This window comes from Protopterus annectens, chromosome 10.part0 (genome assembly GCF_019279795.1).
Source record: "Protopterus annectens isolate FY-2018-M chromosome 10.part0, PAN1.0, whole genome shotgun sequence".
In the NCBI taxonomy this organism is placed as follows: Eukaryota; Metazoa; Chordata; order Ceratodontiformes; family Protopteridae; genus Protopterus; species Protopterus annectens.
Window position 1 is genome coordinate 1755482180 of NC_056744.1, and position 144179 is coordinate 1755626358.

The window sequence follows — 144179 nt, forward strand, 5'->3', positions numbered from 1 at the left end:
CTACCCCTTTGGTGTATTGGTGGATGGATGGTTAAAAAATATGATACACAACCATGAACATATACTAAAAGATTCATGGGACTTCTTAGGCCGTATGGATGATAATGTTTGTACTAAAGATATTATTTTTCTTTCAATTGATGTTATTAACCTATATACATGTATACCTAAGAATGAAGGTTTACAATTTTTTGAAGAAGCCATGATTAAGAATGTTAAAATACCCCAAGCCAAAAAAGACTTAATATTAGACTTTATGGAAATAGTGTTGGATAATAACTTTATACTATTTGAAGGAGAATATTATAGACAACATAAGGGGGTAGCGATGGGAGCATCCTGTGCTCCCATTTTTGCCAACATGGTTCTTCTTCATTGGGAGCAAGAATATATTTTCAAGAGTATTTACAAAAAATATATTAAAAAATATATGAGATTTTTGGACGATATACTTATAGTATGGGAAGGTTCTGAAAAAGAGATTAAAAAGTTTGTGGACTATATAAATGATACAACAACCTTTCTTAGATTCACATATAATTATGATAAAACAAAAGTGAATTTCCTAGATACTAGTATAGAAATAAATAATTTGAGGTTCATATCTAAAATATATCGAAAGCCTACCTTCAGCAATTCATATTTAGAGTACTCTAGTAATCACCCGGTGGCACAGAAAAATAGCATAGTGAAAGGACAATTTATTAGAGTAGCGAGAATGACATCTAGATATGAAGATTTGGATTATGAGTTAAAAGTAGTAGCTAAAATGTTTTTGGATAGAGGTTATCCTGAAAAAACAGTATATGATACACTTGAATATGTAAAAAGTGAGTGGGGGAAGAAATATAAACCCCTTTTGGGTAACAACATAGCTACACATGACCTTCAAACTAAAGAAGTTAATAGTAATAATAGCAAGAAGTTTGAAAGAGCAATGATCATACCTTATGGACAAAAAGCTAATGAGGTTCGGAAAATTATTCTAAAGAATTGGGTTATACTTAAAATAACCCTAAGTTATGGGATATAGGGGGAGAAAACCCCAATTTTGTATATAAGGTAGGATGGAATTTAAAAAGGAATTTCGAAAGTGAAAATACTAAAAGTCAAAACAGAACTGGGACAAATAAATGTGGGACATGTTCCCAATGTATTTATGTTTGCCAAGAAAAGTGTATTACATTAGGGAATGATTTAAGGACAATTATTAGACCAGTAAAGGGAATTGTCAAACAAGGGGAATTATATATTTAGCCATATGTACGTCCTGTCCAGGGTTTTATGTAGGGAAAACGGAAAGGAGACTCAGGGACAGGATGTACGAACATGGTTATCAAATTCAGACACAGAATATTAATAATGCCCTTTTTAGGCATATTCAAGAGTCTGAAAATTGTAATGAATTCAAGTTCTGCATCCTGGAAAAAGTCCTAAGAAACCCAAGGGGAGGTAACTATAAAAATTATATTGAAGAAAGGGAGACTAAATGGCAAATTAAGTTGCAAGCCAGTATGCCCCCAGGTTTAAATGAAATTATATCTATTAAGCCTGTATTGAATAAAAAGGCAGAACAATACAATTAAAGCCTGTAAAAATGCACTTTATGTTGTTTTAAATATTTTAGGGATTTAATAATATTTTATTGGACTATAACAGTTCATTTTATAATACATAACAGTTCTATGAATGATTTAAATACATTTTAGAAATATACTAGTATGTAATTGTTTTGGTTGGTATGACAAGACAGCCAAATGAGAGCTATTTTTTTAAAAAAATGTTAATTGTTTTATTAATTAAAGAATGACATCAGTAATTGATAGGGTATATAAAGGGGATAATAATATAATATGGCAGATTCTGATGAAATCCCCAGGAGGGGATGAAAGCGCTCAATCTATAAATTGTTTGTGGAATAAAAGTTTTTACGAAGCAGTTCCTGGCATTGACAGTGCTTTTTGTTAGTTTTATTTGTGGATTTTGCACTGTTGGGTTCTTGAACTTCTGTGCTATTTGTTGACAATTGAACCCATTTGCTATGGATTCGCTAGACGAACTTGCGCCGAATTTTTCCCCTGTTCGGCGTTCCGAATTGAATAAAGTCCAAATGGAGTTAACAACAGTAAAAGGTGAGCTAACTAGACTGGTGGAATTGCTCACACAATCTGGCAATATCACTTTAACAACTAAAAGCAAAAGCGTCACTCGTCCCTTCTTAGTGACGTCGATATCGCAGAGACAACAATTTGGAGGAGCAGAGACGAGGAAGTGAGAGGCGAGGTGAATACCGGCTCCAACAACCGAGCAAAATCGTTCGAAAACACCGTGGAAGGACAGCGACCAACCGAACAAGGTATTCAAGCAAGTAAAAATGCTTTGAATGGGGCTCGTCCTAAAGAGAAGGCGATACAAGGGGATTTAATGGCGCGAAAGAAGTGCACAGTGACGCTAGAGTTTATGGACATGGAAACACAGCCACGAGGTATAGTAACAGTGGTACAATGCAAAGCGATGCTTGTAGACAGTCTAAAAACTTTGAATATCTTTTGGCCAAACAGTATACTTTTTCTGGCGCCGACAAAGACTGTATCAATGATAAAGAGACTGTTAAATGTGATGAAATATTTGGTGGTTCGTTAAAAGAATGTTTGCAATGCTTTGAAACCAAAATGCTTTTAGTTAAGAAGATACAAATAGAGAATGGATATTTAGCTGAATGTATTGTTAAAAAAATAGTCCCAAAGGGACTTAGACTGTTTAAATTTCCATTTGGACTGGATTATGACGACATGTTATTAAAAGAATTTAGGGAAATGTTTGATAGATTTGGGTTTGAAATGATGCAGAAGATTATTAAATGCAATGATGGTAAATTGAGTATGTTAATTAAACAAATGGAAGAATTAGATAAAAAAATTAGGACAGATTTATTATTTTCTGAATATAAGGCTGTTTATTACAAAAAAATTGACAATGTAGATTTTAAGTGTAACAGGCTTTTTGAAACCAAGTGTAAAAAAATGAAGAGGGACTTGGCAGACTATAAAAACAATAGGGTGTATATTTATAAAACTGACACCTTTTCACACAATACTAAAAACCTTTACAATCCGAAAAAATTAGAACAAAAGAATAGGGAATACAGTGAGATGGACAGAACTCCTTTTTTATATCAGCAGGAATGGGATATGAGAATGACCGAAGAGAGGGGTCCGAATTCATATGTATGGAGGAAGGGGGGCAAACAGAACAGATAGAACAGGTAGAAGTGATTGAGAGAACATTAATACAAGGTGTAGTACATACATACAAAGGGTACCATATATATAACTTCATGAGGATTAATATAGAGAAAGAACATTTCCAATTATGTATGAAGGGCTTGAAGTTTGTTCCAACAAAAGTATGGATTACTTAGAAACTATCATAGAATTAAAATTATTTCTAAGGAAAATTAATCTAGGATACATATGTGAAGATTTATTAATAGAAAGGGAAAATAATAAGAAAGAAAGTACTAAAATATTAAAAAGAAAAGTACATATAATCCACCTTTAGATCCCACTTTAAGTTGTCTGGAAAAAGCAATTACTAGTGAAATATATGAACTTAAAAGGAAAGAAGGGAAATTACATTATAGCAATTTAACATTTAAAGAAATGCAATTGTTAAAGAGCTTGAAAGAAGATCTGAGCATAAGAATAATGAAGCCAGACAAAGGGGTGGGATGGTATTTTTGATACCTTAGAATACTGCAGAGAATGCTAGACATGCTTTCAGATATACATACATATTATAGATCTTCCCTTAATGAGTTAAATATTAGTTATAAGAAAATTGATTATTACTTGGAAGAATATTTGATTGATGAAAGAATATCAATGGAGATATACAACTATTTGAAAGTATGTAATCCCAGGGTGGCTGGGATTTTGGCATACCAAAATTCATAAAGGTCTGGAGAAATTATCTTTTAGACCGATAGTAGATGGGAGAGGTTCTAAGACCTACCCCTTTGGTGTATTGGTGGATGGATGGTTAAAAAATATGATACACAACCATGAACATATACTAAAAGATTCATGGGACTTCTTAGGCCGTATGGATGATAATGTTTGTACTAAAGATATTATTTTTCTTTCAATTGATGTTATTAACCTATATACATGTATACCTAAGAATGAAGGTTTACAATTTTTTGAAGAAGCCATGATTAAGAATGTTAAAATACCCCAAGCCAAAAAAGACTTAATATTAGACTTTATGGAAATAGTGTTGGATAATAACTTTATACTATTTGAAGGAGAATATTATAGACAACATAAGGGGTAGCGATGGAGCATCCTGTGCTCCCATTTTTGCCAACATGGTTCTTCTTCATTGGGAGCAAGAATATATTTTCAAGAGTATTTACAAAAAATATATTAAAAAATATATGAGATTTTTGGACGATATACTTATAGTATGGGAAGGTTCTGAAAAAGAGATTAAAAAGTTTGTGGACTATATAAATGATACAACAACCTTTCTTAGATTCACATATAATTATGATAAAACAAAAGTGAATTTCCTAGATACTAGTATAGAAATAAATAATTTGAGGTTCATATCTAAAATATATCGAAAGCCTACCTTCAGCAATTCATATTTAGAGTACTCTAGTAATCACCCGGTGGCACAGAAAAATAGCATAGTGAAAGGACAATTTATTAGAGTAGCGAGAATGACATCTAGATATGAAGATTTGGATTATGAGTTAAAAGTAGTAGCTAAAATGTTTTTGGATAGAGGTTATCCTGAAAAAACAGTATATGATACACTTGAATATGTAAAAAGTGAGTGGGGGAAGAAATATAAACCCCTTTTGGGTAACAACATAGCTACACATGACCTTCAAACTAAAGAAGTTAATAGTAATAATAGCAAGAAGTTTGAAAGAGCAATGATCATACCTTATGGACAAAAAGCTAATGAGGTTCGGAAAATTATTCTAAAGAATTGGGTTATACTTAAAATAACCCTAAGTTATGGGATATAGGGGGAGAAAACCCCAATTTTGTATATAAGGTAGGATGGAATTTAAAAAGGAATTTCGAAAGTGAAAATACTAAAAGTCAAAACAGAACTGGGACAAATAAATGTGGGACATGTTCCCAATGTATTTATGTTTGCCAAGAAAAGTGTATTACATTAGGGAATGATTTAAGGACAATTATTAGACCAGTAAAAGGGAATTGTCAAACAAGGGGAATTATATATTTAGCCATATGTACGTCCTGTCCAGGGTTTTATGTAGGGAAAACGGAAAGGAGACTCAGGGACAGGATGTACGAACATGGTTATCAAATTCAGACACAGAATATTAATAATGCCCTTTTTAGGCATATTCAAGAGTCTGAAAATTGTAATGAATTCAAGTTCTGCATCCTGGAAAAAGTCCTAAGAAACCCAAGGGGAGGTAACTATAAAAATTATATTGAAGAAAGGGAGACTAAATGGCAAATTAAGTTGCAAGCCAGTATGCCCCCAGGTTTAAATGAAATTATATCTATTAAGCCTGTATTGAATAAAAGGCAGAACAATACAATTAAAGCCTGTAAAATGCACTTTATGTTGTTTTAAATATTTTAGGGATTTAATAATATTTTATTGGACTATAACAGTTCATTTTATAATACATAACAGTTCTATGAATGATTTAAATACATTTTAGAAATATACTAGTATGTAATTGTTTTGGTTGGTATGACAAGACAGCCAAATGAGAGCTATTTTTTTAAAAAAATGTTAATTGTTTTATTAATTAAAGAATGACATCAGTAATTGATAGGGTATATAAAGGGGATAATAATCTAATATGGCAGATTCTGATGAAATCCCCAGGAGGGGATGAAAGCGCTCAATCTATAAATTGTTTGTGGAATAAAAGTTTTTACGAAGCAGTTCCTGGCATTGACAGTGCTTTTTGTTAGTTTTATTTGTGGATTTTGCACTGTTGGGTTCTTGAACTTCTGTGCTATTTGTTGACAATTGAACCCATTTGCTATGGATTCGCTAGACGAACTTGCGCCGAATTTTTCCCCTGTTCGGCGTTCCGAATTGAATAAAGTCCAAATGGAGTTAACAACAGTAAAAGGTGAGCTAACTAGACTGGTGGAATTGCTCACACAATCTGGCAATATCACTTTAACAACTAAAAGCAAAAGAAAGCGTCACTCGTCCCTTCTTAGTGACGTCGATATCGCAGAGACAACAATTTGGAGGAGCAGAGACGAGGAAGTGAGAGGCGAGGTGAATACCGGCTCCAACAACCGAGCAAAATCGTTCGAAAACACCGTGGAAGGACAGCGACCAACCGAACAAGGTATTCAAGCAAGTAAAAATGCTTTGAATGGGGCTCGTCCTAAAGAGAAGGCGTATACAAGGGGATTTAATGGCGCGAAAGAAGTGCACAGTGACGCTAGAGTTTATGGACATGGAAACACAGCCACGAGGTATAGTAACAGTGGTACAATGCAAAGCGATGCTTGTAGACAGTCTAAAAACTTTGAATATCTTTTGGCCAAACAGTATACTTTTTCTGGCGCCGACAAAGACTGTATCAATGATAAAGAGACTGTTAAATGTGATGAAATATTTGGTGGTTCGTTAAAAGAATGTTTGCAATGCTTTGAAACCAAAATGCTTTTAGTTAAGAAGATACAAATAGAGAATGGATATTTAGCTGAATGTATTGTTAAAAAAATAGTCCCAAAGGGACTTAGACTGTTTAAATTTCCATTTGGACTGGATTATGACGACATGTTATTAAAAGAATTTAGGGAAATGTTTGATAGATTTGGGTTTGAAATGATGCAGAAGATTATTAAATGCAATGATGGTAAATTGAGTATGTTAATTAAACAAATGGAAGAATTAGATAAAAAATTAGGACAGATTTATTATTTTCTGAATATAAGGCTGTTTATTACAAAAAAATTGACAATGTAGATTTTAAGTGTAACAGGCTTTTTGAAACCAAGTGTAAAAAAATGAAGAGGGACTTGGCAGACTATAAAAACAATAGGGTGTATATTTATAAAACTGACACCTTTTCACACAATACTAAAAACCTTTACAATCCGAAAAAATTAGAACAAAAGAATAGGGAATACAGTGAGATGGACAGAACTCCTTTTTTATATCAGCAGGAATGGGATATGAGAATGACCGAAGAGAGGGGTCCGAATTCATATGTATGGAGGAAGGGGGGCAAACAGAACAGATAGAACAGGTAGAAGTGATTGAGAGAACATTAATACAAGGTGTAGTACATACATACAAAGGGTACCATATATATAACTTCGCAGGGATTAATATAGAGAAAGAACATTTCCAATTATGTATGAAGGGCTTGAAGTTTGTTCCAACAAAAAGTATGGATTACTTAGAAACTATCATAGAATTAAAATTATTTCTAAGGAAAATTAATCTAGGATACATATGTGAAGATTTATTAATAGAAAGGGAAAATAATAAGAAAGAAAGTACTAAAATATTTAAAAAGAAAAGTACATATAATCCACCTTTAGATCCCACTTTAAGTTGTCTGGAAAAAGCAATTACTAGTGAAATATATGAACTTAAAAGGAAAGAAGGGAAATTACATTATAGCAATTTAACATTTAAAGAAATGCAATTGTTAAAGAGCTTGAAAGAAGATACGAGCATAAGAATAATGAAGCCAGACAAAGGGGGTGGGATGGTATTTTTTGATACCTTAGAATACTCGCAGAGAATGCTAGACATGCTTTCAGATATACATACATATTATAGATCTTCCCTTAATGAGTTAAATATTAGTTATAAGAAAATTGATTATTACTTGGAAGAATATTTGATTGATGAAACAATATCAATGGAGATATACAACTATTTGAAAGTATGTAATCCCAGGGTGGCTGGGATTTTTGGCATACCAAAAATTCATAAAGGTCTGGAGAAATTATCTTTTAGACCGATAGTAGATGGGAGAGGTTCTAAGACCTACCCCTTTGGTGTATTGGTGGATGGATGGTTAAAAAATATGATACACAACCATGAACATATACTAAAAGATTCATGGGACTTCTTAGGCCGTATGGATGATAATGTTTGTACTAAAGATATTATTTTTCTTTCAATTGATGTTATTAACTTATATACATGTATACCTAAGAATGAAGGTTTACAATTTTTTGAAGAAGCCATGATTAAGAATGTTAAAATACCCCAAGACAAAAAAGACTTGATATTAGACTTTATGGAAATAGTGTTGGATAATAACTTTATACTATTTGAAGGAGAATATTATAGACAACATAAGGGGGTAGCGATGGGAGCATCCTGTGCTCCCATTTTTGCCAACATGGTTCTTCTTCATTGGGAGCAAGAATATATTTTCAAGAGTATTTACAAAAAATATATTAAAAAATATATGAGATTTTTGGACGATATACTTATAGTATGGGAAGGTTCTGAAAAAGAGATTAAAAAGTTTGTGGACTATATAAATGATACAACAACCTTTCTTAGATTCACATATAATTATGATAAAACAAAAGTGAATTTCCTAGATACTAGTATAGAAATAAATAATTTGAGGTTCATATCTAAAATATATCGAAAGCCTACCTTCAGCAATTCATATTTAGAGTACTCTAGTAATCACCCGGTGGCACAGAAAAATAGCATAGTGAAAGGACAATTTATTAGAGTAGCGAGAATGACATCTAGATATGAAGATTTGGATTATGAGTTAAAAGTAGTAGCTAAAATGTTTTTGGATAGAGGTTATCCTGAAAAAACAGTATATGATACACTTGAATATGTAAAAAGTGAGTGGGGGAAGAAATATAAACCCCTTTTGGGTAACAACATAGCTACACATGACCTTCAAACTAAAGAAGTTAATAGTAATAATAGCAAGAAGTTTGAAAGAGCAATGATCATACCTTATGGACAAAAAGCTAATGAGGTTCGGAAAATTATTCTAAAGAATTGGGTTATACTTAAAATAACCCTAAGTTATGGGATATAGGGGGAGAAAACCCCAATTTTGTATATAAGGTAGGATGGAATTTAAAAAGGAATTTCGAAAGTGAAAATACTAAAAGTCAAAACAGAACTGGGACAAATAAATGTGGGACATGTTCCCAATGTATTTATGTTTGCCAAGAAAAGTGTATTACATTAGGGAATGATTTAAGGACAATTATTAGACCAGTAAAAGGGAATTGTCAAACAAGGGGAATTATATATTTAGCCATATGTACGTCCTGTCCAGGGTTTTATGTAGGGAAAATGGAAAGGAGACTCAGGGACAGGATGTACGAACATGGTTATCAAATTCAGACACAGAATATTAATAATGCCCTTTTTAGGCATATTCAAGAGTCTGAAAATTGTAATGAATTCAAGTTCTGCATCTTGGAAAAAGTCCTAAGAAACCCAAGGGGAGGTAACTATAAAAATTATATTGAAGAAAGGGAGACTAAATGGCAAATTAAGTTACAAGCCAGTATGCCCCCAGGTTTAAATGAAATTATATCTATTAAGCCTGTATTGAATAGAAAGGCAGAACAATACAATTAAAGCCTGTAAAAATGCACTTTATGTTGTTTTAAATATTTTAGGGATTTAATAATATTTTATTGGACTATAACAGTTCATTTTATAATACATAACAGTTCTATGAATGATTTAAATACATTTTAGAAATATACTAGTATGTAATTGTTTTGGTTGGTATGACAAGACAGCCAAATGAGAGCTATTTTTTTTAAAAAATGTTAATTGTTTTATTAATTAAAGAATGACATCAGTAATTGATAGGGTATATAAAGGGGATAATAATCTAATATGGCAGATTCTGATGAAATCCCCAGGAGGGGATGAAAGCGCTCAATCTATAAATTGTTTGTGGAATAAAAGTTTTTATGAAGCAGTTCCTGGCATTGACAGTGCTTTTTGTTAGTTTTATTTGTGGATTTTGCACTGTTGGGTTCTTGAACTTCTGTGTAATTTACTCATCCTATCATACTTTCAGATCCCAAACTGTGGGCAGCAAAGCAAAAAGAGGTGGAGTTGCAATATATATATAAAATACCTATACACATCCAGGCTGGTCAAACAGTATGACACACAGGAGACACTCCAGGAGCAGTTAACCATTGACAAGACCCTTATTCAAATCTTAGCTAGCTACAGGCCCCCAACTTTGACTCTGGATGCCCATTCCACCTATCTGGATCTTTTTGACTCTATCAAGATTCAACCCTTTACCCTGATCCTGGGTGACTTTAACTATCCAGCCATAGATTGGAAGAACTACTCATGCCAAAACACAAATGCCAAGAGATTCCTTGATTTTGTCAATGCAAATGCCTTGTACCAGCTGGTTGAAACCCCCACAAAATGTGAAAATATCTTGGACATGGTATTAACCAACATGAGTAACATCTGCAGCATCCCTACAGTGTCATTCTCCCTGGTAAGATCTGATCACAAAGTGGTCACTTTCAAAGTCACCATCTCCCCTGACCCCTCCCCCCAGCTAGGATCAGACAAAACTTCTCCAAAGCTGATCACAACCTCATGAGAGAAGGTATGAACAGCTTCACAGCTCCCACCCCTTCCATAGGAACTGGCACATATGTCCAAACCTACACTACAGTACTATACAAGCATTTATATAGCAGTATGGAATTAGGAATACCTGACAGGACAAAATCATCCTCTTCAGGGAAGAGTAAACCTGCATGGTGGACATCTGCAATAAATAAACTCTATAATAAAAGGAAAAAAAAACATTTATCCAGGGCCAAGAAGGAACAGGTTCCTAACTGGAAGCAATCTCTCCTTAGTCTGAACAAGCAAATAAGAGCACTAGTGAAATCCTCCAAAGCACACTTCGAGTCCAAACTGGCCACATCTACTAAAGACAATCATAAGGCCTTCTTCACATATGTCGGCAGTCTCAAAGGAAGCACTCAGATCTGCTCAGAACTGGTGGTCAAGGACAACAAATACACAAACACTGTAGATGTAGCCAACCTGCTGGCAGACATGTTCAGTGAAAACTTCACCCCTCTGTCCCCCCCATCAATAAATCAGGACATCCCCAGCACCTGACCCCCCACCCCTTATCTCTAAGGAGCAAGTCATCACTGCTCTCTGAAAGGCAAAAAATACAACCTCTGTGGGACCCGATAACATCCCAGGCTACATCTTACATGAACTCAGGCAGAGACTTGCAGCACCAATAGTCACCCTATTCAACCAAAGCCTGAGCACCGGCTTCATAGCAGCTGAGTGGAGGACAGCCACTGTCATCCCTTTGTACAACGGTGGAGTGTCCATCGATCCAGGAAATTATAGTCCCATCAGCTTAACTAGCCTGATCTGCAAGGCCACAGAGGGAATTATCATGGACCTCATTAACAAGGACATTGGCAACCTTCAAACACTCAATCCCACAGAGTTTGTTTTTGTCAAGGTGAAGTCATGCCTGTTAAATTTGGTCAAATTCTTTGAGACAGTCACCAAAGCCATGGATGAGAGGAAGACAGTGCACACCACCTACCTTGACCTGGCCAAAGCCTTCAATACCATTCCCCACTCGGATATAATAAATATACGGATTGATGCTTAGTTGAGTGAGTTTGTTACCAAATGGGTAGCAAACTGGCTGACTGATAGGACCCACCTAGTCAAAATAGGAGAAGGCACCTCAAGCAGTAGACCTGTAGTGAGCGATGTACCCCAGGGATTGGTCTTGGGGCCTCTGTTGTTTGGGATATACTTTTCTGAGGTGCAGTCCAAAACCTGTGGGCTATGGCTGACCAGGTTTGCAGATGACTGTTAGCTGGGTGCTGTCATCAATTCCACTAGTGATTTGGGCATCCTCCAAGAGGGTCTTGCCCAAACAAATGACTGGTGCCAGAAACATGGCCTCAAACTGAATGCAAAAAAATGCATCATCTTTCCCTTTGGGGAGAGTGATTCCCACAAATTATCAGATTAATAACAAGGTCCTAAGCAGGTAATTGGTTGTGAGGGACTTGGGCACCCAGGTTGATAGCAAACTGACTTTTGACCACCATATTGCCTCCATTGTACAGAAAGCATTCTACATGGCCCACCTCATTAGTAAGGGTATCTCATTCAGGGATAAAGAGGTCATAACATCCCTGTATTCTTCCCTTATAAGATCCATTACTGAGTACAATGTACCTTAAAAAGCACATGCAGCAGCTGGAGAGAGCACATGAGGTTCCTCACCAAGAGATTCCAGGGTCTCAAACATCTACCCTACACATATAGGCTAAAGGCCATGTCCCTCTACTCAGTCTCATACAGACTCCTCAGAGGTTACTTCTGTCTGGCATACAAAGCAATCTCAGAACCCACCTTGATGGGAATGCTGCATTTCCGCAAGTCAGGCTGCACTCAAGTAACTCACACGCACAACCTCAACTTGGTCTGTGACATCAATAGGACTTGTTGGCAAGACTCCCCCTTCTGTGGAATAGATTCACTGTCCATGTCAAGCAGAGTACCTCATTAGCCCTTTTTAAGTGCAACCTGGATAACTGGATGGAGAACAGAAAATACACTCCTGGGATTTCACCTGTGTCCCTGCTGGACAGACTCCTGACTTATCAGAACATGGGCTAAATTCTTGGCTAGGCTTGTAAGAGCCTCAGGTCCAATAGCCTAATAACTTTCTATAATCCTATGACAAGCTGTCCAAATTTACTTGTAATATAACCAGATTTAACACCAGCACAGTTGCTGTTTACATAGAGGAGTTCTCTTCCCACATATACAAGTTCCTAGACGTGGCTGTCCTTATTATAAGGGATGTTTACGAGCAAACCACAGTGGTGGTCCACAAGCGTAACTATCCTTAACTAACTTAAACTATTACACATCTAGACTTCCTAATGTTAAAGACTGCATTCAGAATGTCTGTAAGGAACTAAAAGCAACTGTTAGGGCTAGTAGGGCAAATCATGAACTTGGTTTCTGAAGCCAAGGCTAACTTATTAAGTGTAAAATTTCATTAGGAAACCAAGTAAAAACACCTAGCAGTGTACTGCATGTATCCAGAATGGAACCACCCACTCAGACCTAGTGAACACAGCAAATATACTGGGAGAGAGATTTAGTGCAAACTTTACCCCTGAAACAAGTGTTGTAATTCCACAAATTCCCAAACCCCTTATACCTCCTAATATCATAAAGAACATGTGTTGAAGGTCTCTACAGCCAAAGTACTACTCCTGTGAGGCTTAGTAACTTGTCTGGGTGCCTAATAGTGCTAAGCATGCTATTGTGGAACTCCTTTTTAAATTGTAAAAACAAAAATTAAAATTTTAAATTTAATTTAAAATTTAAGTTGCACTTTTTAAAATGTGCAGTTTACATGATTAAATTCCAGGCTTACATCATGGCTGAAAAGCTGTGGGGTAATGGAGAGTCATGGCATGAGAGCATGGGGTAGGTGAAGTTTAGAGGTGTTAGTCTTTAAGGGGGGGGTTAAGGCTTGAGGTTAAGATGCTATTTATTCAGAGTATCTTGGAACATGAGTTAATATTTCCGTCTCCTTTGACCATTATCTTTCTGTTTAGGACAACTGCTATCTAAAGGTGCAGCCAGGTTACAAGAAGTTATAATCCCTGAGTCTGCAGTCCTAATTAGACCAATTAGTGAGTACAGCACCCCCTTCAGGATATATCTCTTTAGACATATTAAGCAACTGGAAGAGACACACAAGTTCTAAGGTATTTGTTGGTCTGAAGTCCTTGAGCTACCAGGAAAGCCTTTAAGTGCTATCCCTTTACTCAACATCTTATAGGCTGTTGAGGGGGTGATCTCTGCTTTGCTCTCCATGCCATTAGGGACCCCATTCTCCTTGCTGTCTGTGTCTTCACAAATGAGTTACACTAATGCCAGAATTAGAGAGACAAATACCTACCTGCACATAAAATGCTGGAGAACTCATTGTATATCTCTCTCTCTCTAACAGACCTCTCCTGCAAGTTAAAGTGACACCCTAGCATCCTTGAAATTAAACTTGGATGATTGGATGGGTACATCTGGGTCCTTACAGTCTCAAAGTCCTTCTCCTAATAATTATTTCCATAGATGGAGTCCCACTCATTAGTGCCTTCTCCAGGGTAAGTTGGAGTTTGTTCCAAGGCTGAATTTGGGAGCTGTCAGCATTAAGTGACCATGTGATGACAATTTTAGGTCCATTTTTGCCACATAGAAAACCTCTCCCAGCATACATCCCATCGGTTGCCCTTTCTATAGTGATGTCTGCTTTTGTCTCTGCCCATCCTTACTTACTGCAGTGATCTATACTTGGAGCTTTCAGATGGTGACTTTGCCCAGCAAGTGCCACCTGTTGGTCCAGTCATACTACACTATATTGAATTATTGTATGGTCAGATTGCTTTTTAAGACAGAAGGAAATCAGTGCTATCAGAGCATTCCAACTACATTCTTGAACCTCAGAATCATCATCAGCCCCCCTATTCCCCCGCCCCATTTTCTACATGAGGTGAGGGTATCGTGTTAAGTGTTGTCATCTCTCTCGATTCAATGCCACACTCCTGCCTTCTTCGACACTCATGCCTGACTGTCGCAGATCTTCTTTCACACAATCCAACCACCTCTTTACTGGACATCCTCATTTCTGATTACCTTCTTTCTGTCAGTTCCAAATCTTCAACAGATTTTCTTCTGCTTTTCTGCACACGTCCAAACCACAGTAACCTGTTCTCTTTGATCTTTTCTGAATTTGGAGCTACTTCAGCTTTTGTTCTTAGGCCTCATTTCTTTGTCTGTCCCACAGTGTGAATCCTGCCACCCTTCTCTGGCACTTCATTTCCATCACCTCTAGCTTCTTCATCTGCTCTGCCTTTACTACCCAGGTTTCTGTAACATACAGTAGTACTGGTTGCACCACTGTCTTGTACACCTTACTTTTCAGCTTATTTGGCATTTTTTCTGTCATAGACTACACTGAAGACTCTATGCCAGGTGGCTGCATCCCCTCTGATTTTGGCTTTGACCTGTTCATTCAGACTTCACGTCTCCTCAACCACCCCACCCAGATACTTGTAGTTATTTACCTGTTTCACTATTTTCCCTTCTATTTCAATTCTCAGCTTCTTCTGATTTCCACAGGTTGCTGCCATTACCACTGTCTTATCTGTGCTTAGTTTCATCCCATGTGCCTTTAGTTTTGCATTCCATCCCCCTGCCCTTTGCTGAAGTTCTTGCTCAGGGTCTGCTTGTGAAGCCACATCATCTGCATACAGCAACTTTGTTGATCTGTCCCCTCTAACCTGTTTGCTAATGTAATCCATCACCAGTATGAATGAACAGCAGTGGGCTCAGAGCTGAACCATGGTATACACGCACTCCCACTGGGAATGCCTCTGTGAGGTCAAGCACTGTTTGTACTTGAGTCAATGGGTCCTTGAATATAGCCTGCATTAATTCTACCATTGTTATGGGACTTCGAACCACTGCAGTACTGCCCAAAGTACCTTTTTTGAGACCTTGTCATATGCTTTCTCCAAGTCTAGGAATGCTCTGTTGGACTCTTTCCTCATCTGTAGCTTCTTCTCAACTATCTGTCTCACTGCAAACATTGGGCCAGTTGGGCTGCATCCTGATCTGAATGCAAATTGCTCATTTCCCATTATACTTTCTACTACTCGGTGTATCCGTTTATCAGTCACCCTCTCCAGAACTTTCATGCAATGTTATACGAGTTTGATGCCTCTGTACTGTCTACAGCTGTATAAGTCCCCTTTCTTCTTGTACACTGGCATGGGTATGCTTATTCTCCAGTCATCTGGGATACGCCTTACTCTCCACACTGCTATGAGTACTGTCAGGAACCATTTCTCCACTGTCTCACTCAGCATCTTAATCATATCTGCTGTGATCTCATCTGAGTCTGCTGCTTTTCCTGACTTCATTTTTCTTAATGCTATCTGTGACATCGCCCCTCGAAGTCAGTAATCAAGGAGCCTGAATCATCACCACTGACACTGATGAGGAACATTCACTTGGAACAAAGATAGAAATATGTAGTAGTATGCACCTCTCTGCACCTCTCTGCACCAAGCACAATTTCCCCTAAGAGCACACAGGGAATGCACTTGGTCAAGGGTCTGGGATTTCCTCTCTTTCTCTCCAGGCCCCCAATAAGACTCCCTACTGGCACATCTATAGAGTTGAGTCCTCAGCTGAGTGTACTTGGCCAAGTCCTCCACCACTGTCTCTGTAAAGCCAATGCTCTGCGTCCCTGCTCCAAGTAGCTGACACGCACAATGTTTGAGGTTTGATTTCCATGCATGCAAACACAAACCTGGAAAGGCTGGCACAGATTTAATAGCTATGCACCTCTGCCCATACTATAAAGTAGATACAGCCACCATGACACTCCAAAGCCAACTACTGTAAGGTTCTTACAAGGGTACCAAATTATACTGAGTGAAATTAATACTAATACAAATGGTAGTGTTTGACCAATACAGTAAGGCTTCCAGGAGCGGTCACAGTGTTACCAAATAGATACAAGGACTCTCAAAGGTTAAAACATTCTCTAAAAGACCAGCCACAATGAAAGGTTTAATTATATTTAATAATAAAATAATAACATGAAAATACTAAATATTTATTTACAGTAAACACCAGAGTTTCAATCAGAGGAAATATTAAAAGAACACAGATGAATAGATTCATACAGATACAGAAAAACATTTCTTAACTAATCTCACTATATTTTCCTGAATGCCAGGTTTCAAAAATAAACTGCTCTGGGACTTCTGTTTCATCTAGTATTAAAACATTTCAGTGCTGGATTACAGAATAACATCACATACATTTTGTCATCTGACTTCTGGTTCCCATACTAGCCCCCTTTACTAGAAACTGAACTAGAATCTCACACATATGTGTTACCATACACACAGATAGAACTTTGCTAAGATGTGCTATAGCATCTGGTATACATAAAACCATTTCAACACTTCCATCCTTCCAGGGTAGCAATTAATTCATTGTTAAGGACAATATATCAGTATTCCTAGTCCTTGTCTTCACAGACATCTTGTATCTGGCAGCAGTCAGAATGGTAAGATACAATCTTTATGGCCTAAATTAAATAATTTAATTTCAGGATATCTTTCTAAAAGTTAGCTGGGGCTGAGCTTAACGTCTTCTCTTCCAATATTTTCTGTTATGATATATATGTGTGTGTATGTGTGTGTGTGTGTGTGTGTAAAATCAGTTCCAATAGTGCAGTCTGACATACATGTATATTTCTTTTCTGTCCAGCAAGACACACTGTTGGTACATTTTTAACACAAGCAGCTTTACAGATACATTTTCAACACAAGCACATGTGCAAATTAGTTTGATATATGAATGACATATAATTCTTTACAAAACTCCAGCTGGCTATGCTGGCATATGTTACACATCCACTGCCCTACTCCTAGCATAACTGGCAGTACCTCACATCATCACACTATCCTTGCTTCTAGCTCCTCTTTTTCTATCATCATAGGCTGTTTTTGGGGCAGTGCAGCTTCTGTAGGGGTTTCTTCTTTCAGAATCTGCTGGAAATACTCCCATCTGCCTTTGATGCCCTGTGGATTGGTCAGCAAGTTGTTGCTGGCATCCCTTATGAAGGTTGTCTGGCTATCTTCTTTATCTTTCTGTCTTTGCCTTGCTGAGTGCAGTGAGATCATATTCTGATTTCAGGCACTCCTACTGTGTACAAAAAGAGCATCTGAGAAACAGAAAAAAAATTAAGCTTGTTTCCTGCCTTTCCTGTTAAGTGGTATAGACTATTTGTATGCTTCTGAGCCCCCAAGCCCTTCTGTGTTGGAGGTGAGCCTTCTAGCTTAGTTTTTTTTTCTTATAACTAGCCAGTTTTCTAGTTTCAACACTCAAATCTGTTTCTTTGATCTCAGCACTTGTTCAGAAAAAAAAAAATTCATCTGCTTTTACTGTACTTGTGTTTCTACCTACTTTTTTTTTACTTTTGCATCATCTTAAAAGTACTCAATTGTATTTATTACTGCTTGGTGTAACTCATTCTAAGCCTTTTGGTTTAAACACTTGGGCTTTGGACCAGTTGTTTTGCACTGAGAGGGTTTGTGGTCTGCACTGTAGTGGCAGAACAGGTAGCTTACATCCTTCTAGGTTGGGAACTGCTGATTGAGGGCTCAGTGTCTGTTATTCTAAAAGTGTATTAATTCTGGTTTAAGCACTTGGGCTTTCAGGCCAGTTATTTTACATTAAGAGGGTTCGTGGTCTGCACTCTTGTGGGAGGAGAGGCTGGACTCTGCCCTTCTGTGCTGGGAATTTCTGGTTGAAGGCTTATAGTGCATGCATATCTGAACTGCTTCTTACTGAAGTTGGTGCGCCTTGTTTGCTGTGGCATAGACTGGATTCGGACCTGCTGGATCTAGCTTTGTTTGTGTAACTTGAGCACTAATCCAGGCATTCTCTAAAGTATTCAATTGTATTTATTACGGCTTGGTAGTAACTTGATTAAAGTGTAGCTATCATTCTAAGTCTTTTGGATTAAGCACTTGGGCTTCAGACCAGTTGTTTTACATTAGGAAGGTTTGTGGCATGCACTGTGGTGGCAGGACAGGTAGCTTTCATCCTTCTAAGTTGGGAACTGCTGATTGAGAGCCCAGTGTCTGTTATTCTTAAAGTGTATTAGTTCTGGTTTAAGCACTTGGGCTTCAGGCCAGTTATTTTACATTAAGAAGGTTTGTGGTCTGCACTCTTGTGGGAGAAGAGGCTGGATTCTGCCCTTCTGAGCTGGGAATTTCTGGTTAAAGGTTTATAGTGCCTGAATATTTGAACTGTATCTTACTGAAATTGGTACACCTTGTTTGCTGTAGCATAGACTAGATCCAGGCCTGCTGAATCTAGCGTTGTTTATATGCTTGTTGTTTGTTTGCTTGTTATTTCCCTGGAATGCTAATTCCACCTAATACACGGCTTCTCAGCACTTCTGTGGATCACTAGTGATATCTGCATTGCTTACTGTATACTCTTGTATACCTTTGCAGATAGCTTTGGACTGGGTGGCCTTCTTCCTTAAGAGTAAGGGTGCCCCGCCCCATGAAATATCCCTTGTGATTGAACTGTTGGACTTGATCCTTTATAACAACTATTTTTTATTAGGAGAGAATTTCTATCTACAAAAAACTGGGGTGGCTTTGGGGTCCCCTTGCGGAGCCAGCTTGGCCAACATAGTGATGTCATACTGGGAAAGGGAGAACATATTAAACAATGAGTCGGTAGTAGTGTCTAAGATCAAGTACTACACCCGTTACCTGGATGACATCTTTATTTTATTAGAGGGTGAAGAAGCTGATAGCCTGTTATTATTAATTTTACTTAATAACTCCACTGACTTTTTAGTTTTTACCTCTTCCTTCAACACTGAGGCAATAGCCTATTTAGACGTATGGTTGGCGAAAAATGACATCTTGAATAAATATGTGGCCAGCATATATAGAAAGCCTACCTACTCTAATTCTTTTCTTCATTTTAGTAGCTGCCATCCTAGCTACCAAAAAAGGTCTGTGGCTAAGGGTCAGCTCGTACGAGCAGCCCGGATGGTGAGCCTGGACGATGACTTTCTTAGGGAATGTGACTTACTTAAGAATATGTTCCTTCATAGAGGCTATCCGCTTAACTTATTAGACAACTTAGTCAATGAGGTGATTAACAAAAGATCCAGTGGGTTTTACAAACCTATACTGAACATCAGTTCTTCCGGGTTGGCCGAGTCTAGGTTAGAATGTATAGGTGGAACTACTCCTATACATAATAATAACACTAGATTAATTCTTACATATTGTCCAAGTAGTAGGTCTATTATGGACATCATTACTAAGAACTGGAACTTGTTCCGTTCCAACCTTGCAATTTTGAACAAACTGGGAGTTAAACCTGAGGTTACATATAGAAGGGGTAAAATATGAAAATGTTGTTGGAACAACCTGAGCGGCAGAGTACCCGTACTCCTGGGATGTTCAAATGTCAAAACTGCAATCAATGTCGTCACATTCTTGAATCAAACCGATTTGACATTGATAATATTAGATACGACATTAGATGCAGATGCACTTGTAACTCTAAAATGGTGGTCTATGTGGCATTATGCCAAAATGCACAGGTTTTTATGTAGGTAAAACCGAGCGTAGATTTAAAGATCGGATCTACGAACATCAATATGCAATTAACAAAGCGAAAGATGAAAATGCTCTTGCTAAACATATCATCCAGCATAAAGACCACCATTTTAAGTTTATGGTTATAGAACAAATGCATGACACTATTAGAGGAGCCCATGGACACCTATTATTAGAGGCGTCTGAATTGCGATGGCAAATTAGATTAAATGCCTATGCTCTACCAGGTCTCAATGAAGGCTGCTCTATTAGCAGCCTTCTTAAACTTAAGAACCTGGTTAGATAGTCTTTTTGCCTTTATGAGTTTGTAACACACTCTAACTGTTTTGTGTTTTGTACTTGTTTACATCAGGTAGTGGCTAGTGTCTATTTAGATGATAGGCTAACAACTGGCTGATTTTATGATTGTCTAGTTTAATTTTAATTTTAATATAATGTGAGTGATTGAACTCAAGTCCTGTGAGCTTGCGTTTTAACTTTAAATTTTTATTCATGGTTCAAGGTGTGCCTGATTGGTTAATTGAACCTTTGACTTAATACTGCTGGATATTTAAGCTGCTGTTCAGTTAAATGTAGTTTGTAATACTTTTTGTCTGAGGAAGTCTGTGTACACCACAGACGAAAAGCGCTTCATTAAATTCAACTTAAATTCAACTTTATTTTCCTGTGACTTCTGTGGTACTTCTGTGTGTTGCCCTATTGCTGTGAATCCTGATATTATTGCATTGCTTACTGTACTTATTTCCTTGTTTCACTTGAAAGAAAGTTACTGTTTGTCGTTTTTGCATTTAAGTTACCTGTAAGACATTGCACTTAAGTTACCTGGCACTTGCTCACTAAAGCAATTATATAAGTCAGCACTAAAAATTAAAAGCACTACACCCTCACTCCCCACTGGCCCTGGTTTTCAATTATTAAGGAATTCCCAATATTATTCTAGCATGTCCACAGGTCAGTTGTCAATCTCCTCTCCGGTCCAGCTGGTGAATCTGGGAATCTTGAGGCAATGTTACAACTGCCTCATGTACACAGACAACCCTCTCCTCCTCCCAACAAATTCCAACACATGTGAGAGATGCAACCATATAGCCAAACTGGAGACTAAGCTCTCTCAACTCAGTACTGGCATAACCAGTCAGGAGGAGAAGGGAACCACACACACACTACAATTCCAGTCTCACATAGACCTACCATGACAGCAAACCAAACACATAATTACACAAACATACTCGGAGGCTCTAAATAAAGATCTGCCGAAGCAGCAGAGACCTCCAAAGCAGACACCCAAACAGCCGCTACCCCAAAACAAAACACGTGCAACACATATCTCACAAAGCCAGTGTGCCAAACAGTCACAGCCCTTAAGACTAAACAACACACCTGATACACTTGTAATAGGTGACTCTATCGTCAGGCACACTGACGTCCCGCTCACCAGGCTGAACAAGGAGAGGGTCACTGTGAGCAGCCTGTCAGGCGCTAGGATCCGCCACATAACACAAGCAGTCAGGTCACTCCAAGGCAAGTACAAATATGACTCAGTCATTGTCCATGCTGGTGTGAATGACCTGAGACGTACCTCCCTGGACTACATGAAAAGAGACATAAAGGAGCTCTCTGAGCATGTAGCCCAGGCTGGTATGACCCTGACCTTGAGTAGAATCTTACCCTCACCAAGAATGATGCCACAATATGAAGACAAGATGATCAATTTCAACAATTGGCTTAAGTACTGGTGTCATTCAAAGGGGATCCAATGCCTGTCAGCTTGAGATGATATGCTCGACAAGCCACGATGCTTTGCTAGGGACGGCTTGCACCTGTCACCCCTGGGCTTTCGGATATTGGCAAAGGCTCTTGCTACCCCCATAGTGCCTTTTTTAGGCAAGGCTCAAAAGACAAACCCACCTCCATAGGTATCACAAGGGATAAGAACCTAAGAGTAATGCTACTCAACACCAGAAGTCTAAACCTCAAGATGCACGCACTCGAAACTCTCCTTAGCATGGAGAACATCGATATCTGTGCAGTAACAGAAACCTGGTTCAGGGCTCCCGAGAGCACCCCAGCACTACCAGGTTATACCTCATACCATGCTTTTCGGCCCCAAAACTTGGACCGAACCACAAAAGGAGGGGAGTATCGATATTCATCAAAGATACCCACACCTCCAGGTTGGTGGCAAAGCACGAAGCATCAGAGACTATCCATGTGCAACTAACAGTGGGTAAAACTGCCTTCCAGTTTATAGCCTGCTACAGACCACCCTCCCAAACCCAGGAACCCCACTCGGCCTTCCTGAGAACACTGGAAAATATGAAGGTCTCTCCAAACACCATTATATTGGGCGACTTCAACTACCCAAACATAGACTGGGAGCATTACTCTAGCTCCAACACCCTAGCCCAAAGGTTCCTAGAATTTATAAACTCAAATGCTATGGAACAACTTGTTACCACTCCTACAAGAGGGGAAAACATACTGGACCTGATCATCACCAACATAGGGACTCTATGCTCCAGACCAGAAGTGTATCCCTCACTGGTAAGATCAGACCATAAACTAATCTCACTGGATATTCACATCCCGACCCCACCCCCTGCCCAGAAAACCACAGTGAAAAACTTCTCTAAAGCAAATTTCACACTCCTCAAAACTGAGGTGGAATCCTTCAAAGCCCTCGGGCCTGTGGAAAATATGGCCCAGACCACAGAATCCTTTATAAACGCATTCTATGAACACCTTCAGGAATGCATGGATCATGCGATCCCAAATAAAACCAAGACCCAATCCTCCAAAGGCAGACGTCCTGTCTGGTGGACCCCAGCCATAAACAAACTATACAATAGAAGGAGGAAGCTACTAAATGATAGAGCAAAATCCCAAAAAGGGAAGGCATCACTGATCAGTATTAGCAAAAAACTACGGGCACACATAAAATTGTCTAAGGCCAGCTTCGAGAGAAAAATTGCACAGGACACTAAGGATAATAACAAGGCTTTCTTTAGTTATGTTAGGAACCTGGGTGGTAATTCCCAGATATGCTCAGAATTAGTCCAAAATGACAAAAAATACACCGAACCCACAGACATTGCCAACATCCTAGCTGACAGGTTCAGTGCAAACTTCTCCCCCACTCCCCACCAAAAGGGCAAATATCTATCCCAGCAGAGTGCTGCCCCCCTGACATCTCAGATGCTCAGGTAAGAGCCGCCCTTTCCAAAGCAAAAAACACAGCATCAATGGGACGAGATGGTGTCCCGGGCTGCGTCCTACATGAACTCCAAGAAGAGCTAAACCCAAACATAAAACTACTGTTCAATCTCAGCCTTACTACAGGATATGTGCCCAAAGAGTGGCGTACAGCAACAGTGGTCCCTCTCCATAAAGGTGGTGCCTCAACGGATCCTGGAAACTATCGCCCCATAAGTCTGACTAGCTTGGTCTGCAAAGCTATGGAAAGGATCATCATGGACCTCATAAATAAAGATATTGGGGACCTACAAACACTGGATCCTACCCAGTTCGGCTTTGTTAAGGGCAGATCCTGCCTCTTAAACCTGGTTGATTTCTTTGAAACAGTCACCAAGGCCATTGACGAGGGGAAGGTGGTCCACACAGCCTACCTGGACCTCGCAAAAGCCTTCGATACAATACCCCACTCGGGTATTATAGATAAGCTCACCAGCTTAAATATAAACCCCTATGTCATTAGATGGATTGCAAACTGGCTCAAGGACAAAACCCACATGGTTAGAATTGCTGGAGCCATGTCAGACTCCAAACCAGTTACAAGTGGTGTCCCACAAGGCTCAGTCCTGGGACCTCTCTTGTTCGGTATATATTTCTCGGAGGTACAGGCCAACACGGAAGGACTGTGGCTGACCAAGTTCGCAGATGACTGCAAACTGGGCGCCATAATCGACTCTCCAGCCGACACAAGCATCCTCCAAAAGGGCCTCATAAAAACAGACAACTGGTGCCAGAGCCATGGCCTCAAGCTAAATGCCAAAAAGTGTATAGTCATCCCCTTTGGCAAAAACAAAGTGCCACAAATTACCACATAGGTGGTAATCCATTAAGTACAGAAGAAGTAATTAAGGACCTGGGGACCCAAGTTGATAGCAATCTCTCATTTGACAACCACGTGGCCAAAGTGGTTAGAAAAACATTTTATATAGCCCACCTAATCATGAAGGGATTCACATCTATATCAGGGAGGTCATCGTGCCTCTTTACTCATCCCTCATCAGGCCCATAATTGAGTACAATGCCCCTTTGGGATGTACCTTACCAGACACCTGCAGCAACTGGAAAGACCCCAAAAGTACCTCACCAAGAGGATCAAAGGGCTCAAACAGATGCCATATGCTGCCCGGTTAAAGAAACTCCAGCTCTACTCAGTGGCATACCGCCTGTTCAGAGGCGATCTGTGCCTGATGTATAAAGCCATGTCCAACCTGGAATTAATGGACATGCTGCACCTCAGAAAATCCAAATCCCATCGAGCCACGCTCGAGAGACTTGAACCTCAGCACTGAAATAAATAGGACATGCTGGAGGGACAGATTCATAACCCAGAGGCTCCCTTCACTCTGGAATAAAATCCCAGTCCAGTTTAGGCAGAGTCCCTCATTGACTCTCTTCAAGAGGAATCTTGATGAGTGGATGGGAGATTGTAGGTTTACCCCGGGTATCACTTCTGTGTCACTGTTAGACAGAGGCACAGTATACTAACCTCGAAAAAGGGCATAGCAAAATAAATTTAAAATGGGTGGCGAAAGCCAAACACATTCTGGCTAGGCTTATATATGCCCTAGGGCAGATAGTCTAGTATGAACCTATGAACCTATGAACCTGATGTAGTTACTTTGTGCCACCTACTGAATGACTTTCCAGAAGTTGGTAGAGTGCCTCTGATGCCCTATTCTTTGCTATCACAACTTCTTTCAGAGTTGAATTTTGGCCACTGTTGTATGCCATCTTGTGACTGTCTTTCTGAACCACATGTTGGCTACAATCAAACCATTTGCTAGACAGAAGTCTAGAATGGTGGCTCCTCCTTTATTCCTGTGGACCCTCCCATTTGGGCCCAGGCAGTCCTCATAGCATCTTCTAGTTGTCCTGATATATGCATTCAAGTTACCCATTATCAGCACCAATTCATATTGTCCTGTTTTATCTAGTAGGTCCTGCAACTGCTATCTGAATGCATTCTTTTCCTCAGTATAACAGCCCTGCTGTGGGGCGTAGGCTGAGATTATGAATACTGCATGAGACTGCCATGAGTCTGTCACTGATTCTGATGACATCCACTGCCTTCTGAAGCCTCTCACCACACCCCCCACAGCATTTCTAGCCTTTCCCCCTCCTGAGTAGCAGACTCTGGATCCCAAGCCAAGTGGCTTCACTACACTGCCTTTCCATCTTGTCTCTTGGATACATAGGATGTCCAGCCACCTCTGTGTCATCATATCATCCACTTTCAAGCTGCATCCTGTCAGTGAACCTACATCAAGTGTAGCAATTCTCAGTTCATGTTTGGCAGGTTGATTGGTTTACGTCCCACTTTTGCTCAACAGAGTTATCACAGGTAACCCAGGCTGGGCCACTAGACACCAGATGGCCAGTAGCTTAGTGACCCAGGGCTGTTGGGCTTTATTGTTGGGCTCTGACTTCTCTACCACTAAATCTCCTGTTCCAATGTACTCTCAGAGGTAAAGTAGGGTGGGAAGACAAATGGATGAAGGAGTTTCGTACAAGTCCTTAAATGCAGCAACTGGTTGCAATAAAAGAATTAATTAAAAAACACTTTTAAACCTGGAGTTGATCTTTCGATGCAAACAGGAGGATGCAAGTTCGTACACAGGAAGATGTTCACTATTTGTTTTTTGGCTCAAGTAATCTCATTGTATTTTTCTCTCACTTCTGGTGAGGTCACCTCAGGGAGTATCAGGAATGTGGGATTATGTATCATAATAATTTTTATATTTAAAATAAACACCTATAGAAGTAACTATAGTTACAATAACATTGCTGTCAAAATAACCTAAAAAACATATGCTTTACATAAACATTGCATGATGTATTCATGTAGGTGCATGTTGTCTCCTGTTGATTTAATTTTGGGAAATATTATGGAGATTCTGAGGATTTCATTTTTTCCATAAAGGGTCTCTTGGGCAAGTAAGATGAGATAACACTAGCATAACCCATTATGGTTAGAACATCAAAGTGCATATTTTGCAACTTGACTTATGTGGATGATTTTGCTGGCAAAGGTTTTTTACTGACCTTTTGAAAAGGGGGACAGCCCTCTTGTTTTTCTCCCCAAGTGTAATTAGATCAGTTTTAAATTGATTTATTGTGAAATATAAATCTGGCATCTTGAATGAGGGTGGACCAGTGTGGTAGGCAACCTTTCTAATTCTCATTGTTTTCTTTTCACTATTCACTCACTCACTCACTCACTCACTCACTCACTCACTCACTCACTCACTCACTCACTCACTCACTCACTCACTCACTCACTCACTCACTCACTCACTTTCATATAGTGTCCTGGAGCGCAAGGGGTGAATCAGGGCACATTACAGGCATGATCTACTTCACAGTGAGATGCTTGGTTGGGGGCCAGAATAAAATAGTCTGGCTTAACTTTGCGAGATGGGTAGTGAAAAAGGCCTATCTTTGACAAGATATTAAGGGGGAGATGAAGATCGGGCATCTGCTTCTTCCCTGCAGAAAGATTGGAAAGGAAGGGGTATTGAGGGCTATTTGGGTGGAATCAGAGAACAGTTTAGTCCTTTTCCTACAACAAGGCTTGCATCAAAAGGAAATGTAGGAAAATAGTGGAGCTTGTGACATTCCAGGAGGATATACAGCTACGTATGGGAGATTAAAATGTAGTAAGAGTATAGAAAGGTGTCTCCAGTGCATTGTGTGACTCTAGTGAAGAGAAATAGAGAACTTGGATGGTGACAAAAGAGGATTGGAATTGGCAGACATTTCTTGCTTATTTAGCCAGTCAGTGTACTCTATTAATCTATAAACTATTAAAGTTCGAGAATAGAATGTGCTTATGTAACACTTGAATGCATACGTACATGGTGTCTTTGTACTGCATTCATTTGTTTGTACTATGTGTCCATCCGTCAATAGAATTAAAGCAAAGTAAGTGAGGGGTAGGCACTATTAGAGAGAGATGGGGAATTTCCAGTATATTTCGTGAGGAGAGCATATAGAAATGAGATGAAGGGGGTATGCATTTGCAGGATCCCCCGAGGAAAGATTCTGATGTAGTTAATCTGGAGAAGCAAAAATTGGAAGTGAACAGAATGGTAGATAAGCTAATTTCAAAAGGAGTCCGTTAAAGACCTCTTCTCTTAAAGCTCCTGGGTATCGGAGCTCTTGTAGAGAAACTGTGTCAGCAGTGTGTGGAGCACAGAATTGTGGATGTGAGGCCGATGGAAGATAAGGCAGTGGTTACAAATCCAGGAAGGATTTGGAAAATATTTAAATTATTATGACACGAGACAACAAGAGTGAAGAGGAGGTTCACAGATCTGTTGAAAGATCTAATTAAACCTATGCAATGGTCCGATGTTACTGATGCTGTTAAGATACAGGCTGAAGATAAGATGCCAAGTAATGATGACCTGCCAGTAGATTTCTAGAGGCTGGACTTCAGGGTATGTTCCACCAGCATTTGAACTATTTAACAAAGTGGTCTTGAGGCAGAGTTCAGGAATCCTGGAAAGAGGGTATTTTGGTTTGTTACAGTGAAGGGAGGAAGCCCTCTGTCTGCCACCTTTTAGACCCCTATATGTGCTAAACCATGGCTTTTGGATATTTATGTCCATTCCAGCTGCAGAAATGATTGACTGCTAAAACTGATGGAGTCTGAATGGGTTTGCTGTGGGATTGCAGATGTTTGATAATGTACTAAAACTGAAATTAAGGAGACTTGCAACAGTATAGCCTTGGCAGGCTTACTCTTGCCAGCCTTCATGGTAAAAACATACACAGTCCAGTCAGTTGCTGTTTGTGTGCACTCCCAAGAGTAGGGTTCTTTGAAGAATTTGTAAGCTTCTGTTTGCCATCTGCAAAGGGTCGAATGCTTTTACTCTACATCTAGAACCGTTAGTAGCCCTTACATGTTACACGATTAGAGGATATATTATAGGACCTAAAGAAATAACATTGTCAGTATATATGGATCATGAATTGATTCTACTTCTAAAGATCCTGAGAAAGATTTGCAAATTTGATTTGAGACTCTGGAGGTTTGGATATTTCATAAGATGTAAGTAAACCAGAATAAAACAAGGGCCCTAGTGTTAACCCACTGACCAAACAAGAGGAAAATATTTGTGGGAGGTGGCTTACCTAAAGTACTTGGGGGTGTGGCCAGGCAATTCGGTAAAAGTGTGTCACTAGTTGTATGTGAACTCACAAAAAGTTTTAAGAAGGATTTCAGAAACTCAAAAACATTGCTGCTAGATGTGGACGCAGCAGTTCCAGTATTTTATTGTTTTTTTTATTTCACTGATTATTATCCATAATTTCAGTTGTTTTGTGATTTTTATTGATATGTCTTCCAAGCTTTCCCTGCCAAGCTTCTCTAAAAATTTGAAGGTAGATTTTATATGTGATGAGGGGGAACCTAGGGTAACATAGTCAAAAATTTACTTTACCAAAACCACAAGGAGGATCAGAAATAATAGATCCCTAGGTCGGCTTTAAAAGTTTAGCAGCATGGGTTAAAAAGGAAGAGCTTACTTCATGCATAGGAAGCAAAGCAGGCTAGTTCTTCCACTGATATTTTGAGTGGTCTGCACTGTAAATTGTCTAATCATTTTCAGCCCACTGAAAGATTAGGAGTTCAGGAAAACAACGGAGAGCAGTGCAGGGTGAGGTATGAACTAGTTTAGTCTACAGGGAGCAACTGATGGGCAAAATATCTTTTAACCTGGGTCCAAACGAGAGTGAAGTTTAGCCTTCATAGGGTCTGGGGCATTTGAATAGTTTGGGTTCTTATTAAAGATGAAGGTAACTAGAATAGCTGCAAGAACATTAGAAGACACCCCACAGCTAGTGTCACTGTGTAGGATTCAAATTGGGGACATTTCTCCTCAAATAATAAGAAGATCTAGTTTGAAGGAAGCTATGCACAACTTAAAGCTTGACAAAAGGTGTTACAAATGTTGACAGGGACATGTGGGTGCACATAGGCTCCCCAGATCTGCAGCCTGGTCTAGGAAATGTAATACGTTTTCTAGAAAAGTCTTCATAAGTTTTTCTGTACCTCATCCAGTCTTAAGTTTCTGCAAGAAGATTGTTTATGTTGGATGTGTGAAAGTAGAGGAGAGATGAAGTAATTTCTTCTGATCTTCTGAAGGGCTGAGATCTTTTCTAGCCAAGAGTAATATGCAGGAGATGTTCAAAAAGATGTATGATAATAAACTGTGACATAAACAAGACCATTTTTAAAACCTTGATAGCTAGAGCTGAAGTTCTGCTCTACTTTAGATAAATATTTACTTATTCTCCTACTGTTGGAAGTGATAGCCAAAAAGATCATGACCAGGAACTGGGGGGGGGGGTCATTCACAATTTGTGAGTTAATGGAAATAAAGGAAGATTTAGACCGGAAAGAAAAGGTCATGGGAACTGCACCCCCCCCCCCCCAGGTCTACAGGCTTCTGTAAAAAAAAAATAAAATGAGGATGATTTTGATACTACCAGAAAAGGCTGAACGTTTTGTTTTTTTCCTTAAGTAGATTTACCCAGTACAAGATAGTATAAATAGTGACAGTAATAAGAAGTTGTAGGTTGGGACAGCAGTAAAATAAGCGAGGATGCTTGAACTTTAACTTGTCTTACTTCGACTGTTTAACATTTATTGGCGTTGAGCTGTTTTGTTACCAACAGTTTTAATAGACCTGTTTCTTGAAGTGGAGAAAAGACACTTCAGAGTGAAATGCTTTGTTATATTGAACACAACTGTGGACCATCTTTCTTTTCTACACTCCTTCCATGACTGCATAAAAATATCCACCAGTTAGCTAAAGACTGTCAACACAACTTGGCCTTTAGCCATCTTTGATAAAAACAGCATTTTAGCCCAGATCTTTGTTATGTTTATGTGCACATTTCTTAATGACACAAGAGTAACATTTCTTTCTGTAAGACCCCCCCCCCCTTCCCTTTTGTAAAGCATTGTTCTACCTACCATCAGTCATGGAGTCTGGCAGCTGTTTTACCAGTCCCATGCAGCTCATGTTTCCTTTCTGTCTCTTTTTGTTACTCTCTTGAAAACTTGGACGTTGATCCATTGCAGCTGCTCTTCTGTGCTTTAATCATGCTGGATAATTCACCAGACTCTCAACATGTCCACTTCGTTCTCCTTCATGTCCAGAGCAGTCCAGACTATACTGGCTCCTCTTTCTTCCTGTTTGACTGTATTTAATTAGATCCTTATAAATCACCTGCCCTTGTAGTTTCTCCTCCTGTACATGTCCTGCCCCTCCATATCTAAAATGTAATTCTCCAGTTTTCTGGTCTTTTTGTAGTCTTCAAGCCAGTTGCTTATCTGTCATAACTGCTTGCACCTACAAGAAATCCTGTCTCCCTGTTACATATTTCTCAACTTGCTTAAAAACACTACTCTTGATTTGACATGTGGCCTTAACTTATACTTTTTGCTCACTTTCCTTTTTTTCCTTTGTTCCATTCCTGATAATGGATTCTCTAGTGTCTCCATCTTGTTCTTTGCTGTTATCTCTCTTCTGGCTTCTGCCTTTAACCTGCCCTACACTGTAGCCTTTATCTCATGCCATTTCCTCAGTCTTATCTTGGCCCTCTTTCATTTTTCCTAACAGATGCTCAGCAATCTGCTTTAAATGCTAGTTCTTTGCCTACTTTTTCAGTAATATTCACACCATGTCTGCCCTCTCCCTTTTCCAGTCTTTCTTTGATGTAAATGCAGTAGATGAATGGTCTGAAATTACTCTCCAGTATTTCCACATCTTTTACCCATCTCAAGTAAATGCCTCTCTCTTTCTCTGTTCATGTGTCCCTTCACCCATATTCCTTTAGTCTGAGTGCCATCACTTTATTCTGCCCTTCAAACATCTCATGGTTTGCATCTCAAATTTATCCTGTCAAATTCTTCCCTAGTCCTTTTCCTCTAGACATTTTGTCTATCCTCTTTATTGTTCACTACAATAACAACTGCCATTACACCATAAAATCGTCACACCTTTCTTTTTCCTCTCTTTGTAATCTACAGACTGTTTCCTTTCTATAACTCAATACACAGGTGGTCAATTCCGCAGCCTGAATTTCAGCGTGTCGAAAATCAACATTACCGACTGTCCAAACTTTCCCCTCTGCTGATCCCATGGTAACGCTTGTTCTGGATCCAGAGTGTTAGTGGGTTTCGGGTTTTGGTATTTGTTTCAGGCATGCCAGTATTTAGTATTCAATATTCTAACTTTCATAGAACAGTTTCCGGCATTGGTAGACTTGATCATATGTGTGGCGGGTTATTGAAAGGAAGCCTCTACAGACAAGTTTGGGTCTGTTATCTTAACATCACAGAAGAGCAACAAAATCCCCTCTTGTGTTTTGCTGGGTCTGGTTTACAGCCTTACTGCTTTTATGATTCTATTTGGCTTTTTGCCTTTGCCAGCATGCACATTGTCTTTCATGGCTACTTATTTTTTTAAACACCTTTATAAAATTCTTATATTGCAGTCGGTGGCATAGGTATACATAACAATATTAGAAAACTGCTCATAGCAAACACTTTTCATTTGTATGCATTATACATACATTTTCTTTTTAACAATTATCTTTCACTCCAACATTACATAAATTGCTGAATTCCTGCCTTCCCTTAATCTCACTCCTTCTCCTGAACATTATTCTGCACGTACTGTTCCCACAGTTTGTTTATTTCTATGTAATTTTCCCTTCCTTTTTCTGAAGATCCCATCTGTAGCTTTTCTGTCTCCATTACAATATTCAGTACTTCAGGTTACGGTTTATTTACATTGGCTTCCTTACTTTTGCTTCCTGAATCGTTGATCTGCACAACTTCGACTGGAGCAATTGAAGCAGTCTTAAAGACCTTTACCAGTTTTAAGACCAGGGATTTAGTGTCCATTGTTTGTTTTTGGCCAGTCCCCTGCTTTGACTGCGCCACTCCATTGAACTCTTCCCAGCCTTTTCCCTTAGACTGCAGGTTTGCTGCCTGCTGGGTCTTATGATTTCCCTCATGAATGTTATAATTATTTCTGGGAGATGCATACTGTAACTCTGCTCCATGTTAAAGTCACTGCATCGTATGCCTTTAGCTTGTCCGTGTCATTGAAGATTAATGAGCCATACAGAAAACATTTAAAGTAATATTTGGGTGTATGTATTCTCCACAGTGGTTTCCTTTCTTTTTAATAACCACTGCTTTACTTTCAAATGAAAGAAAGCAGCACAACACGTCTTGCCCTTCCTTCTTCCATCTGGTGTATCCAGTAATTTAAGTTGCCACATGAAATTTACATTCCAGGTTCCATTCTGGAAGGCCTACATTTCTAAGGTTTAGGTGCAGACATGTTTTCCAGGAATGTAGCCTTCCTGTAGGCCTGTTCCAGTTCTTGCCTTAGGTCTTTAATTTTTGCACACAGCCTCCTGTAGCTATCTTTGTCTGCAGCATTCTGCCACCCATCTTTCCCACTGAGTTCTTCATCTCCAGCAGTTCTTGGTGTGCTGTGTTTCCACCATATTTGTCCACTGAAGCTGTCACCACTTTACTCAACCTTATGAATCAATCTATTTTAACAAAAAAGCTAACTATTGACCTCATTTTACCCCATGTTTTAAATCAGTCATTTTGCACCTTTTATGGGTGCCACTGCACTACTAATTTTCTCATTTTGACGGGGAACATTGTGAATAAGCCGCTTTCTTAATTTTCCTTGACCTCTACCTCACCTCCTGTTTGTGATATCTTTCAGCACAATCACTAGATGCAGTTAAGGTTTGAAGTATGTCCAGTTTGGGGACCCATAGGTGGAGCATCTTATTTACAGATGATAGTAATTTTCGCTGACATTTGCCTTTTATTGATTCACCGCATTGTGCATAGCAGTGTGGGTGCATTAGTAATGCCACTAAATCTGAGCCATGGTTCTTTTCCAGTTTGGTAGAAGGTAGAAATCTGCCTCTGTGGAGGAGTTTAGAGGTCCTGCATATATGATCCTATTCATTCAGTCCATCCGACATGAAAAATGGGTCTTCGAATTGCTTATCTGATTCAATCCAGCTGCATTAATGCTCCAGCCTCTAGCCCATTAAAAGTATTTCCTCCCATAATGCCTCTGTCTTTCTAGTTACTTCAGATCTAATTTGCTACTTTTGTGAACAGATCTGTTCTTTCATTCAACTACGTGCTCCATCTCATTCTAAAGTTTATTAGAGACTCGTGGATTTTTGGCCTTATTTTTTGAATTACTACCTTCACTCCTATTGTCCTTGCACCTCTGGCTAAAGTTTTTAAAAAATTTACTGTGTTTGTAGCCCCCTTTCATTATGGTGTTTTCTTATCTACTGTTTAGCATTAGACAATTAGATTAATAGTAATTTTGTCTCCAAGAGAGACTAAAAGTAGGGTTATTGGACAGTGTTTTTAACTCCCTACCTAGAGAGATGTTCTTCATCAGCATACTCTTAGTTGTTGTTCAGTTATAGTGTTGAACGTGCCATTTTTACTTTAATTATAGAAAATGTTGTAGAGGTGTGTTTGAACTCTCTGAGCATTATAGTGTTTGTTCTGCTTTTCATAGGTGTGACAGTGCCGTCATAGATAGGTTCATACATTTATACTAGGCTAACAACCACCAGAGTCTTTATAAGCCTAGCCATGCAACCCAACCCATTTTGTCCCAGAGTACCTTGGTCACCTGTGTGATGGGGTATGATAGTGAGAAGGTAGCTAAGGTTTATGTGTGTGGGGGATATGCTATTGTGGGAGTAGCATACTTACTCTTGACCTCTATCAAAGACATGGAGGGCCAGACCGAGGGTGACTTTACGATTTCCCATCCAGGACAAGGGATGAGCTCTGCTTCAAGTGGCTAGGGAGCCTGTTTCATAGTACAAGGATCCTTTGAGACACACATCAGTCTCTCTGGCATGTTCCATTTACATCACAGGTAAAGTTCAGGCCCTTGGATCTAGTTTTCCTGGTGCAGTTTGTTGTGGATGTGGAAGAGATCCATCAGAGCCGGATCTGAGGATGACTTACATGCCAGGCATAGGTCACTTTTCCATAACCTGTAGAAGAATGAGTAGAGAGATGGGGCTTAAGGTGATCTGTGTATGATGGGGCATTCATACCTTGGATTCTCCTGGTGAGGAACCTTTGAGGATGTTCTAACTGTTGGTTGCGGTTAGTTGATGGTCCATCCTTCTAAAGAGGGATGACCGTTCCACCCCCCCCCCATTCACCTGTATGTAAGCACTTTTGAGACTGCAGTTGAAGACTGCCTGCAGTGGCCCTGCTAGATCATGTTTTAGGCTAATTAGGAGGTAATTAGGGATATAGTTAGGACCCATTAAACAGTCTTTATGGCCTTGTGAGCATATGTAGCATCTGGACCCTGTTGATATTTGGGGATATGCTAGAGGGGGTAGTGGGAGAAGAGGAGAGGGAGGAGGAAATTAGAGCTAAATTTCTGACTGCAGATTCTCTGCACCCTGGTAAGTGAAGTTTTTGCTATTTACTTGGGGTTGGGAGGGTGGCCTAATGGTTCAGGTGTTTGCCTTACAAACACAAGGTGCAGGGTTTGAGTCTCACAAGGGATAATTGGCTAGGCTTAAAATGGCTCGCGAGGGCAGTTAGCTTAGTGCTAACCTATGAACCTATACCACCAGCTCTGCACACTGCTGAGTGCTACCTTCAAGGTTGTTAACATAGTTAAAGAAGGCTTGAAACAAAAAAGTTTAAGAAATGTTCTTTGTGTTGGCACTACATCCCACCACAGGACCTTCACAACCTGTGTGGTCTGTTTAGAAGTCCCCCATCTTTAGACTGAATGGAAGATATGGAGGGGGTTCAGCCAATGAGCTTTGTCAGGTTGAAGGAATAAATTTAATTGTCAAGGGTTTACTCCCCACAGATCCAGAGGTTATAAATTATCTAAAATCCTTAGAAAAGCATTTTAAACTGAATGAATCTAGTTCAAAGTAGAGACATGGATTCAGACTCCTTATTCTCTGCTCCAAAAGAACCAAGGAACAAGGCCTCAATGGCCCGCATGCAGACTTACATCCCTTTTCCAGATCTAGTTCCATTGGAACCACTCATACTACACGACTCCCCCAGAAGGGAAACTTCTACGGGTAGGTCCAACCATCGCTCTTTGTTGAGTCCCTCTTTAGATGTTTCAAACAGGTCCTAAATGAGTGCTGCTGACTTGGACCACCTGATGCAGAAGTTTTAAAGACTCAGATAGAAATGGGAATCATTCTGTCGCCTTCGGCTCTGAAAGTGGCAGGATCCACTGTCTTTAGACCAATCGTAGTTTCGTCACCAGTCTGTATTTTTCTCTGCCATTCTCAGATTCATCATTACTCCCTGGCCTGTTGCCAGTACAGACTTATCTAAATTCTGTTCTGAGGTATTTGGATCAGACTATTTTGGATGTAGCCTTGTCAGAGCTAAGACCATCTCAGGACTGAAGGGCCGAGCTGGTAGCCTCAACACTGGCATCTGATCCATTAGTTTTAAGATTCAAAGATTCAAGATTCAAAGAAACTTTATTGTCATTTAGGAAACACAAGTGCTACCTAAACAAAATTTTGAGTGCCAGCTCTTTTACAGGAGAAAACAAACACAAAAAGACAGACATGATAGGTATTAAAGTATAAACAATAACTATAGTACAAAACTAAATATCTAAGTAGCTGTTTCACATACTTGCACACTATTTATTATATTGAACAACACTGACTACTAGATAATTAACACAGGAAAAGAAAAGTACACTATACACAGAGGTGAGATTGGGTGATATTGCACATAAGGAAGTGACTGGAATTGCACTTAAATGACAATATATTAATTTTAGTATGCAATAAATAAATAGAGTTACTGTATGGAAAAAACAGAAAAAGAATGAGCGCATAACAATCTATTATAGTTTTGATACATCCAGGTTTACGTCTGTATCAATGAGTCTTGTTGCAGTTGGATAACAACTGTTCATGAATCTGAAGGTCCTGCAGCGAATACTCCAGAACCTTCTACCAGAAGCAAGTTTAGTGAACCAACCATACGCTGGATGAGAAGTGTCACTCAGTATTTTGTGGGACCTCTTTTTCCATCTCAGTTCAAAGAGCTCCTGTAAGGTAGGAAGACTAGTGCCCATGATCTTAGAGCTCCTGTAAGGAGGGAAGACTAGTGCCCATGATCTTAGAGCTCCTGTAAGGTAGGAAGACTAGTGCCCATGATCTTAGAGCTCCTGTAAGGTAGGAAGACTAGTGCCCATGATCTTAGAGCTCCTGTAAGGTAGGAAGACTAGTGCCCATGATCTTAGAGCTCCTGTAAGGAGGGAAGACTAGTGCCCATGATCTTAGAGCTCCTGTAAGGTAGGAAGACTAGTGCCCATGATCTTAGAGCTCCTGTAAGGTAGGAAGACTAGTGCCCACGATCTTAGAGCTCCTGTAAGGTAGGAAGACTACTGCCCACGATCTTTTCTGCTGTTCTTATTATTCCTTGCAGCTTCTTCCTTTCGACTGTTGTGCTGTTACCGAACCATACAGTGCAGATGCTGGTGATAATGCTCTCGATGGCTACTCTGTAGAAGGTAATTAGAGAATTCATAATGAGCTTTGCTTTTCTCAGCCGCCTTAGGAAGTGTAGTCACTGGTGGGCTTTTTTAAGTAGCTGGCCTGTGTTTGTACTCCAAGAACGATACTCTGATATATGTACCCCCAGGAACTTTGCAGTTTGGACTCTCTCCACTTCTTCACCGTTGATCTTGAGGGGCAGGTGCATGGCAGAGCTATTTCTGAAGTCAATAATAATTTATTTTGTTTTATTGATGTTCAGGTCCAAATTGTTGTTATTGCACCATTCAATCATGGAGTTGACCTCATTCCTACACCCACTCTCGTCATCAGCACTTAGGAGTCCTACCACTGTGGTCTCATCTGCAAATTTGATGATGTAATTGTTGCTAACTTTTGCAGAGCAGTTGTGGGTAAGGACTGTGAACAGTAAAGGACTCAGCACACAGCCCTGGGATGCTCCGGTGTTGATTGTAATACTCCCTGAAGTGTTGTTACCAGCACAGGTCCTTTGTAGTCTTCCAGTCAGAAAATCGAGGATCAAGTTGCACAGCCCTTTATTTATCCCAAGGTTGATTAGCTTTTCTATAATTTGCATTGGAATCACTGTATTGAATACTGAGCTGAAATCTATGAACAACACCCTGGCAATTTGACTCCACTGGTCCTGTTGAGGACATTGGCTCTTGATTTCGGTTCAAATCTCCTGATCTTGGAGCCTCTTCCTCCTGTTAGGACTGTTTATCTCAAAGAAGGATGGCTCCAGCAGCTGGAGCAAAAACTTTGGATCCCATTGCGGCAGATATGGCTTTGCAGATGTTGGTGAGGATGAGTAGTACTCCTACTTGAATGATGCCACATGTCCCATCCAGTATGGTTCCACCCTGGGATTCTGTTGCTGTCTTCTGACCTTTTCTTCAGGCATCCACAAATCAGAACGAGAACTTGAACTTCATTCCCAATGTCCAACAGCAGCTTTGGTCCTATGAGGATTTAGGAGACTTATCACCTGATATAGTGAACGAGGATATGCAAAAGGAAGCACCTAGACTCCCCATTGAAGTTTCCCACTTTAGATTCTGACTGAGGTTTGAGGGCTTCCCACAATACACTCTGAAGGACTAATCATTTGGTGAGTTACTGGAGCCGATGCACCAGAGAGGAGCTTGGCCCATAGACACCCTGTAGGATAAGATGATACTGATTTGAAGCTTATGGCTCAGTACCATCTGCATCCTGGGCAGAACATCTGGCAGATATGGTGGTCCAGAGGTCATGGAAGGAATGAGATCATTGTTAAGCTGTTCTCCACAAATCTGATGGGATTTGGCACTCTCCAAAGAACAAGCAGCTCTGGGCAAGATCTCCAGCATTGTGGCCTCAGCTACTAAAAGAGCCATCAGACTCATTGTCTTCCAACCACCCACCCAATAAGGAGCCCAAGGCAATGGACAGATTGGGGAAGCAGGTGCATGCTTCAGACACATTTACTGTAACAGCCTTGAGCTATGTCACAGATATAAACCGGTTCCAAAGAGATCTCTCACAGAAGGCATTATCTGCTCTGTACCCTGTTACAACAGAGTCCTCTTCATGTGTCCTATGCACAATGTATAGAATGGAACGGCTAGGGCAGCTGATTTGGGTACTGCTATGAGATGCCATGCTTGATTGTGCCTATGTGGCTTTGCAGACAACTTAAAGGCGTCCTTCACTAATGCCCCCTTTGACGGGTCATCACTGAGTGGCTTTTCTTTGAAGAAAAAGATGCTCAAGTGTGAACAAGATGGTGAGACCCTTTCTGCAGTCTAAGTAAAGTTCGTGGCTCCCCAGAAATCAGAAACCAAATGGGACCTCTATCTCTCTGGTTTAGGAGGTCTGAAAGGCAACATTTTGTAACACCTTTTGACACTGGCAACTGTGGCAGAGGCAGGCCCATTAACGGATGCTGGCCCAGAGGCAGAGGAACCAAGGATACCACAGCCCATTTGTGAAACATAAGCAACTGTATCCTTGAAGGTTTGCTGAACTGCTTCACTTTGGAGGCATTTAGTGGATCTTTTTCCCTATACCCAGCCAAGTGGCAGGCCTCATGCAGGGCAAATAGGTGAAAGGGATGATATCAAGAGGCTGTTACAGTCCCTTTTCCAAACTCCTCCTCATTCCAAGACATTGCCTAACCTTCCATCTCAAAAACAGCTCAAAAAAGAGAGAGATCCTCTTCTAGAAAAGGAGGCCTCACAATTCCAGAGAGGGACAGGCTTTTATTCAAGGTTCTTTTATTTCAGAAGACAGCACAGGACTCCAGGCTCATCTCGGACCTCCTCTTCCTAAACAAGTATGTTCGCAAGAGCCATTTCAGAATGGTCACAATGTAATCAGTTCTACCCTGTGTCAGGGCAAATAGTTGGATGGGCTGTATAGATTCCCATGGCACTTATCTTCATGTAAAGATCACAGATGGGTTGAAGAGATTTCTGCACTTCCAAATAGGAGCCAGTCACTATCAATTCAGAGTCCTGTTATTTAGTCTCGCCATAGCCCCCGAGGTATGTATCAAATGCATAGCGTTCATAGCAGCTTATCTATGGCTAGAAGTGCACAGGAGTCTTTTTGTACTTAGACAACTGACTCATAGCTGCCCCATCGATGGAGCCCCTCATTGAAGTCAAAGACCTTTTCCTCAGTGTTTGCATTTCTCTGGGGATACAAGTTACTCTTCAGAAGTCCAACATGGTGTTGGCTAAGATGATAGTGTTCACAGGATCATAGGATACAGATGAGACAGTGCTCTGTCTATAATTTCCTTGCCACAAAAAAAAAAAAAACTTCAAACCTTAAGATCAGCCATCTACTTTCTGCATCTCAGCCAGTCTCCTTCTGCAGCACTAGTGCTTTGACTTCAGGGTCTCATGACTTCATCAGTTCTAATAAATCACTTTGCATGCTTGCACATGAGAATCATATAGCGGCTTCAAGCCCAGGGGTCTGAACTGTCTGTGTCTCTCTATCTCTCTCTCTCTCTCTCTCTCTCTCTCTATATATATATATATATATATATATATATATATATATATATTGCCCTTGCTCTGTCTCACTCACTTGCTGTCTGTCTCTTAACACACATCCCTGGAAATTTGAATTGCCTAACAGAAGTCTGAGCAGGATTCTACATATGCCTTATGAACGGTCTTTCAAACCAGTAGTAGCCAATCAGAGTTTTCACTGTTTTCATTGCTACAAACTAGTAGCCTCACCCCACATCACCAAATGCAGCAAGTTCTTTGACTTGTTCTCCTCCCTCACAAGCAGGACAGTCACAAAGGGGATGCTTTGTGTCAGCAGTGGCCTCTGGAGCTCCTTTATGCTTACTCCCCCTAATCTCCAGGTTCCTACAGAAATCAGCGAGGTCCAAGACTACAGTTATCCTAGACCTCTTCTGGCTCAGTCAGATGTGGCTCACCCTTCTGAAACCACATCTTCAGGATCTAATCACTTGCCCCTTTGGGAAGCCTTGCCTGGACATCTCAAGTATAAAGTTAACCACTTGTTTCTCCAGTTTTAATGATGGCCAAGGATTAGTTCCTAACCAGAGGAGTGGTTAGCATTCTGTTTCCCGGAAAGACTCCACTTAAGTTTACCATAGTAAATGGAAAAGATTTGTTATTTGGACCAGTAATCTAAATATTGACTATGTCTTCTCCCCTGTTTCTGACATCTTCCACTTTCTAAAGTCCAGTTTTCAGGAAGGTTCTAGTTACTCCATGATCACTATTGAACTAGCATCAATCTCCAATTTAAAGATCAATCACTTGCCTCATGTAAAATCTGCAAGACTTTTCTCAAAGGGATTTTTCTGCCAAGACAGTCAATCAAAGCTTAACTACCACCTAACAAAAACCTTCATTTGAACATGCATCCTCAACAAAGCTGACGTTTCTCTCTTTGAAGACAATTTTCTTTGTAGCTATCACATCAGCCAGAAGAGTTTCAGAATTACAGGACCTTTTGTCATCCCCTTCTTATATACTTTTTCACAAAGATAGGGTATTGCATAAGATTACCCCTTTTATTCCCAAGGTTTCTTGGAATCTTAACATATCTGAAACCCTTCATCTACATGTATTTTCCCAACTACACTTAACAAAGGTGAATAGATCTTGCATTTAAATGTTCATAAACAGTTGCATTTTTACCTTAGCAGAACCAAGCATTTTCAGAATGTGCTTCCAGTTTTTTGCCTCCTTGGCTCCCAATAAAATCGGACAAAAGGTATCAAAAGTATCTCCCCAGATGGTTGTCGGAGTGCATCTCCTTCATTTATACTAATCAGACAAGCCCTTACCCTATAAACCAAAAGTACACCCCACAAAGGACAATAGCGATCTCTCCAGCCTACTTTAGGTCTTCCTCCTCAGGAAGTGATATTTGTGATGTTGCTGCCTGGTCATCTATGCAAACTTTCATCAGTCATTATAAACTGGACTGCTTCTCAAGAGTTCGAGCATCTTTTGGTGCTGCTGTCCTAAAAGGTCTCCCATCATGAGGCCACCCAGGATATATTGTAGCTGGCGATTCTGACCCATATGTGTGATCAGACAGATTGAATAGGATATGAAAGTTATGTACTTACTATAATGCTAGATCCTTTCATTCATCTCTGAAACGGTAACCCTCCCAACTTCTTCCTGCCTTCTCTTATAAGATTTGAAGGAATATTTGATCCTGTAATGGTCTCTGTTAATCAAGCAGTGTATTGATACTTCATAGTTCAGGCACCAATTGAGATCTGAGGAAATAGAAAGATAGGTGCATTATGGGAAGGAAAATTTTTAAGGGGCTCAAGGCTGGAGCACTAATGCTCGAGGACCCATATGTCGAATCGGACAAACATGAATAAAATGGTCTAAAATTATGGTAAGTACATCACTTTAGTTTATAGAAAGGTGGAATAGGAAATTGACAAGCAGATTAGGGCAGCAGTCTTGCGGTTGCTGACCGAATCTGTGCTGGTGAAGTGGGAGCAAAGTTCTTGGGCAAAATCTGTTTACCTGTTCATTTCCCCATGACTGCCTCTCATGAGCTGTGGGTAGTGATCAAAAGATTTCAGGTACGAGCAATGGAAGTGGGAATTCTCCAAAAGGTTGTTAGCCTTTCTCTCATTGACCTGGGTGGAAAACATGCTCTTATCAGGGGGTCACTGTTCTCACTCGGTATATAGTCCTTGGTCAACTCCTTTTGAAGTTATGAACCCCCTACTCTCCTAGGATGAGCTGGAATCTGTTAAGGAAAGGATGTGTAGCCTCTCCTGTCACTTATTAAGGGGAAATCAGGCCAGCCTTATTTATTCTGTCTTTACAGTCCGCGCTAGGAAAAGTGGAAGAAAGGGTGAAAGGATAGTTTGAAAATAAAAAAAAGCCTGTCTGTAAGAGAATAACAGTAACAGGACATTACATTTGTTTTATCCTTTTGAAGGCAAGACTGGACTGAAGTAACTGATGCATTTTAATTTGTATTATTTTTTTTTGTTGAACTTTGCATTTTTAATGGACTGTTCTTGTGTCCCTAATCTTTATACCTAATTTTACAGACTGAACCACTTAAAAATCTCATGGACAAGTGCAAGCAACTGATGGACTTGAAATGGAAGAAGGTTGTGTTTTATTTTGATGGCCAGGAACTGTCTCCAAAAAGCACAGCACAGGACCATGACATGGAGACAGACGATGTCATCGAGGCCTGGGTTTGATGCAGAGGTACTTCTATCATTTAGGTGCTTGAAAGCTGACAGGTTTCTATTTCTGGATCAGATGGAAGATTTTTCTTCAGAAAAACTTTTTTGTTAAAGTTACAGGTTTAAAAGTAAAATAATGCTTCATTGACCTCAAATTTAGCCTTCAGTTTGTTGATGAATTGGAGGTATTTTGTGGAAATGACCGACTTTGATGTATTAGAAACTGAAAGTGGGGCAAATTATTGCACAATGCTTTAAACTTAAAAATTTTCTATATTTTGAGTATTTTTATAACAATAAAATAGTCCTTTACTTGCAATAACAAGTAAAACAAAATTCTATGTTTGCAAAGCTAGGATAAGTACAAACTTGCAGTGTTAAAGATAGTATTGCATTTTATTTTTATATTTATTTGTTCAGTGAATATAGTGTTTCTGTCTGCAATTCTGTTATTTGTTTCATTGAATATTGTGAGCTGTTCCCCACCCTCACTCCCTTCCCTGTTGGTGTCTTCTTCTTATAGTTGGTGGCTTTGCAGTTGCCCGACCCTACTGTAAATTTGATCTGGGACACTCCTGTCAGTCTAGTGTCATTAACTCATTCTACCTAATACAAAGAGAACATTTGAGAAGACCAACCCACTTAGTTTACTAACCTTCTGCTTCTCCTCTCTCCCTTTCCTTTACAAAAAAAAAAAAAAAATACTGCTAGAATCTCCCTGTGTTCTGCTTAACTGTAACAAAAAAATGATGTTTGTTTGCTGCCTTTCCTGTAACTAGTCTAGTCCAGTTACAGATTTGCAATTTGTCTGTGTTGGAGGGAAGCCTGCTAGCTTATCAGTGGGAGTGGTAAGCACTAGGTACCTATCTACCACATAAGGAGTGGTTTCTGGCCCAGAAATTGTAGTTATTGGCCGTTTGGTCAGTTTTTGCATCTCTCTGAACTTCCTGATACAGAATTTACACTTGTTCCCCCCTTCCTTTAACTAGTCTAGTCCAGATACAGATTTGCTGTATCCAGGACTGTTTGTAAGCATGGAACATTTTTCCATCTCTCTCAACTTTCTGATTTAAAAGCCGCATTTACACTTGTTTCTTCCCTGTAACTAGTCCACTTCAGATACAGATTCTTGCTTTTAACACTTGAATTTGCTTATTTGTGCTCAGCACTTGTTCAGAACTTGTTGTAAGCACTAAATAAGCTACAAATTACTACAGCACTCAACCTTCCTCATTACCTAGAGGAAAACTGTTTTTGTACTTACTTTCCTCACTTGCTTAGAGAAAAACAGCTCTTGTACTCACTTTCCTCACTTGTCTAGAGGGAAATCGTTTTTTATTCAGGCATGTCCAAGGGTCAGCTCCCAGTGTTCTCTCCTGTCTACCTGATGAATCGGGGCATCTTGGGGCAATGTAGCAATTGCCTCATGTACACAGACAACCCTCTCCTCCTACCACCCAACACTACAACTTGTGAGAGATGCACTTATCTTGCCAAACTGGAGGTAAAGCTCTCTCCATCCAAGACTGTACTTGACAGTCAAGAGGAGAAGGTAAACACTTGCACCACACCACATTCATTACATAGTCCCATTAAACCTACACCATCAAAATCCACACATAGAAACACAAAAACATTCGCAGAGGCTCTCAACAAAAATCTGCTCAAGCAACAGAGACCTCCAAAGCAGAAGTGAAATCAATCTCCACCCCCTAACACTACCCAAATGACACATAGTCCACAGACTCAGTGTGCCACTCAGCTCCAGCCAGGGTTGCCAGATTTCCAGCAACCCAGGTAGGGACAAAAAGAAAAAAAGAAGGTCTCTCACGAAGTGAAGACCAAAAAAAAAAAAAAAGGTCTTCGGCGCCAAGTTCGCCAACTGAAGACCAAAAAAAAAAAAGTCCGCATTAAAGAACTGAGCAACTAAGCTCACTCTGCCTGCAATAAACACTGAGCTTCTCGTGTTTAATGCATTGCAGTTCCGCATTAAACACGAGAAGCTCCGTGTTTAGCGCTTTTTGATTGGCCCGTATACCGGCATATGGGCCAATCAAAAATCGCTAAACACGGAGCGGAGCTTCTCGTGTTTTAATGCGGAACACAAGAAGCTCCGTGTTTAGCAATTTTTGATTGGCCCGTATGCCAGGTATACGGGTCAATCAAAAAAAAAAAAACAAAGTGGAGGCTGGCCGGGATTTAAACCGGCAGGGCGGGACTCGGGATCAGGCTACTGATCTCGGGACAGTCCCGCCCAAATAGGGACATCTGGCAACCCTGGCTCCAGCCCATAAGGCAAAACAATGTACCCAACACACTAGTCATGGGTGACTCTATAGTCAGGCACACTGATGTCCCACTCACCAGACTAAATAAGGGGAAGGTTACTGTCAGCTGCCTTTCAGGTGCCAGGATCCGCCACATAACCCATGCACTCATGTCACTCCACAACAAGTATAAATATGACTCTGTCATTGTCCATGTTGGTGTGAATGACCTGAGACGTACCTCCCTGGACTACATGAAAAGAGACATGGAAGAGCTCCCTGATCTTGTAGCCCAGGCAGGTATGACCCTAGCCCTGAGTAGCATCCTGCCATTTCCCAGAATTATACCGCAGTACAAGGACAAAATGATTGACTTCAACAATTGGCTAAGGTTCTGGTGTCATTCTAAGGGGATCCAGTATCTGTCTGCCTGGGACAACATGGTTGACAGACCACAATGCTTTGCCAGAGATGGTCTGCACCTCTCGTCCCTGGGATTACGGATACTGGCTAAGGCTCTTGCCACCCCTATAGTGCCTTTTTTAGGCAAGGTTCAAATGACAAATTCACCACCATAACAGGAACAGGCAAGCAAAAACTGAGGGTAATGCTACTCAATGCTAGAAGTCTAAATCTCAAAATGCACTCCCTCGAGGCACTCCTTAAAATGGAGAACATCGATATCTGTGTAGTGACTTAGACCTGGTTCAAGGCTCCAGAGTGCACCCCTGCATTATCAGGCTATAACTCATATCACACTTTTTGACCATCTAACCTGGACTGGAACACCAAAGGCAGAGGTGTGTCCATATTCATTAAGGATATCCACACCTCCAGGCTAGTTGCTCAGCATAATGCATCCAAGGTTATCCAAGTGAAACTAACTCTGGGCAAAGCTGCAATCCAAATTGCAGCTTGCTACAGATTCCCCACCATGCCCCAGGATTCCCACTCCTCTTTTCTTGATATACTAGAAAATATTAGGGTACAACCAAACATCCTAGTAATGGGTGATTTCAACTACCCCACCGTTAACTGAAAAACTACTCATGTACCAACTCCTTCGCTCAACGCTTTCTGGAATTCATAAATTCCAGTGCCCTGAATCAACTTATCCACATCCCTACCAGGGGCAACAATATCCTAGACCTAGTCATTACCAACATGAGTGACCGGTGTTCCACACCTGAAGTCAACTCCTCGTTGGTCAGATCCGACCATAAGCTAATCACCCTAGATATCCACATCCCACCCCCACCCCTCATTAAGGAAACCACAGTAAAATATTTCTCTAAAGCCAACTTCATGCTTCTTAAGACAGAAGTGACGAACTTCATGACAACCATGCAGATGGACAATACAGTTACGACTGCTGAATCCTACACAAATGTACTCTATAAATACTTACACGAGTGCATGGATCGTGCTATGCCAAACAGAACCAAGATGCTATCCTCCAAAAAAAGGAAGCCAATCTGGTGGTCCCCTGCCATAAAAAAACTCTACAACAGAAGGAAGAAACTGTTGCAAAAGAGAGTAAAATCCTATGAGTGGAGGAGCTCCCTGGTTAGCCACAGTAAGAAGCTAAGATCCTTTACAAGATCCTCCAAAGCTAGCTACGAAAACAAAATCGCCACTGATTCTAAGGACAAACACAAAGCATTCTATAGCTGTGTCAGGAATCTCAATGGCAATACCCAGATCTGCTCTGAGTTACAGCACAACGGCACGAAAATTACAGAACCAACTGATATTGCTAACATCCTGGCAGATAGGTTCAGTGCTAACTTTACCCCCCTCTCACCCCCTAAAGGGCCCATATCTATACAGGAAGAATGCAAAGTACCTGTAATCACAATTATGCAGATAAAAGCTGCACTCTTGAAAGCCAAAAACACAGCATCCATGGGACCAGACAACATCCCAGGCTGCGTTTTACATGAAATTCAGAACAAACTGGCTCCCCACCTAAGCACCATGTTTAATCTTAGCCTCACATCAGGCTTTGTGCCCACTGAATGGTGCAGGACAACAGGTTATCCCACTCCACAAAGGGGGAGCCACCGCTAATCCTGGGAACTATTGCCCTATTATCCTGGCAAGCCTGGTCTGTAAGGCCGTGGAACGTATCATCATGGAACTCATAAACAAAGACATTGGTAACCTCCAAACTCTGGACCCCACCCAGTTCGGGTTTGTGAAAGGCAGATCATGCCTCCTGAACCTGATCGACTTCTTTGAGGCAGTCACTAAAGCTGTAGACAAAGGTAAGGTGGTTTACACAGCCTTTCTTGACCTCGCCAAGGCTTTTGACACCATCCTCCATTCTGGAATTATAGATAAACTCACTAAACTAGGTATAAATCCTTACATCACAAGATGGTTTGCCAACTGGCTCACTGACAGAACCCACACTGTAAAAGTTGCAGACTCCACATCTGAATTCAAACCAGTAACAAGTGGAGTACCACAGGGTTCAGCCCTGAGACCTCTCCTGTTTGGTATCTACTTCTCTGAAGTACAGGCTAACACAGAAGGCCTTTGGCTAACAACATTTGCAGATGACTGCAAACTAGGAGCCATAGTCGAGTCCCCAAATGATGTGGACATCTTACAGAAAGGCCTCACTGAGACAGATACCTGGTGTCAGAGTCATGGCCTCAAGCTCAATGCCAAAAAGTGCATTGTCATCCCCTTTGGTAAAAACTCTGTACCCATGAACTACTACGTAGGCGACAGTCTACTTAACACCGAATGCGAGATAAGAGACCTTGGGACCCAGGTGGACACTAGTCTCTCCTTTGATAATCAAATCGCCACAGTAGTCAGGAAATCCTTTTACGTGGCACACCTCATCACAAAAGGGTTGTCATCCAGGAAAAAAGAGGTCATTGTTCCCCTCAACTCGACACTCATTAGACCCATTATAGAGTACAATGCCCCTTTTGGAATATACCTCACAAGACATCTGCAGCAGCTGAAAAGGCCACAGAAGTACATCACAAAGAGGATTACTGGCCTCAAACATATGCCCTACACTGACCATCTCAAAAAACTCCAGCTTTACTCCGTAGCATATCACCTAGTCCGAGGTGACCTCTGCCTAACATTTAAAGCTATGTTAAACCCAAAGCTGTTGGACATGCTGCACCTAAAAAAATCCCAATCCCTCTGAGCTACACACTCTAGGGACCTAAAAGTTGTCACCACAATAAACAGGACATGCTAGAGGGATAGATTCCTGTCCCAGAGACTTCCCATATTCTGGAACAAGCTACCCATCTATGTCAAGCAAAGTTCCTCATTAGCACTCTTCAAGAAAAATCTTGATGAGTGGATGGGAAATAGGAAGTACACCCCAGGGATCACTTCTGTGGCTCTGCTCGACAGGAGCACAGGAAAATAACTTTCTTGGGTAGTGTAAGCCAGGGAACCTTGTTGGCTAGGCTTACTTAGGCCCTTGGGCCAATAGCCTAGTACCTATCTATAAACATATGAAAAGAGCAGTGTGTAAATAAGTCCATGCATTGGAAAGTCACCAACATAAACTGGAAATATCATCAAATAAAATGGAAGTACATGAAACCCATTCCTGGTCTAGCAAATGACAACAGATGGTTGGCCATTCTGCAACATGTAATAGCAGCACTGCATTTGCTTTCTGCTGTACAGCTCATTGCTGTGTCTGGAGGATTCTGCTTCCAGAAAATATTTCCTGTACAGTGTTTTATTGTGCATATCTTTTTATAAAAAGTCATTTCTCAGATTGCATTAATTTTTCAAACTGTTTAAAAGATACCTAAAGATACAAGTAAATTCAACATATTTAAAAAAATAAAAACAGCTTACTTGTTGGTTGCATCTTTTTTAGAAAAGACCATGGATTTCATTTTGTCATTATTACCAATTGCTTTTTGCACCCTTTAAAGAGACCCTTAAAGTACTTCTTATGTTAAAAAAAAAGTGTACATACAAAACACTGCTTAAATATTCTGTATTTCCTGTCTGTAAGAATTACTGCAATGTCTCCGGACACCACTTTTAGTAAATGTCACCCTAGGCAATGACCTGAGTTTCCATGTATTTCTATTGCTACTGGCTCCAGCCCTGTTTTTACTGATAGCTACTCGGGGAGGCAAGGGCTACACAGTGGCCCTGAAGCTGGCAGATTTTATTTTTTGACCCTGCTGTGGGTATTCTCTTCTGCTCATGGTTCCCTAGCAGGCTTGCTTGCCCTTGTACTTGCTAGCCTAAAGAGTGACCAGATTCCTGCAGGAGAAGTGTGGGTAAAGGAACTTGCCGTAAAAGACCCAGTACTCCTCAGGGCAGTACGTCTACGAGGAATCACATATTCTGTCATGGAATGTGAGCGTATAGCATTAACATTCTACTCCATCAGGGCAGTATAGCTACGGGGAATCGCATATTCTGTCATGGAATGTGAGCGCATATCATTAACATTCTAAGTCTTGATGCTGGGTGATCATTTTACTCCATCAGGGCAGTATAGCTACGGGAAATCGCATATTCTGTCATGGAATGCGAGCGCATATCATTAACATTCTAAGTCTTAATGCTGGGTGATCATTTTACTCCAGGGGAGTATAGCTATGGGAAATCGCATATTCTGCCATGGAATGCGAGCGCATATTATTAACATTCTAAGTCTTGATGCTGGGTGATCATTTTACTCCATCAGGGCAGTATAGCTATGGGAAATTGCATATTCTGTCATGGAATGCGAGCGCATATCATTAACATTCTAAGTCTTAATGCTGGGTGATCATTTTACTCCAGGGGAGTATAGCTATGGGAAATCTCATATTCTGCCATGGAATGCGAGTGCATATTATTAACATTCTAAGTCTTAATGCTGGGTGATCATTTTGAGAAGTTTAGTACAGAAAGCAACTCTAGTCATGTTTTCTTCCAGCTTAAGCTTCATGTCTAGTTTATGTTCTAGTAGTGTTTTGACTATTTCATAGTGATAGGTTCATACTTAAGTTACCAGAAGAAGTTTTTGCTACATTTCTGCTTTGTGCAGATCTTGCTTCCTGCCGTATAGGTTATTTGTAATTGGTATTTGACAAGAGTTCTGCAGTTCTACTTATTTCACATTTTTAGCACCATTCTCAACTTTCACTAACATATTTTTATATTATTTAGCTGTGAGATTGACATTCTGTGAAAACAAGAATTTTTTGTGTTTGTACAGTTTTATGATGGCAGAGCCTAGAACCTTTTGTGCTTGACCTCCTGACAAGAAGGTTGTTTCTAATATTGCCAACATTGCACACTTAGCAGGAATAAGATTAAAAGGTTAAGTGCTGCATCCTTTTATGATTCAGGTAGTTTTGGAAATGAAGCCTGATATTCAGAAAACCACTTTCTTCAAAGCATGTGCTTAAATCCAAACATGACCACTCAGCAGCAGTTAAGTGACCAGTGATTCTGAATCTTAATGGCTTAAGGCTGGATGTAAAGCAAGAGCCCCAAAACAAGAACAACACTGCACCTTCATAGAAAAGCTAAACCCATAAAGCAAAGCAGAATAAAGAAAGAGCCCTAAAACAAAAGTACCATTGTGCTGGTCAATGGCAATATGAAGACAGAAGTTCTCCCATCAAGACACAAACTGTAGTCTCACTGATGCCAAAATGTGGCCGAGTTCCACACTGGTCAAATAAGAGTACTGTCCTTTGTCTACGATCCTTGGTTAGACTAGTGCAGAATTAAAGTTTACGTTTCGAGAATACACTTTGCACATGTTCTAATCAATTGTACATGTTTGATAGTGTGTGCATGAACGTGGATGTTTACAGGTAAGTAAATTCTGTCCTATACGGAAACTTTTTCTTTGTCATATAGGAAAGGTTTCAGAAGTTTGAGGTGTCAAGGTGTCACTGAGGTAGGATGTGTTCATGGTACAGGGTTTGAGGAGTCAATTTTATGCATGTGGATTTGCTGAGTAAATAGGTTCTGTGTGTAAATGTGTGCATCAGTGGTAAAGGTTTGTCTACCAAGTTTCAAACCCAAGACCCTGCCAACTACAACCTACAGTATTAACCCCCTACACCACACAGATTTTAATCACCCTTGCCAAGTCTCATGTGTGTGTGTGTGTGTGTGTGTGTGTGTGTGTGTGTGTGTGTGTGTGTGTGTGTGTGTGTGTCTAATAATGTAGTTGTTTGACAATGCTGCTGTGTTTGGTGTGTCTGAGGGTGTGTATTTTGAATGGTATTTAATTTGCGTGTGCTGGTGTGCGTAAGTTTTTGATGTATATGGTGTAATGAGTGTGCTTCATCACTGTGTTTTTTTTTAAAATCAAGTGGGTATCGATTAATTTACTGCATACACCCAGTTGGATCATGCGGATGTATTTCATTTTGAAAATTTGCATTTGTAAGCTGCTTCTTGCAATAGGGCTGCTAGTCTACACCCAAACTGATTTTGTTTCAGGCTGTAACATAAATAGGACTAGCCCATATTTATGGGGGATAACAATGTTGGTCACTATGGATGTTGTAAACCTATTCACTGTTATCCCCCATGAATATTGGATAGAGGCAATCAGGAGTTTAGCCCTCTCCAAAGGGCAGCACAAAGAAGTTGTTTGCTCCCTCCTTGAATTAATCCTAGAGAACAATTTCTTCATCTACGGGAATACATGCTTTTGGCAAACATGGGGGGTAGCGATGGGCACCCCATGTGCCAATAGTTACTTGAACTTGGTCCTAGCCCACTGGGAAATGGTTCATGTTTTAAGTGACAACAATCTATGGATGCAACATATACTCTTTTATGGCCGTTTTGTTGATGATGTCTTCCTTCTATAGGATGGTAATGAACAGGAGCTGAACAATTTTAGTAATTATTTGAATTCTTCCACCACTTTCCTGAGATTCACCTTCGATTCTTCCAGATCTGAGAACAACTTCTTGGATTTAACTCTAACCATAGACAATGATGCCGGTTTGCATACCAAGATCCACTGAAAGTCCACTTGGTACAACCACTACCTGCACAGAGACAGCATGCACCCGGGCAATATTTTCAAAAATATTTTTGAAAATCAAATGTCAAGAGCTTCCAGGCTGAGTACTGAAGAAGAAGTATATGACTCTGAATGTCTCTCACTTCAGTCAAACCTCAAGACAAGAGGTTATAGAAATAAAGACCTAAAGAGAAAGTACAACCTATCTACTGAGGTACGCAACAGAGTACATCCCTACTTTTCTCATGCTTACAGTGTCATAGACACCACTATTTCGACAGAAAATAGACCCACACACCCTAACAAAGTTAATTACATTCTTACCTATAGTTCAGATAATAAAGACATTTGTCAAATTATCAAGAAATTCTGGCCAATCCTACTTGAAAATGACAAGATTATAGATATTGTTGGAGACACTCCTAGGTTTGTATTTAAAAACAAGAACAATCTAAAACAGTTGTTGTGTAACAAGGATGACTTCCAATGAAGAGCACCTGCCATCAGCGAAGGCAGACATAAGTGTGGGAGATGTAAAGCTTGCCAATATATTGATAAAAATAACTTTTTTGTGCATCCGAACACCAATAAAACCTATCATTTTAAAGCAGCAGCTACCTGTACCACACAGCATCTGGTTTATCTAGCAACATGCTGTGATTTCTCCTCCTTCTATATAGGAAAGACTGATTAACAGTTTAAGAATAGAATCCTACGACACATCAGAGACATCTCTAAATGTGACCCACATAATAGCCTTGCAGGTCATATTGCGCTTTATCCAACACATAGTTTTTTGTTCAAAGTAATTGAAGTCATCTAACCAACACCTAGGGGAAGAGACTACTTTCATTGTACTGAACTATGTGAAATGAAATAGATCACGAATTTGAGGAGTACCTGCTTTCCAGGCCTGAATAACTTGATACCTCTTAAACCAGCCCTTACAAATAGATGCTTTACAGTAGCTAAATAATATCTCAATTCATTCTCTAGCTTTATGAGTACTTGATCCTTTTCTAAGTCTTGTAGTTCATGACTCTGATTTGTCTACTGAATGTTCTTTTGATTTTTATATTTTACAAATGATTTTATTTTTTGATCATTTACTTTTTATGTTCCTGTTAGGATTTCATTAGGAAACTTATATATAGAACTGACACATCCTATATACATTTTTGAATAGGCAGTTTACATTGGTTTTATTGATTAGACCCACCAAGATTGACATAATGGTTTAACATATTTTAACAATAATCCCTAGCCGAAAAGTATTATTGAATACATTGACTTGCTTATGACTTAATCTTAGATTTTGTTCCTGTATTTCTAATTTCAAAATATGGGACTTTGATAGTTATGTATTATGCCTGAATGTTGTTAGATATGTTTTCTCTTTTTCTGAATGTGTTGGAAGCAGCATGTATCAAACTGGCTGTTCTTAAATTCAATCTATGTGATTGGCTAAGTTTGCCATTTCGCAATGCTTATTGGTTATGTAGCAAATTTATTTATTTAGAATTATTTGGAACTATTTATAGGCGTATCGGACTTTTTGTGACTCGTCATTAGCCTCAACTGTTAACTTTCATTGACCATAATCTGTACACTCATACATGTGAAAATCCAACTTGCACTACAAGTGGCTTATTATTATTTGTACACTCATACATGTGAAAATCCAAGCTTGCACTACAAGTGGCTTATTATTATTTGTATACTCATACATGTGAAAATCCAACTTGCACTACAAGTGGCTTATTATCATTATTCTTTTCACCCTATAAATCATGTTTTCTTGAACGTATCCCCATGCAGTTGATATAGGTTCACTCATTTGTGAACTCCCTACTTTTGAGATTGATTAGTTTTTTCTATCTCCATTGTTCATTGGACAAGTCATAGATTTGTCTTTATGAAACTAGCCGAACATCTACTAGCTATCACAGATAGGCCTCATGCTAACTAAACTAGCTTGTAACACCCTGATACCTGGACCCTTGAACGCGGACAGATTATGTATTTTGATTGTATTATATAGTTTCCATATTTGTATATATTTTTACATTTCTGATAAGATCAGCTATATATTTATTGGTACTTATAAGTAAACTTTTTTCCATGTGCCAGGTAGCATTAAAAACTAATTTTGAATAACCCCTAATGTGCCTTGTACAATACTGGTTAGGCTCCTCTATTTATATACTTTCTCTTTGAGCTAGGGTATACAGGCAGACATTAGTGCAACTGTTAATTATATGCATTTATATGCAATGTTATTTTATATCTATGTGTATTTGAATATGCTCCAATGCAGTGGACATACATTTTCACCCATTATTTACACAATTTCAGTGATTGGTTCTTTTTCTTTATTTTCTCTGCCCATTGGCCAAGCTATTGATTTGTTAACTGAAATCTAGCCAAAAATATATTGGTGCCTTGTGGATTGGCCACCACATTCAATAAATTATTTTGATTGGTCGTAGCCGCAAATTTGGATGGTTCTTACTCTGAGATTTATGATTGGCTTTTTTTTTTTCCATTTTATCCTTTATTGGCTGATCCAGTGATTTGTTCACTAGAGACTAGTAGAAAGCCGATTGGCTCTTTATGGATTGGCTATTACATTTATTATTTCACTTTGATTAGCCATAGCCAATAATGAGGACAGTTTTTGTTTTTAACTCTATGTCTCAAGAAAGATTAGATATTTATCTTTTTTGTCCGCAGCTGCAAAAGCAGACGGACATACTCACATATCTGTATGCAAAAAAATATGATTACACTGCTTTACTGAATGTCAGCATTATGAGGCTGCATTTATAACTTGCCTTATCAAAGATGGGACATCTGTATTGAACCACTGGTTTTCAAGTATTCCACCTTCGCAGCCGTGAATACGGGCAGTAGCAGACTATGTATTTTTACATAAAGATTTGTCTAAACTACTTCTGCACAGTTACATTTTTTGAATTTGATGGCATTTATATTGTTTTCAGTACACCAAGTTGACATAGTTCGCCATTGTTGATTAGTTTTATTATTATTTTATTCATAACTCATAGGTTTCCCATTTTTTGTTTCTTCACCCTAATATTGATGTCTTATCTTAAATAGTATCTTTTTCATTACTATGAAGTGAGATAGCCCTTTTCTGTCATGGTTAATGATCTTTTAACCAGGTATAATGCATGTATCCATTGCCGAGGAAGCGGCAATATATGCTTTATGTTTTACATGTAAACCAAAATTTTATGAACCAAGAAGATCCAGGTTTTTCATTGTTCATCAAATTATGTTTATGAATGCTGCAGTGTAAATAGGATCTGAACAAATAAGAATCAACCTCTTGTTATAATACGATTACAGATTTTTATTGACTATTTTATATTTTTGATTTTTATGACATGCTGCCTTCAACCAGGAATTATGTTTTGTCTAGATTCTTTCACTATTGGCTATGATTAATAGGCTGGAAACCTCTCAGGATTGGCTAGATGTGTGTTGTGTTATCACACTTCCCGGCCTTATATCTGGTATTTTTGATTTGTTAGTTCTTGTATGTCAGCTGACAGTAAAATGATTGTCTATTCACCGTTATTTTAACCAATGGGGACCTCTGTACACTATGATCTGATGAAGGCGAAGTTTCACCGAAAGCACTTATCATTGTACTCAGGCCTTTTTTGTTTATGTTTTCTTGAATAAAGTTCATTTTATATGCTTTAACATTCTAGTTGCCTTTTTGCACAAACCTCAGCTGTGGTGTCACTTCAGGATTTTCATACTGCTTTGCTCTACTTCGACCTGTAACACCTTTAGCGTGAGTAGGATATATATTTATTCTAATTATTAGACTTGGATCAAGAGTAGAAGTGATGAATTTGTTTTTCCTCTGTTTGGTTGTTTATACAGCCTATGGGAGTCCTGCTGCTGCTTCTGATTTTTATCCTAAATTATGGAAAATGTCAACCAAGTTCTTTGGTCTGGAGCTGGATTTAGTATTGCACAGAAGAAGGTGATGCTTCCTGCCTTATTGCAGGTATGAGTGTACCTGATTTTTAATTGTATGGAAAGGAGGCTCAGCTTAGACTGTTTTACTACATCTCTGTGGTTAATTACCAGGCCACTTGGAAGAACTTCCACCAGTAGGAATTTATGGAGGATACAGGTGAGTATATTAGTACTTAATGGCAAGGAGGACAAATGGTAGATACCATTTGTTTCACACATAGAGGGAGTTGAACTCATTGGACTGGAGTTTTAAGGTAAATCACACAAAAATATAAATGGCGGCATATATGTACAGTTATTCCTATACTGGAGTGCTTGAAATGTTGTAGTTAATGGGTGGTCGAGGTCTTGCTCTTAATTAATTTTGGGAACGATTGCTGAAAGGGTGCACATTAAGCTCTTGGGAACAGTTTTCTCAAAAGTTTGCTTTGGCCCAGGATCAAAGACAGTATTCTAAAAAAGTGTTTCATAAGCTGATATGTTCACTTGTTGAGGGTGCTGATAGACCCCTCCTTCCAGGTTTAAAGGATTTTGGAGGCAGAGAGTGAGGCTCCTTTGAGTACGGGGTGTCCTCTGCTGTCATCTGCTCAACATGTAAGATATTACTGAGTGTTAGGTGGGGGAAATGGCTAAATTAAGGAAGTTATGGGAAAAGATATACTTCACCCAAGGCGAGTCAAAAATTGTCACTCAGACAAAATGTGAAGAAGCTTTATATTTTTAGTCGTCAGCACCTTTAATATTCCTACCCACCTTATGGAGTACCTAGGACATTTCCTAGTATCATTTTGAGTTTGCTGGCAGCATGTGATAGATAAATGGTTTTATGTCTTTTGTGAATGTGAGAGGTTATCAGTTTTTATGGGGGACATTCATACACTTCTGAACAGGCCTGGTAAGGTAAATGCACTTGACAATGGAAGTAGTTTTGTGTACAAAATCTTCTGTTACCTTCTAAAGTTAGCAGCCACTAGGAAATGAAAAAGTAGTGAGGTCTCCCTCCTCATGGAGATGTCAAAAATTGTGTGTGTGTGTGTGTGTGTGTGTGTGTGTGTGTGTGTGTGTGTGAGAGAGAGAGAGAGAGAGAGAGAGAGAGAGAGTGAAATATGAGCTAGAAAAGGAAACCAATAATTTAGGAAGGAGAATAAGATGTAATCATCATGACTTTACTGCATCAAAATTATATTTTATTAACGCAGTGTTTACATTGATGTAGTATCTTGATAGTTAACATTTCACTTCCAGGCAGCTTTATTGTAGGTAGTTTATATTCTGTTTGGGATGCAGTAACTGGGTTTTATGTATAATGATACATAAGTGTTTACAACTTTGGTACGGGGATTGTCTTAATTTAAATATTAACTGTATAACTGAAACCCGACTTGTGTTCTGATGTTGAAGTTTGTAATAATGTTCCTCAAATTTCAAATAAATAAATGTAGATGTTAGTTTTCAATCATTTTTCTTGTATGCCTGGACATTTTGTATATGGGATTATCCAAATGTGACCACTGAGAGGGAATTTTCACAAATTTTCAGGAGGTAACTGGACAGAGTTTTGATTGCTACCTAAACTTTCATTACAAAAAAATCTGTCACCATTAAAGATATGTTTGAACAAAGTGAAGTTACCTGCAAGTGTCTTAATAGGGTGACAATTGGCTGAAATCCCCCCCCCAGTTTTTGGATTCTGAAGTGTATGATGTATTTGGTATCATTCTAGTGGTGTGGGTATTGAAATCATACTTGTCAACCTCTAATCACAAGAAATCTGGAAAAAGCCAAAAATAATGGGGAACAAAAGCCCAAAATCTGGGACAGATTTTAAGTATCGCTCTTAGAAGTATAGAAAGTTGCTATAGTAACAGGTTTGCATTAGCGTGCATTTTTCTGAAGGATATGAAGTTTGAAACTCAAATGTTCATATTGAATGATGTCAGTCCTCAGTGATTTGCCAGAAGACCCACAAATGTTATGCAGAACAGAAAAAAAAAACATGAGGCAAAAATCTGGACAGTCTGAGAAAATCTGGACAGTTGAGAGGTGTGCATTTAGGTGAAACTTCCATTTACGGCTTCAGTTTGTGAATTGAATTTGAAGCCTTATTTGGAAGTTTCACCTAGATCCATATCTCTCAACTGTTCAGATTTTCAGACTGTCCAGATTTTTGCCTCATATTTCTTGCTGCAACAAGTTAATCGTGCAAGATGTAAAACAATATAGCAATAACCCACGCCTGGGTGTGGGTAATGCAGGATTTACCCACGGTTGGCGTGGTTTGGTACCAAACAAAGACAACCGTGGGTAAATCCCGCATTACCCACACCCAGGCGTGGGTTATTGCTATTATACTATGACATTATTTAAGAAAATAAATAATTACTTTTCTTAAATAATGGCATTGTATAATGCCTCTTTGCTGCCCTTCCGCAGCTGTCTGGTATCCGCGGCAGTTCTGATGTACTGCGCAGTACATCAGAGCTGTGGCCAAAAGCAACGGAGAAAGCAAGATCTCCATTGCTTTTTACTGTTTCGCTATGTTAAATGGGTTTAACATAGCGAGACAGCTTTAAAATAAGCAACGGAGATGTCCGTTGCTTATTTCAAAGCTGTCTCGCTATGTTAAATCCATTTAACATAGCGAAACAGTAAAAAGCAATGGAGATCTTGCTTTCTCCGTTGCTTTTTGTTTTTAAACCTGTCTCGCTATGTTAAATGGGTTTAACATAGCGAGACAGCTTTAAAATAAGCAACGGAGATCTCCGTTGCTTTTTTTAAACCAGTGTCGCTATGTTAAACTCTTTTAACATAGCAAGACAGTGTTTTAAAAGAGACTTATACTAATGGAAAAAGTCCGGGCGACCGGACCTTTTTCCATTAGTATAAGTCGATTTACAACGTGCACGCTGGCCAATCAGCGTGCAAGTTTTGGAATATTAATGGGGGGGTCATGGTATAATATTAAGTAAAACTACAGTTTGTACAAATTTGAGCAGAGTATCTGTCACTAGTTGTGAAATAAAACATGGTACGTTCATTCAAAAATGCATGGTGGATATTCATGCTAATATGCTTGTGCGAGTTTTCAAGAAAGGCTAATTTAATTGATTTATGTAATTGCCTATCTGGTTTACGGGCGGAGTTTGTTTAAAGGAAGCTTGTCTACTGTTTAATGAATAAGAAGTCTTTTAAAGCTTATAACTTCATGTGGGAGAAGATTTTGACTTGCTGTCTAATTTGGAATTGCAAACAAATGTAAAATATTTATTATGCAACTTTGTGCTTGCTGCTGTAAAAAGTATTTCCGGTAACTTTACAAATGATTGCAAGGGCTGCCTTTTCCTCTTCTCACAAAACATTAGATGGAAAAGTCAGTCGTTAGTTTATCATCTTCATTTGTTATTTCTGTTCATTTTCAAGTTTCTGCAAAGAAATTGATTACTTTGTCTTTTTTAAAAGAAAATGAAGTCATTCCTGCACTTAATGAATTAAGCAAGACATTTCCAGTAGAGGGAAAAGATCTTTTGTGACATACTTTGCTGACGTTTATTTAGGATGTCCACTTAAAGTAAAAACATGGAAGTGTATTCCTTCTTGCTTTACTCTAATGTTTTCAATAACATTTTGGAATATTTCTTGTTTAAATAAGATGTGTTTACCACGTACACAGAACTATGTGGAGGGATGGCACTGGAGGGTTCAATGTCTGCAGGGAAAGAGAATTTCAGACATTCCAACTGTAGTGTCTGTACTGGTGTGAGAACAGAACAGAGTGGCTAAGATGCGTTTGCTACTGCTGACTGGATGGCCTGCTTCACCTAAAAAATGGAAGACTACAGTACGTCATCGTTGTCTCCAGGCTATTATTGAGAACAGAGATACATTTTTTTCTGAAGGCAGTAGCTCTCATACTAAAGGTTTGAATACCTTTATTAAATAAGCCTTGTGCATCAATCACTATTAAGTCACACTTTTTGGGAAATATAAATTTATTAATGAAGAATGAACTGCAATGTTAAGGGTGTTTCACATTTCATAAGATTGGTATTGCTAAATTCACATAAGGGTGTTTCACATTTCATAAGACTGATATTAAATTCATAAACAGTGTTAATGCAGTTCATTGTTTACAGTTTGTCACAGAGTATCTTATGTTCGAGGTGTTAGCCAACTAAAACAATTCGATGAATTTACATTCAGTGTTTAGGTAGTTCATTGAATAGGAAGTTCGGATAGGGTTTGATGATTATTCGATGAAATAAACATTCAAAATGATATAGACCCCTATCAACTTTAAGTTTGTAAAAACAATATTTAAAAAGTGTACCTATTTTTGGGCCTTTGTCCCCCCATTATTTGTTCCTTTCTCCAGATTTCCTGCTCTGAGGTTGAGAGGTATGCCTAGATGTCAGTTTTTCCTCATCAGAATGCTTTTCTATCCCTTGCACCCCCAAGAATACCATAAAAATCAGAAAACTGTTTTTTGCCTGTAGAGCTTTCCATTTTCTATAAACACGAGCCTGCCAATTTATGAAATCTTGTGTTTGTAGTATGTCTTGGTGTCTGCTGATGTCAAGATGCTTAGGATGGACAGCTGTGTCTGTCTGCAGTCTGAAGTACTGTAATAATTGAGATAGATTACTAGCAAAGGTTTGATTAAAAGATTTTAAACCTTAGATTAGATAAGCAATACACAATAAACAATGGAAGGACATATGTATGGCTCCCAAATTTGCAGCAGTCTAGAAGATCTAGTATCTGCTTAGGTACTTTTAGACCCCGAGCAGATTCCAAAGAATTTTTATGTGGTAGATGGTAAATGCTGGAGGTGTGATGGGGAAGAAAGTGGCAACTGGGAACATATGTTTTGGGAGTGTAATGAGTTGGCAGACTTTAAAAATGACCTACGGAGTACTCTGTCAGAAATATTGGGTGAGCAAATGGGTACAAATAAGGACATGATTTTTTGAGTTGGGATACATGATACATATTGCCTAGACACAGTAAGGCCTTGTTAAGTTTAATTCTGATGGCTGCCAAAAAACACTTCCTAGAAAATGGAAATCAAAGTCTAAGCCAACTGTACCCAAAGTAGTGAATACTGTAACAGAGATAAAAAAAACTGAAACTAAGATCTTCAGAAAAGGGTAGGAGCAAACTACATAGAAAAAATGGGAATTGTGGGAACAGTGCACGCAGAATAATGTTTTGGAAGAGCAGTGAGGTTTACGATGCAGGAACTGAACAATTAATGTAATGTTGGATTGATAACTGTATATATGATTTTATGTAATGTATAATGTTCATAACAGTGAACATGCTAACATTTTTTCTTTTATTTAAATGTATGTTTGCCTTTGCTTTAAGTGATAACTCAATAAAGGTGCTAAAAAAAGTTTCAAACCTTGATGCTGACTGTAGTCAGCCTTTTTTACTTTTATTATCATATGTAGATTACCAGCTTTCCCACAAGCTAGAAAATGTAGCTTGTAATGTGGAAGTGCATCTCGGAGTCTGAACAAAAAAACAGACATAAAGTACCTCACTATATTTTAGCTGTTAAGTCTGCAGTAAATACATTATACTTCTCTGTCCTTGTTCCCTTTGTCCATAAACCAAAGGGCATTATTAGTACATTGCTTTCATTTATTAATCCACTAAATTTTTTCAGTATGCCGAAAATCCAAGCTTCATTTATAGTAAACTGATAAATACCAAAAACTTCCTCAAGATTAAGGAAAATGTTTTTATGACCCGTTCAGCTGTTTTGCCACTGTATTGGATTTCTCATTTTTGGGGAAAAAACAAAATGCCTCTCCATAACTGAATTGAATGTGTATTACCGTAATGAAATTATTCCCACTTAAGGGTTGATAATACCACAGTGAATTTAATCTCTGGTTTGAATTACACTAAAGAAATGCAATCTTTTCTATTTTATTCAGAGACGGAGGCACAAAATGTTTGTTTCATGCCTTAAACTTTTCCCTTGTTAAAAGAAACAAATCTACCTTGACTCGGAGACAGCCCAGGTCAGTGGTTATAAAACACTACCTGTCTCCAAGCTAATTCATCAACAATTTTTTCCTAAGTAATGCCCACTTGATTTCCCATAATTTAGCTGTAATGGTTAAATTAGATTCAGTCATATCCTACATTTGCAGCATATGCAGGTAAATTTCATATTTTTGGGGCAAGTAAATCTTTGAAACCTCTTTGTCTCATGAGTAAAAGGTTGTAAAATCTGATTTACCATGAATAATCACATCATTTTTAATTGACATGATTATTTGACTCCCAAAACATTAAAACTATGGGAGGTTTGAATTCCAAACAGTAACACTCCCAAGGGCAGATAACACTCATTCTCCTCTGTACCTCTCCCAATCATGTGGGCAAACCCCTGTGTGTGTGTGTGTGTGTGTGTGTGTGTGTGTGTGTGTGTGTGTGTGTGTGTGTGTGTGTCTCAGAGACATGGATTAAAACTAAATGTTAAGAAATGCATAATAGTATCTTTTGGGAAAGTGTGTCACCTCTGGTAACTACCATATGGAGAACACACCCCTAAGAGTCATCCCAGAGGTCAGGGACTTGGAAACATGCATACAGTAATCTAGCCTTTGACCAACATGTGTGTGATAATGAGGAAATGTTTCTATGATGTGCAACGTAAAAGCAAAGGTAGGGCAGAGGTCATCGTTCCACTTATCAGACCTGTCATTGAGTACAGTGCCCCCTTTGGATTTGTACTTAACCAGGCGCATCCAACAATTGTAAGTCCCTCACTAAAAGAATAAAGGGTATAAATAATATATCCTATGCAGAGTGCTTCAAAGCCCTATTCCAGTATTCTGTCCAGGCTGTTGATGGTTGATCTATGCCTGGCATGCAAAGCGACAGTGGACCTCACTCTGATATGTGACCTGCTTATCCACAAAACAAATGGCACCTGAATTGCCCATTTTAAAGACTTAAACCCTGCCTGTCATATAAATTAGACCTACTGGAAATACAGGTATGTATCCCAGAGACTATCCATTTGCTGGAACAGGCCCCCCCCCCCACATCCACCTGAGGCAGGGTTTTCCAGAACGCAGTTGAAGTGTAACATGGACAACTGGATGGGAAAGTGAAAATTCACCCCTGATTTTGCACCTTTGTCTCAAACAGACGCAGGCAGCTTGTAAATGGTTATTTACCAGACCCCCCCCCCCCGTTTTGTGCAATCATAATTGTTTTTTTTTTTATATACAGAATCAACTTATTTTCAAAACTGCATACAGTGCTACTTTCTCCATGAATTGTAATGTAACTTTACGCATGAGGAAATCTAGTAAGGATAAAACAAAACCTTATCTGACCAAGAGTTTGTTGTTGTATATTTAAGATTCTCATGGTCTTCAAATCACAAAACAAGAAAGCTGCTTGCAGGCCAAATATGCAAAGGCTGGGTTAAGGAGAAGTTAGTCGATTGTTTGCTTGTGAGATGAAACAAGTATCCTTGCAGCTAAACATAAATAGTTTCACTTCTCTGGTGTATGTTAACCCAGTTCCTATAAGGGATATTCTCCAAAATCTACCACATTGTGGTACAGATGGTAAATCCAAGAGTAGAAGCACAATCTATTCCTTGGAAAATTTTGTAGCCTTCTGTTTTCTTTCAGTTTGAAATAAAAAAAATTCTGTCTGAGTCCCCCTGCTTATTTTTAGGTAAGTTTTTTTTCCTCAAATATGCCAGGATTCAGTCTTGGATCTTACCAGATGTTAATTGGAGCAGCATACCTTTATTTCAGGATATATGGGACGGAATAACATTAAACAGATCATTGAAATGAGTTTTAAAATTTAAATCAGGTTAAAGTCAAAGCTACAGTATACTGCTTATTTGTATAAATTGCCTGATGGGGGCAATTACTCTTGCAAAAGAGATTTTAGCAGAAGAAATTTAGGGAGTTCCTTTTGTATCTCTTTTGAATGGGGTTTTACTCTACATGCTGGTCAGTACCATGAGGGATCCCCAGACTTTGAGACCTTAGATCCTTCATTTTGAAAGGGTTCCTGAAGGTTCAAAAAATTGAAATGGTGATTTTTAACAAATTCCCTTGATTCAAGGAGGGTGGGTGGTAACTCTACATGTGAATGAAGCACATACATCCTTCAAACTCCTAAGGGTTAAGGTGGGAAGGGAATAGAAAGCACCAGTTTGTGCAAATCTGGGAAAGAGGGTAGCAGACGGACACCACTGTAATACTGTCTTCTGGTTTGGCAAATCCCTTTAAGAGCTGTGGTACGCTCTGATACTGATTAAAATCCTGGTTAAAAAAAAACATGTTAATAGTTTATATTTTAAATATGAATACATCTTGATTCAACAGATATTTTCTCAAACAGAGCAAGGGTATGGCTATATCTTAAGTCTGTTCTGGAAGATTTTATTCTAATTCCTATTTCTTGTCACTTTTACAGATTATTTTGACTGTGTGGCATGCACATTTTTTGACAAATTTCTTGGTGAGTAATTGACACATTGTTTTAAGTAATAAATTTGAACTTGTTTAGCAGACTTTGGAGGGAGAAGGTATGTATATCTTTGTACATAAAAAAACAAAGAACTCCAAAAGTAACTAAGGGACTCAAAAAGTTGATATTCAAGGTATGTGAAAGGGTTTTAACAAATTAGCAGTTTGAACAAAGACTGCACAGTAACTGTCCTGAATGGGATCAGGTTTTCTGGGTATACACACTGTTGAAAGTGCTGTTACTAGACTTATTTCAGAGTATATAAAAGATCATTACCTTCTTCTTCCGGCTTTTCCCGGTTAGGGGTCGCCACAGCAGATCACCTGTCTGCTCATAATTGGCAGTGGAGTTTTACGGTGTCGAGTTGCCAGCCCGGCACCCAACCTTCCACAGAAGGCACACACATGCACGCACTCACACCTAGGGCTAATTTAGAGTGTCCAATACACCTACAGCATGTCTTTGAGATGTGGGAGGAAACTGAAGCACCCGGAGGAAACCCACATGACCACAGAAAGGGCATGCAGACTCCGCACAGAAGGCACCCTAGCCAAGGATCAAGCCAGAGAACCTCTTGCTGTGAGGCGACAATGCTAACCGCTGTACCACCGTGGCCGCCAAGATCATTACCAATTTCAGAAAATAGTTTATCATTAGTAAGTTAATTAAACATGGTGTGGTGATGTTTACATTAACTTTTGACTGCCCAGCTTTTTCCTTTTAGAAGTTGAAAACAATGGTTGACAGGATGACTCTTCAGGACAAGGCCTAAATTTTAAGTTGCTAATTTGCAAGTAACTGGTGCCTTTAAGTGTGAACATAGCAAGCAACCACTTACAGCATTTGAGTACCTGCATGCATCTACAGTAGTTACATAAAGAAATTATCTGATTAACTTTTTCCCCTCTTTTACTTGCTTTTAACAGTGTTCCCATCACTATGTGTAAATGCTAAGTCTAATAGACCATTCAGAAAATAAAAGGAAAAGCATATCAGAGAAGTAAACGGGAAAAACTGTTTGCCAGTGTGTATGCAAAACAAAGATATGTGAAATCAAATCCTTTGCCTTTTTTAAGCAATACATTTGCCATGTAGAGGTGGTGACACACACACACACACACACACACACACACACACACACACACACACACACACACACACGCATATCTATAGGGATATGTGTGCATATATATATATATATATATATATATATATATATATATATATATATGTATATATATATATATATATATATATGCACATGCAAATGTATAAGGATATGTGTATATCTATTTAGCTATATATATATATATATATATATATATATATATATATATATATATATATATATATATATATATATATATATATATGGGTCTACTTCTTTTGACCTAACTCCCATTTGCCTGACACCCATTTGCCTGAGACCAAATGACTGAAATTTCATTTGCCTGACACTTCATTTGCCCGACACTTCATTTGACTGACAAGTATTATTAGCAAGAAAATGGAATATGCCCCCTTCCCCACTGTAGTGCGACCCTGGAGTTAGAATATATAGTTAGGGGGGGTGGGGGGCACAGCCCCCCACAATGGGGGGTGTGGGGGCAAAGCCCCCCAGTTACTTTTCTTTTACTAAGCAATATTACATCAAAAGTTAACAATATCATATGAAATGAAGTGGGGGGCTTTGCCCCCCCCTAACTATATATTCTAACTCCAGGGTCGCACTACAGTGGGGAAGGGGGCATATTCCATTTTCTTGCTAATAATACTTGTCAGTCAAATGAAGTGTCAGGCAAATAAAATTTCAGTCAAATGGGGTCAGGCAAATGAAAGTTAGGTCAAAAGAAGTAGACCCATATATAAATATATATATATATATATATATATATATATATATATATATATATATATATATATATATATATGCACATGCATATTATATACATTCTCCTAAATGGTTGAGATGTACTGTGTTGAATGTACATCTTGACAGATTATATTGCTTTCTCTTTTAATTGAAAATTGAATTTGTCAACATTGAGGCAACAATAGCCTTTTGCTTATTGAACTCTGTGCCTTTTTAACTTTTTTTGTAGCCCACATAGAATCTGATACTATCATATTTTGTTTGGGCTACCATTTGTAAGGAGGTGGGGAAACTACTATTCCAGATCATTTCTAGCTTTTTAACATCTGCAACTCCTTCCTCATACAGAAACAACCTTTATGCTGTGTATACTTGTGACACCATGGAGGCATATCTGCACTGTTGAGATAATTATGCAACTCTTAGAATAGCTGCTTAGGCACTTGCTCTGTGCTGCTGCAAGGGGGGAGTGCTGTGATCAGTGAATTAGTACACTTTATTTATTTTTTTATTTAACATTTGTTTACCAAGAAAGTCTGACTTGGAACAAAGCCAATTTTCAGTGGAGGCCTGGGGAGAAATGCAGATCCAGATGCATGTCTTTGAAACGTGGGAGGAAACCGGAACACCCATAGGAAACCCACATGAACGCAGGGAAGACATGTAGACTCCACACAGAAGGCACTCCAGTTGAGAATCGGACTGGAGAACCTCTTGCTGCAAGGCAACAATGCTACAGCTGAACCACTGCGCCGTCCAGCAGAAAATGGGTACTGTGGAGAATACACTAGCTTTTGCTGAGAGACACAAGGGAAATATTTGCTGAGGTAAAATAACTGCATGCACTATGGTGCACACCATGTACAGTCTGTGTGCCCATACATACAGCAGTACACTGGGGGCAAAGGTATAGAAGCATTTAAGGATGCCCTGCCTGGCCAGGCTGTGCATCTGGTTCCCCTTTATAATGTCACAGCCCAGTTCATCATCTTTAAAATGGTGAAATGAAAACGTAATTGCAGAAGCACAAAGTCCTGGAACATCATCTTTCCTGTCCGGGAAAGTAACCACTTGGCCACCATGGTGAACTTTGCCCTTTCTCTGCTGTAGTGCGATCGTGGAGTTGGTATATTTAAGTGGGGGGAGGAGTGGCGGCAAAGCCTCCCACTTCAGTGGTTGTAATTTGTTACGGTTGTGGTTTTTTTCATTGGTGGCCAAGTGGTTACTTTCCCAGAGAGGAAAAACAATGTTCAGAGATTTTGTGCTTCTGTAGTTACGATGTTTTCATCTTGCCATTTTCAGAGTCGATTAAATGGGCTGGGATGTTATGAAGTTAAACCGTGCAGTCACATGCATAGGAGAGGCACTAGGTGACAGGGTACTAGGCTGTGCACAGTATGAGATGACTGTGTGCTTGTGCATTAAGCAGGATATTATGTACTGGGCAGGTGAAAACATCACTCCAGGACACATTGTGAAAAGGCTGTATGGCTGGTGTGGTGATGTGTGCACCAGCTGTCAGGGTGCATTGCTGTAGTGGTACTGGGCATGTGGTATGAGTAACCAATGCAGTGATGTGTGCACAAGCTGTCAGGGTTCACTGCTGCAGTGGTACAGGTTATGTGGTATGGGTAAGCTGTCTACACAGCATTGTAATTGCCAGCCAAATAGCACATGGGCAAACATGGAGCTTAAGCAAGTGGCACTTGTAGCTGCCAGAGGGAATATACCACAGGTCAGTGTTGCACAGTACATAGCTGAGTGCACCCTGTGTAGGTACCTTGTGACACATCCATTGGTGATGCAAGCCTTTGGGAGGATGGGAATCACACACACACACACACACACACACACACACACACACACACACACACACACACACACACACACACACACACACACACACACACTCTGAGCATCATATGAGTGTGTATAGATGATACTTCTCATGAGCATCATGTGTGTGTGTATAACAATGAATACAAAGATAGCTATCCTAGTGTGCAGTGGGTATTTCCTGAACTATTTGCTCTGTGTACACCCCATTACTCATTCTAACTTGCCTGCACATATTTGTATTTCTTTAGGTCTTGTCACTGTACCCATGAAGGTTTTATTTTTTATTATTTATTTTAGATTTGCTGACTGGGTTTGTCTGACTGAGCTGAAGAGCCCTTTTTCAGAGGAAGCCCGGGGAGAAAAGATCCAAAATATTATACAATTTTCATTATAAATTAGCATTAAACAGCAATGTTACTGGATTATTACAAGCATTAAGTAGCAATACAATGTTATACAGTGTCAATAATCAGGGGTATAACAAAGCTCATGTGAAGGATCCAATCCCTTTTCCCTGGATTGATTAGCATTATGGCTGTGGCATCACTATACATATGCTTGGCCTTGCACTTGTATTACTATACATGACTTTAAGAATTTCATCATGTTTGTTGCTAACTGCAATATGTTTATTCCTGTGCTTTAGCCCATTATGGCATACAGTTTATTTATGAATTCTTCCCAGTGTCTTTAACTTATTGAGGCAGTCTGTATTATGTTTCCCCTATTGTCTCCTGAATCCCAGCATCTTCACTTTATTAGATGTTTACACCTTGGGCAGGATTCACGAAGGCTTGCACGGAGTGTAAGAGACATGCAACACTCCATGCAAGCCTCGCGATCCAGGAACAGCCCTAAACTCCGTGTAAGAGGCCAGCTAAAACGTCTCTTACACGGACTGGGCGTGGACAAGCTAAATAACTCACTTGCATCAGAAAGGTATGCAAATGAGGTATATTAGCGATCCACGAAGCAGAAGCCAGTCCGTGTAGGAGACGTTTTAGCTGCAGAAATGTACTCAGTTGACAACTGAGTACATTTCTGCAAAATCCACAACGGAGCGATGTCAGCTCCCAAAAAAGGTTGCATATGAATCAGGCAGCATGCCAATGGCCAAATATGTGGCCATTGGCATGATAACCCGATGCAAAAATATTAAAAATATAATTTTTTTTTTTCGGCAATCGCCGATGTTTAAACCCAGCGCAGCCCCGCGCAAACGGGCTGCGCTGTATAAAACCATAAAAAAGAAGGGTATAAACCCACAAATGTGGGATTCATGTAATACATGGAATGACAATGCAGGGACCAGCAGACCAAAACCAACATGGCTACCGTGTAGTGGTTGCTAAGGGGGGAAGCTGAGTCTAAGACATGTAACTAAGCATTAGTAGGCAATCTTATGTAAATGAGGGTTAGGATACTGAATACCACAGTCACATAACAAATGAGCATGGCCTGAGTAGTGTAAGAGATACAAAAGGGGGAGGAATAGAGTAGGAGATAGGTGACATCACTGGGGGGAATGGTAGAAAGAAACGCAGTTCATTGGAGGCCAGTGTAACATGACAGATGACAGGCACAGATCATGGAAAGAGGTGTGCCACTAGATAAGTCAAGGAAAGCCAAGAAATGGAAGGTGTACACTGTTACCTACACTAAAGTTTCTTGCTGGCCGTGCATGCACACGTGTGCGCGCAATGAAGCGCGAGTAAGGCAGTGTGCGCGCGTGTAAGGCTGTGTGAGCATGTGGGAGCGTGTTGGGAGATGTTTAACACTGTTTGCGCGGGTGTGCATGCGTGGAAGGCAGTGTGAGTATGTTGGAGGCTGTTGGCAGACGTGTAACAGTGTTTGCGCGGGTGTACGCGCGTCTAAACCTGAATAAGTAGATCCTTAACCTTGTAAGCACGTGTGCGCGCATTTAAGCCACTGTGAGCGTGTTTCAGGTAGTATGCAAGTTGCTCCCCCCTGAGGAAACAGAAAGGAAAAAGGAAGCAACAGAATTAATAGGAAGCTAGAAGGGATAACTGCTGAAGCTAGCAGGTGAAAATAATTAGAAGCAGGCAATTACACAGGCAAATCAGTAGGCCAGCCCAGCACTTAAAACACTGCAAACAGTACTGCAGGATGTTGTCATTAAGAGACACTGCAAAACAGGAGTAAGCTAATAGAAGTGAAAACTGAAAAAGCTGAACTCAGAGCAGAAATGCTAGGGGCTGCCATAGCTGTCATAATGAGACATAGGCGACTTGCTGAGGGTGGTGACAATGCAGATGGTGCCAGACAACCCACAGTGAGGAGACGGAGAAGAGTGTACAGGCCCAGGGTCACCTACCACGGGTTACATGAGCTGGAGATAGTAGAGCGCTATAGAGTGGACAGAGAGCTCCTGCAGCAGATTGTTGAGCTGTGCAGGCCACGCCTCACACACAGAACCAACAGAGGGGAACCCATCCCAGTGGAAACCAAGGTATGTGTTGGCCTAAGAATACTAGCAACAGGTACCTTCCAGAGACCAACTGGCAATATGATGGGGATATCACAGGCATCAGCCTCCAGGGTACTACACCAGTTCCTGGATGCCATGTCAGCACATGTCGGTGATCATGTATATTTCCCCAATGCCCGTGAGGTATTGGCCAGCAATATGCGTCTCTTCCAGCAAATAGCGGAATACCCTGAGGTACTGGGTGCTATAGACTGCACGCACATATGCATCAAAGCACCAGTAGGAGAGCGGGGTAGGGCCTACATAAACCGCAAGGGCTTCCCCTCCATCAACTGCCAGGTCATGTGTGACGCCCAGGGCATAATAATGAATGTGTGTGCTGGCTGCCCTGGGAGTTACCATGATTCCCACATCTGGCATTTGACGCAGCTGTACCAGACATTTGCCAATGGGGACATCCCACACGGACACCTAGTGGAGGATGCAGGTTATGCACTGGAGCCGTGGCTGATGACACCCATCAGAAACGCACACACACCTGAACAGGAATGCCATAATGAGGCAAACGCACAAACACGTAATGTGATAGAGCGTGTGTTTGGGCTGCTCAAGTCACGGTTCCGGTGTCTGGACACATCTGGTGGAGCCTTGCAGTACACACCAACTACATGTACCCAAATTGTCATGGTATGTGCTATGCTACATAATATGATCTTGCGAAAACAGCTGCAGCAGGACCAGCATAGGGCCGGGCCAAACAGCCCCCCACCATTGCCAAGGCCAGCACAGGCAGAGCGTGACTCAGAGGAGGAACAACCTGAGCCTGCCCCAGTAGGCAGAAGGAGGCGTGCCCAGTATGCCCTGGCCTTGGCAAAGAGGCAACGCATAGCACATACATTGGCACAGTAGGAACCTTGGGAATGATACCCCTCTCTGACTCACTCATATAGTAACAGGGATGCCTAACATGACACAACCTGCTCTCAAACATGTACAGGGAAGTGTAATATGCATCCGACAGAGGCAGCCCTGCTGCACCACCTGAGGCATGAATGCTATGTGTCAAGTAATGTAACACCAAGTACTATATGCACACCTGTGGACCCTGACTAACATCCTATCCTCACCAAGCATCATGCCACAACATGACAACGAGATGATCAAGTGCAACAATTGACTGAAGTATCGCAGTTAGTCAAAGGGGACCCAATGTGTGCCAGTCTGGGATGACATGCTGAGCATGACATGATGCACCACCTGCTAGGACTGGCGTGCACCTATCAATGCAGGCCGTATGGATACTGGCAAAGGCTGTCGTCACCCACAGTGTGCCCTGAATAGGTAAGGCGCAAAAGACAAACCTATCTCCATAGGTACCAGAAGGGATAAGAATACGATAATGGATAAGTTGAAACAGCAAGATGCATGCAGTCTGGACTCACCCAGTATGGAGAATGTTGATAACTGTGCTGTAACAGAAAACTGAGGCAAGGCCCACAGCAGCACCCTAACACTACCAGGTTACACCCCATACTGTGCTGTACAGCCGCAAAACTTGGAACAAGCTACAAAAGGAGGGTGACTAGCAAGAATTGGCAAGGATAACCACACCCCATGTCGGTACCACAACAAAAAGCAGCATGGACTAGCCATGCTCAAGTAACAGTGGCTAAAACTGCCCCCCAGTTTATAGCCTGCTACAGACTACTGTCCCAACACCAGGAACTGCATCTGGCCTATGCTGGAATACATGAATATATCAAGTCCCCCAACCCACATTATATTGGGTGACTGCAAATACCCAGACAGATATAGACTTGGAACATTATACTAGCTCCAACAGTGTCGGACAAAGGTTCATAGAATCCACAAACCAAAAGGCCCAGGAACAACGTACCACGCCCACAAGAGGGGTAAGCATACCGGATGTGATAATCAGCAACATGGGTACTGGATGTCAAGATGAGAAGTGTATTGCTCACTGGTAAAACCAGACCATAGAGTAATCACACTGGATATCCAAAACCTGACCACAGTCCCTGGCTGGGAAACCACAGTGGAAAACATGTGTTAAGCAATATCTGCACCCCTCCAAACTGATGTGGAATCCATTAAAGGTCCCGTGCAGGTGCAAAATATGGGCCACACCACAGAACCTGTAATACAGCCATTCCATGAACACTGCCAGGAATGCTTGGATTATGCAGTCCTAAATTAAAACAAGACACAGTGCCTATATCTGGCATGGTGGACACCACCCATAACCAAAACATGCAAGAGAACGAGGAAGCTACTACATGATAGAGCAAACATAAACAATGGAGTAAGCACAGATCAGTAGTATGGCAATAACATCTGTCCACACGTGCAATCCACTAAGGCCAGCCACAACAAGTGGAATCTGTGAATCGAGGCAATGTCACACCTGGCCCAAGTACACAGACAACCCCAACTCCACCCAAGAAATACAAAAATATGTGAGAGATGCAACCATCCATCCAAACAGGAGGCTGAGCTCCCTCAACCCAGTACTCCCAAAACAAGTCAGTAGGAGAAGGTAACCACACACACCACAAACACAGTCCCACATAGACCTATCACAACTGCAAACCAAACACATAAACACAGACAAACATTCCCAGAGGCACAAATTAGAAACACAGCCCACCAACAGAGGCCTCTAAAGCAGACACCCAATCCAACAGCCCCAAACATAGCACATGCAACACATAGCACACAAAGCTGGTGTGCCAAATAGTCACAGGCCAGAAGGAGAAACAACATGCCTGATACAGTTGTAATAGGTGACTCCATAGTCAGACACACCACTGTCCTGCACACCAGACTGAACAAGGGAAAGGGTACAGTAAGCTGCCTGTAGGCTGCCACAATATGTCACATAACAGAAGTATGTAGGTCACTCCAAAGCAAGTAGAAATATGATGCAGTCATAGTCCATGCTGGTGTGAATGACCTGAGATGTACCACCCTAGACTACAGGAAAAGAGACATAGATGAGCTATCTGATTATGTAGTCCAGGCCGGTATGACACACACCGTTCGCAGCATCCTACCCTTACAAGAGTAATGCCACAGTACAAACACGGAATGATCAGTCATAGCAAGTGGCACACTTACTGGTGTTAGTCCAAGGGGATGCAATGTCTGTCCGCCTGGGATGCCATGCTTGACAAGCCATGCAGCTGTCCTTGGGATGGCCTGCACCTGTTACCCCTGGGTGTCTGAATATTGGATAAGGCCTTTGCCACCTCCATAGAGCCTTCCGTAGGCAAGGCTGAAAAGACTGACCCACCACCCTACAAAACATAAGTGGGAAGAAACATAAGGGAAATGCTGACCAATGCCAGATGTGTACGCCCAATATGCATGCTCCCGAGGCCATCCCCAGAATGGAGAACATCGATGTCTGTGCAGTGACAGAATCCTGCTGCAAGCCTCCTGACAGCACACCAGCACTACCAGGTTATACCACGTATCATGTGTCATGGCCCCAAACCCTGGAACGAAACATAAAAGGAGGGTGAGTATCCTAGTCAGCACAGACACCCATACGTCCAGGTAACTGACAATGCACAAGGCATTGGAGTACACACATGTGCAATTAACTGTAGGCAAGACTGCTGTGCAGTCTGTAGTATGCTACAAAACGCACTCTCACACACAATAACCCCACCCAGCCGTCCTAAAGACAATGGACAGTATGAATGTCCCACCAAATAACAAACAAGGTACCACAAATTACCACATAGGTGGTAAACCAGTATGTATAGAAAGAGGAACCAGGGACCTAGGGACACACGTGGACAGTAACCTGTTATGTGACACCCACATTGCCAATGTGGCTAGGAAGACTGTCTACATGTGACACTGTAGCAGTAAAGGAGTCACATCTACGGCAACAGAGGTCATTGTGCCCCTATACCTTTCTCCAATCACACCCATAATCCAGTACAATGCCTCATATGGGATGTATCTTACCTGACACCTGAAGCAGTTAGAAAGACCTCAAAGGTACCTCACCAATAGGATAAAGGGTCACAAATACATGTCATATGCTGCCTGGCTGTAGATACCCCAGCTGAATCCAGTCACATACGGCCTACACAGAGGCATTGCATGCCTGATGTAGGAGGCCATGCCCAACACAGGAGTAATGGACATGCCCCACCCTAGAAAACACAAAGCCATTGGAGCTGTGAGAGGGAGAGATGTCAACCTCAACTAATAATGAAATAGGATGTGCTGGTGGGACAGATACACATTCCAGAGGCTCCCCACACCCTGGACCAGAATCCCATTCCATGTTAGGCAGAGCCCCTCACTGACACCCTTCAACAGGAATCTTGCCAAGTGGATGGATGATTGTAGAGTTACACTGGGGGTCTTCACTGTGTCATGTCCAGACAGGGGCACAGCCAAGCACAACATCAATGGCCATAATATGCACATAGCAAGGGGTGTCAAAAGCCACACACACTCTGGCTAGGCTAACAAATGCCCAGGGTGGATAGCCTAGTATGACCCTATGAACCTATGAAGATACAAATCGTACAGGACACTAAGGATAATCCCAAGGCCTTCACAACTGATGGTAGGAACCATGTTGGGAATTCACAGATATGCCCTGAATCACACAAATATCACAAACACACACACATACTGCCAACATACATCCTGACAGGTGCAGTGCAAACCCCCCCCCCCGAATGCAGAATATCTATCCCAGCAGACTGCTGGCCCCCTGACATTGCAGATGCTGAGGTAACAGCCAACATCTACAAAGCAAAACACACAGCAGCAAAGGTATGAGATGTTGTCTTGGGCTTAGTGCAACATGGACTCCAAGATGAATGGAATGCAAAACCACACTACTGCTCAATGTCAGCCTTACCACAGAATATGTACCCAAAGAGCAGTGTACAACAACAGTGGTCCTTCTCAACAAAGGTGTTGCCTGAATGGATACTGAACAGTACCACCCCAGAATCCTGAGAAGCTCGGTTTGCACAGCTATGGAAAGGATCAGCATGTACCACAGACATAAAGATATTGGGGACCTACTGACACTGGACCCAACCCAGTGTGGCCCACCCAAGTGCAGATCCTGCCCCTAACCATGTTTGACTCAATTGAAACAGCCAGTAAGGTCATTGATGAGGGCAATGTGCCCCACACAGTGTATCTGGACCTTGCAAAGGCATCTATACAATACCCTACGTGTTCATCATAGATAGGCTCACCAGCCTAAATATAAACCCACATGTCAGTAGAGGGGTTGCAAACCAGACCAAGGACAGAACAGACATGGTCAGACATGCTGCAGCCATGTCAGACTACAAACCAGATATAACTGGCATCCCACAAGGCTTTGTCCTGGGATCTCCCCCGTCTGGTATATATGTCCCATAGGTACAGGCAAACATGGAAGGACTGTGTCCAAACATGGTTGCAGAGGACTAAACTGCTCACCACATATGATCCACCAGCTGACACAAGCATCCCACAAAAGGGCCACATAGAAACAGACAACCGGTGCCATAGCCATGTCAGCAAGCTCAGTGCAGAAACGTGTATAGTCAACCCCCGTGGATATACAGTAAGTGCCCACCAATTACCACATATGTGTTAACCCATTATGTAGTCAACATGTAATGAGAGACCTGGGGACACAAGGTGATAGATATCCTGCATTGGACAAACATGTGCTGTAGTGTTTACAGGAACATACCATATACCCACCTAATCACGAAGGCTGTCAGATCTAGATAAGGGGAGGTCATTGTGGCTCTGCAGTCATCCATCATCAGCGGTACAATTGACTACAATCGCCCCTGTGGGATGTACCTCAGCAGACACTTCCAGCAACTGTAAAGTCCCCAACAGTACCTCATCAGGAGTATCAAAGAGCTCGCCCAGATGCCATGTGTTGCCTGTGTTGCTGGCATCAATAAACATGCTGCACCTTGCACAATCTGAATGGCAGTGAGCTATGCACATGAGAGACCTGAACCCCAGCACTGACTTACATAGGACAAGCTGTACTGCGTGCTCCATAACACAGAAGCCACCCCCAGCACAGGCTACCCATAGAGTCACATATCAATCTACCTCAATAGGAATCCAGATGAGTGGATGGGAGATGGTACATTTAACCTGGGTACCACTGTCATGTCACAGGTAGACAGAGGCACAGTATACAAGCCATGACATATGTCATGGCAAACTCCACTTACAATGTGTGTTGAAGGACAAACATACTCCCCAACTAGCATTACATATGGACTAGGGCACATCACTAGTGTTTGCAAATGTACACCTATGTTGTGGAATACACTACCAATGTCGGACAAGCCTGGTGTAAGTAGTTCATATCTGAACAGAATGCAACATGGTCAGATGTACACAACTGGCCCGTAACCAGGCTGTTGTGCCCACTATCGAAATGTAAAGCAGTGATAGCAGTAAAGCCTAGGATACTGCCCACCACAGTCAAAGTACTACCAGTACACTATACAGTACTACAGTGTTAGGTCAGTGTGAAAGGATGTTGACAACTGTATGCAAAGTATCCCATGCAAACACTGCAGGCACAGTATAACCCTGTTGTGTTCACACACAAAGCAGTTGTACCGTAACCACACAACATGACACACAACACACAACCATAAACGGGTGATAGTAGTTGAAGTTCACACACATCCACAAATGTGGTGGGCTGCAGAGTCCAACATATGGAATGCTCACACTGGGCATGCTCACACACATTGACAACATGCCATGGGAAGGCTGAACTGGGCATGCTCACACACTTAGGCCAAATCTTGGTGTAGCAGTTGGACACACATAGCTGGTATTGTTATGTTGTAATCCAGGAACCAACCACATTATAGCAGTCTGCCCAGTGCACACAGCTAGATGACTACAGAGACATACGTGATATAGTGGATCCCTCCCATATGCAAACATCTTCCACAGATGAACAAGTAGTTCATACAAACATGGAATGTTATGGCAATAAAGATGTGCAAACAGTCTATCAGCAACAAATAATGTGCATTTGACAATTAAACATATGGGTGTAGAGGTCAACAGTAGGCCGTTTGCCCTAGGGAATGACAGCTTAGCCAGAGTGTGCTTGGTGTCTGCCTCCCCACAGGATGCACATTCCCCTTTCTAAACACAGATGATGTCTGCACCCTATAAGTACAGCAGGAGGAAAGTAACTTCCCAGTAATCCGAATAGCGCGCTCTGCTACTGCGTCCGTCTCAAGTGTCATAACACAGTTAGGTAGGGGTTTCAAATCCTGCAAATGCTCATTGTGTGTGTGTGTGTGTGTGTGTGTGTGTGTGGGGTTGGTGTGTGTGTAAGTCTGCGGGAGAGAAATGCCCCTTTTGGCAAATAGTTAAACACACTACAGGATGCACATTCCCTTTCTAAACACCGATGACATCAGCACCCAATAAATACAGCAGGAGAAAAGAAACCTCCCAGTAATGCGAATAGCACGCTCTGCTAATGCGTCCGTCTCAAGTGTCATAACACAGTTAGGTAGGGGTTTCAAATCCTGCAAATGCTCAGTGTGTGTGTGTGTATGTGTGTGTGTGAGTGGGGTTGGTGTGTGTGTAAGTCTGCGGGAGAGAAATGCCCCTTTTGGCAAATAGGAAAACACACTACAGGATGCACATTCCCTTTCTAAACACTGATGACATCAGCACCCAATAAGTACAGCAGGAGAAAAAAAAACTCCCAGTAATGCGAATAGCGCGCTCTGCTAATGCGTCCGTCTCAAGTGTCATAACACAGTTAGGTAGGGGTTTCAAATCCTGCAAATGCTCAGTGTGTGTGTGTGTGTGTGTGAGTGGGGTTGGTGTGTGTGTAAGTCTGCGGGAGAGAAGTGCCCCTTTTGGCAAATAGGAAAACACACTACAGGATGCACATTCCCTTTCTAAACACCGATGACATCAGCACCCAATAGGTACAGCAGGAGAAAAGAAACCTCCCAGTAATGCGAATAGCGCGCTCTGCTAATTCGTCCGTCTCAAGTGTCTTAACACAGTTAGGTAGGGGTTTCAAATCCTGCAAATGCTCAGTGTGTGTGTGTGTGTGTGAGTGGGGTTGGTGTGTGTGTAAGTCTGCGGGAGAGAAATGCCCCTTTTGGCAAATAGGTTCATAGGTTCATAGGTTCATACTAGGCTATCTGCCCGAGGGCATTTACAAGCCTAGCCCATAGTTTTGTGGCTTACGCCACCCCTTTAGTATGGGGAACTATACCCATTATTTTGCTGTGCCTCTGTCGAGCAGTGACACTGAGGTAATCCCTGGGGTATATCTGCGATCTCCCATCCATTGGTCAAGATTTCTCTTGAACAAGGCCAGCGAGGTGCTCTGCCTCACATATACCGGGATTTTATTCCACAGCATAGGGAGTCTTTGGGTGATGAATCTATCCCTCCAGCATGTCCTATTAATAGCCGTGTCGAGGTTTAAGTCTCCCACCCTTGTGGCTCTGACGGATCTAGATTTTTGAGGTGAAGCATATTCATCAAATCTGGGTTTGACATGGCCTTGTATGTTAGGCAAAGGTCACCTCTGAGCAAGCGGTAAGCGACTGAATATAGCTGGAGTTCTTTCAGTCGGGCAGCATAGGACAGATGTTTGAGACCCTTTATCCTTTTGGTGAGGAACTTTTGTGGCCTCTCCAGCTGCTGCAAGTGTCGGGTCAGATACATTCCGAATGGGGCATTGTACTCAATCATTGGTCTGATGAGTGATGAGTATAGGGAGACTATGACCTCCCTTGATCTAGATGAGAATCCCTTCATGATAAGGTGGGCAATGTAGAAGGTCTTCCTAACTACTTTAGCTACATGGGTGTCGAATGACAGACTACTATCAACCTGGGTCCCCAGGTCCCTGATAACTTTTTCTGTGCTCAGTGGATTGCCACCTATTTGGTAGCTAGGGGTAACCTTGTTTTTCCCGAAGGGTATGACTATGTATTTTTTGGCATTTAACTTTAGGCCATGGCTCTGGCACCAGTTATCCATTTCTGTGAGACCCTTCTGAAGGATATCTGTGTCAGATGTGTTTTCTACTATGGCGCCCAGTTTGCAGTCATCTGCAAACTTTGTCAGCCATAACCCTCCTGTGTTTGCTTGTACTTCGGAAAAGTAGATGCCAAACAAGAGTGGGCCCAGGACTGAGCCCTATGGTACACCACTTGTGACTGGCTTTGAGTCTGACATGGCGCCAGCAACTCTGACCCTGTGGGTTCTGTCACTCAGCCAGTTTGCAACCCATCTTGTGATGTATGGGTTAACATTTAAGCTGATGAGTTTTTCAATGATACCCGAGTGGGGTATTGTATCGAAGGCCTTCGCCAGATCGAGGTAGGCTGTATAGACTGCCTTTCCCTCATCAATGGCTTTGGTGACTGTTTTGAAAAAGTCAACCAAGTTTAGAAGGCATGATCTGCCTTTGACAAAGCCAAACTGGGATGGATCCAAAGTCTGCAAATTCCCTATGTCTTTATTTATGAGGTCCATTATGATCCTCTCCATGGCTTTGCAGATAAGGCTCGTCAAGCTAATGGGCCGGTAATTTCCAGGGTCAGTGGAGGCACCGCCTTTGTGAAGTGGGACCACAGTTGCAGTGCGCCACTCCCTGGAGTGCGTATCCAGAGGTAAGACTATGATTAAACAGCTGTCCTAGCTGTGGGTTTAATTCCTCATTGAGTTCGTGGAGCACACAGCTGGGGACACCATCAGGTCCCATGGATGCTGTGTTTTTTGCTTTGGAGAGAGCAGTTCTCACTTGGGCGTTGGAGATGTTTGGGGGGCTGCAATCGCTTGGTATAGATATCTCTCCTTTTGGGGAGGGAGAAGTTTGCACTGAACCTGTCAGCCAGTATGTTGGCAATGTCTGTAGGATCAGTAATCTTCACATCATTTTGAACTAGTTCTGAGCATATCTGTGAGTTTCCTCTCAGGTTTCTAACATAGCTAAAGAAGGCCTTATGATTGTCTTTTGAGTCTTTAGCTATTTTTCTCTCAAAATTTGCTTTGGATGATTTTATGAGAGCTCTTAGTTTTTTACTTATAGTGATCAAGGGTGTCTTACCTTTTAAGGATTTTGCTCTATCTTGTAGTAGCTTCCTCCTTTTGTTGTAGAGTTTGTTTATGGCTGGGGTCCACCAGACTGGATGCTTGCCTTTGGTACAAAGAGTCTTTGTTTTGCTTGGGATTGCCTTATCCATGCAGTCCTGCAGGTGCTGGTAGAAGGCATTTGTAAGTGATTCAGCGGCTTGAGTACTGTTTTCCGCCAGCTCAGGGGCCTTAAGGGAGACCACCCTAGTCTTTAGAAGTGTGAAGTCGGCTTTCAAGAAGTTCTTTTCTGTGGTCTTTTTATTTCAGGTGGGGTGGGATGAGGACCTCCAGCGAGATTAGTTTGTGATCTGATCTCACCAGTGAGGGGTATACTTCGGTGTTGAACATTGTGCTCCCATGTTCGTGATGATGAGATCAAGTATGTTTTCTCCTCTTGTGGGGATGGTGACTAGTTGTTCCATGGCATTTGAGTTTATGAATTCCAGGAACTTTTGGGCTAGGGTGTTTGGGCTTGAGTAGTGTTCCCAGTCTATATTAGGGTAATTGAAGTCACCTAGTATGATGGTGTTTGGTGATACATTTATCCCTCTAGTGTTTTCAGGAAGGCCATGTGAGGTTCCTGAGTTTGTGAGGGTGGCCTGTAACATGCTACAATTTGCAGAGCAGTCTTGCCTATGGTTAATTGCACCTGGATGGTCTCCGATGCATTGTGCGTTGCCACCAGTCTTGAGGTGTGGGTGTCCTTGATGAATATGGATACCCCCCCTCCTTTCTTGGTATTGTCGATTTTGGGGCGGAGCATGATAAGAGGTAAAACCTGATAGTGCTGGGGTGCTCTCAGGAGCCTTGAACCAGGTTTCTGTCACTGCACAGACATCGATGTTCTCCATACTGAGAAGGGCCTCGAGTGCGTGCATTTTGAGATTTAGACTTCTGGCATTGAGCAGCATTACCCTTAGTTTTTTTCCTTTTTTGTGTTCTAGGGTGGTAGGTTTAGAATTTGAGCCTTGCCTAAAAAAGGCACTATGGGGGTGGCAAGAGCCTTTGCCAATATCCGGAATCCCAGGGGTGACAGGTGCAAGCTGTCCCTTGTGAAGCAGCGTGGCTTGTCCAGCATGTCATCCCAGGCAGACAGACATTGGATCCCCTTTGAATGACACCAGAGTTTAAGCCAATTGTTAAAGCTGATCATCTTAGGAAAACACACTACAGGATGCACATTCCCTTTCTAAACACCGATGACATCAGCACCCAATAAGTACAGCAGGAGGAAAGAAACCTCCCAGTAATGCGAATAGCGCGCTCTGCTAATGCGTCCGTCTCAAGTGTCATAACATAATTAGGTAGGGGTTTGAATCCTGTGAATGGCAAGTGTGTGTGCCTGTCTGAGGGGGGTAGTGTGTGTGAGGGAGATGTCCCTTTTGGCAAATAGGACAACACACTACAGGATGCACATTCCCTTTCCAAACACCGATGACATCAGCACCCAATAAGTACAGCAGGAGGAAAGAAACCTCCCAGTAATGCGAATAGCGCGCTCTGCTAATGCGTCCGTCTCAAGTGTCATAACATAGTTAGGTAGGGGTTTGAATCCTGTGAATGGCAAGTGTGTGTGCCTGTCTGAGGGGGTAGTGTGTGTGAGGGAAATGTCCCTTTTGGCAAATAGGACAACACACTACAGGATGCACATTCCCTTTCCAAACACCGATGACATCAGCACCCAATAAGTACAGCAGGAGGAAAGAAACCTCCCAGTAATGCGAATAGCGTGCTCTGCTAATGTGTTTCCCCTGTGTATCGTAATGTCATTACGTAGGGATTTGACACCTGTACATACATGTGTGTGTGTGCATGTCCATATGAAAGACATGTTAGTTTTGGCAATCAGGTGATCACACCACCTGATGCACATTACCCTTTCAAAGTACTGATGTTGTCAGCACCCTCTAAGTATATCCGGGGACGAGGAACTATGTAGTGAACCGAACAGTGCGCTTTGCTAATGCGTCCCTCCCATGTGACATGACATAGGTAGGTAGGGGAATGAATCCTGCATATGGCACGTTTGCATGTGTGTGGCGGTAGTAGGGTGTGTGTAAATGCAAGTGTGAGGGTACAGATACTTTTGGCAAATAATACTGTACACCAGATGCTGCATACCCCACCAGTAAACACAGGAGATGTCACCACACTATCAGCACAGCCAGACGGGGCTAGTTGGCTAGTAATGCCAATAGTGTGCTCTGCTACTGTGTCTATTACCATCGTCAGAGTACAGATAGGTATGTTTGGGTAACCCACAACTATCGCGTGTGGTTGTGTCACACAGTATGACCTTGTGCGGGTGTGTGTACATTCCAATGCATGCCATTGCCTAACCCAGCAATGGCATTGCACACATGATGTATGTGTGTGACACATACACAGAAATACCTGTGAGCCACAGTAGTTACCATGTCTGACACATGCTTTGTGTGGATAAATGGTATTAGCAATGTATACTATTATGACAGTGTATCCTGCTGTGCAGGGTCCGCACGTGGTATGTCCCTAAACAGTGTGGGTGTCCATGGTGAAAGACCTACAGCAGGGGATACACATCTGGTCTGGCCCATATAGTGTACATGTAGGCAATGTACAGGTGCTGTATGTTCCCACCTGTTGTGGTAGTGGTAACATGCCATTCGACTGCATTTCGGTGACCACATGCTGTGAACCCATCAACTAGAGTGTTGTAGCTACAGCAATGCTCACACACAATGTTCGGCTGGATGCAGTATGGCCTTATAAACACAGTTCATGGGACTGTCATATTGCCGCTGTTGTTATGGGGGATAGGTGGTCGTCCTGTGTATGTGAGGGTTGTGTGTGCCATGCTATGGACCAGATGGCATTCCGACACACTGTCAGCTGCACCTGAGTAGGCCCTAATGGTTTGTGCTGTGCCAACAACCTGGAGGTGTGTGTCTCTGTGTTGACCCGGGATACCACACCCCTATCCATGTGTGGTACATGTGTAGGGGACGACAGGAATGGTAAGGGGCATAGCCTGTCAGTGATGGGTAACACCTGTGATCCATGACTCATGCATCTGGTACTGCACAGACACTGCGGTTCACCGTGCTGAGGGCAGTGTCCAGTGCATGCATCCTCCGGTGTACACTGCTGTAGTTGTGTAGCAGCACTGTCAGTGTCCTAACCTGTGTGATACCCACGGAGGTCGCTATGTAAACCATGTCCTGCAGCATAAGGCAGTATGTGTGTACCAAGGAGCCTTGCCAGTATACATTGGGCCATGTGTGTCACGTGCAAGATGACCCGTGAACAGCAATGTGGCTTCCCTAGCATGTAAGCACACATTGACAGCCAGTGGATACCCTATGAATGACAGTGGAGACTGAGTATAATGTAGACATACAACAGCCTTCCCACATATAGTGGTAGAATACCTGGGGAGAGTATGTTGGCAACTGATATCAGGCTCATACTGGCCTGTGCCACATGCTGCGAGATCCATTCTATGTTCCCTATCACGTAGTCCAGGGAGGGATGTCCCAGGCAGCCGCACTGGCATGGTCAATGAGTGAGTCATATCTGTCCATGCCTCTGTCTGACCTGTATGCATGTATGCTGTGGTGGACCATAGTGCCCCTGAGTCATATCACTGTGCCCTTCACCAGATACAGCCTGTTGAGCGGGACCCCAGTGCAGCACACATGACAGGTACCTGACACGTCTGTAGCAGGTGTGTTGTGTAGCCCTACAGGCTGTGGGTGTGTGGTACAGGGGATGTGCGTTACATGTGTGGCATGTGCTGTGTTCCGACGGAACATATGCCTGTGTGCCGGCTGCAGAGGTGTGTGATGCACAGGCAGGCTGCTAGTCTGAGTCCCTACGTATGCCCCAGTGTGTTCAGCATGCTGTCAGTGTGTGGCAATGTCTGCCTGGTATTGTTGTCACTGTAATATCATGTATTGATATATTTATTGGTCCTACATATGTTGACTGGGATAGCCCAACCGGATGCATGTCCATTCCCAGGGTAGGCCCGTGGAGACAAGCTATGAGGGTAGCAGATACAGCATTAGAAAATACTAGCATGACATAGTACAAACAGATTATGAACAGAGATTACATAAGTAAGCAGGTCCAACATGTTCCACAGGTTAATGTCAGACCTGAGCACAAGCCAGGTTTACATTGTATTTACACAGTACAGTGGTTCACACAGGTTACACATCCGAGTTAGCCAGGCCTGATACACTGACATAGCCAGTCACATGACAAATGTTGTTTGGGTCTACTGTTAAATGAACTAAGGCGGACATTAGGGTAATATCAGCTGGAAGTGGGTTCCAGGATCTACGTACAGGATTTGCAAAGACCACCAGCTGTGTTAATAGACTCGCTAGTCCGAAGCAGTACAATGTTAGAGGCTCGAAGCGGTCTAGGATTGTCATAGGGGGTTTGTGTAATTTACATGCAGGAGTATTGTCCGGATTATACAGGATGTTATAGGCCATAATCATTTGGTTATACTGTATTAGGCTGGGTATTGCAAGCCAAACAAGCTGATTTAGATTGATGCAATGATGTGTCCTACCAGGCGGGCCAGTGGCAAGCCTGGCAATGTGGTTGTAGCAAATCCAGTGCTTGTTAAGGACAGTCTTGTTCATATGTGAGAGTAGAGGGGATGTATACAGAAGGGCTGCAACACGGTGTGAGCGAGCTATGGCACCTCTAGCTGGAGGGGCTAGGAAGGCTTTAATACTGTAAAGTGACCCTAGCTTTCTATTGATGGCTTGGCTAATTTGGTTAACATGTATGTCACATGTGAGGTTATTGTCTATGATGACACCTAATAGTTGTTGAGATGGGTCAGGGTAGAGTATTGTGCCATCGGTTGTTGTTATGGTAACGGTGAACGTGGTAGACATACGTGTTTGTGGAATAACAGCAGTCCAGTGTGACTGGGATGTAGGATCAGACGACGTTCAGAAAGCCAGTTTGCTATTGTATTACAGGTGGTCTGGGTAGCTGAACATAACTGTACTGGAGATGTGGCTGAGCAGATCAGAGTAGGGTATACAGCGTATTGGATACAGCTGGCGTTTGGGATGACAGTATTACAGTTGTTAATGACGATGGAGGACAGCAAGGGCCTTAGGATAGAGCCTTGTGGTACTCTGAGGGTGTCTGGTAGATGGTTAGAGGGTTTGGTCTGCCAGAGGCCGGCCTGCTGTTGACCATGCAGGTAGGATTGACACCATTGGAAGGCTCCAGTATCTAGACAGTCTGTGCAGGGTGCAGAGTCCAAGTTGGTGATCAACCATATCGTATGCCTTTGAGTTATCCAAAGAGAGGGCTGTGGATATATCATTGATGTTGCAGGTATGGCTTATGGTGTTAGTAAAGGCTAGGAGGCCTGACGGAGTGCTGTGATGAGAACGTAAGCCATGCTGAGTGTCTGCCATACTGCGATGTTGGACTAGGCGGTGCATGACTTGTCTATGTCGAAAGTCACCATAACCTCTGCAGGTGGAGAGTGTATAGCTATTGGTCTATCAGTGGAGACGTCAGTAGAGCTGCCTCCTGTGTGAAGTGGGATTACATATGAAACTTTACAGATGGTGGGAATGTTAGATTCTGACATAGTACCTTTGATTACCTTTGAGGCGGGTAAGCAATAGCATCATCTGGCGTTGATAGGTACTCGGCAGGGTGTTGATCGGCACACAGTGTAGTGGGTTTCACTGTTACAACCGAGATACGGAGATGTGAAGTGGCGACCGGTTGGCAGCTGGACGCACGTAGTTTCCTAGGGGTGCTGCTTTCGGGACCAGGGGAGCTAGGAGGTAATTGGCAAACTAGGGCCTGCACTGTCTCAGTAAAGGACTGGTCAAAGCTATCAGGAACGTCTTCAGGGGTATTATCATTAGTAGCGGCAGGGATTGGGTCTGACGTTTGTCCTGTACGTAGTATATATGACATGCCACCTGACAGGGTATGGCATCACTGGGCTCAGAGAGACCGGTCCCCAGACTGGCTGTGTGGTGGCATCCCACACATGCATTGTATATACCTGGCCAAGGGTGATGGCTGACCGCATACATGTGGCAGCTGTGACGTTGACACATGACCCACATAAACCATGACTGGACCATAGAGGCGATTCACAGGTTACCTTTGGACATGCCACCCTAGTAGTGTGATTGCCATGGTGAGTACCAACACATAGGGCCAATGGGGAACAACATACAGAAGGTGTGTATGTGTGGGTGGACTGCCTCTGTCTCATAGCACTGACATATATGACTGCACACATGGGTGTATGCTGGGTAAGACGTGTGCAATGTGTCACAGGCTACTTACATGTGCACAGGACAGACAGTGCCGTTCTGTCATGTGTAAGGCTGACATACATATGGTACGCTATGCAGATGTCAGTAGCAGTCTACTGAAGCACTGTAACCCTGCATTGCAGGTGTAAGCAGTGTTCCAGGGGACCCCAGGTGAACATGCATGCATACAAGGCTACAGTACACAGGGCTACAAGTACTGCATCATACAACGAAGAAGGGGTAACAATAACAGTAATTCACAATGCATATATGTAGGCACTGTCAACATGTACCCAGGAATACGCAGCACAGATGGCCATGGTAGAACCGATATTATGTCATACTTATTTGTGGTCTGGACAACATTGGTACTGCACACATATCTAGATGCGTGAACATACACATGGCATAGTTGTTGTGGGCATATTGACACCATTACTGTACATGTCCACCATTGCATATCACTACTTGCGTTAGCATTCCCCCTGTGCTACCCATGTATGTGGCTATCTGTTGACAACCTTACCACCGGCATGCAATTATGTGCAGCTGTTATGCTTTGGTATGTACTATGGGTGCAGATAACAATTCATGACATTCATACAGTTACTACAGCAGGCATGCTGGGGTACACACACAGTCATAGCAGCACACTGTACTGTTACCAACATGATACTAATAGTACACGTCTATGTAGCCACCCTGTGCATCAGCAACGTGTTTACCTGTTCCCGCAGTGATGTTGGAGATTGCAGGAGGTGGCACAGTGTTATCATATGCACAGGGTGTGGATTAGGTATGCCTGAGTCAGCCACTGATACCACCAATTGACATGTATGTGTATGTGTGTTGGTGAGGGGCAGCAGTACAGGGTGGGCCAGTGTTGCTGCAGTGTGTGCGTGTATGTGGTTGCCCTAAGTGTTGACATTCCGCATGTGTGTATGCACGCACACAGTTCCACCTCATGGCTGCCATATACAGGGGTTTGTGGACAGCCACAGACTGCACCTGGCAGGCCGTACAGATCAGTGTCTGTGTGCACGGACACGGTACCTGTGCCTGGCAGGGGTGCTACGGACCGTATCCAGTACAATGCCTGACTGGGTACTGTCATTAGAAGCGGGAGTGTGCTGACTGGACACATGTCCCTGTTGGGACTGTCCAGAGCCACGAGCACATGTTCTCCTGGGGCGTTCCGATGACAGCACAGACCCAGCGTTGCTGGGGCTGCTGCTGGCACTATGGGGGCGTGCACAAGCCTGTTGCCATCTGCGCCGACTGCCAGCTGCTGCCGCTGCTGCTGCCAGCATACGGCCACGTCGACGTCGCAGACGCCCACCACTGCCCTGGCTCATGGACATCTGGTTGTGGAAATGCTGTAAGATGTCCCCACAACGTCTGTCTATGACATCGGTGAAGTTATGGATAGCATCCGCAATGTCACGCATACTGTCAGTCATGGCTGTGCGGCATGCTTTGAGCTCCCTCAGACCCTGTCTGGTGTACCTTTCCATACGTGACTGAGCCTGCATGACAGTCCGAAACATCGCTGAGGTTGACAGACCTCGTTGGGCACATCGGCCAAAGGCAGTACGCCCACGGATGCTCCCACAAGAACCCATGGGCAACTGTCTGTGTGGTACCATCGGAGGACCCTGCCCATGGCTGCTGTGTGGGGACGCATGTGCCACAGGTCCCACATTACCCTGGTCTATGCCCGCTGTATCCTGTCCATCACCTAGGGACAATGGTGACATAGGATGTATAGGCAGGATGACTGTGCGCATTGATGGGGTTGACAGCTGTGTACTGTCAATTGGCTGACCAATGGCAGACACTGACACACCTTCCTGTACCATTACACATATATCATCATTACCAGTAGCCATGGCACAGGATTCAGGTTCCCTGCTGCAAGTCACCAGAGCAGCCCCAGAACCTGTGGGATGGAGACAGGAAACACAGTTTACATTCTCCAGACATTGTTACCGGTGATGCACTTATACACACATGCACACATGTACACATGCACATGGGCACACATGCACACATGCACACGTGGACACATGCACATGTGGACACATGCACACGGGCACACATGCACACATGCACACGTGGACACATGCACACATGCACACATGTGCACATGCACACATGTGCACATGCACACATGCACACATGCACACATGGACACATGGACACGTGGACACAGGCACACATGCACACGTGGACACGGGCACACATGCACACATGCTCACGTGGACACAGGCACACATGCACACATGCACACGTGGACACAGGCACACCTGCACACGTGCACACATGGGTACTGACACACCTGCACACATGCACACCCTGCAGTATACACACAGAGCACTACTGAGTTACACTACTGTTACTAGCATTATCAGGACTATTATAGGTTATGTTAAACACACTCACCAGCATGGATGGCCTGTCTCTCTGTAACCCTGGAGGGACCTGCAGAAAGGATGAGATTAATGTTAGTGGGCACATCTGTCCCATTGATATTGCATATGATACAGTGTACAGAACAGTCAGGTGTACATATGGCATATTACCTGCACGCTCCATGTCGTGCTGCTGTGTGGAACCAGCCTCCATCATGATGCAGGTGTACTGCTGTTGGTGTTCGGGCGCTGGAGCCACAACACTTAGGAGTAGCCCCTCCAGTCTGGTGAGGGGGGGATGTGTGGCCACCCCACCTCCTGTGGCGACCTGTTGCCTGTGGATATCTGCTGCACGCTGCGGACACTTCGGATTAAATCACTGCAGTGATGTCGTACCTGCTCATATGTCCTGTTATGCGTGCCAATTTCATTTACCCTACGGACCAGGTCTTGCCACAGTGCGGCCCTCTCCTGCTGGTTCTGACTGGTGCGGGAAAACAGGATGTCATACTCCTGCACCAGGCTCTGGTGGATCTCCTCATCCTCTGCAACGGAGTAGGCAGGGTTACGCTGTCGCGCCATCTCCCTGGAAGAGAACACAGACAGGATATCAGCAGACCATGTCAACAATGTATGGCACACATACTATACATGTTATGCATGTGTAGTGATATACTACTACTCCCATATGTTGCATGTGTGTGTGTCGTGGTGGATACACAGGTACATGGCCAGATATCAGTGCTCAGCCAATACCTGTGCAACAATACCTGCCACATTCCACACTACGTAGTAGCATGCCCCATCGGTCAGCACACACTGACAGGTGCTATGCACAACCTCACTCTGGGGGTCCATCCCAGGGTACTGTATGTGGGACACCATCCACTACTCTGCTGTGGGCAAACGTTACATGGCCTGGATATACATATCCCACCACCACCACCAGTACAGTAGACTACATTGATATGTATGTGGTTAGACAGTTATTCACTTGCTGGGACTGGGATGGTATCCATGCAGCACACTGGGCCAGTGGAAGCCACAAGCCACACTGCTGACCCCTTTGCAAATGCTTACCACAGACATGCTGCAGATTCCATGACACTTGCACACACATGTCTAACCCGGACCCTATGCACAACGGTTAGGCATCCTGTCCAGTGTACCCCAGGCAGAGGCAGATTGTATAACAATGGCAGGGGGCTACTGCAGGACAGAGCACATCCACATTAAGGGTAGGCATCTGTGGTCAGCACTGGTACTACGCTACAGTCCGTTGTAACAATAGCCACAGCCTACTCTGGGAGGGTAATAGACAGAAACACTGTGGATGACCACAAGGCCTTCTTCAGTTATGTTACACATACCGACCACATGCCTCGGATATGCTCTGTGTTAGTCCACACCTACTTAACATTCACCAGACACATGCATATTGGCAACATTCCTGCAGACATGTTCGGTGCACATATCCCCCCTCCCTCTCCCTCACCTTTCGGATATTTATCACAGCTGGGTGTAACCTCCCTATCATCGCACATGTCCAGGTGAGGGCCGCCCTCAGCGGAGGGGAACACACAGCATCACTGTGACCTCGTGGTCCCCCTGGATGTGTGCTACCAGCACTCTGGGAGACATACCGCCACATGTAACAGTGATAGTTTATCTTGGCCATGCTACAGGATATGTACCTGGACAGTGGCATACAGCAGCAGTGGTCCCACGACACTAAGGGGACACCTCGACTGACCCTGGGAATTACCACATCATATGCATAATGGGCCTGGTCTGCTACGCTATGGGGTACTGCAGTATGGGATGCATGTGCAGTGACATCAGGTACCTGCAGACACTTGTTCCCAGCCAGTGTGCCTTTGGGATGGGCTGGTCCTGGCTTGGGGCCTGGCTGACATTTCACAGCAGTCACTACAGCCATTGCTAGGCCAACACACAGACACATGCTACCAGGGTCCTGGCCTATGCCTGTTTGACATGTGATGTGTGGTCATCCCCTTTTGTTGGAACTACGTACACACAACATATCACATGTCACCTATGGATACAGACGTATGGCACATTTGGAGGGTTCACAGTATGCACACTGTTAACCTGCTTCTTTGCATTACCTCTGTATGTCGCAGCTGGTTGCGTTCCACAGCTTCTGCTTGCCGCTGATATCCCTGTCAGTGCTGACAGCTTCAGGGTAGGGAGAGTCACAGTGTTTATTTTTTTATTATTGTGCTCTCTCTCTCTCTCTCTTCCACTTCTCGGCCTCTCTCTGTCTGCTTACAGACACTGCAATTAATTTATTGCATGTGGGTAGTGTTAGCACTGGATGCTTTTGTAGGTATTTGCATAGGTCCATGTGATGGCCTCTGCACCAATTGAGGGCCAGCATTTGCTAATTGCATACAGCTGGTTGTGTACTGATTGCAGTTCTCACTGTGATTTCAGGTCAGTGCTATAAAAGGGTATGTGTGATAGGTGTTGCCCTTTCAGATTGTGTGGGCGGGGACCATGCTGGTATGCTGTGGGCAGTGTTCTGTGATTGTACAGGTTAGTATCTCTCTCATGCTTCAGGCTGTGTTGTATATTAACAGTTCTCCATTCCTCTTTCATGTTCCCTGTAGCAAGTGTGTATGCACTTTGACTCCTACAAGTATATCTAGATATATATATATGTATATATATATATATATATATATATATATATATATATATATATATGTACATATGCATACATATACCTATGTACTTTAACTGACCTTATCATCTACAGGCTGCCAACTAGCATGGCTGTTTATTTTCACACACTGCTATTATGGATATCCATTGTTTGTGACATTTATTTTAAATGGCATGCTTTGTGTACTATACATCCTATATTCCCTTTACATTCATCCCTACTTTTACATGTTATATTTATTTTAGCACAATGTGTTTGTATAAGAGTCATGGCTTAGTGGTAGGGTGTACAGACTAGTGTTTCCAAGGTCCTGGGTAGGGGACTGACAGTGGGAGTTTATTTTTCTTTTGAACTGAGTACAGGACCTGTCAATCACAGTGACTAAGGCACTTTTAAGCAGTTGTAACCGGCTAGCGCTGGTTTGCGGAGCTCACGCATGCGCACTGGCGGTTAGCTCCGCGCACACCGGGTTACAACCGCTTAACAGTGCTTACTCTGGCGCACACCGGCGCTATTTTCTTTGAAAGAAAAGAAAATGGGGAGACAGGAAAGTGGTGAAAAGGGGTCACAAAGAGGGTAAGACAGTAGGGAAACAAGCTTGGGATGTGCAGGAGGGATGTAGGTAAGGCCCATAGCTGCCCATTTCTTCATCAGCAACAGCTGTGCATATGTATGTAATTTGGTGTGACATTTGAAACCTTCCACCCCTGGGAGAGGTGTCAGGACAACAATAATACTTGTTGTACAGCCAATTGTAATTGATAGGGTCCATGTCCAGTGGACATGTGTGCGGAATGGGCAGCTATGTATGGGGCGTAATTTTTTTGTGGGTACAGAGTGCCCTTTTTTTTTTCAGGTAAGAGTGGTATGTCAGGTGAAGGAAGTTGGTTCAGATGGGGAGGTAGGCTGGGTAGGTAAACAGACAAGACAAACAAGACGCATACGGGGCGGTGTATGACACGTGTGGGGGGTTACACAAATGACGGGGACGGAGGTTTGGATATCCAGAGCCCATGAGCCCACAGATGGCAACAGTGGAACTGATATCCCCACCCATAGGCAGTTGCCACTGTCCCTTCACTGCCCAGGACGGGGCTGTGCTGGGGGCTGTGTAGGCGGGGCAACGGGCAAGCCCGTTAGTTGCACCACCCATGCCTCGAGCTGGCGTAGGGGCTCAAGGACAGAGTCCCGAATCTCCCTACGCACCACAGTCCGGACACTACGGAGGGTGAGTGGTGGATCTCCTCCGGCCACACTTGCAGAGGGGGGGGCGAGCCCCATCCCCTGCAGCGCTTCCACCCGCAGGTGGCACAGGGCCACCGGAGGAGGGTCCGGACTCAGCACTTGTGCCAGGTGCACTCGCCAGCTGAGGTGGGAGAGGTGGGTCCGCCGGAACCCGCCTTCCCTGTCGTTCTATGTTTTGCATTATGTCATGACAGTTTGGGTTAGTGACATATAATACCATTCACAGTTAGTTGTAACAGCATGCATTAGTATTCCCATTAACCAAACACCCAGATATTCACACCATTGAACAGCGTGCAAAACACATGCATAATTTGAACAGTAATACACTGTCCAACAACATGCAGGGTTGATTGATGGCAACAGGCCATCAGGTGTGGATGTATGAACAGGGCAGATGCATCAACAGACATGCAAATATATATGACCCAACAGGACAGACGTCCAGGGGTGGTAATTGTGATTGCACATACCATTTTCACGTGGAATGGGTTATAGGTGGTTGGAGGGTGGGGTAAATAAAGTAATATTAACACCTTCGAATACAAATACATATGCTGTACATTTCTAAAAGCTACAGTTATATACACACTACTGTTCTAACTACAGTGTCCTATATGTTAACTACTTCACCTTGCAGATGGGACTGTTACTGCAACATCAATCTACATTTTATTGCTGTTCATACACATTCATATCAAGCTTGGTTCAGATACATCGTCCTGTTACGTTTGCTTTATCTACTTGTAGACAAGTGTGGATGTTTGGTATAGCAGACAATCATCCTATCTGCGTATTTCAGACTGGGAGCAACATATCCAGATTTTGGGGTACACATTCCACATGCAGCAACACTTTGAACAGATTTTGCTGTTTGGTTCTGAGTCTCACATGCATTTAATTCTGTCCTGACTGCAGTATAGTTTATTCAGGGGTTATTACTACTGTATTGCTGTATTCCTGACACTTTCTCACACTCTCTCACTTGCTTTCATGTTACTATTCAGACTGGTACTTCTAGGCTTTATTGACATGTTTTAACAGTGGTTATTACAGTTCTTTCCAGCAGGCTCACTTCTGTCATGTTTCAGTATTTCCACAGGGATATATTTCCCACATGTGATTTCATCCTCTTCTGCAGCTATACTTTACATGCTGCTGCAGGTTGTGTACTATTTTCTTACAGGCAGGGCATTTTTATTTCAAAATATATGTTGGACAGTTTCTTGTTTACTTTACACTTTCAGGCTGGGAACTGTTGTAATCAAGCAATACTTGCATACACTTTCACACTGTTACTTGCAGATTTTATTCCTTCCTGGCTACACTGCACTCTTTTGCTGACTGTCATACATTTATAAATCTTTACAGTTACTGGTAGTGGATTACTGACCTGCCTGGTGGCGCAACCGCACCAGCCTATCGGCATAGGCTCTGCGGTTCGCAGAATGGACACCTGCAGCTGTAATATAAATTAAGTAATATTGGAATACACATCTCCATAATTTCAGGTAGTTTAACTTTCTACATACATAATTAATTGTTACTTACTCAGTGGTGGGGCGTTGGGTGATTGCCGGGCCTCCTGGATCCAAAGGTTCAGTTGGTCCTGCTTGCGTCTCTTCAGGTCCGCATGGTGGTGACGGACCTGCTCACCTGTCCTTGGAATTCCTGTGGCACTGGTGAGTTCATGAGCCAACTGGTCCCACGCCTCAGCCCTGTACGCTCCCCAGAGGACCTGGCCCTGCATGAGTTGGGCCTCATGGTTGTGGACTAGGAGCCAGGCCATGTACCTGGACTCCTCAACACCCCACCTCTGCGCTCGAAAGCGACTACCCTCTCCTACACCTGACATTCTGCCTGCAGGTCTGTTCTACAATCGTTTATGCTGTGTATTGCCGCCTATGGGGCTTATATAGTCCGTTTTTCCCGCACATATCTGTGATTGGCCATTTTGGAATTGTATCAACTTCAGTAAACCTGCATTGTCATGCTGTAGTTTGTATTCATTCCTATATATGAGCTATTATTGCATTTCTAGGTACTGCTGTCATGGCTTAGTGGTTCTGTACCTTGACTATGGTGTATAGTATCCTGGGTTCGAACCTGGCCACTGCTTTTTATTTTTCATGACTGTCTAGACATGTTGAGGGGTGTGTCTGTGTAAAGGCATTTTGGATACGGCTTGCTCACCGTTGCCCGTCGGTTAGCTTGTTTGCGCGGTGTGCAGCTCCGCGCAAACGGGGTACGCTTGTTTAAGCCTCATTTGGCTATCGGCACGCATATTCCGCTCAGCTCAGTTAGGGGCACATATATTTAGCATGGTAAACCACTGCTCAGCTACGGGCACTCAGTTTGCACCAGTTGGACCAATGCTTATCTACGGGCACATACACTCACTCTGTTGTATTGTAGCTCAGCTATAGGCACATCTGGCAGTTTCTATTCATTTCTTAGCTCACATTTATTTAATATAAATGGGCTATTTCATTGCATTTTACATATATTCTGGTTTTATGTGTACATATGTGTCAGGGACTTTTTTCCTGCTTATTTTGCCAAAAAAAAAAAATTGGTGTTGTGGGGGCTCGAACCATGACTGCCTGCTCTGCAGCCGGCATCTCTACCGCTACGCTATTGCTTCCTGGCTTAATTTGCATATTTAGTTCTTATATGCTTTCCCATTGACTGCTACCTGTAGCTGCGCTATGGGCACGCCCGCGCAAACGAGCGCATTCACGGTTAAACATTGTTACAGTTTAAAAAAAATATGACATGTTCATTTATATTTCTTTTATGTTTAATAGTCTGTAGGGGCATGTGTTGTGTTGTGTTTATTCACATTTCCGTGGACTCTGTTGTGGGTGTCTACTTTGGACACCTTTACACTTATGGAGGCGTGTCCGCTTGCAGGGCTCAGCCTACGGACACACCCCCAAATGTCTTACACGGACTGTGTTAGACTTAGGTGTGATTCAGCATGCTCTCATGAATATGCAGAGCATGCTGACATCACTCCGTTTAACTGCAGCCTCCGTGTATGAGTTATAACTCTTACACGGAGGCTTCGTGAATCCTGATCCTTGTCTTTACACTTTAACAACTTCCATGTTACTTTTATGTGAGTGAATGTTGGCCCCTCCAACAGAATTGTATGATCCAGAGGTTCCTAACTGGCCTTTACTTTGCATCTACAAAGAGCTCCAGCTCTGAACAACTATGTAAGTGATGTAGAAGCAATTCTATGTTGCACATCCACTTCTACTTCCTGGGCAGTTAATAGTTAGCACTTGCCTACTTTGTGCTGCTGAAGGCTGTCTCCCTCACAGCAGTATATAGTTGTGCCCTTTAGCAAAGAACGTCATCTGCTCTCCAACGTTGTACATCAAACACGGACTTCCAGTCATTCACACCACACTTTTGGCTGATGAAACAAACACTTGTGACATTTGTGTAAGTGGTGCAGACCCTTTTGTGAACCTTAAGATCTGATGTCATTTTCATTCATTCCTCAACTGATGGATTCAGATTTCAGACTTGGATCTGACTCATTTGCTTCTTCCAGAACATAAGATCTTAGGACTCTCGAGCTCCTCCCTTTACCCATAATGCCCCACCAACCTATAGCACCTCAGATCTTGTTTGTTGTCATTGGGTACAGACTTGGATTGTAAACTATCAAGCATTACAGTACATTTTTGTGCTACATTTTCCTTGTGGTTTACATGAGTCATGATACTTTTTATCATTTAACTGCCTCTTTCCTCCCTCCCGTGTTCTTGATAGCTGCTCCTTATTTCTATCTATTTTAGGTATTGTTTTCCAACTTCTTTTTGTACTCCTTGAGTACTCTTGCCTACCATTGTTGGTAGTTTTCTCCCTTTTCTCCTTCTTATAGTATAGTATAGAAAAAGATATCTTATTGTTACTTGTTTGCTTCTGTGTTTAGTAGTTTAAGCCTGTTCTTTTTCAAGACGGTGGAAAAACCTCTGGGTTTTAAAAACTGTGTTTCCTGTGGGCATAAAGTCCCAAATTCTGATACCCACAGGGAATGTGTTTACTGTTTGGGCCCTACACACATAGACACTGACTGTGATATCTGTGATGGATTCAACTCTCGGGCCCTTATTGATGCAAGAACAAGTTAATTTTGAGGGGTATTTTTCATTCAAAGCCATCTTCTTCAGTTGCTGAGGCTCAACCCCCTAAGAAGCCTGACAAACAAAAAGGCAACAGTCAATCTAAGGACATGGAGACTCAAAAAAGGTCTTCTGACTATCCTTTAACATCAACCTCGGCTCCTTCCATGAAGCCAGCAGCCACAGTCTTAAAAAAGATGGATTGATAATTACATGATCTGGCTCCCTAGATTGCAAGATCTCCTCAGATCAGTATTCCTTCATTGCCTTTGGAGCCTATTTCTTCCAGGCTCCCCGCACCATTTCTTGAAGATTCACCCAGAAGGCATTCTAGACCTCCTTCTACTACCTTTTCTCTTTGGTCCTCCAGGAGCCTTTCAAAGCAGATGTGGACAGGATGATGAGGAAGTTCCTCAGGATGCAAATACAGATGAGACACCTTTTGGCTCTGACCCCCTCTGGGCTTGAGAGCTAACTTCAAATCACTTTAGATTGGATTGCTCCTCCTCTGATCTGTCCTTCCATTTCAGAGATGTTGGATCCAAAATCCTTGAGGGATGTCTTCTTTGGATCTGAAGATTATTGTTTCTTCGACTCCAGTGATTCCTCTGAGTTAACTGTCACTCAGCATCTCAGAGATGCAGCATTGGTGCCGGATCTGTGGTTTGGAGTTGACTCCGAAGCTTTTGGAGCCATCTCTTCCCCTCAGAGCCTTAGCCTTAGATAGCACAGGTCCAACTTCCACCTCAGGTGGAGTCCAGATGGGGCGGCAGGGGCCAATGATCTGAGAAAGTTAAGTTTTGGATTTGTCAACTTCTGTGTCTCCTAGGTGCTACGTGTTCAAGGTGGTGGAGAGGTTCTTCTCTATGACTAGAGAACAGACATCCCTGACCCCTTTGTTTCAGACTTCTTTACCTCATTCTGTTTTGCATACTGAACCTCAATCATCCCTTCCACTGGGACAGCCAACCTGATCAAGTGTTCAGCCAGCTTATCAGAGCATTATTATTTTGTCTGATACTTCCCCGGAGCATCCCACCAAAGAGGTCCCTCATAAGAGAACATGCAAAAGGAGGCATTTACATTCCCTACAGGAATTTCTCACTGAGGACACTGATTTTGATGAGAGGGAAGGAGTCCCCCAGATTACTACTTGATGACATCTCCTTTGGAGACATCCTGGAGCTCCTTAAATAAAGAGTAGGTTGGTCTTTTGATACCCTGTCCCAAGAGGAATCAGTGTTTCTGGTGGCCTTTCAGTCTGGCCTGTTTACCTCCTGGGTGATTCCCATGGCCAGTAAGCTTGTAGTCCTGGTCTCTTGTTGGGTGTGTAAGGAACCAGTCATGATTAAGCCAGTGTCTATTAGACCAGATAAGATTCTTGCCCCCCCCCCAAAGACCATGCGCATTGAAGTAAGGGGAGTACCTGTTGATGCCATGATTGTTGCTGTGACCACAAGAAAGGCATTAACAGAACAGAGTTCTGCTGTCTATCCTCCTAACAGGGAGTCCAGGGCACTGGACAGATTTGGGAAGCATGTCTATGCTTCAGCAACCTTCACTCTTAGGTCACTGAATTATTTGGCACACCTTACAAGACTACAGAGAGATTTGTTCAAGGAGCTTACCAAGTCTCCTTCAGGGTCTATGTCCTCCAAGGAAGGGAATAGAATTTACCCTCAGTCAGCTGGTCACCCTCTAATCTGTATCTAATTCATCCATGAGGTTGATCTCATACACTGAGGAAGGTACCTCACGTGTGGCAGGTTCAGACATATCCATTAGAAGACATGCCTGGATGCTTGTGTGACTTTGCAGAACCATTCAAGTTTTCTTTCACAGTGCCTTGACAGATCTTTGCTTTTTGGTCCCAAGATAAAAGACACACTCCAAGTATGAACATGAGGGAAAGACCCTGTCTGCTGTGGATGTATGTTTTTCTTTCTCTCAAAGGTTGTTCTCTAGAAACTGAGGTGGCAGAAAGATGTGGTTTAAGAAGTCCCAGGGCCCTTTCCAGGAGTCCCTTGGAGATAGCTCCCCAAGGGCAAAAGGGGAACTCTAATGGAAGATGCCGTCTTCACAGCAGAGGTGGTCCGCAGAACCAGGAATCTAGAGATTCTTTCTCAAATAGGTCCCATCAATGCTGCTGAAGGGAGGCCTGACTGTCCCTCTCTGGAGCGAGTCAGGGGTCATCTATCCCTGCATCAGACAGCCTAGCTAAATAACACAAAAAGAGTCATAGGTGTAGAAGATTATATTGAGATCTTATATCATACCATTTCCCAACTCCCTCTAATGGTCCAGAAGAAAATCCTTGATGTTCCATCCAGTCAGATGGAAGTAGCTTATCTAGAAATAAAAAAGTTGCTACAAAAAAAAAGTTATCCATGAGCGCCCCCCCCTCCAGACCAGAGGGGGTCCAGAACTTATTCAAGATTCTTCTTAGTGCCAAAAATACAGGGGACATGAGACCATTTCCTGATCTCAGCAAAATAAACCAGTTTGTTCAGTATACAATGTTTTAGATGGTCACAGTTCAGTCTGTTCTGCCTTTCTGCAGATGGACAATTGGATGTGCTCAGTCAATCATCAGGATGTGTACTGTCACATCAAAATGAACAGGCAATCCAGGAGATACCTATTTTTCTGGCTGGGAGTCAGTCATTATCAGTTCACAACACTGCCCTTTGGACTCACCACAGCCCCACATGGCGGTCATAGCAGCTCATTTGATACTGTTGGGATTCCAAGTGTTTCCATATTTAGATGACTGGCTCTTGACTGCTTCAACCAGGCCTCAACTGATTCCAGCAAGGGACTACTTACTCCAGCTCTGCTCCCATCTGGGAATATCAAGTCAAGTACAACAAGTCTCAAGTCACACTCAAGACACTCTTCCATCCAGGACAACTGCAATACAGATGAGCAGTATGTCGGTACTCTGGTACATCAACAAACAAGGGGGAACCAGATCTTACCCTCTTTGTTGAGAAGCTATGAGAGTTTGGCAGTGGGCAATCTCTTCCAATCACTTTCTAATAGCAATGCACATCCCAGGGAAATCCAGCATGATTGTAGACAAGGTAAGCAGGTCCATTGTGATGCTTCATAAGTGGTCTCTCAATGTCAATGTGGCAGAGAGAATTTTCTCTCAATGGAGACAGCCATGCTGTGATCTTTTTTGCTTCCCCCCTCAACAACAAACTTAGCAGGTTATTTGTCCTGATCGCCCCACTGGGGGAAACACTGAGAGATGCTTTAGTTCATGTTTGGCCCTCCAGATTCCTTTATGCCTTTCTACCTCTGCCACTAATTCCAAAGTTCCCTCAGAAAGCAGTCTGGTTGAAGAGCTCTGTCATCACCTTTTGGCCTCATCAGTTAGTTTCCATTCCTGTGACCTCATCTTATACATCCATCATGGATTCTGGATCCAAACCCAGACCTCTTTCTCACCTGACAGACATAACTCACCTGGACATATCAGGCCTCAAGTTGACTGCATGGTTTCTCCATTTCCACTGATTGCTAGACAGCCTAGAGTCTCCTCCCCCAGTCCATCACATTTTGTTATCTTCTCATGAGGCTTCTACTAGAAAGATTTACAAGAGTAAATCAAAAAGATTTGTTGTATGGGCCCTAAGCAAAATGTTGGACCCTTTTCCAGCATCTATTCCAACTTTTCTCAAGGGAACATTTCCACTCAGAACTCCATTAAAAGATCCTATTTTACCTTTAGATTTAAATATTATGCTTCAGGCCTTAACTCAGTGTCCCTTTGAACCTTTGGCTAAAGCTGGCCTTAAAATTTTGTCTTGGAAGACCATTTTTCTAGTGGCTATTACATTGGCCAGAAGAGTATCTGAACTCCAAGATCTGTCATCAAAACTCCCTTATCTAATTTGTCACAAAGAAAGGGTGTCATTGCGAACTAACCCATCTTTTTTTGCCTTTAGTAGCTTCTGAGTCAAATATTAACCAGGTCTTTAATCTTCCCGTTTTCTTTCCATACTTCTCAAACAAAGGAAAGTACATGTTACATCTGTTGTATTTGCATAGAAAACTTTGTTTTTACCTTCATAGAACCAAAGACTTTAGGAAATATGTTCGTTTGTTTCCTTTTATTCTACCAGATTAGGCAATCCAGTGTCTAAAGTTACATTGGCCAAATGGAAAATTGGGTTTATCTTTAACAAAACCTCCTAGGGCCCATTCCACTAGGTCTATGGTTGTTTCTTCAGATTTTTGTTCTAGATCATCCTTGGATGATATTTGTTCAGCTGCAACATGGACTAATCCACATACTTTTATTGCTCATTAGTGGATCTGGTGTTTAGGAACAGAACAGCTTTTGGCTCAGCAGTGCTCTGGAATATTGTTCCGTAGGGGCCTCCCGGGTTTGTGGTGGCTGGGGACTCTGCCCCATCAGTTGAGGAAAGAATGAAAATGACAACATCAGGTTAAAAAGTTATGTACGTACCAAAACATTCCATCTGTGCTGTCCATTTTCATTCTTCCTCAAATCCTCACCACCTACCCCCTCCTTTAAGTTCTTCTGAAGAGATGAAAGAGTATTATAGGAATTTCTGTTCCTTATTTGAGCTCCAGCCTCTCTTTCTGTTCTGCCACTACCCTATTGTATCTAGAGATAGCAAACTTGAACTGAGGTGTGTTAGGTTGGTGGGGCATTATGGGTAGAAGGAGGAGTTCAAAAGTTCTAGGATCCTACACTGCAGATAAAGTGGCCAACTCGGATCTGAACCCATCAGTTAAGGAAGATTGAAGATGGACAACACAGACGGAACATTATGATGATTACATAAGTTTTAATGTACTCTGCCACATTCTCTCCACGGAATCCATTTTATCCATCAACTTGCCATGAATCACAACCAGAGCCATTCTCACTGTGTGACATACAACATTTCAAAAGGTGATAGCTCACTAACTGTTTGGGTACTTTTGTTTATACTAGCAAAAGATGTGGTAAATACCTATCTTACTTCCTACAACTGACCTATTCTGTATGAACAATGTTATATTTTTATATTTTTAATGTATTGTAATCATTATACTAAGTTTTATATTTCTGGAGCTTTTCTCCACGGGTCTCCACTGAAAATGGGCCAGTGGCTCAGTTGGACTAACCCAGTTAATAAATGGCAAATAAATAAATAAATAAATAAATAAAAAGCCATTGTTACTGAAAGGTTGGAGTTACCAGCCTCCCGTCAGTAATGAAATTATTAGTTCAGAAATCTGTTTCCTTAATGACTAGATTTTAAAATAGAAGTTTCAGATGCAGTGTCTTCCTTTGTAGTACAGTTTCTTTTTCCTTAATTGGGACAGGATAGAGGCATTTCTATGAAGCCAGAACCTTTGTCTAAAAACAGCCCACCACTATAGTAACATTACAGTTTCTAACGTCTCCTATTACGTTTCTGTCTTATAACCAGTTACTGTAGGAAATTTACATTGAAAGACACCTCCTTTTTCCCCGATCATTGACCATCAGTGCCACCAACAGCTTCTCCCCTCATTGGTGAAACTTAAGATGTCCCAGAATGCCACTTTTGCAGCCATTAAACACATGTATGACATCAACTTGCTGTTTCTTGGAGGATTATATTTTGCTTGCCTTGTACTATTCAGCACCAACTACCATGGCTGTACCACTCTGTAATTCCAATCTGTTAAAATTTTTAAATCATTTACTACTGTTTGTGAAAAAAGTGTTGTCTTGCAAACAAATTATTAGTTTCATTGTTTTAACATTAGCCACTTCCATCCATCTGTGTAAACAAGTAAGTCTTTATAAGGAATGTATTTGTCATACTCTTCTTTCTCAGAACTGAAAACTGTAAAGTTTTTTACTATGCCTACCAATACAGATGGTATAATTTAAGGTTGTGTTACATATCACTGCAAGGTTCTGCTGCATCTCCATGAGCTGCAGGTGTTCAAAAATTCAAAACAGTGACCGATGAGTTCAGTGTGGGGCAATGCACTCAAAATTGAACCTTGTCCTTTTCACTGTCAAGCAAAGGTAAGAAGCCTCACTGACAACATGTTTGCAGACTGTGCTTTCTGTTAAAGGAACACTACGGGAAAATAATTCAAAAATATATATTTTTTCATTTTTCCTTAAGTCTGTCTCTTTGCAAACCTGCATGTACCACAATGAAGTAGTGAATACTAATTTTATTCTGTTTGTACCCCTGACTGCCCTCCTGGGGGCAGACATCCTGATGAGAATTAGTTCTGTTCTAAAAGAAAATCTAGCCCATAATACACTGCAAGTCCACTGTATTTGAGATTTTAGTGCCCATAGCTGTACTGTTACAGTACCGTTCCATTCACTTAGAATGGGAGAACGGAGCTGACAATCTGTTTTTCAGAGGCCTCAGTAAGAGTATAATTCACTGTCATGCAGTGCTTCTTACAAATGTTTTTCATGCTGATGTGTTACACATTCTGTGAAAAAAGCTTCTATAAATAGTGCCTCTTTGCTGAGATTTCAGCCTTTCTTTAGGCATTTAACTTTGATATGCCTCAGTTTCTTCTACAGTTCCTCCTCCCATATACCAACCCCCTGCTAGCAAGAGTATCACATTTCATGGCCTGCAAGGTTCAGCTATTTAGTCAGATTTGCATGACAATACACATCAAACAGATTTGCTTGCTGTCTGCCTGGTGTGCCAGTTAAAAGTGTTCCCTCATCTCTCTTACTCCTATCATGTTGAATAGCACATTTACAGTAAATCTTGTTACAAAAATGCTTTTTCTCAATCATTCATATGAAGGAGTTTAAGCAATCCTTTATAAATGCCTGTAGCATACACAGATTACCATTCATCTTGTCCACTGACAGATTGGGCTATGTTTGCAAAATAAAGAATAAATAACATAAAAACCACAACTCTAAGAATATAGACATTTGCCTTACATAGAATTTTAGTCCTTCTGAAACCTCCACACTAGTCTATTGATGAGATGGTTTATGTAGTTTATAGCAGTGGATAAAAGGGAGCAAAATAACCTTTGGAAAATCTGGACAGAGAGGATCCCAACTCAAAGAGCTTCCCTGTCTATCAAATCATCCCACTCATCACATTTTTGATAAACATTCCAGAGCTGGGAAAAAAAATTGCATTTCGGACGTAATTTTAAATGGCATTTTATATCCTGTATGACTCTCTGCAAATGAGGTCAGGCAAACCACCTAGCAGTATTAGCTAGTGCAAGTGGAATGCACTGACTCCAGGTGTTCCAGTAAATGCTTTCCTGTCAGTCCTGCCAGGCTATATCACTGTGTTTCACATCACCCATGCTAAACATATATACTGGTGAACCATGCTGCCTTTCCCATCTATTCACGACACAGACTACACATAAGCTGGTAATGTCAGCTCTGGGCACCTCTTAGTCACTCCATTTAAGAGGATTGGTCTCATCCATGCCATGCTACGTCATTCTCTGACACATCCAGTACTAAAACACACAATGAGAGAAAATGTACTGGTGAGCCATGCAGCATTGCCCACCTCTCCACAAAACAGTGCTGCAACAACTGTGGGCCAACCAAGCTGCAGTTGATGTCAGTTCAGGCCACCCAACAGTTGTTGCAGCAAGCCCACTGCACTGACATCATGTCATCCCTAAACAGGATTGGTGTCAGTGCAGCTCAAGCTACATTGTTCAACGTTACATCTCACTCACACACACACTGTCTCACACACACACACACACACACACACACACACACACACACACACACACACACACACACACACACACACACACACACACACACACACACTCTACTATCACACACACACACTCTACTATCACACACACACACACACACACACACACACACACACACACACACACACACACACACACACACACACACACACACACACACACACACACACACACACACACACACACACACACACACACACACACACACACACACACACACACACTCTACTATCACACACACACACACTGTACTATCACACACACACACTCTACTATCACCCACACACACACACACACACACACACACACACACACACACACACACACACACACACACACACACACACACCTCTCAAGACATTCAGACACATACATACATACATTCACAAAGGTAGACTTGCAAGCCAACATTAATTTCACACACTTCCCCCAACTCATCTTAAAATAGTGATGTACAACTTGTGTCCAATCACTGTTCTGATGCCTCAAGCTCAGTGCAGCTACATTCAGTTGAAGCAAGCACAGTGCAATATCGTCCTCCGTTTACCTAACTGGGCTGCCATTGCTCCAACTAGTCTTCATCAGTCTTGTTTTGTATCACAGAATGGATAACCAGTGTGTCATTCAACTCTATTTACTTTTCTCATGTCTCCACAAAGCAATGAAAAAACCACTACGGATGACCCAAGATGCTGATGTTGATGTCTACTTTTGGTACCCGCAATGTCCTGAAGCAAGCAAAGTGAATAGATTCTAGATGCTGCACCCAAAAGTTACGTGCCAGTTAATCTTATACCCAGTTCTCCCATAAACCCATAAGCTTCCTAAATGCATCTTGTATGGGACCTAACAATATTCCTGGCTGTGCTCTTTATGAACTGCAGAGTGAACTGGTACCTCACCCATGTGCCTTGTTTAATCACAGTCTCATCTCAAGCTTTGTCCCTACAGAATCTCACATTTCTATAGTCATCCATCTATACAACGGAGGAGCGAATTCAGACCCTGGGGAATATTGCCCCATTACCCTGAAAAGTCTTATAAGCAGAGCTATGGAACTAATCATCATGGACCTAATAAACAAGTATATAGTGAATCTCCAAACTATGGATCCCACACAGTTTAGTTTTGTGAAGATTAGGCCATGCCTGCTCAACTCGGTCAACTTCTTTTATTCAGTCAGCAGAGCTGTGGATGAAGGCAAGGTGGTTCCACACTACCTTTTTCTGGACAAGGCCTTTAATAACATTCCCAACTCAGGACTCATAGAAAAACTTACTAACCTCTGCAGCAACCGCCATATCAGTAGTTGTGTTGCAAACTGGCTCACATATACAAACCACAGTGTGACAGTAGGTGACTCAAAGTCAGACTGCCGACCAGTCATGAGTGTGGTCCCACAGGCATCGGTCTTGGGTTCTATCTTTCCAGAAGTCTGGTCCAACAAGAAGGTACTCTGGCTGACAAAGTGCATAGAGGATTGTACGCTGATAGCCATTATAAACTACAAGTGATGTTGACATCCAACAGACAGGCCTCACTGAGACCAACGACTGGTGTCAGACCCACGACCTTAAGCTCAATGCCAATGTGTTGTCATTCCCTTTGGGTAAAAAAAAACATTTCCCATTAACTACCACAATGGTGGTAGCCCACTGAACACACAAGGCATTATAACAGATCTGCGAACACAGGTTGACAGCGATCTCTCCTTTGACCACCACACTGCCACTATGGTCAGAAAGTCCTTCTATGTGGCACATCTCATTAATAAGTGTTTTGCATCCAGGAAGAAAGAGTTCATGGTTTCCTTCTACTCTCCCCTCATTAGGACAATCATTGAGTATAGTGCCCAATTTGGCATGTACAACACTAGACACCTGCAACAACTGGAGAGGCCACAAAAGTACCTCAGAAAAAGAGTATCCTAGGCCTTAAACACTGGTCCTTTATGAACACTCAAAGTCAAAATATTATCTGTCTCATATTTCCTACTTAGAGGTGATCTCTGCTTGCCTTATCAAGCCATATCTGACCCAGCCATGTTAGAAATGCTACATTAATAGAATTCGCAATCCATCTGCACCATACGCTCAAGAGTCTTCAACCTCATTTACCACAATCAACAGAACAGAATGGTGGGACAGGCTCATAATCCAGAGACTGCCCATGCTATGGAACACATTTCCCATACATGTCAAACAGAACACCTCACTGGACCTCTTCAAGAGAAATCTTGAGTTGATGGTGAAATAGAAAATTCACCTAGGGGATCACAAGAAGGCGATCCTCAACCACCATACTACCAAGGTGCTGGACCATTTACACAGACCCATCAGCAAGTGTCTATAGCTGCCCCTCTAGAATGGCAGGAGTGTGCAAGAATGTGTACGCTGCGGCCCACAATACTGGACTCAGGTTCATTCATCTTGTATTTCCCGGTAAATAACTGTGAGCAAATTATATGTGTTAGTAGTTGATGACTTAATACATTGCAGTGTAAAACAGTACATATGTCTCAATATCTCTGCTAACACCAACCATGTAACACAAGCAGCACAAACAGCAATAGTTACAGTATCCTCCTATCTTTCCCCGGGTCTGTATTACAAATGCAAAGTTACTGACCTTCCAATACCTTATGGTCGACACCATATGATTGAAGTTTAGTAACTTCGATTACATAATAAAAAAATGAGCGGAAACAAAAGTAAGTGCTATAAGCAGGGGGTAACCACCCCTGCACCCCCACACCCCCGCTACTTAAATATACCAATTCCAACATCACGCTACAGTGTAGGAAACGGAAATTATCCATTTTGTCAATATATTGCACTGAAGTCCACATTACGAGACCAACAGGTGAGTGGAGGACAGCCACTGTTATCCTTTTAAACAATGGTGCAACATCCACCGATCGTGGAAATGATAGATCCATCAAATATTACTAGCTTGATCTGCATGACCATGGAACTCATCAGGAACCTCATTAACAAGGTTACTGTCTTTCTCAAAACACTTTATTACACAGTTTTCCTTCATCTAGGCAAGGTCATGTCTGCTAAATTTGGCCGAGTTCTTTCAGTCAACAAAGCCATGGATGAGGCGAAGACGTTGCACACAGACTACCTTTACCAAGCAAAAGCCCTTGACACTATTCCCCACTCAGCCATAACAGACACTCTCTCTCAACCAGGCATCAATACAGATGTTACCAGATGGGTAGAAAACTTGCTCACTGATAACACACTTACTTAAAATAGGTGAAGAGCCTAGAAATAGTAGACCCGTAACAAGCGTCAAACCGCATGGTTCTGTCTTGTATCCTCTATAATTTGGGATATACTTTTCAGAGGTGCTGGGCAAAACATGTTGGCCATGGCTGACCAAATTTGCATATGACTGACAGTTGGGTGCTGTCATCAATTCCCTAGTCATGTGGACATCCTCCACGAGTCTGTCACTCAGAGAAATGACTGGTGCAACAAACATTTCCTCAAGATCAATACCAAAAAAAAATCTTCCATTTTGGAAAGAGTGATGTCCCCATAAATTATCACATTAATAACAATATCCTAATCATGCAATCATTTGTGAGGGATTTTGAAACCCAGGTTGATAGCAACTTTACTTTTCACCACAGTGATGCTTCCATGGTAACGAAAGCCTTCTACATGGCCCACCTCAGAAGTAAGGGTATCTCATTCTGGGACAAGGACATCATAGCATACCTGTATTCTTACCTTATAAGCCCCATTATGGAGTACAACTCACCTTTCAGCATGTACCTTGCAAAGCACATGCAGCAGCTGGAGAGACCACAGTTTACTCATCAGGACAAGTGAGGGCCTCAAAACATCTTACATATAGACATAGGCTAAAAGCCCAATCACTCTACTCAGTTTCATAATGACTCCTCAGAGGGGACCTCTATCATACCAGGTGATCATGGACCACACCTTGATGGGACTTGCTGCATATCCACAAGATAAGCTCCAATCGAGTAACCTGCAGGCATTGCCTCAACTTGGTCTGAGATATCAACAAGACTTGTTGTTGGGACATAATTGTGCCCCATTTGTCTAAACATGGGCTAAACTCTTGGCTAGGGTTATAAGTGCCTCAGGACCAATATCCCGGTAACATGCTATTATCCTACTATGCACTCACTTGTTAAATTTGTGTATATATATATATATATATATATATATATATATATATATATATATATATATATATATATATATATATATATATATATATATATATATATATATATATATATATATATATATATATATATATATATACATATATATATATATATATATATATATTATATATACATACATACACACATACACACACACATACACACACACATATATATCTATGTAGATTAATTTATTTGACATTTGTTAACCGCGTTTGTCCAACTGGGCTTCTGGCCCATTTTCAGTGCAGACTGAAGTAGAAAAGCTCCATTAGTAAATTTTTAAACAAGTACAATTTTAAACAATACAGATATAACAGCAGTTCTAGCAAAAACATTTCACATATTAGGTTACATGCATACAGTTAAAGTTCCATTAAAAAAATAAGCTAAGTAACATAATTTTACATTGATATAGTTTAATTGGCCAACAATATGACTTTCTGGTTTGGATAACATTATGCAAATGCATGGTTGACACATTGCAGACACAGGTGTAATGAGGTACTAAGTATGTTCCTTTTGAGGGTACATAAAGGGAAGGAAGACTAGGTGCGTTTCTGGCAAGGGCAGGTGCTGCAACTGAGAAAATAAGCTGCTACCTGTAGCTGCGCTATGGGCACGCCCGCGCAAATGAGCGCATTCACGGTTAAACATTGTTACAGTTTAAAAAAAATATGACATGTTCATTTATATTTCTTTTATGTTTAATAGTCTGTAGGGGCATGTGTTGTGTTGTGTTTATTCACATTTCCGTGGACTCTGTTGTGGGTGTCTACTTTGGACACCTTTACACTTATGGAGGCGTGTCCGCTTGCAGGGCTCAGCCTACGGACACGCCCCCAAATGTCTTACACGGACTGTGTTAGACTTAGGTGTGATTCAGCATGCTCTCATGAATATGCAGAGCATGCTGACATCACTCCGTTTAACTGCAGCCTCCGTGTATGAGTTATAACTCTTACACGGAGGCTTCGTGAATCCTGATCCTTGTCTTTACACTTTAACAACTTCCATGTTACTTTTATGTGAGTGAATGTTGGCCCCTCCAACAGAATTGTATGATCCAGAGGTTCCTAACTGGCCTTTACTTTGCATCTACAAAGAGCTCCAGTTCTGAACAACTATGTAAGTGATGTAGAAGCAATTCTATGTTGCACATCCACTTCTACTTCCTGGGCAGTTAATAGTTAGCACTTGCCTACTTTGTGCTGCTGAAGGCTGTCTCCCTCACAGCAGTATATAGTTGTGCCCTTTAGCAAAGAACGTCATCTGCTCTCCAACGTTGTACATCAAACACGGACTTCCAGTCATTCACACCACACTTTTGTCTGATGAAACAAACACTTGTGACATTTGTGTAAGTGGTGCAGACCCTTTTGTGAACCTTAAGATCTGATGTCATTTTCATTCATTCCTCAACTGATGGATTCAGATTTCAGACTTGGATCTGACTCATTTGCTTCTTCCAGAACATAAGATCTTAGGACTCTCGAGCTCCTCCCTTTACCCATAATGCCCCACCAACCTATAGCACCTCAGATCTTGTTTGTTGTCATTGGGTACAGACTTGGATTGTAAACTATCAAGCATTACAGTACATTTTTGTGCTACATTTTCCTTGTGGTTTACATGAGTCATGATACTTTTTATCATTTAACTGCCTCTTTCCTCCCTCCCGTGTTCTTGATAGCTGCTCCTTATTTCTATCTATTTTAGGTATTGTTTTCCAACTTCTTTTTGTACTCCTTGAGTACTCTTGCCTACCATTGTTGGTAGTTTTCTCCCTTTTCTCCTTCTTATAGTATAGTATAGAAAAAGATATCTTATTGTTACTTGTTTGCTTCTGTGTTTAGTAGTTTAAGCCTGTTCTTTTTCAAGACGGTGGAAAAACCTCTGGGTTTTAAAAACTGTGTTTCCTGTGGGCATAAAGTCCCAAATTCTGATACCCACAGGGAATGTGTTTACTGTTTGGGCCCTACACACATAGACACTGACTGTGATATCTGTGATGGATTCAACTCTCGGGCCCTTATTGATGCAAGAACAAGTTAATTTTGAGGGGTATTTTTCATTCAAAGCCATCTTCTTCAGTTGCTGAGGCTCAACCCCCTAAGAAGCCTGACAAACAAAAAGGCAACAGTCAATCTAAGGACATGGAGACTCAAAAAAGGTCTTCTGACTATCCTTTAACATCAACCTCGGCTCCTTCCATGAAGCCAGCAGCCACAGTCTTAAAAAAGATGGGTTGATAATTACATGATCTGGCTCCCTAGATTGCAAGATCTCCTCAGATCAGTATTCCTTCATTGCCTTTGGAGCCTATTTCTTCCAGGCTCCCCGCACCATTTCTTGAAGATTCACCCAGAAGGCATTCTAGACCTCCTTCTACTACCTTTTCTCTTTGGTCCTCCAGGAGCCTTTCAAAGCAGATGTGGACAGGATGATGAGGAAGTTCCTCAGGATGCAAATACAGATGAGACACCTTTTGGCTCTGACCCCCTCTGGGCTTGAGAGCTAACTTCAAATCACTTTAGATTGGATTGCTCCTCCTCTGATCTGTCCTTCCATTTCAGAGATGTTGGATCCAAAATCCTTGAGGGATGTCTTCTTTGGATCTGAAGATTATTGTTTCTTCGACTCCAGTGATTCCTCTGAGTTAACTGTCACTCAGCATCTCAGAGATGCAGCATTGGTGCCGGATCTGTGGTTTGGAGTTGACTCCGAAGCTTTTGGAGCCATCTCTTCCCCTCAGAGCCTTAGCCTTAGATAGCACAGGTCCAACTTCCACCTCAGGTGGAGTCCAGATGGGGCGGCAGGGGCCAATGATCTGAGAAAGTTAAGTTTTGGATTTGTCAACTTCTGTGTCTCCTAGGTGCTACGTGTTCAAGGTGGTGGAGAGGTTCTTCTCTATGACTAGAGAACAGACATCCCTGACCCCTTTGTTTCAGACTTCTTTACCTCATTCTGTTTTGCATACTGAACCTCAATCATCCCTTCCACTGGGACAGCCAACCTGATCAAGTGTTCAGCCAGCTTATCAGAGCATTATTATTTTGTCTGATACTTCCCCGGAGCATCCCACCAAAGAGGTCCCTCATAAGAGAACATGCAAAGGAGGCATTTACATTCCCTACAGGAATTTCTCACTGAGGACACTGATTTTGATGAGAGGGAAGGAGTCCCCCAGATTACTACTTGATGACATCTCCTTTGGAGACATCCTGGAGCTCCTTAAATAAAGAGTAGGTTGGTCTTTTGATACCCTGTCCCAAGAGGAATCAGTGTTTCTGGTGGCCTTTCAGTCTGGCCTGTTTACCTCCTGGGTGATTCCCATGGCCAGTAAGCTTGTAGTCCTGGTCTCTTGTTGGGTGTGTAAGGAACCAGTCATGATTAAGCCAGTGCCTATTAGACCAGATAAGATTCTTGCCCCCCCCCCAAAGACCATGCGCATTGAAGTAAGGGGAGTACCTGTTGATGCCATGATTGTTGCTGTGACCACAAGAAAGGCATTAACAGAACAGAGTTCCGCTGTCTATCCTCCTAACAGGGAGTCCAGGGCACTGGACAGATTTGGGAAGCATGTCTATGCTTCAGCAACCTTCACTCTTAGGTCACTGAATTATTTGGCACACCTTACAAGACTACAGAGAGATTTGTTCAAGGAGCTTACCAAGTCTCCTTCAGGGTCTATGTCCTCCAAGGAAGGGAATAGAATTTACCCTCAGTCAGCTGGTCACCCTCTAATCTGTATCTAATTCATCCATGAGGTTGATCTCATACACTGAGGAAGGTACCTCATGTGTGGCAGGTTCAGACATATCCATTAGAAGACATGCCTGGATGCGCTTGTGTGACTTTGCAGAACCATTCAAGTTTTCTTTCGTCAGTGCGCCCCTTGACAGATCTTTGCTTTTTGGTCCCAAGATAAAAGACACACTCCAAGTATGAACATGAGGGAAAGACCCTGTCTGCTGTGGATGTATGTTTTTCTTTCTCTCAAAGGTTGTTCTCTAGAAACTGAGGTGGCAGAAAGATGTGGTTTAAGAAGTCCCAGGGCCCTTTCCAGGAGTCCCTTGGAGATAGCTCCCCCAAGGGCAAAAGGGGAACTCTAATGGAAGATGCCGTCTTCACAGCAGAGGTGGTCCGCAGAACCAGGAATCTAGAGATTCTTTCTCAAATAGGTCCCATCAATGCTGCTGAAGGGAGGCCTGACTGTCCCTCTCTGGAGCGAGTCAGGGGTCATCTATCCCTGCATCAGACAGCCTAGCTAAATAACACAAAAAGAGTCATAGGTGTAGAAGATTATATTGAGATCTTATATCATACCATTTCCCAACTCCCTCTAATGGTCCAGAAGAAAATCCTTGATGTTCCATCCAGTCAGATGGAAGTAGCTTATCTAGAAATAAAAAAGTTGCTACAAAAAAAAAAGTTATCCATGAGCGCCCCCCCCCCCTCCAGACCAGAGGGGGTCCAGAACTTATTCAAGATTCTTCTTAGTGCCAAAAATACAGGGGACATGAGACCATTTCCTGATCTCAGCAAAATAAACCAGTTTGTTCAGTATACAATGTTTTAGATGGTCACAGTTCAGTCTGTTCTGCCTTTCTGCAGATGGACAATTGGATGTGCTCAGTCAATCATCAGGATGTGTACTGTCACATCAAAATGAACAGGCAATCCAGGAGATACCTATTTTTCTGGCTGGGAGTCAGTCATTATCAGTTCACAACACTGCCCTTTGGACTCACCACAGCCCCACATGGCGGTCATAGCAGCTCATTTGATACTGTTGGGATTCCAAGTGTTTCCATATTTAGATGACTGGCTCTTGACTGCTTCAACCAGGCCTCAACTGATTCCAGCAAGGGACTACTTACTCCAGCTCTGCTCCCATCTGGGAATATCAAGTCAAGTACAACAAGTCTCAAGTCACACTCAAGACACTCTTCCATCCAGGACAACTGCAATACAGATGAGCAGTATGTCGGTACTCTGGTACATCAACAAACAAGGGGGAACCAGATCTTACCCTCTTTGTTGAGAAGCTATGAGAGTTTGGCAGTGGGCAATCTCTTCCAATCACTTTCTAATAGCAATGCACATCCCAGGGAAATCCAGCATGATTGTAGACAAGGTAAGCAGGTCCATTGTGATGCTTCATAAGTGGTCTCTCAATGTCAATGTGGCAGAGAGAATTTTCTCTCAATGGAGACAGCCATGCTGTGATCTTTTGCTTCCCCTCAACAACAAACTTAGCAGGTTATTTGTCCTGATCGCCCCACTGGGGGAAACACTGAGAGATGCTTTAGTTCATGTTTGGCCCTCCAGATTCCTTTTTATGCCTTTCTACCTCTGCCACTAATTCCAAAGTTCCCTCAGAAAGCAGTCTGGTTGAAGAGCTCTGTCATCACCTTTTGGCCTCATCAGTTAGTTTCCATTCCTGTGACCTCATCTTATACATCCATCATGGATTCTGGATCCAAACCCAGACCTCTTTCTCACCTGACAGACATAACTCACCTGGACATATCAGGCCTCAAGTTGACTGCATGGTTTCTCCATTTCCACTGATTGCTAGACAGCCTAGAGTCTCCTCCCCCAGTCCATCACATTTTGTTATCTTCTCATGAGGCTTCTACTAGAAAGATTTACAAGAGTAAATCAAAAAGATTTGTTGTATGGGCCCTAAGCAAAATGTTGGACCCTTTTCCAGCATCTATTCCAACTTTTCTCAAGGGGAACATTTCCACTCAGAACTCCATTAAAAGATCCTATTTTACCTTTAGATTTAAATATTATGCTTCAGGCCTTAACTCAGTGTCCCTTTGAACCTTTGGCTAAAGCTGGCCTTAAAATTTTGTCTTGGAAGACCATTTTTCTAGTGGCTATTACATTGGCCAGAAGAGTATCTGAACTCCAAGATCTGTCATCAAAACTCCCTTATCTAATTTGTCACAAAGAAAGGGTGTCATTGCGAACTAACCCATCTTTTTTTGCCTTTAGTAGCTTCTGAGTCAAATATTAACCAGGTCTTTAATCTTCCCGTTTTCTTTCCATACTTCTCAAACAAAGGAAAGTACATGTTACATCTGTTGTATTTGCATAGAAAACTTTGTTTTACCTTCATAGAACCAAAGACTTTAGGAAATATGTTCGTTTGTTTCCTTTTATTCTACCAGATTAGGCAATCCAGTGTCTAAAGTTACATTGGCCAAATGGAAAATTGGGTTTATCTTTAACAAAACCTCCTAGGGCCCATTCCACTAGGTCTATGGTTGTTTCTTCAGATTTTTGTTCTAGATCATCCTTGGATGATATTTGTTCAGCTGCAACATGGACTAATCCACATACTTTTATTGCTCATTAGTGGATCTGGTGTTTAGGAACAGAACAGCTTTTGGCTCAGCAGTGCTCTGGAATATTGTTCCGTAGGGGCCTCCCGGGTTTGTGGTGGCTGGGGACTCTGCCCCATCAGTTGAGGAAAGAATGAAAATGACAACATCAGGTTAAAAAGTTATGTACGTACCAAAACATTCCATCTGTGCTGTCCATTTTCATTCTTCCTCAAATCCTCACCACCTACCCCCTCCTTTAAGTTCTTCTGAAGAGATGAAAGAGTATTATAGGAATTTCTGTTCCTTATTTGAGCTCCAGCCTCTCTTTTCTGTTCTGCCACTACCCTATTGTATCTAGAGATAGCAAACTTGAACTGAGGTGTGTTAGGTTGGTGGGGCATTATGGGTAGAAGGAGGAGTTCAAAAGTTCTAGGATCCTACACTGCAGATAAAGTGGCCAACTCGGATCTGAACCCATCAGTTAAGGAAGATTGAAGATGGACAACACAGACGGAACATTATGATGATTACATAAGTTTTTAATGTACTCTGCCACATTCTCTCCACGGGAATCCATTTTATCCATCAACTTGCCATGAATCACAACCAGAGCCATTCTCACTGTGTGACATACAACATTTCAAAAGGTGATAGCTCACTAACTGTTTGGGTACTTTTGTTTATACTAGCAAAAGATGTGGTAAATACCTATCTTACTTCCTACAACTGACCTATTCTGTATGAACAATGTTATATTTTTATATTTTTAATGTATTGTAATCATTATACTAAGTTTTATATTTCTGGAGCTTTTCTCCACGGGTCTCCACTGAAAATGGGCCAGTGGCTCAGTTGGACTAACCCAGTTAATAAATGGCAAATAAATAAATAAATAAATAAATAAAAAGCCATTGTTACTGAAAGGTTGGAGTTACCAGCCTCCCGTCAGTAATGAAATTATTAGTTCAGAAATCTGTTTCCTTAATGACTAGATTTTAAAATAGAAGTTTCAGATGCAGTGTCTTCCTTTGTAGTACAGTTTCTTTTTCCTTAATTGGGACAGGATAGAGGCATTTCTATGAAGCCAGAACCTTTGTCTAAAAACAGCCCACCACTATAGTAACATTACAGTTTCTAACGTCTCCTATTACGCTTCTGTCTTATAACCAGTTACTGTAGGAAATTTACATTGAAAGACACCTCCTTTTTCCCCGATCATTGACCATCAGTGCCACCAACAGCTTCTCCCCTCATTGGTGAAACTTAAGATGTCCCAGAATGCCACTTTTGCAGCCATTAAACACATGTATGACATCAACTTGCTGTTTCTTGGAGGATTATATTTTGCTTGCCTTGTACTATTCAGCACCAACTACCATGGCTGTACCACTCTGTAATTCCAATCTGTTAAAATTTTTAAATCATTTACTACTGTTTGTGAAAAAGTGTTGTCTTGCAAACAAATTATTAGTTTCATTGTTTTAACATTAGCCACTTCCATCCATCTGTGTAAACAAGTAAGTCTTTATAAGGAATGTATTTGTCATACTCTTCTTTCTCAGAACTGAAAACTGTAAAGTTTTTTACTATGCCTACCAATACAGATGGTATAATTTAAGGTTGTGTTACATATCACTGCAAGGTTCTGCTGCATCTCCATGAGCTGCAGGTGTTCAAAAATTCAAAACAGTGACCGATGAGTTCAGTGTGGGGCAATGCACTCAAAATTGAACCTTGTCCTTTTCACTGTCAAGCAAAGGTAAGAAGCCTCACTGACAACATGTTTGCAGACTGTGCTTTCTGTTAAAGGAACACTACGGGAAAATAATTCAAAAATATATATTTTTTCATTTTTCCTTAAGTCTGTCTCTTTGCAAACCTGCATGTACCACAATGAAGTAGTAAATACTAATTTTATTCTGTTTGTACCCCTGACTGCCCTCCTGGGGGCAGACATCCTGATGAGAATTAGTTCTGTTCTAAAAGAAAATCTAGCCCATAATACACTGCAAGTCCACTGTATTTGAGATTTTAGTGCCCATAGCTGTACTGTTACAGTACCGTTCCATTCACTTAGAATGGGAGAACGGAGCTGACAATCTGTTTTTCAGAGGCCTCAGTAAGAGTATAATTCACTGTCATGCAGTGCTTCTTACAAATGTTTTTCATGCTGATGTGTTACACATTCTGTGAAAAGCTTCTATAAATAGTGCCTCTTTGCTGAGATTTCAGCCTTTCTTTAGGCATTTAACTTTGATATGCCTCAGTTTCTTCTACAGTTCCTCCTCCCATATACCAACCCCCTGCTAGCAAGAGTATCACATTTCATGGCCTGCAAGGTTCAGCTATTTAGTCAGATTTGCATGACAATACACATCAAACAGATTTGCTTGCTGTCTGCCTGGTGTGCCAGTTAAAAGTGTTCCCTCATCTCTCTTACTCCTATCATGTTGAATAGCACATTTACAGTAAATCTTGTTACAAAATGCTTTTTCTCAATCATTCATATGAAGGAGTTTAAGCAATCCTTTATAAATGCCTGTAGCATACACAGATTACCATTCATCTTGTCCACTGACAGATTGGGCTATGTTTGCAAAATAAAGAATAAATAACATAAAACCACAACTCTAAGAATATAGACATTTGCCTTACATAGAATTTTAGTCCTTCTGAAACCTCCACACTAGTCTATTGATGAGATGGTTTATGTAGTTTATAGCAGTGGATAAAAGGGAGCAAAATAACCTTTGGAAAATCTGGACAGAGAGGATCCCAACTCAAAGAGCTTCCCTGTCTATCAAATCATCCCACTCATCACATTTTTGATAAACATTCCAGAGCTGGGAAAAAAAATTGCATTTCCGGACGTAATTTTAAATGGCATTTTTATATCCTGTATGACTCTCTGCAAATGAGGTCAGGCAAACCACCTAGCAGTATTAGCTAGTGCAAGTGGAATGCACTGACTCCAGGTGTTCCAGTAAATGCTTTCCTGTCAGTCCTGCCAGGCTATATCACTGTGTTTCACATCACCCATGCTAAACATATATACTGGTGAACCATGCTGCCTTTCCCATCTATTCACGACACAGACTACACATAAGCTGGTAATGTCAGCTCTGGGCACCTCTTAGTCACTCCATTTAAGAGGATTGGTCTCATCCATGCCATGCTACGTCATTCTCTGACACATCCAGTACTAAAACACACAATGAGAGAAAATGTACTGGTGAGCCATGCAGCATTGCCCACCTCTCCACAAAACAGTGCTGCAACAACTGTGGGCCAACCAAGCTGCAGTTGATGTCAGTTCAGGCCACCCAACAGTTGTTGCAGCAAGCCCACTGCACTGACATCATGTCATCCCTAAACAGGATTGGTGTCAGTGCAGCTCAAGCTACATTGTTCAACGTTACATCTCACTCACACACACACTGTCTCACACACACACACACACACACACACACACACACACACACACACACACACACACACACACACACACGCACACACTCTACTATCACACACACACACACAAACTGTACTATCACACACACACACACACACACACACACACACACACACACACACACACACACACACACACACACACACACTCTACTATCACACACACACACACACACAGATTTCCAGCAACCCAGGTATGGACATAAAGAAAAAAAGAAGGTCTCTCACGAAGTGAAGACCAAAAAAAAAAAAAGTCTTTAATGCGAACATAGTTCGATTAAAGAACTGAGCAACTAAGCTCACTTGCTGCCTGTAAACACTGAGCTTCGTGTTTAATGCATTGCAGTTCCGCATTAAACACGAGAAGCTCCGTGTTTGCGGCTTTTGATTGGCTCAGATATCGCATATGGGCCAATCAAAATCGCTAAACACGGAGCGGAGCTTCTCGTTTTTAATGCGAACACAAGAAGTCTGCGTGTTTAGCAATTTGATTGGCCCGTATGCCAGGTATACGGGTCAATCAAAAAAAAAAAAACAAAGTCGAGGCTGGCCGATTTAAACCGCAGGCGGGACTCGGGATCAGGCTACTGATCTCGGGACAGTCCCGCCCAAATAGGGACGTCTGGCAACCCTGGCTGCAACAACTGTGGGCCAACCAAGCTGCAGTTGATGTCAGTTCAGGCCACCCAACAGTTGTTGCAGCAAGCCCACTGCACTGACATCATGTCATCCCTAAACAGGATTGGTGTCAGTGCAGCTCAAGCTACATTGTTCAACGTTACATCTCACTCACACACACACTGTCTCACACACACACACACACACACACACACACACACACACACACACACACACACACACACACACACACACACACACACACACACACACTCTACTATCACACACACACACTCTACTATCACACACACACACACACACACACACACACACACACACACACACTCTACTATCACACACACACACACACACACACACACACACACACACACACACACACACACACACACACACACACACACACACACACACACACACACACACACACACACACTCTACTATCACACACACACACACTGTACTATCACACACACACACTCTACTATCACACACACACACACACACACACACACACACACACACACACACACACACACACACACACACACACACACACACACACACACACACACCTCTCAAGACATTCAGACACATACATACATACATTCACAAAGGTAGACTTGCAAGCCAACATTAATTTCACACACTTCCCCCAACTCATCTTAAAATAGTGATGTACAACTTGTGTCCAATCACTGTTCTGATGCCTCAAGCTCAGTGCAGCTACATTCAGTTGAAGCAAGCACAGTGCAATATCGTCCTCCGTTTACCTAACTGGGCTGCCATTGCTCCAACTAGTCTTCATCAGTTTTGTTTTGTATCACAGAATGGATAACCAGTGTGTCATTCAACTCTATTTACTTTTCTCATGTCTCCACAAAGCAATGAAAAAACCACTACGGATGACCCAAGATGCTGATGTTGATGTCTACTTTTGGTACCCGCAATGTCCTGAAGCAAGCAAAGTGAATAGATTCTAGATGCTGCACCCAAAAGTTACGTGCCAGTTAATCTTATACCCAGTTCTCCCATAAACCCATAAGCTTCCTAAATGCATCTTGTATGGGACCTAACAATATTCCTGGCTGTGCTCTTTATGAACTGCAGAGTGAACTGGTACCTCACCCATGTGCCTTGTTTAATCACAGTCTCATCTCAAGCTTTGTCCCTACAGAATCTCACATTTCTATAGTCATCCATCTATACAACGGAGGAGCGAATTCAGACCCTGGGGAATATTGCCCCATTACCCTGAAAAGTCTTATAAGCAGAGCTATGGAACTAATCATCATGGACCTAATAAACAAGTATATAGTGAATCTCCAAACTATGGATCCCACACAGTTTAGTTTTGTGAAGATTAGGCCATGCCTGCTCAACTCGGTCAACTTCTTTTATTCAGTCAGCAGAGCTGTGGATGAAGGCAAGGTGGTTCCACACTAACTACCTTTTTCTGGACAAGGCCTTTAATAACATTCCCAACTCAGGACTCATAGAAAAACTTACTAACCTCTGCAGCAACCGCCATATCAGTAGTTGTGTTGCAAACTGGCTCACATATACAAACCACAGTGTGACAGTACGTGACTCAAAGTCAGACTGCCGACCAGTCATGAGTGTGGTCCCACAGGCATCGGTCTTGGGTTCTATCTTTCCAGAAGTCTGGTCCAACAAGAAGGTACTCTGGCTGACAAAGTGCATAGAGGATTGTACGCTGATAGCCATTATAAACTACAAGTGATGTTGACATCCAACAGACAGGCCTCACTGAGACCAACGACTGGTGTCAGACCCACGACCTTAAGCTCAATGCCAATGTGTTGTCATTCCCTTTGGGTAAAAAAAAACATTTCCCATTAACTACCACAATGGTGGTAGCCCACTGAACACACAAGGCATTATAACAGATCTGCGAACACAGGTTGACAGCGATCTCTCCTTTGACCACCACACTGCCACTATGGTCAGAAAGTCCTTCTATGTGGCACATCTCATTAATAAGTGTTTTGCATCCAGGAAGAAAGAGTTCATGGTTTCCTTCTACTCTCCCCTCATTAGGACAATCATTGAGTACAGTGCCCAATTTGGCATGTACAACACTAGACACCTGCAACAACTGGAGAGGCCACAAAAGTACCTCAGAAAAAGAGTATCCTAGGCCTTAAACACTGGTCCTTTATGAACACTCAAAGTCAAAATATTATCTGTCTCATATTTCCTACTTAGAGGTGATCTCTGCTTGCCTTATCAAGCCATATCTGACCCAGCCATGTTAGAAATGCTACATTAATAGAATTCGCAATCCATCTGCACCATACGCTCAAGAGTCTTCAACCTCATTTACCACAATCAACAGAACAGAATGGTGGGACAGGCTCATAATCCAGAGACTGCCCATGCTATGGAACACATTTCCCATACATGTCAAACAGAACACCTCACTGGACCTCTTCAAGAGAAATCTTGAGTTGATGGTGAAATAGAAAATTCACCTAGGGGATCACAAGAAGGCGATCCTCAACCACCATACTACCAAGGTGCTGGACCATTTACACAGACCCATCAGCAAGTGTCTATAGCTACCCCTCTAGAATGGCAGGAGTGTGCAAGAATGTGTACGCCAAGGCCCACAATACTGGACTCAGGTTCATTCATCTTGTATTTCCCGGTAAATAACTGTGAGCAAATTATATGTGTTAGTAGTTGATGACTTAATACATTGCAGTGTAAAACAGTACATATGTCTCAATATCTCTGCTAACACCAACCATGTAACACAAGCAGCACAAACAGCAATAGTTACAGTATCCTCCTATCTTTCCCCGGGTCTGTATTACAAATGCAAAGTTACTGACCTTCCAATACCTTATGGTCGACACCATATGATTGAAGTTTAGTAACTTCGATTACATAATAAAAAAATGAGCGGAAACAAAAGTAAGTGCTATAAGCAGGGGGTAACCACCCCTGCACCCCCACACCCCCCGCTACTTAAATATACCAATTCCAACATCACGCTACAGTGTAGGAAACGGAAATTATCCATTTTGTCAATATATTGCACTGAAGTCCACATTACGAGACCAACAGGTGAGTGGAGGACAGCCACTGTTATCCTTTTAAACAATGGTGCAACATCCACCGATCGTGGAAATGATAGATCCATCAAATATTACTAGCTTGATCTGCATGACCATGGAACTCATCAGGAACCTCATTAACAAGGTTACTGTCTTTCTCAAAACACTTTATTACACAGTTTTCCTTCATCTAGGCAAGGTCATGTCTGCTAAATTTGGCCGAGTTCTTTCAGTCAACAAAGCCATGGATGAGGCGAAGACGTTGCACACAGACTACCTTTACCAAGCAAAAGCCCTTGACACTATTCCCCACTCAGCCATAACAGACACTCTCTCTCAACCAGGCATCAATACAGATGTTACCAGATGGGTAGAAAACTTGCTCACTGATAACACACTTACTTAAAATAGGTGAAGAGCCTAGAAATAGTAGACCCGTAACAAGCGTCAAACCGCATGGTTCTGTCTTGTATCCTCTATAATTTGGGATATACTTTTCAGAGGTGCTGGGCAAAACATGTTGGCCATGGCTGACCAAATTTGCATATGACTGACAGTTGGGTGCTGTCATCAATTCCCCTAGTCATGTGGACATCCTCCACGAGTCTGTCACTCAGAGAAATGACTGGTGCAACAAACATTTCCTCAAGATCAATACCAAAAAAAAAAAATCTTCCATTTTGGAAAGAGTGATGTCCCCATAAATTATCACATTAATAACAATATCCTAATCATGCAATCATTTGTGAGGGATTTTGAAACCCAGGTTGATAGCAACTTTACTTTTCACCACAGTGATGCTTCCATGGTAACGAAAGCCTTCTACATGGCCCACCTCAGAAGTAAGGGTATCTCATTCTGGGACAAGGACATCATAGCATACCTGTATTCTTACCTTATAAGCCCCATTATGGAGTACAACTCACCTTTCAGCATGTACCTTGCAAAGCACATGCAGCAGCTGGAGAGACCACAGTTTACTCATCAGGACAAGTGAGGGCCTCAAAACATCTTACATATAGACATAGGCTAAAAGCCCAATCACTCTACTCAGTTTCATAATGACTCCTCAGAGGGGACCTCTATCATACCAGGTGATCATGGACCACACCTTGATGGGACTTGCTGCATATCCGCAAGATAAGCTCCAATCGAGTAACCTGCAGGCATTGCCTCAACTTGGTCTGAGATATCAACAAGACTTGTTGTTGGGACATAATTGTGCCCCATTTGTCTAAACATGGGCTAAACTCTTGGCTAGGGTTATAAGTGCCTCAGGACCAATATCCCGGTAACATGCTATTATCCTACTATGCACTCACTTGTTAAATTTGTGTATATATATATATATATATATATATATATATATATATATATATATATATATATATATATATATATATATATATATATATATATATATATATATATATATATACATATATATACATATATATATATATATATATATATATATATATATATATATATATATATATATATATATATATATATATATATATTATATATACATACATACACACATACACACACACATACACACACACATATATATCTATGTAGATTAATTTATTTGACATTTGTTAACCGTTTGTCCAACTGGGCTTCTGGCCCATTTTCAGTGTAGACTGAAGTAGAAAAGCTCCATTAGTAAATTTTTAAACAAGTACAATTTTAAACAATACAGATATAACAGCAGTTCTAGCAAAAACATTTCACATATTAGGTTACATGCATACAGTTAAAGTTCCATTAAAAAAATAAGCTAAGTAACATAATTTTACATTGATATAGTTTAATTGGCCAACAATATGACTTTCTGGTTTGGATAACATTATGCAAATGCATGGTTGACACATTGCAGACACAGGTGTAATGAGGTACTAAGTATGTTCCTTTTGAGGGTACATAAAGGGAAGGAAGACTAGGTGCGTTTCTGGCAAGGGCAGGTGCTGCAACTGAGAAAATAAGCTTTTAGTTCATTTTTAAAGTGTGAGGTGTGGGAAAATGAACACAAGTCAAGGGGAAGTTTGTTCCAAGCATGGGTGTATATATATATATATATACACACACACACATATGTATGTGTGTATGTATATGTGTGTGTATATATATATATATATATATATATATATATATATATATATATATATATATATATATATATATATATATATATATATATATAAAACACACAAAAAGATAGTCGCTTATATAAATACCATTTCTCACAGGAACACAACACATAGTAGTAGTATACCCAAACATCAAATCATATGTACCACAGGGAAGGGCCTTGGTTTCATCCAAAACAGGATGCAACATGTGAGATATTGACTTTAAAGACCTGATCTGTAACTTCAAACAGCATACAAATGCACAAGCAGCCCTTGGCAACAACACTGCATAAAGACAGAACAAAAGACATCCTCTAAGATCAGTTATGCAGATAACTTTCATGTGTCTTAGCATCTACAGGTGGTAACCTGTGAACCAGATCAATAACCTAAGCTCACACTCAGAACAGGAAAGGACAAGCTGAGCTAACAGGTATCATGCTGAGGCAATGAAATTGCAATGCAGACATTGCTACTCCTCAGTCTAAACTGATTACTCCTTCACAAGATTAAGGTGGTGTTATGCATACTGATGTCAACTGTAACTCAGTCACCTGATTAGCACATTCACAGGAATTCAAACAATAGCTGCAGAAAACACATTATAAGTACCACAGATTAAACCATTTTTAAACTACAGATAAAAATTGATATGTGAATCATGCTTGATTCACAATGCATTATTTTACACTGGCCGAAATGACAGCTATGTTTCCCACAAGGACATGTGACACTGGCTTAAGATTCAAAACTTATCTCTAGCTACAACTTCTTTGGCTTATTTTTCACACATGCGTTAACTATTCATATAACCCACTCCCAACGAGGCATGCATTGCAGAACAGTAGGGAACACAGGGGTTAGGTACGTGGCTGTGGAATACTGTACTTTACAAGACTAATCTCTTCCCATTGAGTCACTCTCAGACAAGTTGTCTGACAACCTGCTGCCAAAAGTGAAGAAACAGAGAATCTGACTCTTACAGTAGTGGAACATAGTAACAGGGAGGGCAGTAACACAAGGCCCCTTATATAACCATCATGATTGTCAGGGGATCTATGCCATCCATTCTGCAACCTACCCACTACTCTTTCATAATGTCTCCTTACCGACAGCTGTGTGAGATGGTCTGTTAGTTTTGATGCAGTGGTAAACAGGAGCAAAATAACCTTTGGAAATGTTCTGCAACTCAAGAGACTACCAACTCACACCACTCATTACATTTTCCATCAACCTTCCACCACTGGCAGTAAAATTGCATTTCCAAAGGCAATTTTATGAGTCCCTGAAAATTAAGCCAGGCAAACTACCTCATAGTAGTAGATGGTCCAAGTTGAATGCACTGACTCCATAGGTCTCAATAAGTGCTTTCCGGTCAGCACTGCCGGACTATATCTGTCGCTTTCTCACCACCCATGCGAAACCTTTATACTGTTGTACAATGCTGCTTTGCCCATCTCTCCGCAAGACACTGAGTACACATATCATGGCAATGTCAGCTAGCGTCCCCTCACACTGACTCGACAACACCTTCCATAATGCACACATACAGACACTTGCCAAATATACCAGCATACTAAGGCTGTATTGCCAACCATCTCAAACATATTTACACCCGATTATTCCACATGTGATTCTAAAATAACCCTTTACATATTCCCGAAAAGCATAGTACCAGTAATCCTCAGACAACCTCTACTCACAATACAGGGCCATTCATGGGCAACACAGGTATTGATACCTTCAACGCCATGATTGCCTTCACTTGTTGCAGCCAGCCATCTGGATGCAAAACAAAACATTCACCACCCATGTTGCTGCCATTTCAGCTTTGCAGCATAGCTCAGTGAAATACCCTACCAATGGAATTGGTCACCACCATCAGCGTTACGCCAATACATTAAACATATGCACACATGTACGCATTATATATATATATATATATATATATATATATATATATATATATATATAAATAAATAATTTGTGCATATAGTGGCAGGGTATGTGTAATATATTTCTCTCTCTCATATATATATATATATATATATATATATATATATATATATATATATATATATATATATATATATATATATATATATTTTATTTTTTTTATTTATTTTCAGTTGTTACCAGGATAGTCCCTTGGGCCTAGATCAACCCGTTTTCAGTGGAGTCCTGGGGAGAAAAGCTCCAGTAAGAAGGTTACAATAGGTTTTACATTAGATTACAATGTTTACAAGTGGACACATTAAAGCAAGACATTTCAAGTATATGGCTTGAGAAACAAGGTTACAAGTAGGTTTTAGGTTATATTACAATATTTTCAAGTGATGCAGTATAAAGCATAATGTTTCAAGTATTACAGACAGGTGAGGAAAGTTTAAAAAGATATAATACCGGTAATGAAAACATAGATATATATATATATATATATATATATACATACATACACACACACATACATAAATACATATATATATATATATATATATATATATATATATATATATATATATATATATACACACACACACACACACACATATATATATATATATATATATATATATATATATATATATATATATATATATATATGTGTGTGTATATATATATATATATATATATATATATACATATATATATAGGCACATATATATATATAGACAGAGATGAAAAGATACAGTGAGGTACTTGTATAAAGGCCTTTTTGCATAGGAACACCACACATAGTAGGATTATAGACAAGCATCAACGATGCTGCACTACAAGGAAGGCCAATGGCTTCATCCAAAGGAAAGGGTACAGATTGTAAAATTTTTACTCTAATCAAATCATCTGTAACTTCAAAGTACAGTCAAGACAGCAAATCCACAAATTGCCCTTGGCAACAGCAATGCATAAAGACACAACATCATAAGACATTCTCTCATGTGAAGGTCAGATCAGTTATGCAGATAAGACTGCTTTCATGTGTCTCAGCATCTACAGGTGGCTAGCCTGTGAAGACAGATGAATAACAAAGACTGATGCTAAGGACAGGAAAGAGTAAGCTGAGCAAACCAGTATCATGCTTAAAAGGTGAATTGACTATGCAGACATCACGACTCCTCAGTATAACTTCAATTCACTCTTTATCCACAAAAAAATTAAGGAGGTGTTGTGCATATTCATGTGAACTGTAAGTGAGAACGGATTAGCACATTCACAGGATTCAAAACAATAGCATCAGATGAGACATGAGAAGTACCACGGCTGAAAGGATATTTTTAAACTAAAAACCCAGATTTATATTCAAGTCATACTTGGTTCACAATACATTATTTACCACTGACCTAGACAACAGCCAAGTTGCCCACAAGGACATGTGACGTTGTTCTGAGATCCAGAAGTGATCTTATAGGTACACTACTTTTTTATGTTTTTTTTTTTTTTAAATGATGAGTAAAGAGAACTAGACATATAAGCACTCCCAAAGGGAAGTGTTGCAGGACAGTAGGTGAACACAGGGGTTATATCCCTGGATATGGAATACGCTACTTTACAAGACTAATTTCTTATCACTGTCACTCTCAAGCAAGTTGTCTGAAAATCATTTTCCAAAAAGGTATTAACACAAATTTGAAATCTGACATTAGTGTAAGACAGCGCCGGGGAGGGAAGTGACACAATGACCCTTACATACACATCCTGACATCGACTATCCATTGATTGTCAGGGTTCCATGCCATCCATTATGCAACCTCCCCACCACTCTGTCTTAATGTCTCCTTACCACCTTCAAACATGGTGTGTTGGGTTTGATGCAGTGTGAAAAAGGAAAACAGTAACAGTAGGAAAATGTGGACAGACAGGGAACCTATCCGAGTTGCATCCTGTCTATCAAATGACCTCTCATCACATTTTCCATAGACTTTCCAGCAGCGGCAATAAAATTCCATTTCCAGAAGTGATTTTAAAATGCCATTTTTACATCCGCTCGGAGACTCCGAAAATTAAGACTGGCAAACTAGCTCACATCAGTAGATGATGCAAGTGGAATCCACTGACTATACTGGTTACAATAACTGGTTTGCTCTCAGCCCTGCCAGGCTATATCACTCGCTTTCACAACACCCTTGCGAAACTTATACGCTGTTGTACCATGTTCATTTGTCAATGTCTTCGCAAGACACTGATTACACATAAGAAGGCGTGTTTAGCTCTGGTCACCGGACAGTCATTTTTAAGAGGGTTGGGCTCATCCATGCCATGCTAAGTCAATCTCTTTGACCCATCCCATGCGAAAACATACACATTGGCACAATCTACTAGTGACTCGTGGGATTGCCCACCTCTCCACATGACAGTGCCACAGCAGCAAATGTCATTTTCGGGCACCTAGGTGTTACAGCAAGCCCACTGCACTGACATGTATTCCCTAAACATGGTCGGTGCCAGTGCAGCTCAGCTGCATTGTTTAACGTCACACTGTGCAATGCAGAACCACACACACACACACACACACACACACACACACACACACACACACCCAAGCACAAATGCAGACTTGCAATCTACCAGTAACTTCTGTGAATTTCAGCAACTGTATTTATGTAAAAAAATAGGGCAATTATTGCTTCAATGCTTCTAACCTCAGTGCAGCCAAATTAAGTTGTATCAAGTACACTGCATTATACCCCTCAGTTTCCCATAGCTGGACTGACATCACCCCATCTACTCTCAGTCTTGTATACAGCAAGGAAAGACAGAGAGAGACAGAAACAGTGTGCCATTCCACCCAGTTTCCTTTCCTCACCTCTACACAAAGCTATGAAGACACTGCAATGGGCATCCATAGCTTTTGCTGTCCAAAAATTTATGTGCCCGTCCAGCTCAGACCCAGTTGTCCCCTAAACACAACAGCTTCCATAATACACACATACAGACACTTGCACAATAAAACCGTATACTACGTGTGTTTCCCAACCCATCTCAAACACATTTAGAGAAGATTAATCCACATATGATTCTAAAAAAGCCTTTACATAGTCTCTAAAAGCACAGTACCAGTGTTCCTCAGCCATCCTCAACGCAAAATACAGTGACATCCATGGGCAACACAGCTACCAATAGTTAACCTCAAGACTGCCATCTCTCGTTGCAGCCAGCCCTTGGGATGTGAGAGAGAGATAGATATACATTATATATATATATATATATATATATATATATATATATATATATATATATATATATATATATATATATATATATATATATCTGTATATAGAAAGAGGGAGAGAGAGAGAGGGATAAAAAGACAGATTGAGGGTTTTATATCAAGGCCATTTTTGCAAATAACACCACACATAGTAGGATTATACACAAACATCAACAATGACGGACCCCATGCAAGGTTCATGGCTTCAAGATGTACAAAACTAACTTCAAAGTACAGTCAACACAGCAAATGCACAAATTGCCCTTGGAAACAAAAGTGCATGAAGACAGATCATCATAAGACATTCACTCATGTTACAGACAGATCAGTTCTACAGACAAAACTGCTTTCATGCGTCATACTCTCTACAGGTGGCTAACCTGTGAAGCCTGATGAACAACAAAGACTAATGCTCAGAACAACAATGGGCAAGCTGAACTAACAGCTATCATGCTAAGGAGGTGAATTGACTATGCAAACATCTAGACTCCCGTGTCGAACTTCAATTCAATACTCCTCCACATAAGATATAGGAGGTATTATGCATATTCATGTGAACTCTAAGTCAGACAACTGCTTAGCACATTCACAGGAATCAAAACAATAGCATATGATGAGACATGACAAGTACCACAGAGTGAAACATTGTTTAAAACTAAAGAAAGAGAAAACTACTCAAGTCAGACTTGGTTCACAATACATTCTCTTCAACTGACCCAGATAACAGCCATGTTTTCCACAAGAGCACATGAAATTTTGCTGAGGTCTAAGCTTATCGCTAGGCAAAAGCACTTATTTTTCTTCTTGTTTGACTGATGGTTAAAGACAACTGTTGATAACCCCCTTCCAATGAGACATATGTTGTAGGACAGTAGGGAACACACAGTTTAGGTCCCTGGATGTGAAACACTGTACTGTACAAGAGTGATGTCTTGCTACTGAGTCACTCTCATAGACGTTGAGAAACAAACGCAGTGCATTGATATGATGCATTGGTCTCCTTTCCTGTCGCCATCAATACAACACTCACTGATATTGTGAAAGACTGACTACAGTTGTGTGACTTATTGTGCATATGTCATTACAATGCCAATGAGATCATGTCAGTGTCCTGATACTGACAGCTCTTCCTCCCCAACTCTTTGCTTCACAGTATTCTTCAGTTTAAACCATGTCTTGGTTACAGATGCGCACTACCACCCCTCTATCATGCCTGGTTCAACACTAGTAGAGTTGCAGCAGACACCTACATCAAGGCGATTTGTGCATGTCCAACCAAATGCTCTGTCAGAGCAAGATGGTAATGAGAGCACGCTAATCTGTCATCCACTTACAAATTTAATTTCAGATGCTAATTGAATTGGTTCATCAGACAGTCTGTTCAACACCAGATTCAAATAGCACACAGCAACTACCACCTTCTGTTTTCCTGATGTTCCACAACAAAACAAACTTGTCAGGACACTATACGGCTCTGAAGCTTAAAATTTCTTCTAACATCTTATCTAGGCTCATGAACCCATGGGACGCTGTTCAGTTGGGCCATGCTGTCCAAATGTGGAACAAGCTCTGCTAACCCATGATAAGTGTTAGTCATGGCCATGTGTACAGGAATCATTTGCAGTCTGCCTATGTCATGGCCATGTGTACAGGAATCATTTGCAGTCTGCCTATGTCATGGCCATGTGTACAGGAATCATTTGCAGTCTGCCTATGTCATGGCCATGTGTACAGGAATCATTTGCAGTCTGCCTATGTCATGGCCATGTGTACAGGAATCATTTGCAGTCTGCCTATGTCATGGCCATGTGTACAGGAATCATTTGCAGTCTGCCTATGTCATGGCCATGTGTACAGGAATCATTTGCAGTCTGCCTATGTCATGGCCATGTGTACAGGAATCATTTGCAGTCTGCCTATGTCATGGCCATGTGTACAGGAATCATTTGCAGTCTGCCTATGTCATGGCCATGTGTACAGGAATCATTTGCAGTCTGCCTATGTCATGGCCATGTGTACAGGAATCATTTGCAGTCTGCCTATGTCATGGCCATGTGTACAGGAATCATTTGCAGTCTGCCTATGTCATGGCCATGTGTACAGGAATCATTTGCAGTCTGCCTATGTCATGGCCATGTGTACAGGAATCATTTGCAGTCTGCCTATGTCATGGCCATGTGTACAGGAATCATTTGCAGTCTGCCTATGTCATGGCCATGTGTACAGGAATCATTTGCAGTCTGCCTATGTCATGGCCATGTGTACAGGAATCATTTGCAGTCTGCCTATGTCATGGCCATGTGTACAGGAATCATTTGCAGTCTGCCTATGTCCATAACAGACATTGGTGCCAAAGCTGCGATGCATTGCCTTCTCATACTGTGTTTGCCAATGTCAGATTGACATCGAATTCGGGAGCAACACTTGTTCCCATGTAAGTTGAACCATGTTCTATCAAAGTGGTATTCCCTGTCTTGCCAAACTATTTGTCTGTCCTGAAGATCCAATTTATATCACTTCCAAGGTTGCTCTCTTTAGAATATGTAAAAAAATCTTTCTTACTTTGCGTAAATGCAGGAGGTCCGTCAAAGTGTGGTATGATAATACCTTGTATACCAAGCACAGATCTCCACTCAGAAGACTCTTGCAGTCAGATGGTGTACATTTGACTCTGTTTAGTAAAGGTTGGGTACCCCTATGATCTTGTTCTGCGTAATCGGCAGTGGACATTACAGCTGGCATATATGCCATGTTGATAATGCTCAAACCAAACCAATAACAAAATTAAACCAGCACTTGAGCTCCAAGAAGCAACCAGAATAATACAGGACCACACGAGTTTACCTAGGTTTCGTCTTTAATCCGACTTCATCAGAACACTTAATGAATAAAATAAAATTCCTTATATACACCTTAAAATGACATCATCACCAGTCCATTGAAAAGGTTGACACCCTTCAATACAAATTGAAATTTAAAAAGACAGCATACAGCAGAAGAAACAAGATCAAAATACTATACACACAATGTTACAAACACCATTATATACAAATGTCAGTGGAATGTGAATATAATTATAGTTAAAAACCCATTGTTACCACTGGACAGAAATGAATAAGGAAAATAGGAAATGAAAAATAAAAAATAAAAAATAAAAAATGAAAAATAATAAATGAATCAGATGTTAAATCACCCCAATATGCTTTTTAACTTTAAGATGGGCATTATAGAAATGCAATCATTGAAACACGGAAGGAGAGAGCATTTCCCTTAGTAATATGAGCTTGCATACATTCCCAACTTTTTTTGGGGAAGTTGGCATATGTGTACAGAATGATGAATGCACTAAAGAACAGGTCAATGTTATATCTTCACATAGCACATGTGAAAACACTATAGACTGTGCAATTGAAGATTTAGTTCAAGTTTTACAAGATAATTCTGCATTAATGATGTATAATGGACCTAGTAACCCTGTTATCATAGTTAATACTTATAAGGACTTTAAAATATATAATTACTCCACTATAACTATCAGTGAGCAGCATGCTGATTTACTGGCAAAGGGCCTAACATTCGTCCCATTAGCTCGAGGGAGTCTAATTAATACTTTAGTGGACCTAAAAATGTTGGTAAGAAAGATGAATTTAAGACTCCTGTTTGATAGCGGAGGATACAATCAGGGTGGCTTGCCTTTGAAAAAGCCAAGTAGATATATGCCCCCGGCTAACAAGGTAACTAATGCGTATGAGAAATTATGTGAATGGGATATCAGGGAACATTATAGGTGGGCAGTAAACTCTCAATCTAGAAAAATATTCAATCTTAATGATAATCTGACTGCCAATGAGCACAAATTATTGGATAATCTAATTAACGATCCTTTAATAAGAATAATGAAACCTGATAAAGGCAACGGATTGGTACTGATGGATAGGGTGGATTATGTTAAGAGCATCAATTGTATACTAGCTACGGATACATATGAAGTAGTTAGTCTGAATGAATTAAATGTGGCTTTCAGAAATGTTTCTTTGATTATCGAGGATCTCTTATGGCAAGGGCATATTAATGAGGAGGAGTTTAGGTACCTGATTAATGATCATCCGGTTGCAAGTAGGATATTTGGGGTTCCAAAGATTCATAAGGGATTGAACAATCTGTCATTTAGACCAATAGTTGACGGCAAACGCAGTAAGACTTATTTCATAAGTAAATTCTTGGATTCCGAACTACAAAAAGGTTTAAAGGTATTCAGTTATATCACTAAGGATTCCTGGTCCTTTTTGGAAAGATTGAATAGTGTTAAATTTAAGAAGGATACCATCATGGTAACTATAGATGTAGTAAATTTGTTTTCTGTGATTCCTACAGAGACAGGACTAGAATGGTTGGAGATGCAACTGTTAAAGACTGGATTATTTGACCAGGATAGAATAAATTTGATGGTGGTACTTATGGAAACAGTTCTATCCAACAATTTTATTTATTTTGATGGAGTCTATTACAAGCAAAAAACTGGAGCAGCCATGGGGGCAGCGTGTGCCCCCGCATACGCCAATTATGTAATGGCGTTTTGGGAGCAGGAATTTCTTTTTACCAGCAAATTCATGACTAATATAACTTTCTATATGCGCTTTCTAGATGATTTGTTTATTTTGTGGGAAGGTGGGAGTGACAATTTCATGGAATTTATTGATTTTATTAATGGATCGGTAGGTTTCCTCAAGTTTACTCATAACATGAGTATGACAGAAATTGATTATTTGGATGTACACTTGGTGTTGAATCCAGTTGATTTAACCATGGTATCAACTATACATAGAAAAAGTACGTTCTCCAACTCCTATTTGAGTTATACAAGTAATCACCCTGACCATCAGAAAAAGGCAATAGTAAAAGGGCAGATGGTCAGGGCTGCGAGAATGACAACTTTGGAGGATGATTTTATTAAGGAACTTGAATTAATTAAATCTATGTTCATAAGGAGAGGATATCCATTAGTATTATGTGATAGTGTAGTCAATGAGGTCATATTGAAAAGGACCAGTGGTGTTTATTGGGCCCTTTTAAATAACAAGCAGGGAGTAGTACAACATAATAGTAGGTCTTCCACAGTAACTATGCGTGAGATCAGTCTTGACAATGTTGTGAATGATAAACCAACTGAGGGTGAACAAGCATTGTATTTTATAACCACCTTTTCTTTTGATGCTCCCTATATTGTCGACATTGTGGTCAGCAATTGGAAAATGCTTAGGATAGATCAAGCAGTTAGTCGCAAGTTAGGGGGAGCACCTAAGTGTGTGTATAGAAAAGGAGTTTCCTTTAAACAACTATTGGAGAAAAGTGATAGTACACAAACACTTAGTGGTAGGAATAAGGGTAATTATAGATGTGGTAGATGTAGTGTATGTCACTTAATCAAAGTTACAGGGGCTTGATTCACATTGGCTGGAATTAATGTTAAAGTAGAAACCCACTTTGATTGTTATTCAACAAATGTGGTTTATGCGGCTACATGTACACAATGTCCTGCTTTTTACATAGGAAAGACTTGCAGGGCATTAAGGGAACGTATCATTGAACATCAGTCAGACATAAGATTAGGGAAGAGGACTAATGCATTGTATAGACACATTGACAGTAATAGTGGGCATGGATTTATGTTTAGTGTCTTACAACAGATAACATTGGATAAATTAGGTAGGAAATTAGATGTACATTTAGATATAGCGGAGATGAGATGGCAGTTGTTAACTAATGCACAGGAAGCCCCTGGAATTAATGATTGCATTTCTATAATGCCCATCTTAAAGTTAAAAAGCATATTGGGGTGATTTAACATCTGATTCATTTATTATTTTTCATTTTTTATTTTTTATTTTTTATTTTTCATTTCCTATTTTCCTTATTCATTTCTGTCCAGTGGTAACAATGGGTTTTTAACTATAATTATATTCACATTCCACTGACATTTGTATATAATGGTGTTTGTAACATTGTGTGTATAGTATTTTGATCTTGTTTCTTCTGCTGTATGCTGTCTTTTTAAATTTCAATTTGTATTGAAGGGTGTCAACCTTTTCAATGGACTGGTGATAATGTCATTTTAAGGTGTATATAAGGAATTTTATTTTATTCATTAAGTGTTCTGATGAAGTCGGATTAAAGACGAAACCTAGGTAAACTCGTGTGGTCCTGTATTATTCTGGTTGCTTCTTGGAGCTCAAGTGCTGGTTCAATTTTGTTATATATGCCATGTTAACAGTGTAACAATAGGGTGACTGCATTAAAGGGAATGTGTGTTGAGGGACAACTACAGTAACTGTACTAGTATCGTCTATAGTCATTGACAGCAGGGAATGTCCATTCCATCTAACACTTCAACTATGTCCATTCAAAAGCAACTCTAGCATTTCATATTTAATGCCTACATATTATAATGTTTAACACTTGCCCATTAACGAACCTAAGAATTGAGTACTTACCAGCGACTCCAAGCATGGTCTTTGAATCAGTGTCTGACACACTACAGCAGTATGTATTCAATAATCAAATGCAGTACCAGTAGCTTCACAACCTTGCAGCACTAACATAATCCGTCTGAGGAAGGTCTCACTTTGGCTCCAACTTCCCAAATCGTGATACGTGCCTTAAGATAACTTGTGTGTTTGTCTGGTCTATCACACTTGGCTATGTTCTTTGGAATGAGTGGTTTTTCCAGACTTGGCACCTGAACACTTCCGCTTTTCAGACGAATAACATCTATGATCATATCAAATATGTAATCATGTTTGCGCTCCTCAAAAATTGGCTTGGCCACCCAATCTTGCTTTGCCTTAGGGTATACAATGCGGTATCGCACATCACCCTTGGCAGCAGAGTTATTGTTGGGACATCTCACTACTGCTTGCTGACGGTTCACATTTGCATTATGATCCAAAATGGCAAGCATAGTTCTAATTTTCATCCCATTGTACGAAAAATGGTCAAACTTGGGACAATACTTACAAAGTACTGCATGAAAAACTTCCAAGCTCCCTGTATGGCAGAACTGAGTTAGGTATTGGAGATCCTTGAGCAGAGTTTGGTTCATGACAATTTTTGCCAATGCCACTTCATTCCCTTGTTGCAACCACTGCTTTTGCGCTCTGCCTGCTATGGGGATGTCATGTTCACAGGCATGGAACTTCTTGGCCCAATCCCAGTGGTGCGTATCAGTTATGTGATACAATAGGGACTTCCATTTCTCATAAAGTAGCTCTGCATCTCCATCACATGTCTCTGAGCACCACCACAAGTGGTTTGAAATGCTTTGACACCATGGCATGAGCTGATCCATGTCTTTTTTTCTGGCCACCTCAACAATTTTTTTCTTAATTCCTTTTGACACATGCCACAGGTCAAACTGATGTTCAATTTCTGGAAACTCTGTTCGCGTTGCACAGGCAATACCTCGATGACGGTCTGTGGCTACTACACTGATGTTGATGTCCATTTGATGCAAATTCCGCATGCAGTTCAGGAAAGCTTTCTTCTCCAAAGCTACTGATGAAATACCATCTCCTAGCTGCTCAAGTGAAAAATCCAACAGATAGCCTGTGTCCATATCCATTACACTGTAACAGCAGTATTTAGCCGAATACCCCGGACTGTCACAGCGACCATCACCCGCCACTCTAATTGCTTTTCCACGTACATCCTGTAGAAGTTTTTCCTGCTGTAGTTGCCATGTATTCTGCACTACTGGAAATAGATATTCACGCTGTATTTCATAGAAAGTAGTTTGAGCAATAAATTCGAGTCCGACATAAGCACAAAACCTTGCTATATGTGCATATGTACGTCCACTAAACAGTACAGCTGCTGCACTGAGTAGATTTCCTGCCGACATTCGTCCAAGCATTGGCTGGCTTTTCCAATTTACAATTTCATGTCCATTCAAACACTCTACTCTGGCAGCAAACATTGATCCCACAGAACTTTTGTGGTATTCCTCACATGCTGGTGCTTTGCATTGTGGACATATCAATTTCAACATCAACTCATTCAGGCAATCTTCAAAAACTATGAATTTGCGTTGCTTTGCTATGTGCTGCTCATGAGTTTCATTCTCAAAGCTGTTGTCCGTTTCCGATGTGGATGCACTGCAGGATGGCTCACACCATTCAGTGTCTTCCTCTGTGCTTTCATCACTAACCTCCATTGGTTTCATGTCCTCAGTTCTTCTGCCGGTGTTGGCTGATATCGTTGACATGCTATCAAATGTCTCTGTCCACTCAAGGTCTATGATACTTTGTTCAGTGCTATTCCTAGACATGTCCATATCTTCATTCGTCAAACTGTTTGATCCAACAAGATTAAGTTTCATTGGTGTGCTACAGGCTACTATGGCCGATGGAAGGTCCACTTCCATAGATTGTGTTGTCAAGTCCACCTGAGTAACTTGGTCCTTGTTTGTGCTATTATTGTTTGCAAGGTCATCCACATGCATGGTCCTTTGTGCATAGGTGTGGTCCTTCATTATATGCATTAATATTGGACGCATCTCTGGAAACTGTGTTGCTGCATCTTGCCAGCTTGAAGCCATTGTCTCTGCATCTTGCATTGGTACCTGCGGGAATCTTGTCTGAGTTCCAACACTTGTTGTATAATGTATGTTGCGCGTCTGACTACATCGACTACGTGATTTAGTGATTGTAATGGTAGAACTACATGCAACTTCCGACCTGCTGCTGGCAAACAATCCCATTTCATTTTCTTTAACCTTGGATCTTATCTTCTCATTGCATGTACACCTTATTTCATTTTCTTTGTTAATCCCGGATCTTATCTTCCGATAGCATGTACACCTTACTTCTCTTCCTAGTGACATGGGCATTTGCTTAGTCAATTCCTGTGCACAGTCACTGTCATTAATGCTGATCTCCATCTGGAAGCCGACTGTCTCTTCGTGGAATACTGGTGCATCAACCTGCAGTATAAAGTGTAAAGTTATGTTCAACCACTAAACCATTACTTATACAATTAATAAACGACTCTACTATTATGTCACTACATGCTGTGTCCACTTTCTTACATTGCCAACTGTGACTTCCATTTCCTTCATCATGTCCGTTTCCTTGTCCTGGAACAGTACCTCTGTCTACAATGAAGCATTAGAGGAAAACAGTTAGTTGCATTACCAATAAAAGCAAAGCAGCATGCAACACACTCCACAAACAAATAGCAATGCAAATTAAAGCTGTGTGGCATCAGTTAGACAGTTAATTTATTCCCTGCTGAACTGAGCCATCACTTCACTATCATCCAAAGTGACCGGCATTTCTTTGCAAAGTTGTATCTTGCTGCAGCTACAATTGCAATTAGCTGCCGAGATTTTTGTTTATCCTCATAAGTAGCATAAGCACAATGATCCTGCTCCTACAAAGCATTATGTCCGATGTGTACATGGTTGCTGTGACAGTAGCCTCTGAAGCAGTCACCGGCAACTTTAAATTTAAACGTTAAAAATAACTGCTTTAAAGTAATCGGACACCGTTAAGTGCAGCACTATCTTAGTACTATAACTCAGTAAGGTTCCATTTCATATCCCACAGCAATAAGATTGCTGTGCGACGTTTCCTTTAAGTAGACATTGGGCTGATATAGGTCACATTTATGTTAGAAAATTAATTTTTTTTTTGTAATGATTCCAATCATATATTATTAAAACTGTTACAGTTACACATAGAAATCTCTCTAGAGTTCACATAAACAGACTCCCCTACTGTCTATACCCAAGCTTTATTGCTCTACTTGGCTTACCTGAGCATGGTTATCATCCATTTCCTGCATTACTGTGTCCGATGTACTTGGCTGTGTCGACAGTAACTCATCCAGGAGCTGTATGTGGAAATGACCAAAATGCCAAAATTATCACCTGAAAATGCTTTCATCCTGACACAATAATTACTAATGTAGCAATCGATGTCGTATCACTTTGAATAACTGTCTCACACTACCAGAAGGAGCTTAGTGATACTGTCAATGACAAGTGCAATGTACATCTTAAGATAGTAGTAGAGCATCACAGTTACAAATATCTTTTCATGGTGTGTCTAAACCAGTCTTGACGTAAATGCTGCAATATCACTTTGATATTTCATGATGCTTTTCAACTACATGTCTCCATTCTTTAATACATTAACTTATGCTGAAAACACATCCATTATACTACATACCCTTTTCCGTTCCTGTCCGGCAATACGTAGACTGGATGATGATCTTTCTTTATTCTGTGTATGACTGAAGTTGGTTGGCAGTGCATTTTTCTTTAGGCGTCGGCGAGTCTGACGTTTCATAACATGTGGAGGAAAAAGTTGTTTCATGAAGTTGACTTCAAACATGGAGTCATTAAAATGCTTAGAACAAAGGTAATACTTTGCTCTCTTACTGCGCATCACTTCTTTGACAAAAGTCGGGATGTGGCCCACATCCGTTCCACATCGACTCACCCACACAGTGCAAAGGTGAACATCCCTGGGGAAGGCATGTATGGACACACCTTCCTCAAGTCGCCCAGTTTGTGTTGCACATGCATAGGCAAGACAGTGAGGCATGATGTACTGCAAGATGACCTTTAGGAAAGAAATTAAATAAAAGTCATTATCTTACACCTATGGCAGACCCAATGTATGCTTTGCTGCTACTGTTAATGTTATATGAATGACAATTTTGAAAACATTCCCTATGTTGTATGACTTCCAATTCAATGCAATGCATAACAAGATTGTTTCAATTCGAAAGAAACACATAACCCATATTACTGAATTTAGGAAAAGTAAAATTTTTAATGACTAACAAAATTGAGCTGCAACACTGATTTCAAGGTACAGAAATTTAGCTTCAACACACTGCAAAATTACCTACGTTCCACCAAAGATTCACAAAAGTAATCATACAGACACTGCAGTAAAGCAATGCACATAATTGCAGTTTATCTTCTAGGTAACCCAACTTTGACAAGACACATCCAAACTTTTCAAAAAAATACTTGACTCGTACAGTAAACTGCGTACAGCTACTGAGGCAATGTCCTATAACAGTAAAACAAAAAGATACAGAATGTAACACTCAGCTTTGTAACTCGATTTGTACACTGATAAATAACTGTCAATGTTCAAAATGTTTTAAGATATAGTCCTTGTCAAGACAGCCTGCAACATACAACTGTTTTAAGATTTACTCGGGAAACATCCAAAAACCCTCAAATGGCTTAAAGCCAGTATAGTCTGCTTCATCCGAAGGAAATCTCTGCCGGATTTTGTTCACCACACACGAGGGTATGACTACACGATGTCCATATCCAAGCTTTCGATTGTCATACATCCACAACACGTGCACGATACGCAACAAACCTATAAGTACTACACAGAAGGGAAAATATGGTGTCAAAAATCATTGCAACTGAGCTACATGTTATAACTTAGAGAAAAGCACAATGGTCATACAAACAGAAGTATGCCTAACTATTCTAGCAGGACATCCACATTACGAAGAAATGTAAATTGTGTCCTAGAAAAAGCCTTATCTGCCCCTGTCCTTACATTTCTCCCGACTGCAGCAACCACAACACATACTATCAAAACCCAGTCAATTAAATTAACCTTTAGAAACATTAGCTGTATTTGTGACTTGCATGTATCTGTACTAATGGCAAAGCATGAAAGAAAGTAGCATTTCCTTGTACCTGTTTGTCCAGTTCGTTTGTCGAAAATTCCCTCTGAAGAAGTACATTGCCCGCATTAGTATGTGCAGAAAGTGTGTTGTCAAGCAAGTGCTGCCAAAGAGCGAATGTTCGGTAATGCACCTGGGTGCCGGATCAAGTTCATTCATTTTGACACAGGCACGTGGTGATGAAGCACAGCAGTAGCATTCCAAGCTTGAACTCATTTTGTATGCACTGTTGGCAAGAGCACCATCTAGTCTCTCCATTAATTGCGGCCGAGGGTTCCTCGTCCTCACTACTGCTGCTACTTCTTCGTGAACGCTTCGGTGGGCACTCTCCTTCCTTGTAAACGGGTTCAAAACTGTACGGCACAATGGAACGGAACTTCCTTTGACTGGCCATTATCTCAGTACGTGTGATGTGGATTGATGCGAATATGCGACACTACAATTGCACAATACCAAACAATGAGAACACACGTACATTATCCTTCAATCATTTACAGCATTCTGTTATACTAACAATACTTTCTACTGAGGTACCACTTCTACCAATATCTTATGTTCATAGGTAGGTACTAGGTTATCTGCCCGAGGCCATTTATAAGCCTAGCCAGACTGTGTGATCTTCCGCTACACCATTGATCAATTAACTGATCCTCTGTCAAGCAGAGCCAATGAAGTGATCCCAGGGGTGGATTTTCTGTTAGCCATGCACGCGTCAAGGTTTCTCTTAAGAGTGTTAGTTACAATTTTATTACTCAGACCCAATCTTAGAGTACAATGCCTCATTTGGGATGTACATTACAAGACACCTGCAACAGCTGGAAAGACCACAGAAGAACCTCAACAAGAAGATTACTGGCCTCAGATGCCCTCTGCAGCCCGACTGATGACACTCCAGCTGTACTCTGTTCTCTGTCCTGACATAGAAGGCCATGTCCAACACAGAATTGTATGGACCTGTTCCACCTAAAAAACTAAACTTCCAGACAGCCACACGCTCTAAGGATATAATGCTCACCACGACGATAAATCGGTTGTGCCAGAGGGACAGATTTCCATCACAGAGAGTCCACATGCTTTGGAACCGGAGTCCAATCAACATTAGGTAGAGCCCCACACTAACACTCTAATAGAAACCTTGATGAGTGGATGGCAAACATAAAATTTACCCCGGGGATCACTGCAGTGGCTCTGCTGGACACAGGCACAGGAAATAAATCTAAGTAACAGCGAAACACAACCCATTCTGGCTATGCTTATAGATGCCCTCGTGCAGATAGCCCAGTACTTACACACACTTTAAAACACACAGATACACACACATACAGACACACACACACACACAGATATACACACATGCAGACATAAACACACACACCCACACACAAAGACACACATATACACCTACACACACACAGGCTCACACACAGGCCCACACACACACACACACACACACACACACACACACACACACACACACACACACACACACACACACACAGTCACACCCACTCAAATATATGCATGCACACACAAATACCAACAAACACACAGACACACTCACATTCACATACACATACATGCACACACTAACCTATGAAATTTTATGAAGTCTGCAATCTTTCAGAGGAGACAAGGGAAATGGATTGCAGATGATCAAGTTCAAGCAGATGCCTTGAAGTCACTGTGTGCCACATGTATGAAGTGTCACTACTCATGTCTTCCAAATTATACACTTAAGCCCTTCTCAGTTCTATGCTGCTTTAGATGTGTGTTATGCTTGGTGACTATAATGACATACCCCCCCTTTTTCGTGGCTGAAAGGTTCAAGGC